At 33.4% G+C, this 144,179-nt stretch overlaps 11 protein-coding genes and 2 long non-coding RNA genes across 20 annotated transcripts; 8 read left to right on the top strand and 5 right to left on the bottom strand.

Annotated features, from left to right (window-relative positions):
* The first annotated feature begins 2,256 nt into the window (after nt 1–2,256).
* On the top strand, nt 2,257–18,620 carry LOC105347596 (eosinophil peroxidase). The gene is made up of 15 exons (XM_034454842.2): nt 2,257–2,393; nt 5,522–5,692; nt 5,906–6,032; nt 6,348–6,556; nt 8,125–8,307; nt 8,617–8,662; nt 8,861–8,970; nt 9,723–9,824; nt 10,767–10,853; nt 11,323–11,651; nt 12,044–12,210; nt 12,499–12,711; nt 13,076–13,242; nt 13,951–14,053; nt 15,685–18,620. Exons 1-15 carry the CDS (start codon nt 2,390–2,392, stop codon nt 15,746–15,748), a joined length of 2,082 nt encoding a protein of 693 aa, XP_034310733.2. The 5' UTR covers nt 2,257–2,389; the 3' UTR covers nt 15,749–18,620.
* Nucleotides 18,621–21,108: 2,488 nt separating this feature from the next.
* On the top strand, nt 21,109–49,074 carry LOC105347597 (laminin subunit alpha lam-3). Its single transcript, XM_034454845.2, has 15 exons — nt 21,109–21,165; nt 26,456–26,542; nt 26,813–27,028; nt 29,453–29,689; nt 30,627–30,779; nt 30,930–31,076; nt 33,269–33,406; nt 39,261–39,398; nt 39,791–39,931; nt 45,585–45,693; nt 46,108–46,166; nt 46,495–46,531; nt 46,645–46,734; nt 46,885–46,962; nt 47,108–49,074. Exons 2-15 carry the CDS (start codon nt 26,473–26,475, stop codon nt 47,172–47,174), a joined length of 1,680 nt encoding a protein of 559 aa, XP_034310736.2. The 5' UTR covers nt 21,109–21,165; nt 26,456–26,472; the 3' UTR covers nt 47,175–49,074.
* On the top strand, nt 40,720–43,523 carry LOC117686887 (uncharacterized). Its single transcript, XR_010709991.1, has 3 exons — nt 40,720–41,065; nt 41,960–42,011; nt 42,571–43,523. It is a non-coding gene; the product is annotated as an uncharacterized lncRNA (long non-coding RNA).
* A 5,038-nt stretch (nt 49,075–54,112) lies between the features above and the next one.
* Nucleotides 54,113–84,547, top strand: LOC105337718 (receptor-type tyrosine-protein phosphatase epsilon). Of its 5 annotated transcripts, none has more exons than XM_066073019.1 (28): nt 54,113–54,261; nt 62,770–62,850; nt 63,280–63,495; nt 65,401–65,637; nt 71,247–71,399; nt 71,740–71,886; nt 72,251–72,391; nt 72,633–72,773; nt 73,646–73,783; nt 74,389–74,529; nt 75,422–75,536; nt 75,668–75,726; nt 75,925–76,163; nt 77,885–77,978; nt 78,437–78,501; nt 78,707–78,743; nt 79,043–79,140; nt 79,725–79,853; nt 80,131–80,279; nt 80,722–80,857; nt 81,153–81,299; nt 81,537–81,630; nt 81,722–81,795; nt 82,196–82,330; nt 82,458–82,577; nt 82,914–83,071; nt 83,515–83,650; nt 84,178–84,547. In XM_066073019.1, exons 2-28 carry the CDS (start codon nt 62,781–62,783, stop codon nt 84,283–84,285), a joined length of 3,477 nt encoding a protein of 1,158 aa, XP_065929091.1. In that variant the 5' UTR covers nt 54,113–54,261; nt 62,770–62,780; the 3' UTR covers nt 84,286–84,547. The 5 variants fall into 5 exon arrangements, with proteins under 5 accessions (XP_065929091.1, XP_065929092.1, XP_065929090.1 ...); XM_066073020.1 differs by having other exon boundaries at nt 54,215–54,257; nt 71,740–71,832; XM_066073018.1 differs by having other exon boundaries at nt 54,215–54,257.
* A 1,083-nt stretch (nt 84,548–85,630) lies between these two features.
* LOC105337719 (heavy metal-binding protein HIP-like) lies at nt 85,631–86,881 on the bottom strand. The gene is made up of 2 exons (XM_011442584.4): nt 86,264–86,881; nt 85,631–86,093 (listed from the first exon to the last, which is right to left on the bottom strand). Exons 1-2 carry the CDS (start codon nt 86,628–86,630, stop codon nt 85,666–85,668), a joined length of 795 nt encoding a protein of 264 aa, XP_011440886.4. The 5' UTR covers nt 86,631–86,881; the 3' UTR covers nt 85,631–85,665.
* A 1,244-nt stretch (nt 86,882–88,125) lies between these two features.
* On the bottom strand, nt 88,126–91,963 carry LOC105337720 (E3 ubiquitin-protein ligase TRIM56-like). Its single transcript, XM_034454847.2, has 2 exons — nt 91,805–91,963; nt 88,126–90,800 (listed from the first exon to the last, which is right to left on the bottom strand). The coding sequence occupies exon 2, from the start codon at nt 90,792–90,794 to the stop codon at nt 88,821–88,823; it is 1,974 nt and encodes a 657-aa protein (XP_034310738.2). The 5' UTR covers nt 90,795–90,800; nt 91,805–91,963; the 3' UTR covers nt 88,126–88,820.
* Nucleotides 91,964–92,602: 639 nt separating this feature from the next.
* LOC105337721 (uncharacterized) lies at nt 92,603–95,390 on the bottom strand. 4 transcript variants are annotated; one of them, XR_901687.4, is made up of 5 exons: nt 95,240–95,390; nt 94,523–94,648; nt 93,254–93,349; nt 92,927–92,960; nt 92,603–92,686 (listed from the first exon to the last, which is right to left on the bottom strand). It is a non-coding gene; the product is annotated as an uncharacterized lncRNA (long non-coding RNA). The 4 variants fall into 4 exon arrangements; XR_010709989.1 differs by having other exon boundaries at nt 93,254–93,346; XR_010709990.1 differs by having other exon boundaries at nt 94,523–94,644; nt 95,235–95,361.
* A 5,444-nt stretch (nt 95,391–100,834) lies between these two features.
* On the top strand, nt 100,835–108,295 carry LOC105337722 (2-amino-3-carboxymuconate-6-semialdehyde decarboxylase). Its single transcript, XM_011442587.4, has 10 exons — nt 100,835–100,960; nt 102,677–102,818; nt 103,446–103,495; nt 104,153–104,312; nt 104,805–104,881; nt 105,480–105,573; nt 105,804–105,899; nt 106,335–106,507; nt 107,438–107,533; nt 108,174–108,295. Exons 1-10 carry the CDS (start codon nt 100,904–100,906, stop codon nt 108,234–108,236), a joined length of 1,008 nt encoding a protein of 335 aa, XP_011440889.3. The 5' UTR covers nt 100,835–100,903; the 3' UTR covers nt 108,237–108,295.
* Nucleotides 108,296–112,612: 4,317 nt separating this feature from the next.
* LOC105340800 (dimethylaniline monooxygenase [N-oxide-forming] 2-like) lies at nt 112,613–118,818 on the top strand. Its single transcript, XM_066073790.1, has 6 exons — nt 112,613–112,820; nt 116,163–116,305; nt 116,518–116,659; nt 116,926–117,068; nt 117,297–117,474; nt 117,831–118,818. Exons 1-6 carry the CDS (start codon nt 112,749–112,751, stop codon nt 118,509–118,511), a joined length of 1,359 nt encoding a protein of 452 aa, XP_065929862.1. The 5' UTR covers nt 112,613–112,748; the 3' UTR covers nt 118,512–118,818.
* Nucleotides 118,819–119,375: 557 nt separating this feature from the next.
* Nucleotides 119,376–121,492, bottom strand: LOC117684095 (uncharacterized). The gene is made up of 3 exons (XM_034454848.2): nt 121,289–121,492; nt 120,928–121,089; nt 119,376–120,043 (listed from the first exon to the last, which is right to left on the bottom strand). Exons 1-3 carry the CDS (start codon nt 121,443–121,445, stop codon nt 119,823–119,825), a joined length of 540 nt encoding a protein of 179 aa, XP_034310739.1. The 5' UTR covers nt 121,446–121,492; the 3' UTR covers nt 119,376–119,822.
* An 8,534-nt stretch (nt 121,493–130,026) lies between these two features.
* On the top strand, nt 130,027–134,289 carry LOC105342414 (UPF0047 protein YjbQ). The gene is made up of 7 exons (XM_066073072.1): nt 130,027–130,216; nt 131,329–131,363; nt 131,537–131,556; nt 132,302–132,341; nt 132,814–132,855; nt 133,130–133,247; nt 133,938–134,289. The coding sequence occupies exons 1-7, from the start codon at nt 130,069–130,071 to the stop codon at nt 133,982–133,984; spliced, it is 450 nt and encodes a 149-aa protein (XP_065929144.1). The 5' UTR covers nt 130,027–130,068; the 3' UTR covers nt 133,985–134,289.
* Nucleotides 134,290–135,866: 1,577 nt separating this feature from the next.
* Nucleotides 135,867–137,476, bottom strand: LOC105342415 (ankyrin repeat and SOCS box protein 11). Its single transcript, XM_011449362.4, has 2 exons — nt 137,331–137,476; nt 135,867–136,932 (listed from the first exon to the last, which is right to left on the bottom strand). Exon 2 carries the CDS (start codon nt 136,691–136,693, stop codon nt 135,875–135,877), a length of 819 nt encoding a protein of 272 aa, XP_011447664.2. The 5' UTR covers nt 136,694–136,932; nt 137,331–137,476; the 3' UTR covers nt 135,867–135,874.
* A 2,161-nt stretch (nt 137,477–139,637) lies between these two features.
* Nucleotides 139,638–143,611, top strand: LOC105342416 (uncharacterized). Its single transcript, XM_020073017.3, has 5 exons — nt 139,638–139,969; nt 141,295–141,429; nt 141,679–141,792; nt 142,126–142,237; nt 143,458–143,611. The coding sequence occupies exons 1-5, from the start codon at nt 139,879–139,881 to the stop codon at nt 143,513–143,515; spliced, it is 510 nt and encodes a 169-aa protein (XP_019928576.3). The 5' UTR covers nt 139,638–139,878; the 3' UTR covers nt 143,516–143,611.
* Nucleotides 143,612–144,179: the final 568 nt, after the last annotated feature.

Below are 144,179 nucleotides of genomic sequence, written 5' to 3'. Positions count from 1 at the left end.
TAACTTAAAAAAGAAAGTGAATAGTATAGAGTACATGTAACAGCCAAATAATGTATTGCCGTTATCTTCCTAAATGGAAAAAGATTTAAATTCAAATGGGAAATTTAAAAAAAAGAGATAAATTCCTTACAAGTGTATTTCCTGGTATAATTTATTTAACAAATGCAAGTATAATAACATATGCAACATGACTAGGACATCAGTGAAGTTACAAGTGAAAATTGATATCATGCTTCAGTAGACCCGGTACATCGCTTTTTGCAAAACATAATCATCCCTATGACCCCATACCCGCCTGAAATAGAACTATAAACATAATTTAAATATTTATGTATGATTTCGATCTACATGTAGGAATCACGATTCCTATTACTTTATTATTGGAGTTTGGGATTTTTATTTACTTTTTTATTTATTTATTTTTGTTATTTTTGTGTAGGCGTGTTTTTATTTACATGAACCACTCCCTCCTATCCGGCTCGAACCATTTTTTTAAAAAGCTCTAGATTTGTAAATGATAATTCAAATAAACAGGTGTGTAATCGGACTGTTTAAGTAAAATTCTTTGAGCAGGCTTCTGATATGATGATCAATGACCCAAGGTTTGCCGTCAGGACTTTTAAATCTATCGGGTAAAGTGAAATGATAGCCAATATTGTCACAATTGGTAAAATGGAAAGTTTTAAAAGGATATGGTCACGATTTTCATCAAATTTTATTTCTTCCATTCATATTGTTTACAGTGCTATAGAAATACACTTTTTATAATCAACTAAATTTGAGAGTCAGCTTTAGAGTTAGCAAGATAAAAAAAACCTCGCTATTCTTTGTTATTTAAACAAGGCTCGTGCCTCCCTCTTTTTTTTATGGGTCCAATATACCAGTAGCAGTTCTCAAATATTTATTACATTTTAGGTCTAAATGAGGTTCTCTCACTTCAACCTTCAAAATATAAACAAAAACATAACGTAAGCATTACGGAGATTTGTACTACTGCAAAATATCAAATCAATCTTTATATCAATATATCACATGGTGTTTGAGCCAGACTAGGAAGATCAACAAGTTGAATTGAAGAAGTTGGTTTTTACTATTTTTATTAAGTGATATAAATGCAAAAGAAATATCTTTATAACCGATCGTTTATATGTTCATTTAGCAGAGTATATAACATAATATATATTCAAAATCAGTTTTTAAAACTTCATGTTCTATGTATATCAAAGAACAATACAAAAATGTTTTCGTGCAGCTGCAAGAAGTTTACGCAAATGGCAGATCGATTAGACCACTGCCTTGCATTAGAATATGTATTTAAAACTAATGAACAGATAAGAAAACTAGACGAAAAACATTAACTTTTTCGTCTTTATCAAAATCCAATCCTAGTGTCTAACCACGAACCCCCGTTATAGTATCCACGCCGCTGTAATATCACAATAATAAAGAATTAAAAACAACAGATATAAGCATTAAAGCAAGAGTGACATGTGTCAAAGAATAAAACTTCAATTTGAGTCAGTCAATTAAATCAATTAATAGTGTGATATAAGAGTTCATAAGGTAATTACGGCTATATACATGTATTATTGTATTGTTTAATGGTCAACAGCTGTACAGCTCATAGACACAATTAATATACACATGTTATAATCCATATACTGGTCACTTGAAAAAAAGCAAGTTTATACATGAAGTTTCTGATTACAAAAGCATTTTTAATATATTTACCTAAATTGCACAAATTTGAGGCCCCATGTGGGTCCAGAGCAGACTTACTACACCGTTGAAAGCATTCTAATGAAGAGAAATCCCATTAGTGTCTAAAAAGTTGATCATTAAAACTCGCAAGTAGTACATCTTCTTGACAGAAGGAGTGCGATTTGACTTTATTTTGACAATTTTACGGGGGAGGTGCACCCAGCCCCCCCCCCCTTGAATCCACCACTGCAATTATTGTTTTGCACTAAGGGAAAGGTACATTAATAATTCTGTTTAGAATAGATAGAAATCAAAGAAAGCAATCAAATTTTACTAAAAATGTCTTCTATCAATGCTTGTCAAATTTTCAGTCTATGATAACATTATTAGCCAGCCTATATTCGCCGAGTATTTCTATTTCTTATTTCGAAAGAAGTAAGCGTGTCATGAGGTAATAACTGTAATTCCAACGAAATGCTTAGATAAACTGTCAACAAGTGAATCAAAACAAACTGGAACAACAAACCCAGTCATCCACGAAATCTCCGTGAAATCGACATTGCTCACTTATCAGCTGTTGATGACGTCGCCACCCGAGACTTTAAAACCCCGGGAATGGAGGACGACATCAGAACTTATGTACTGAACACAGCAAGTGAAAGTCGGCTGACGAAACTCAACAGTCGAAATGAGTAAGTATAATGATCTACTAATTAATTTTTATTCTAACTTTGAAAGATTGAGAAGGGTTGGGGGGGGGGGGGGTGTATAAACGTAGAATCATTTGCCCTCCCCCTTCGACATCACAACATACATTTTAGTTTTTGCTCCTAGAAAATGAATTTTTAAGAAGCTTTCCGACACACTTTTTGGGGAGTTTGTGTCGAGTAATTTACGAAATGAACGTTAAATGTTAATCTACGGTAAAATGCACGCATCTTCCCTATCCCTTCTCCGTCTCTTCCTCTCTCTACATCGACATCTTTTGACAGCTGTTTAAAAGGCTGTTTAAAGTAAATTAACAAATCATATTTATATCCCAGCTTTTTTCTTTCCTGGGGATTATAAATCGAAATAAAGAAAATGCACATTAATAAGTTTAGTTTATTAATGTAAATATCAATCATCAATATTTTGAATTCATGAGCACGAAATGGTATTTATGTTTATACATGTATCCTTTTATACATCTGTTATTACTTTGGACATTCAGTAAGCGTATGCGAGACCGGCCGTGGGTTTCCGACGATGCCTTTTTGAGTGAACAGATGAAAATCCTATTCCTCTATACACAAAACTGCAAACTAACTCGTTTTAAAACTATTAGCAATTACTTTCGTTTTATTAACATCAAATTTAAAACTGTGAGCGGTATGAAATATTTTCTGTACAGAATGTCAAAAAATAGATCGATCGAAAAACTTATAATGTGCTGAGAGAGACTGACAGACGTTTGACCGTCCTAATTTATAAAACGAAAGTGATTGCTGAACAGGTTGGACACCGATCTTCCATTCCCTGGTCGAACACCTGCAGCAGTATGATACACCTATTTTACCTACTAAACTTTAGTCATATTTTGCTAATTCGGATTTCGATTTTCTCAAAAACAAAAAAAAAAGATAAGTGTGTTACCAGTTTACAGAGCGATATATATCATTGATATTTTTGTATACAAGACAAAGGATAATTTCATTTTGAATAATAATCTTGACGTTTATCATTTTTGAATTGTAATGTCTGTATAATTCAAAGGTACTTGAAAAAGATGTTTGACTGTGCTACAGTAACATTGAAAGAAAAAATGTTATTTGAGCATTAGCTGTAGGTGAAAATTATAGGCCGACATATAATATCATTGTCAATTAAAAAAATAAGTGACCGAATGATTATGATTGTGTGAATAGTGCAGTCGTTTATATAAGTAAATAATAACCACTTGTTCTTTTTTTATAATTAATATTTGAAACGAATTTAAACAACTCCCCTGTGTCTCACTTGTCTCATATCTGTACGAAGGAATTAAAAGAGTTACCATTTCATGCATTTGAAAAACAGTTTGTTTTATTTATAAAAGTCTGACCTTGCGTTTAAATCTGAACAATCGACAAAAATAACAAAATTGAGCAATTTCAACTGAATGTATAATTATAACAGTTTAATTCTTACTATTCGGGTATCCATTTAAAAGTACAGATTTAAAGAAAAGCGAAAATCAAATTAGTCGCCGTCAAACAAAACCAGAGACCATCAAATTAAAATCAATTACCGAGCGTAAGGTCATTGAAGCATGCGCAGTCATGCTCTACTTGTATATGGTTTGACATCAGCAAAGATATATAGATATCATTACATATATATATCAAAGAAGTGGATCAAAATGTGTTTGTCCGTGGGGCGATTGAAAGCCATATTTGTTTACGTGTTCGCTTATTCGATCGGTGTTTTCACTTTGGTTGAGAAAGTTGGAGCCAGCTCGATTTTCCTTGGAACAATATTGCGCGAAGTCTCCCTCTGACCGGGCCCCGGGGCGGTTAGTCCCACGCAGGCAGGGGTCGTGACCTTTAACTCCGCTCTGTTTAAAATATCTGACGTAAACGGTGTCTGACTAAAATCATTGGAACTTAAATGAAAAAGAAACACTTAAGTCTAGGGATAGAATAACATCAAATCCAGAAGCTCGTGACTTTTTAAAAAATAGGTTGCGAACATTTGGCACGGCATACGTGTATAGACGGTGATTATTTCAGCTAGGTCTTCAACAGTAATCCATTCCTTAAACTAAGCTCAAAATTACAGTCCCGCCCTAAACAAGGCACGTAGCATTGAAAGGGGGGGGGGACAAGGGGGGCCTGCCCCCCCCCCACTTTTTCTCGCAGCAACATTTTTTTTAAAATTTACATATAAGAAATTGAATTATCAAGGAGTTCCCCCCCCCCCCCACTTTTTTGGGAGTATGTAAAAAATTGATATGAAAATAAGGAAATGAGGAGTGAAATTGAAGTTACCCCCCCCCCCCCCCCCACACGTATTAGGATTTTGAAAATTTTGGGAAAATTTAAATTTTCCTGTTTTTTTGTTTTGTTTTGTTTTTTCGGCCTGTCAAGAATTTTTGGATGAGTCTGACTTTCAAAAACGATGTTACGTGCATGTAAACGATGTTTTCATCTTCAAACTTAGGATAAGTAACGGACCGGAACTGTTTACCTCTCTAATAACCGGATGTACATGTACATCACTCCTGGGATCTATAAATAGTTCCTGGTTCTGGTGTCTAATGATATTATGATCTAAAAACCTCGACATTTTTATTTTGGTCACCCCGTACTATTACCTGTTACATATATAAATGTTGACAGAACTGTTACTTGTTTATGTTGACATGCAGAACCATCACCTGCTACCTGTATTTGTGAACAGAACTGCGTCATGTACCCTTGATAGATTTGTTACTCGGATGCTGTTACTGCTGTAATATCAAAGAGCTGTGCAATTTGGGAAAATACCTATATAAATGCTCAGAATTAATATAAAATTATATTTATTGCTTTTGTTTTGAGAATATCCTGTTTACTTTTTTCATGTACATTTTGCACACTGCTATGTGCACACACAGTCTAATACACGATTGTGATTTTTTTTATGTTTGTTCACTTTACTTATGTATATATGTTAAACCTATGAATCGTATGGTTCTTGGTAAAAAAAAAAAAACCAATACAATACTTGTACTTTTTAAACAGAAGTGTTACCTGTACCTGTTACTTGTAATTCTTGATAGCTTGATAGATATTTACCCGTTAGCTGTATTTGTTAACAGAACTGTTAGCCGTTACCTGTGTCGCTGTGACGTTGCTGGCCGTCTACCTGAGCACGGCCGAGGGGAGGCGCTCCGACGGGGATTTAAGAAAGTCCGCGAAAGACGCCATTAAAACAGGGGAGAAAACCCTCGACGATCACAAAAAGGAGCTCAAACAATTCAAAGACAAGGGTAACTATAATTGTTCTCTCTCAATATAAATGTTCTTATAAATTATTTATCCTTTTCTTCCTCTAAAGTGATGTCAAATTAGCAAAGAATGAGTGGTTTTTTTTATGGAATAACAGTTTAACTAACTTAAATCCCAAAATCATTGAAACTTTACAAATCCTGTCTAAAATGTCGACGTTTTCTATTTACTGTGCCTGTCTTTACGTTTTAAAGGAATTGACAGGAAGGGAAAGACGTCCAAGGACCGACACAGCGTGGTGACCCAGTCACGGAGGGAGGCGGACCACCTCGCCGAGGCCGGACTGGTGTCTGTGGAAGTTACCAAAATACTGACAGAACAGTGAGTACTCTCTCACTCTCTCCTTCTCTCTGTTTCTGTCTTTGTCCGTCCGTCCGTCTCTCTCTTTCTCTCTCTCAAAAGAGAGAGAGAGAGAGAGAGGTAGAGAGAGAGAGGAGAGAGAGAAGACTACAATTTTACAGTTAATATAAGTCATTGTAATATTCGTTACAAAATACATGTAATTGACAAAAAAATGTTGTTTCGGTGATATAATATTTTATCAGTCCTTTTTATTGAGAACTTGTTTGTAAATAGTTGTTTAATAATTAGAATTTGGATCTGATTTAGTTTAATTTGATATCATTTTCTCTGTAGAGAAGGCCTGACTCTTGCCGAAGTGTCTTCCAGCCCGGAAGTCCAGGAGGAGTTCCGGTCCGAGTTTTGTCCGGTTCCGATCAGCTGCTCCCAGGCCCGGGACAGCGCCTACCGCTCGGTGGACGGAAGTTGTAACAACCTGAACAATCCGCACTGGGGCGCTGCCGTCACACCACAGCCTCGTTATCAACCCGCACAATATGACGATGGTAAGGCTGCTATACTACAGATTGTTTAAAGATTTGGAATGATTCAAATGTGTTGATCTAGATATGCATGTAGATTTTTAATGAACATATATAATTATGCCCTGTTGCAACCACTATTGAAATACAACTAACTGGAATGCATTTCATTAGAGGAAACCTTTTGTAACCACTTTTGAAATAAAACCACTATTGAAATAAATTATTTCAATATTGATTGGGGATCGATGTATTTCATTAGAAAAATACTTTTGCAACCACTTTTGAAATACAACCACTTTTGAACTTATTATTTTGATAGTGGTTGGGGATCCATTCATCATAAGAATCACTTTACAGCCACTTTTGAAATATTAATACAGCTACATATACTATTAAAATTATTTTTTTCAATCGTAGTTGGGAATAAATTTCTTTATAAATATGACTTTGTAATCACTATTGAAACACATTTGGAAAGAAAGAAGTCATATATCATTTTGGCAAACTATTTTCAAGTGGAATAAATATTTTATCTAACGAAGAATTTCAAATACACAATTTGGGTATTATAGACATGGATATTTCACGGAATAACCAAGACTATAAGATTAATGTACTAATGTTAGGATTGTCACTGCTGTGCAGAAATAATTAACCAGTTCTCTCAGATTTACATACATATACGAATGTTTTCAAATATTTTCTTTACAGAGCATTATACACTGCAAAATAAAAATAACACCAAGGACCAATGCAAATGTCATTAAGAAAGCAATAACCAAAGGGCTGTTTATAGGGAAAAAATGTATTTCTTGCAATTGCATGTGCATGCGCAATTATTACTTATATATATCTTCGTTTAAAGCAATATTTTAATTTTTAGAGCATGAATCACCATCTGTTGTCTCGTTGATATCTTTTTCTGTCTAATTTAGTCATTTTATGTATTTCCCTCTGTGATAAAATCACTTTAACGAATACCACCAATTTTTCTTTTTTGTAAAATTTCAACAAATGCTTTTCAGGGATTTATATTATCTACGTACGTTTTAACTAAAATTTTAATGTATAAATCAAATGAATACTGTTCATGTATATATACGAACTGTAATTTAATACAAGTGTGTTGTGTTTTTCTGATATGGGAATGGTAATCAAAATAATTATCTAAAAAAAATTTACACTCTATTTTCAATAATATGTTATAAAATATAAGTCCATTTCTTTTATGAATACAAGAAAAACATGTACAGGAAAAAGAGATATATGTAAACCAATTTTTTTTAAATCAGCTATATAAAATAAAATTTCTTTATCGAAGTTTATTTAAAAATTAGTTGTTCTTTTCGGCTTGAAAGATTCCATTAAAGATTACATAAAGATTTATACATTTTAGAATTTTATGATCATATATCTATTACATGTATACATTTTAACATAACACCACATAAAAATGAAAAAGACTGGTTTTGGCCATAATTTATCATAACTGTTGCATTTGTTTCCCGAATTCATGATACTGAAAAAAAAACTATTTAATCTGTATGAAATTTAAATAGATAATATGAACAATCGTATCGTACAAACAGGAGTTAACTCCCCGCGAACCACCGCAACAGATGGCAGTCCCCTTCCCAGCCCACGACTCATCAGTAACAACCTTTTCCGTGCCCCAGGAGACTGTACGGAGACGGACCACGCCCGTACCCTGATGGTGATGGCCTGGGGACAGTTCATTGACCATGATATTGTTGCTACCCCCGTGACACAAGGTGAGGTATTGGTTACTTGCGTTGCCATTTTGGGTGTGGCTCTTTTGTATTAATCAGAGATTTCAAACGCATGTTTGTTGGTGCAATGCCGGCATGTCTATAAAGACATCAGATTTATGGAATTTATGGCATCATTTTCAGAGTAAAAAATATGTAATAAAAAATTAATATAAAAATAGGACTAAGAAATATTTTATTGTCAAATTCTTGTTACAACGTTTGCTGTTACATAGTACCTTGCTTTTCCTAACTCAAATTTGACATTAGTCTTGATCTGTCTGTTTTCAACATTTTAATGACCTTTTTCAGGTGATGGAGCGCCAATTACGTGTTGTGGAACCGAAGTGCAAAATAGGTACAGGTGTTACTTTCACTTTCCAAAGACAGGTGCCTTATTTACGTGTCCATATTCCAAATTATATTCATCATGAAATGCCTGTAAACTCTTCATTCAATGTATCTTTCTTGAAGTTTATTTTTCCTTGCAAAATGCGCAAAATATTTCCTTTCACCTGTCAAGATTTTATATTATATTTGATTTCTGTTTAACTAGAGTTGACTGCCTCCCGATACCCATCCCGTCCGATGATCCCCATTTTAACGACAACTGCATGGAGTTCGTTAGATCCGCCCCCGCTCCCGCAGCCGACGGGTGTGAAGCAGGTATGTCAGTTGTCTTTTAAGGATTCTCCACACACCTGGGAAAAGTTCTGCGTGCTAAGCTATTATTCTGAATTACTTATTGACATGGTTGTTTAGCATATGTTAGAGTTCAAAATGACCAAAAATATTTTAAAATTTGGGGGGAATTATTTTTTTTTTAATTTTCCGTTCTTAATGAAAATAAAATTCCATGCAGTATTCAAACTCGGGACCTGTGGGTTAGTAGACCGAAGCTAGGCCCGTTGCGCCACAGATATATAAACAACACTGTCGATATAAACTGTTTCACAATGCGTTTAAATCGCCATGTTGTGACGTACATGTACTGTCATAAAAAGTAGTCTAAGTCCCGGGGTGTCGAGGTTCCTGAACTTTAAAGCCTCTTTTTTCTTTTAAATTTCTAACCTACGTTGAGGTTATTTTAAAATACTGAGGACTATTGATACTGATTATTTTAATATATAATTGCTTTATTTCAATTAATGTAACTTTAAAAAAAGCAAACCCAAGTCTGTTAAAGATATGTAAAGGTACTAATCCAATGCACAGAGATTCGCAACTTAGATTTAAGAGGGTTTGATTCTCGTGGCTTTATCAAGACTGTATTGATCTCCTCCAAAAGAAGAGCTCTGTTTAAATATATAATATACCAAATGATAAGCTTATAACAATTAGACCATGTAGAAAATCTGTTGGTTAATTTCTTGACTAATGTTCAGCCATCTTAATCGATGATGTTGATTTTCTTTTAGGGCCTCGAGAACAGATTAATCAGATAACGTCGTTTATCGATGGCGGGGTGGTGTATGGAGATACAAACATGAAATGGTTGGAACTCGTGGACACAAACACAGGTGAGACCTCGAGGCACCGGAAGTTGTAACAGTGCTCACAGCAATGACGATTCTCAAATAACAAACAAAAAAACACCACATTCTCTCCCTACTTCTTTTTTCATATGATACTTTATTTCGTTATGGTTTGGCAAATTGATTTCAAACTTCTTGTGTGGCATATAAATAATGCCCTACACATTAAATCTTAATTTCAAGCCGTAAAATCAAAACTGCCAGGTATTTTTTTTTACGCGATCGGGTTAGATCAGTGTCCCATTACACGAAGAAGAGAAAAGAGAAGAAGAGAGTGCATCAGACAGGTCCTATAGTGTCATTCAATCAAACACAGCGAGTTAGAATTGCGTTACTTTTGATCCACAGATTTAAAAGTTATTGATTTTTAAAAATCATTCCAATTCAAAACAGTGTTAATGTCACGCCGATACTTGAGGGTGAGAAAAGAGAAGATGGGCATTGATCGGGTAGATCATATCTACTGTGTCTCTCCATCTAACACCGCGTGTTTTTAAAAGAAATCTCTCGTATTCATGATCTGATCAATGCCTCGTCTATTTATCAAAATGATCCCAAAGATGATGAAGAAATGAATTTTAAACAGCTCATATTTTGTTACTTTATTGGATTTGACCTTTGAAATTGGGGGTTGGTTGTGCATAATGCAGTGCTCTCAAAATGCTTGTTTTCAATATATCCAATGTCAAAGATTCGCAGACATTTTTTTTAAATCTAGTGTGTTTGGTGGACGGTTTACAAAATTAAGTTCACCGGTAATGTCCATTACATTTTTAAACAATATCAGTAGGCATAGTTAAATGAGCACGCGTCACTTTTGATCTGATTTTTCTGTCTTTCAATGGCGTACAGGTATTACAATTTTGTATTATCTAAGCACAATAATATTTTTGATATATCGTATTGATATTCGGTGTGTTCTGACAGGCAGTATGCTGACCTCAGACGGTAACCTGCTCCCTAGTGGTGGGGGCTGCAGACTGTCTGATTCTGATGACTTCTGCCAACTTGCCGGTAAGTGTTTCATATTGTTTATCTGCCATTTAAGGAATCATTATCTCAACCCCCTCCACCCGACAAAAAAAAATAATTGGACTCGATTGATGTATAAAATAAATGCATGTACATGTATTATCAAATTCTTGTCTCACGGTTTGTTCATGCATTGCCGTTACAAGAGACAGATTTCCTACATAAAATCCTATTTTGCTTATCGTGTTACAGCAGCGCTTCTTCCAAAACCAAAAATGGCTTTGTTTGCGAGAGATAGTTTTTCACTTCTTTCAATGAATAAAATTTCGTTAAAAGGTAAAACCAGTGTCAATAATCAAAGTGTTAATACGTACCCTGACATTCATTCATGCATCATTGTAAAGTAATGTCTGACCGTGGAGTATTTAGACTCGATCATTTTTCCTTTCATTTTGTACAGGACAAATTTTTTTAGAACGAAATGTTTATTTTACACACTACAATATTGCAGGAGACCACCGCGTCAATGTGATCCCGTCCCTGGGCGGTAACCACCTGGTGTTTGTCCGGGAACACAACCGGATCGTGGAGGAACTCCGGAGAGTCCGGCCGGACTGGGACGCAGCGACCTTGTTCCAAGAGACGAGGAAAATCATTGGAGCCCTTCTCCAACAGATCAACTACCGGGAGTTCCTTCCCAGCATCCTCCGCGAGGAAGACCTTGTGAAGTACAACCTGAAGCTTCAGTTGACCGGACATAGCAGCAGTTACAATAGCAGCAGGAACCCGGCCGCCAAAAACGTGTTCAACGCAGCCGCCTTTAGATTTGGTCACTCCCAGGTTGGGGAATATTGAATATTATCGCTATCCCTTTTAAATATTCATTCTGCTATTTGTCTCTCCTTTTACTGATTAAATAGCTTGCATTTGAAATAAGAAAAATGAATCCAAATTAAACACACCTGAGAACATTAACTTTTAAGTTTTAAAAAATTATCATCAATTCATACCAGATTGTAGAATCTTTTTTATCGAGGGATTAGTGTTTCTGAAGATGCTTTATTGTTTAGAGAACCGCTGTTCCTTGCTATAATATAAACTACAACTACAAAGCAAGTTTGATAAAATAAATTAAATATACGTTTAAATTACAAAAAAAGGGAAAAACTTAATAAAAAATAGCATTTCTGCTGAAAACTTTTTGACCTTGATAACTCCTTAAATTATTGCAGGTTCCGGGCTCTATCGCCTACGTGCTCCGGGACTTTATGACGCGTCTCGAGTCCACCCCGACCGAGTCGACACTCCTGGATCCGCACATGCTGATCACAAGGAGCGGAAGGAGTGTGGCGGACCTGGCGCGATTTGTTGTTACCTCAAACTCAATGAAAGTAGACAGGTGCGAAATGAAAATATACAAACATGTTCCTGGGAAATTTCGTTTTGTAAATGTAGACATATTTTTACTTTTTGCATGAATATGTATTTTAACGCAATATATGCTGATAAAAATCAGACGAATTGTGCATAAATAGAGCCCAAAACATAGAATTTAAATTTACATGTATTCATTTGCAAATCTAAAGAAATTATCCCTTACAAATGTAAGTCTATATTAAGTGATAACAACAATATTTGTGAATATGGGTTAAATTTAATGGATCTTGCTTGTTTGGTTATTTTTCAGTCATTTTGAGGATGCTCTCCGGGATCATCTGTTTGAGGGGCCGGACGGGGTCGGATTTGACCTTGGGGCTCTTAATTTACAACGAGGACGAGATCACGGACTTCCGCCGTATAACGCATGGCGTCAGTGGTGTGGACTTCCGGTAGCAACGTCTTTCTCCGATCTACCCGACATGAGTGACGAAAACAAGGCGGTGTTTGCCGACCTCTACAGGTATTTATATGTTTTGATTACTCCCCTGCAATATTCTAGCAACTGGTTAATGATTTGTTTGGGTTTTTTTCCTCAAAGAATATTAAGGTGATTCAGCTAAACATCATTTATTTTGTTCTATCTCTAATATTTTACTAAAAACAATCTTTATTTCTGTCTATGTCTTTTTGTCTGTTTTGAAAAAAAAATATGTTAAGATCATAAAAACAAACATTCATTTTTTCTGATCATATTTTACATATATTTAATTTTATTAAATGGTAAAGTAATTCAAAAGTCAAAATGCAAGCCGACTTTCTTCCATTTTGAATTAATTACATGCAAATGTCAGTACCGGAAGTCAAAATTGTATTTTTATTTCCAGTGACGTTGATGACATTGACGTATTTGCTGGTGGAGTGGCAGAAACACCGCTAGACGGCGCTGCGGTCGGTCCCTTGTTCTCCTGTATCATAGGGAACCAGTTTAGAGACATGAAAGAGGGAGACAGATACTGGTACGAAAACAGGGGCAGGGAAGGATTCAGAAGAGGTAAAAAAAAGCAAAAAACAAAAATAAAACCATCTAGTAAACGGCGATTTTGTTCGAATCGACAGAATGTCTGAGGTTGTACTATTTTTTTAACCGTAGGACGAGATATGATCAAACAGCCGAGTTGTGTTGCGTTGTGTGATATATATAAGACAGACATTCAGTGACATTTCTGTTTCTATCATTAAAAAGATCATAGAAAAGATTTTGTTTGACAAAGTTTATAGCTATACATTTTTTCGTTGCGGAGCGAACTAAATAACATGTTAATATGGCCGTTCAATGTATGTTTCGTATCCCTCATTAAGAGCCTATATAATATCGACGACACACATATATTTCGTACAAAGAGACATCGGTATGAATATAAATATAAGTTTTGGATGCCATCGGTTATATGACACACCAAGAGGTGCAGACAAATGAGCATACCGCACTAACACGGTTTTCAATTTGTCTGCACCGCTTGGTGTGTTGTAGGATCGACGACATCCAAAAATAAGCATTCAATGCTTTATTGAACTGTGCGGGACTCTGAACGCACTTTAAGCAAAAGACCTGGAGTGTAAGCGAAAGGGTGTTTAGACAGAAAGGTATAATAAAATGGGGATTTTATGAGACGGTGTACATGTTTATGCTATACGAATGCTAATAAGACTAATAAACCAATCAAACTGAATGTACATGTTATTCGGCTTTGTATTACAGAACAACTGGCAGAGATCAGGAAGGTACAGTTCGCCAAGATACTGTGTGACAACCTCGGCGTGGACCCCATTCAACCCGACGTATTCCACGTCCCCAACCCAAAGTAAGTAGTGACGATATACAGTGATACATTGTCTTACAATATAGGTAATATGTAATGTATATATTAATGTCCCCAACCCAAAGTAAGTAGTAATATATATAACTCCATGTCTCACACCCACATTTAGTGATACAATGTCTTACAATATAAGTAATATAATGTATTATATTAATGTACACAGAGCTGGGATTAAAAATAAGTGAATTAGTGGGTAGTGTATGTATCCATTTATCCAAAATTCCAAAATAAGGTGGATGCATATAATATGTCTGTATCAATATCCATAATAACCAGTAAAAGGATGAATGTCAAGTGTCATTGAAAGAGTTAAAGATATCTTTGGAGTGTGTTTGTTCATTTCAATACTACCTATTACAGGTATTAATCAATGTCCAGATTTTTGACCTATTTTTTTTTTTTTGCGTTTTTACATTGAGTTGATTTTGTCAAGTGACTTTATTCATTACCACAAATCTAAGAGTAGGTAGGTAGCGTCTATTATTTGTATCTATTTAAAAATTTTTAAAGTAAGTGGAAAAAGATAGAATAGAGTATATTCATCATGAACAGTTTAGCACAGTTAATATTTTTTTTAGCTGTAAATTGGTAAAAAAAAAAGTTCATGAATTTGTTTTACAAATTGGTGAATAGGGAAAAAATAGTCTTTAAAATGGCACTATTTAAGGTAAAATTAAGCAGTTTTTAGCAGTAAACATTTGATAAAACTTATACCTTTTGATGGCCTTAGAAGAAGGAAAAGTACCTTGTTTGTTTTTGGCCTGAGGCGGCCCCAGCCCCTTCGCCGAGATAAGGTTTCCTGCTGTTTCAAAGTTGTTTCCTTCTATTAAAGAAACTTATTGAAAACACTAGAATTTTTTAACCATTTTCACAAATCCCAGCGAGAAAGAGAGAGAGAGAAAGAGAGAGAGAAAGAGAGAGAGAGAGAGAGAGAGAGAGAGAGAGAGAGAGAGAGAGAGAGAGAGAGAGAGAGAGAGTCGAGTCAGTATTCATATGTAAGGTGGAATAACACACCTGGAAAAAGTCACTCAAATTAACAGTAAATTATTTAATTATGAAAGATATGATGATAAATTAACTGTACACATGTCAAATAAGCAACAAAATTTGTAGTTTGGGGATAACAAATGATTATCTAAAAAATTCAATTTGATAAGTAACGATAAAAAAAACCCTACGGGATTCGAACTCGTGATGTGCGGATCACATGTCCGACATTTTATCCACTCGGCTATGAAGTAATTTACATTTGGTGGTCGATAAAATCCTTTGAATAAAACGAAATGACGTTTCGATTAGAGATTAGCTATTTTGTGATGATGTGTTATTCCATCTTAAATTTCATAGATTAACCTTATACACGTCTAGCATTGTGTTCATATGAAAATATCAATGAGTAAGTGAATAAAGTGTCAGTATAAGCATCCATGCCCTGTTTTATAATTAAATTAGACAAACAGCTACAATTCTCATGAAACTATTTCAGCTTAGCTGACCTGTTGTGGCATTAGTTATCTTAGAAATAATTGAGAACTTGGCTTATGACAAACGTAAAAGTGAATACATATATACGGTGATAATTCTTAGTTTTTTGTTTTTTTTTTTATTTCTAGCAATTCCTGGCAGAGCTGTCAATCACTCCCTGGTATTAACTTCTCCGCCTGGAAAAGGAGATAGAGACCTGTAAAGGCTATGAGTTTTATACATATTGTAACCCCTTTTATGTGTAAATAAAATTGACGTACACATATTGTAACCCCTTTTATGTGTAAATAAAATTGACGTACACATATTGTAATCCCTTTTATGTGTAAATAAAATTGACGTACATACATGTAAAATACTCTGAGTTTTACCAGGATGATTAAAATATTCACGTTTAAAAGCATTTCACAAAAAGACTCTATTATACAAATATTGAATGCCTGAGAATTCAATAGACTAGACTAGGAATATTTTCCCCGAGGTGCAGGGAACAGCTAAGTGTTTTCTATTGCCCGAGGTCAACCAACTGCCGATGGCAATTTAACACACTTAGATGTTTTTCAAGCGAACAATAAGAATTAAAATGTATATTAGTAATTCCGATATTCTATGTACATGTATGACTTGTTATGCTTACCGAATCATCCACTGTATAAATATATATTGGGACAAATTTTGAGAGAGAGAGAGAGAGAGAGAGAGAGAGAGTCACTTTGAGTAAAAACTAGTGGTAAAATATGGAGGGTAATCATGTTTTAAAAAATCCAGATCTGTAAGCTTGTGAATCCGAAAATACAATCGTATTGGTGTTTGAGCCTTAGTAAGAATGTGTGTAATTCTGATCGTGTAACCTATAAAACTCAGACGTATACACTCCTAATTTAGATTTGACTCAGTTCTTTCGTGTGATGCGCATTGCATTTTTACAGCTTTGAGGGTTCGAACTCGGGATGTACGGATCACAACCCGACACTTTATCCACTCGGCTATGAAAAAATATTACATGTTTATGTTGATAAAATATTTTTAATAAATCAGAAATGTCGTTTCGATCAGAGTTCAGCCTTTATGTGATGATGTGTTATTCCAACTTAAACTGTTACAGTGAGCTTTTGATAAACGACATTATTTTTTGGATCGAAATACTTTTTAGCTCACTTGAGCTGAAAGCTCAAGTGAGCTATTCTGATCACATTTTGTCCGTTAACCGTCTGTCCGTCCGTCTGTCCGTCTGTAAACTTTTTACATTTTGAACTTCTTCTCTAAAACCGCTTATCCAATTTCAACCAAATTTGGCACAAAGCATCCTTATGGGAGAGCGAATATAAATTGCAGAAATAAATTTAAAGTCCGATCTGTATTCAAAGCAGAGAAAACCTTGAAACTGTAGAAAAAGGGGGGTGCATTTTTAAAAATCTTCTCAAGAACCACTGAGTCCAATTCAACGTAGTTTAGCATAAATTATCCTTACGGGAAGGAAAATATAAAATGCAAAAATTAAGGAATATTTCTGTTTCAAATCTAAGTTATTACGAAAATAATGATAAAGGAAAGGCGTGTTTCAATCAGTTTAATAGCTTCGGGTTCGGCATCCGGTAAAATGGGTAGGCAAGACTGGGCCTGGGCAAAACAAAAGATTGGCAGTTATTAATCTGCTAATCTTATTAAAATTTCGGGATATTTGATGGACCAGTATATTTGTATTCGCTGTAGATATTGCTGCAAAATAATGCATATTTGGAATTGACGATTGCCGATATGCCCCGGCTTTTATTTTGCCACGGCCCGGGTTTGCATACCCATTTTACCAAGACTCGTATTCCATACTTCTAAAACGAGGTTCTTTGTTTAAAGCAGCCATGACATTATACGAAAAAGGTTCGATCTGACTATGATGAATTTGCTTGTTGTGCAACAGTTCGCGTATGAAGGGAAATGTTTTGAAACATGCAAAATATATTGGTGCCGATTTTGTAAAGTAAATTGAGGCTAAATATTTCAATGCATTGACAGTTTTCACAAATGACGTTGGTGTTAGCTTGTTGTGATTTTCGTTTCGTTTTCATTATTTATGCTTTGTAACCTGGGAACTATCGTCTGTATTTCGTGATTTTTACGTATCAAATCAAACAGAGACTTCGGTAAATCAAACAGTTAACTGTTTACCTGCGCAAATTAAGCAAAATCTGATGCATCAAAGAAGTACTGAAATACAATTCATTCTATCGGTAATTCGGCATTATCTTTTGCGTAATGGTAGATTAATGCAATAGGTTTTGTTAAGATGCTCGGCATTTTCTCGAGTTTATTCACTTAAAATAGAGTGTGATACCGCTGACGGAAATATGTAGGTATATATACATGTATATATATGATTCATTTCGAAAAAATAAATTGTGTTCTTTATTTGTTATAGTGAATGTTTCTTGTGTTTAATTGTTTACAATTGCTATTTACTAACCCTACTGGAGTGTTCAGCTTCGAATTATAAGCGAGATACAGAGATTTGCTCACAATTCTATGTTTGTACACAGATCTTAAAAACTAAGGATTAAAAAAGTAAAAAAATTGTCAATATTTTTAAAGAAAATTTTCAAAGTCTGTTCTTCCAGAAACCAACTTAAACAAGTTATTGTATTGTAAACTTAACCTTTTTTCGTCATTATTACTCCTACTGTATATGTGATCCTTGACTGTGTTTGTGTACATTTGTATAAACTGATTTTGAACATCAAATACCAGTGAACTGGTCTTGCGTGAATAAAAGAATTGAAAATTCTTTTTTTCCATTTTAAATGCTGAATAGGAAATAACAAATTAAAAATCTTAAGCTGAATGTAATAAACTCATGTGAACAAAATATGACTCAAACCTAGGCGAACTGTGGGCTCTGTATCTTGCTTAAAATTCCACGATTGACGCGGAAATTTTGGTTGAACATTAGAAATTCTATATGAATTAGAGTATGTTAAATACTTGTACAAACAAAATAAAAGAATGATATTCTGTATATACCTACTCTCTGGAGCCCCCTCTTTATACAATAAATAATGTGAAATCTACATCAATTGTGATAGTTTTTCAGACACGAGTAAATAAAAACGACATCTTTAAAACAGTTTCCTTGAAACTGAACCAAACAGGTAGAGGTGTGTGTAAAAATCGTCTCCGATGTGACAAATGCGCTAATTTCTGTAATATAATTTTCATAGTATTGAACTATAAGAGTTAAATGCAAATGCTTATTTAATTGTATGGAGGTTATTACTTTTATTCATACCAATAATTCCATGATAATTTCTTACGTCACCAAAGTAATCTTATAAAGTCAGTCTCAAAGTGTCAGTTTCCTCGGTCTGCATGTAAGTCAAACTCTCCATAGTAGTAAAACCACACTAGAAATTCATAATATCTCAATGTTTAACCAATATTCACACTTTACTTTACCAAATATTTACGAGCATTTCAATGTTACACGACAAACTGAGTATATAACATCACTTCTAGTTCCAGCTAAATGGAAACACTTGTTATGAGTTTTATAGATTTCTTACGGTGCATGAAATAGAGTGCAAAAATATACAGTAACCTCCCCTTTATCAATGCATTCTGAATATTTTGACAAAATTTTTATATTTCTGAATTACATGAGTTAACAATCTCGCAAAACCTCTGATGTAATCCATGGTATAATAAACTTACTATCGTCCTCATAGCCAGTAAATAAGTCTATCATGTTTTGTTTCTTTACAATGAATATACTTAATATTAAGGACGCTGATTTTTTAAAATTCACAAATCGCCTTTGTTCTGTATGATATTGACCTCTCCGAGTAGGAAATTGACCGATAAGTGCACCTCTTAGTATGGATACTAAGAAAAGTATGGATACTGAGAAACCACTCGGACTTTCCACGATTTAATCAAGTGACCATCAAAGAAATTAAGTATAAAAATCTACTTTAGAGGATAATAAATGGAGATTGAGGAAGTTTCTATGTATATATATAATTATTTTGATAGCCTCTTATCTAGCTGCAGAGTTGTTGTTCCATGGGACATTTGGATTGACGTACCGTAAAGCTATAGTACCGTCCAAACAAACAACTGTATATATATCCCGCACCAAATGTTTTAAACTCATTAAACTTCTTAAGAAAAGAAACTTTTTGCATCCAAATTGACGTCGGGATCAGGAGTCGCTATTTTCACCTGTAAAAAGACCCATACAGTTTCACTTTACCAAGTTCAAGTTCAAGTTCAGTTTATTCGCTCAGACCAAATAATTTGGTACAAGAGGAACATATATATAATACATACAAATACAAATCGTCAGAGGTACAGACAAACAGGTACATTTTCATACAGGGAAAAAATATAAATAAAAAAGAACAGACTATAGAATCACTACTTATGTTAGATTTTTAGTATAAAGGATCATAATAGGAAAACAACTAAGAGGAGCAGACAGCATCAAAAATTTTTGAAATAAATACACATAATTTTCTTAGCGATTTACAATTGCAATTAGTCATGAGTTCAGAAAACTTTAAAAAAATTTGGTCTTTTCCAATATTTTGTGTTAATGTATTTTTTCCTTATTTCTTCTAGAGCCGAACACTCTAAAATATAATGAAATTCATCACCAATGAGACCTTTATTACACAAAAGACATAACCTCTCATTCAAAGGAATGTTATACCATCTGCCTGTCTCTACAGGAAAACGATGGTTTGATGTACGAAATTTAATGATTTTTTTTCTTAGTTTTACAGGTAAAATATCAAGATACCGGGTTGGTGAGGGTGTTTAAAGATAATTAGTGACACCTAAAGGAATGTCATAACATGTATAAGCAAAATTACTCCAAATGTTTTTGGGATGAACATTTTTTACAGATTATATTCCTTAATTAGTTTTATGAGTCTAAATCCGCGCGCAACTTTTTATGCGCAATGAATATACAGTAACTGTTATTTGGAAACGTAGCATCACGGTCCGTCAACCCAAATTTCCCGTGAAACTACAGCTGTGCAACTATTTTAAATCTGACAATCATGCTTCAAATAGGCGTTTTTAATAGTCAACCAAAATCTGTGTCAGTTGTCGTGTAAAAAACGAGATACAGAGCTTACAATTTATTGTCATGTAAACAAAGCTTTGTTAACGTTTTGTAGAAGTGTAAATTTTACTATTTGACCCTAAATGGATGTGATAAACGCTAGGTATTATTTTCTTATGCTTAAAACGAATTAGAAAGGAAAGATATCAGCTTGATAAAGAACATTTACCAGGTACATGTATATTGAACCAATGTAAACAAAAACAGGGCACGAGCCTTCCCTACATGACAACGAATTATTGACCCTGTACCTTGTTTATAAATAAATTTACGACTGATTCTCAAATTTTAATTGATCATTAGAAGTGCATTTCTAAAGCATTATAAACACTATAAAAAGAAAAATGAAATTAGACCGAAATCGTGACCATGCCTCTTTAAGATTTATGTTGTAAATGAGGGAGATTCTTCCTGCTGACCTTCCGTCAGAAATTTCATTTCCTTCCTATTAAACATGTTAACAGACGCATCTTCGGACAACGATAAGGTATGTTTTTTGTTCACAGTTTGGTTTTTAAAATTATTATAATACTTTTTTACAGAATAAACATTCTTTCGTGTGTATTTTCATTTCCTTTTTAGCTCACCTGAGCTGAAAGCTCAAGTGAGCTATTCTGATCACATTTTGTCCGTCGTCCGACCGTCCGTCTGTAAACTTTTTACAGTTTGAACTTCTCAGAAACCGTTTGGCCAATTTCAACCAAATTTTGCCCAAACCACCTTTATGGGAAGGCAGATATAAATTGAAGAAAATAAAAATTCAAAGCTGAGAAAACCTCGGAACTGTAATAAGAGGGGGTGCATTTTTAAAAATCTTCTTCTCAAGAACTACTGAGTCAAATTCAACGTAATTTAGCATTTATAATCCTTATGGCGAGGAAAATATAATTTGCAAAAAATATCGGCTAATTCTTTTTTAGATCTGAATATAATAATTAAAAAAGGCACGTTTCAATCAGTTTATAACTTTGGGTTCGGTATCCATACTTCTAAAACGAGTTCTTTGTTTAAAGCAACCATGTTTGACGTATGATAAACGGGTCGATCTGACAAAGATAAATTTATTTGCTGTGCAACAGTTTGCGTGCAAAGGGAATCTTTGAAACACATGCAAGATACACTGGTACCGATTTTATAAATGAAATTGAGGTTAAATATCTCAATAAGTTGACAATTTTTACGTTTGACAGTGTTGTTATATATGTTTTGATTTTCGTTTCATTTTCATTGTTTATGCTTTGTAACATGGGGAACTGTTGCCTTTATTTTGTAATTTTTATTTATCAAATCAAACATAGACTTCGGTAAATCAAACAGTCGACCTGCGAAAAAGAATCTGATGTATTAACATAGTACTAAAATATAATTCATTATATTGGTAAATCGGTATGCTTTTTTGCGTGATGGTTGATTAATGCAATGTGTTTTGTTGAGATGCTCGGCATTTTCTCGAATTTATTCAGTTTAAACACAGTTAAATATCGCTGACGAAAATATGTAGGTATATCATTATATGTTTGATTTATTTTGAAAAATAAATCGTGCTGTTTATTTGTTTAAGTGCATGTTTCTTCTGATGAAATGTTTACAATTTCTAAACACTTACCATATTTGAGTGTTAAGCTTCGAATTATCAGCAAGATACAGAGGCCATTTTTTTCATTGCTTACATTTTAAATGAATGTAATAAACTCATGTGAACAAAATATGACTGAAACCCAGCAGAATTATGAGCTCTATATCTTGCTTATAATTCTAATTGACGCTGGATTTTTGGTCGATCATTAGAAATGTATTGCTAAACGTTTACTTGTACAAAAAACTAAAAGATGGTATGTTGTAATTACTTTCTTAGGCACCCTCTTTATATGATGAATTATTTGAATTCTACATTAATTTTGATAGTTTATTTTGAAATGGGTGAATAAAAACGACAATGTTAGCAGTTTCCATAGTCTTGACACATTTCGTTATGGGCCTTAAGGCATTATCACTATTTCTAAGAAAGTATTACGGCGGAAAATCATCCTTGTTTGTAACCATCCGTTGTTTCTGAATAATGATGAAAACAATGGTTGGGCCTCAGTAAAGTAGAGTGACGTGCCTGTCAATTCATTGATTATAATAGCTCTTTAACATGCCACTTGACAACATTATTCATCAATCAAGTGAATAAGGTTATAAAAGTCACACGAGTGTACGCAAGGTCAACAACAGTCATTTATAATAGGGAAGACCAATTAAATTTGTGAATGTTTTTAACTTGAGGATTGGCCGGATTGAACTACAATTTCATTCTTCACCTCTATCGGAATTTTTTGATAAAATACAATAACTATTTGATAAACTTTTCAAAAATAAAATAACTAGTCAGTAGTTAAAAACAAAAATGAACCTCTCAAATATTTGGATCGCTTTATAAAGTGGGGGAAAGGGGCAAAACAAAAATATTGGGAATTGAAGGTTTACAGTCTACCCCTAACAAAAGTTTAGTTCAATATCTTGCATAAGATTTTCTTATTTTCGGTAAAAAATAGTATTCCATAAAGGTACAATCTCCAAGATTAAGTGTATGCAAAAATAATTGTAAAATTCAATACTTTACAATATTTATTTTTTGTTATCCTACCGAGGGGCAATATGGCACAATATCCTTTGAACGACCATATAAAGTCATTGTTGCTCATGTGAGTGATGTGGCCCATGGGGCAATATTGCATTTGACCACACCCTGACCGAAATTATCACCTCATAATACTCAAAGAATGATTCCTTATTCCTTAAATTATTAATATAAGAACATTATTCCTAAACCACTACTTTTGTGGGTGGCACATGCTGTGTATTATCACGCGGGGCAGCCAATATCGTTATTTGGTTATGCTATAAGACACGCCCACTTGTGGCATTCATGTGTTATGAAGTTATTGGGTTTTAGGGCTCAAAACTGATTCGTAATTTTATCACAGAAAAAGAAAGTTACATATGTTAACAGTATTATAGTCAGAGCAGCTTGCCAGTGCGTGGGTAGAAAAACAACGAGCTAAACCTACAGATTCATCAGGAACATTTGATGGCATTATCTCAGCAGGTCTTTTAGCTCCCATAGTGCTATGCTAATATAATTGACTTTTCTTAACTTAACTAACTATACTGATGTACTCCACACCCCTTGATGCTAACTCCGAGCTGAATGCTGAATTATGTTAAGGTTTTTCGAGCTGGGCATATGTTAATGTAAAAAATAGTACTTATTCAAACTTGCATAGTTGATGTAAATGAATCACAGAGGTAGCTTCAGATTCCGAGAGTGATCTTCATCATCTAGATTTTTAGGCAGGTTTAAAATTTTAGAACAACTGAAATTGTATTGCGGTCTTGAGCTGGTTGCAAAAAGAAATACATTTTGTTCATACTTGGTCAGACCTAAACAGTTAATATAATATGGGTATGTAAATAAAGATGGTTTCAAATACATAAAGGAAAAAAAATAAACATAAATACTAACATATTTACAATCAGTTTAGAAGAATCAATATTCAATTTAATTACATTGTATATATGATAATATATATGATACAAAACCAAACTTCTATCAAATAATAATTTAATTTTGGTTGTAACGCCTCATTTGATTGGCTGATATAGATGGAGGGCCGTGTATAATATTGTATAACACGACCACCTGACAGTTACATTTATATAATTATTTGGAACTATTTTTTTTTTTTACATGTAAACCTGATATGATTGTACACTTGCATGCATGTGTACACCAAGGTGAATAAAGGAATACAATTCAGTTCATCTCTTTTCATTTGCATAATATAAAATTGAAATAAAATGTAAATAACTTTTTAATTAAAAAAAATATGAAAAAAATCTGCTCCAATCTAAATCTAAATCAAAAAAAAATTAAATGTCTCACAAATAAAACTGAAACAACTTCAAGGCATAAAAGAGTAATTTCTACGAAAAGAAACACAATAGGGGGAGGGGGTCTTTTTCAAAGTATGTAAAGGATAAAAATGCACATATGTTGAAATAAACAAATTTTATGCCATCATAAAAATTAAAGCCAAATTTACCAAAAACACCAAAATTTAACCCAGAATGGGAATTGTACCCAAATCTCTCCTTTTAGAGCGCTTTATTTTCAAGCTATCTAGGTTTATGATGGTATTTTGACGTGGTTTTAATATGCTGTCAGATTGATACCTCTTTTCGTAGAAACGTACGGCGAGCGAACAGATTTCCAATAATGATTAAGCTATTACACTATAGAGTGTTGAAGAATGATGTCTGGCCATAACACATAAACTGTAAATATGAATTTTCTGTTAGAAGTTACACTCGTAATTGATCGACGGCTCAGAGAAAACAAATGGACGACACTCTTACTGGACTTACTGTAAAACCCCAAAATAAAACAATCCATTTTTAGCATGCTCAGTCATTTCATCCCACCGCTCACAATCTCGAGTCGATCTCCGAACATGAAATTGCATCGTGTGCTGCATCCCTGGTCCCAAGAGGCCTGTTCCTGCAATCTTCACACCTCCTTATTTCTGAGTTTATGTCTTAGTCAACTTCTAACAAATTTCCTTTTAAATTAGGGAAGTAAACTGTGAAGTCCTTTGATTTTCTCATATGTGCATTTAATTAAGCATCCATTAACATTTTGATACATGTAATTGAAATAAATTAGAGGTTCCAGTAAAGAAAATATGTATTGCGTTGCTATTTATTTCATTTATTTGTCTTTTGTTCTTAAACCTATATATTTTTTTTAAAATCACTTTAAAGGAGATGATACTGAAAATAGATTTTCAAATGCAACATATTTATTAAAAGTAAGATCTGACTTGATCATCTCTTCAACACAACCCAGTTTATCAATAACATCATTTAGACCAAAAGTAAAATCAAAGTACTGAAGTACTGAAAGCCGGGCTCTTTTGGTGTGTCTTAAGCATATTGTGTAGTAAAGACAAAATCTCTCTCTCTCTCTGTCTCTCTCTCTCTCTCTCTCTCATGCTTTTAATGTCGGCAAAGCATCAGAGAGCGACCACATTTTGTAAGCGGCTATAAACAAAAAATAAGTCTGTATAGTAGAAGTTAAAAAGTTCAACAGTTGCTGCCTTGAATTTTGCAACAAGCATTATATATTCAATCCCCGTTTCTTCATCGTGCAGCAAAGTAGTTCTTGGAAATTCATGCGCATTGTATGAGTTCAAAATGCATAGTAATGTTTTAAAAACACGTTATTAATAAGAAAACTAAAAAAGATAGACAATTCATTCGAAATTTAAAAAAAGAAACAAAATGCCAACACTTTTGACAAAACGTGGCTCTTTGTGTAACTATTTGGTATAGCGGAAGCTTTACCTTGACGCTGTTTGGTTTTTTGTTTATTTGTGCTATTTATAGTAACATTGGCGATTGGCCTGCCTATAGCCAGGACTCTGCTTTCAGCAGAGCCCGGCTAATCACCAAAAAAGCATCGCCACATCAAAATGTATTGTAAATCTTCAAAACACTTTTTGGTGTATTAATTCTTCAAATCGATCTGCTATGTATTCTGATATAAGGATTAATTTTTGAAAAAAAATTCACTTCTTTTAACTCAGTCGTTATTTAAGTTAAGTGTAATATTAGTTAGGGTATACAGGAAGAAATGTATTCCCTTTGTCAATAATTGTTTTTAGGAGGTAAAGTTCAACATAATTCGCTATTAATTTTGAAGATGATTCACTGTTTAATTCATGTGATTGTAGATACAGAGAAAATTACAATGCATAGTCTACCTTGTTTTGTCACCTCACTTCTGTATTACGTTCTTTTTAAAGAAAATCAGGCATATCGTAAGTATGACAAACAGTTGTAACTGAGAACATGGGTTCTATAATTGAAATCTACAATGAATAACATTATTAAGAAAGACACTCCTTATTTTATAGACCACAATGAGTGATAATTAATAAAGTAATTATTTCAGTATCAATCATGGTCACAATCGGATAAAAACCAATAGGTTAAAGTTGATTATGCAACCAAAAATCAAACATCAAAAATCGTAACGTATATTTTTTTTCTGATTCTTGTAATGGTTTCATCTTTTTTTTTTACTCAAGGTAATCTTGTTGTTCCCGGCCTAACAACTGCAACCCAAAGCTCTACCTATCTAAATTTTTCCGCCGACAGGAGCATTGACGGTTATCCAGACAGGCTGAAATTGTCTAACGGTTCTTGTTCACACACAGGGTCAAGCTGGACTAATGCTTGGTTAAGGATAGACCTAGACAAGGTTTACAACGTGAAGGAAGTAAAGTTCTGGTATCGAAATCATCGTAAGTAAACCAATACATAAAAAGAAAAGTATGATTTATTATGATATTGATAAATGCATACAATACCCGCAACGTTACTTTTTACAAAATAAAAATAACAATAGAAAAGGATTTACGCACGATGGGATAGAATTGACGCACGATAGAACAGTATACATGCACGACAGGATAGGATTATAGCACGATAGAACAGTATACATGCACGATAGGATAGAATTAACGCACGATAGAACAGTATACATGCACGGTAGGAAATGATAAACGCACGATAAAAAAGTACACATGCACGATATTATATGGTTAATACACAATATAAAAGGATAAACGATGTTTATGAAAAAGTGTCGAGATGAAAAATCTCAATGATTAACCTGTTAATTTGATTTTAAAAAAACACGTATATCAATATGTAAGCAGGATTTTTTTTATAGTAACCGATGCTACTCCGTTTACGATTTAATATGTTCGACACACAAGTAATCATGTTACCTTGTTCTTAAAAACTTCCGTTGTTCAATATTTGTTTAATCTTTAATGTCCAACGGATTATTGGCATGTGATTTCTTGTTTTATTTTGTAAGACTAAAACATTTATTTGTATGTGAGTATTACATAACCATTGTCAACCTCCGCTTCGCGTTGGTTGTCAATGGTGTCAATTTCAACTGTTACCCTCCCAAACAGGCACTATTTATTTTATTATACTAAATGTCTTAATTTTAGGGAAACTTTAAGTGCTTTTGTATAGAAATGACGTGAATTCTACGGGGAACTGTTCGTGCATAATTTACGCGCATGTACCAATTCGTTGTGTTACCCGTTGCCAAGTGTGTTGCTTACGCTGAGGGTAATAGAGCGAATTATCAACTTCGTCTAAACCAAACAGATTTTAGTATTTAAAATGAAAGTATAATAACCTAGAATGCTGCATAGAATGGTACATTATTTGTTCGATGTAGTATCGTATGCAGCACATTGAGCGGCTTGTACATGTAACATTGTATATGTTTAATCAAATTACTTGCTTACGAAATTTGAATTACACAAAAGGATAACGAAAAAAAACCCTGTGAAACGAGAAACCTGATAGGATTAAAACACGAAAAGAGAGACTATTAACGGACGATAGAACAGTATGCAGGCATGCTTTGATAGGATTGAAACACGAAAGGATAGGATTGAAACACGATAGGATAGGATTGAAACACGATAGGATAGGATTGAAACACGATAGGATAGAAACACGATAGGATTGAAAAAAAAATAACGATACGGGTATTGATATTTTGCTATGAGAGAAGATACATTGTATATGTTTTTATATCTGTCCCATATTATTCTTTTTTTATATAACTCACTGGCGATTTTAACAAAAGCAGCCATGATATAAATATAGACATTATTTTAAAGATTTGTAGGGTAAGAAGAACCTGCAATATATAAAACGGTCATGTTTTTTCCAGAGTGTTAAATTTTACATTTTCATCAACATGACATCTTAAATCAAAACCTGTGACCTTTTTTGTCATAAAGTTGGTTGGTCTGGCAATAAATGCCGAAGTCTATATGAAAAAAGATCCCAATTCAGTAAACAAAATGATATGTAACTTTGGCGCAATTTCTAAACATAAAAAAACCGAAAGTCGCAAACCTTGCCATTATAGATGTTTTAATATTCCAAACAAATGTTTAAGTACATTGTTTGTATGGTACTGGAAGTTTTGATGCAAAATGTTTAACGTATAATTAACATGTACCTATACGAGAAAAAAACCCCAAATAGGATGTCATTAATCAATAGGTTAATTGGAAATAAGGCTTTGCAGAATACCATAATGTTGTCTTGCTACTCGTTGTTTTTTACAGTACACCTTGAAAATCTGTTAGATGTAACAGAGATACCACGAATTATAAGCATATTTTCTGATGAAGTTAATGTTTGTGTGTTTTATAGTTTGTATTAGCTCTGTAACATCTTACCGGGCTCCCAGATGTATTGTATAATAACAACGAGCAGTAGAGCAACCTATGGTGTTTTGCAAAGGGTTATTTCCTATCATAAATACATTTATATTAATTTAAATTTTGCACGCTATTCAAGAAGAAGAAAAAATATCAATTTCTTCTATAATAAATTTTAATTTAATAAATAATGAATACGTTTTTAAACAGAGGATTTAATATTTTGGAGAGATCGGACAGAAACTAAAATTATAAGCAATAAAAATTATGGTCATCAGCTTGTACAGGTTCTAAGTTAAATTTTATTATTGTCTTAGTGCATCAATTGCAATACTTATGTACTTAAAAACATATAAAATACTCTTTGACAGAACGCGGCTATTAAGTCTATTAAAAGGTTTTTTATCGTAAAAAATGAATCCTATTAAAACCTTACCATTAATTTATTTTCGTATTTTGTAGGAAGTAGCGTTTTGCAGAATACAATAAGATTGCACTACTACTCGCTGTTGTTCTACAATATGTCTGGGAGCCCGGTAGAATGTTACAGAGATAATACAAACTACAGTACACCAATCCCTATGCCATCCACTATTGAATGCCCAAGTAAAACTAGAACCATCGAGTTCCACACTACTCAGCCGAACCCTGAAGACGGTGGGCAAGTCTTCTTAGAAATTTGTGAAGTGGAAATTTACGGTATGCTTTCACTAGCAGAAATGTCATAATAAAACAAACTAATTGTTAATTAAACATTCCGTTGGGTTGTTAATGTAAATGCATTCAGGGATCCTTTCAAAATGAGCACAAGGCACTTTACAACTTTTTGCGATCGGAATGTTTTTGAAGCTTTGCTCGAGCTCTCGCATGCATGAATGTTTTGCATTCGTTGCATGCGTTTTAGTGGTTGCATCAAGTCTCATCAAAATAGTAGACAAGCCCACTATTCAAAGACAACCAAATGTGACCCAAATGGCCGCAGTGCATCTCACACACATAAGTGCGAACGTTATTGAACATTTTGTGTTCAGTGATGCAATGTTTTTAAAGATTGTAGGATGAATTGCAGATATCTATGCGTAAATTTTAAGACCATGATACTGTTGCTTTACCTGTTTTATTTCATCATTCAACGTTTATTATCATTGCACGATTCATCAGTACCAATTTGCCATGCTTTGCCACAAGTAGCTATGCCTTGTATTAGCATCTTTGTTTCAGACCACAATATACCATGTATGCTGCTGTATCTGTATTCTTGTTTGGCGACATCTTCTTTCGCATAGAACTATGTTTACTGAATGGGATTTGGAAACGGCGATAGATATACCCAATCTGATTTGCAAGAGCATTCATACTATGTAACGCATGATCGCATGAGCGCCGCACATCCAATCGCATTGGCGCACATTTAATTTTATCGCATAATCTTACAACACTCGCTTACATTGTAAAAGACTCGTATATAGACGCAAGACCTATCGCAAACAGCTTTTGAATTAATGTATTTGCATCGCACAGCCATAGCTTTAGACCATGCACAATTACTTTTTCATTTTTGATCGCAGGAATGATTTGTCGCTACTGCTTGTGAAAGGACCTTTGTATAATTAGCTTTTTGACAACTGAACTGTAGGTTGCGAACAAAATCAGTACGGAGAAAATTGCACTAGTTGTAGCAACAAGTGTACAGAATGCGACATAACAAAAGGCTGTGTATCATGTCAAGGACAGTTATCCGGAAGCTCCTGCGAGTTATGTCCACCCGGGTACATGGAAAGCAACTGCGGTATGGTTCTGGTACATTATACTATCTAAAAATAGCTTTTCAGATTTTAGAACATTTTTTTTAAGTCTTACCGCATATCTACTACTTAAAGCCAACGTTGCTTTGGATAAAAATCTTCAACATTTCAAGACAGCATTAACATTTTTACAGACACTGCTTGTGCAGCTGGTTGGTATGGCAACAACTGTAGTATGGAATGCAGTGGCCACTGTTTTGATGATAATACCTGTTTTCATAAGAACGGAAGTTGCCTAAGTGGGTGTACCCCTGGATACACAGGGTCCAATTGTTTTGAAGGTAGTAAATTGAGGAGACTTAAAATCCTTGTTTCTTTTTAGCTAATCTAAACTGAAAGCTCATGTGAGCTTTTCTGATCAAAATTTGTCCTTTGTCCGTCGTCGTTGTCGATGACGTTGCCAATGTAAACTTTTCACATTTTCATTATCTTCTCCAGAACCACTTGGCAGATTTCAACCAAGTTGGCACAAAGCATTACTGGGTGAAGGGAATTAAAGTTTGTTCAAATGAAGGGCCAAGCCTCTTAAAAGGGGAGATTAATTAGAATTATTGATATTTGGTTGGTATTTCCAAAAATCTTCTCAAAAACTATTAGACCAGAAAAGTTGTAACTTGTATGGAAGTATCTTAACGTAGTGTAGATTCAAATTTGTTCAAATCATTGTCCCCGGGGGTTGGGTGTGGCCACAATGTAGTGATACATTTTTACATAAAAATGTATAGAAACTATCTTAAAAAAGAATTCTTCAAAAAAACTATAAGGCTAGAAAAGCTTAAAGCTTAAACTTGTGTTGTGTGGAGGCATCCTCAGAGAGTGTAGATTCAAGTTTGTTCAAATCATTGTCCCTGGGGGTAGGGTAGGGCAAAAAATGGGGGGGGGGGTATAGTTTAACATAGGACGATATAGAGAAAAACTTTATCATCTTCTTAAAAGTATTAGGCCAGAAAACGTAAAAGGAAGTGAAGGCATCCCCTCAGAGAGTGTAGATTTTAATTTATTTAAATCATGGTCCTCGGGCTAGGGTGGGGCCACAATTGGGATGAATTTTATATGGAAAATATAGAGAACATATTTACAAATCTTAGGCCAGAGAAGCTCAAATAAGTAGAAGAGTAGAGGGTAGAAGCATCTTCAGATAGTGTAGATTCAAGTTTGTTTAACTCATGGTCCCCAGTGGAAGGCGATGCCAAAAAGGGGGTATGAATTCTTTATATTGGAATACATATAAAACAAATATGTAAAAATATTCTTGGAAAGTTTTCATGCAGTCTAAAAAGCAGTAATTTGTGCGAAATCACGTGTTGTGCAAATTACAGTTTTATCAAACCATGATTCCCTAGAGAAAAGTTTGCCACAAAGTAGGGGGGTATATCTTCTTATACCTTTAACAACAAAAGGGACTTAGTATGTGGAAAAAATTGGTAAAACAATTAAAACAAAATTTTCATTGCCAAAATAACTATATTGAATATAAAAGTTAGGGGGAGCTTACTTAGCTTATAAAAGTTTTAATTTTATGTATTTGAAATGAAATATATATATTCTTTATGCCATGGATCATTCCGATAAAAATAAAAAGAGGAAAAAGCAATTCATCTGTAAATTGCACTTTCACTGCAGAAGGGTCATTTTAAATGCACCGTAGCGCCTAAGAAGGATATAAACCCCCATATTTTGGTTTTGAATTTTGGTTAAGCTCTGAATGTAGAATTTTGAAACACACTTTATACAAAAAAAACGTATAGACTATTGATAACAAGATCCAACCTTCTTATATCATACATGTAGATGTTTACAATATTTTTAACGAGTATTGTAAACATCTACATGTATGATTTTAAGAAGGTTGGATCTTGTTATCAATAGTCTATACATGTTGATGTTTACAATACTTTTAACGAGTAGCATTAAACAAATACCGATATTCTATTGATACAGAAAACTCTGGACATTATTTTTGCAACTGAGTACATGCAAAAAATGACAATATCCATAAAACGAAATACAAATTCAAAGCAGAGCAACATGGACCTCCAAAATTATAAAAGTATGATCAGGTGCCTTGGAGGAGTGAATATCCTCTGCTGACCGGTCACACCCGCCGTGTGCTCTTTGTCGTATTCAGGAAAAAATGGAAAAGTCAGTAGACAATTTGTTGATTAATTATGGTCTAGCAATTAGTATGAAAAACGTCAGTCAGCATGCGAACCAGTTGAATATTGTATTTGCTGACAATGTCTTTGTATCGACCATAGAAATTACAAAAAGATGACTTCAAAAGAGACCTCTGATAGTCCTGTTTTATCAATTTGATTGTCAGTAGCTTCGTGCAATGATTTAAATTTGCATTATCTAAGCAATCATATTTCGTAGAATCAATAATCTTTTTTTGTAGAATGTCCGTCTCGGTATTGAATTCTGTATGAATTAGAGCAAAAATATTTTTTTTGATTGATAAACTTTCTTTTAGAATGTCCTTTCGGGACTTTTGGACCACAATGCAATAGTACCTGTGGAGATGGTTGCAAGGATAAGGTGTGCCATTCCGTCACAGGAAATTGTGCGTTGGGTTGTATCAATGGGCGGATTGGTGACACGTGCGACGAAGGTTTGTCTTAAATACTTGTTTCCCACCAACAATAACCGAGATATAGAAATAAGGTCAGCTCTATTAAAAAGGTTCGATCTTCTGTTTTGGGGTAGCCATTTTGGATGAAATTTAGTCTGAAAATTCTGCATTTAATATTTATTTTTTACGATTTCCAAATCAATGAGAAATATTGAAAAAAATAGTTAAGGGAAACTTAGGTCTTTACATTGTTAAATCAAAGGCCGGAACGGCCACAAAGGCGTCGACCTGACATTTAATTCTTTTATATAGAATGATATCAATAATTTGAATTTCTTTTAATTTAATAGTCGTATATCAAATAATTTTAGACATAGAATAGAGAAGTATATGAATTATGTTTTGTGCTGCTTTAAAAACAAAAATAAGTTTATTTTCTTATGAAATAGGTATTGGTGCTTTTACAATTCAATAACTCATTATGGTTACAAAATTCGAAGAAATTTCAAAGTTCAAATCAATTATTTTCTTTAAACAATTTTCACAGGTTCATGATTTGAATACATTAACAGTACGTCCCTAATTATAATAATAAAACATACTTTTATTTATTTCAATTCCAGTTTGAAACAAGATTCCCTATGGTACGGTTGTTTACAAACAAATCTACAACACGTGCTATCTAAAATGCTCGACCAGACCAACTACATTGTCGTTTTTATTTTTAGCAACAAAATCACTAGATACGTGTATCGCTTACATTTATTTAGGAGACCGTGCCCGATAACAAATAAATTAACATCGCAAATTTTATTTCTATCGGGCACGCTCTCCAATTAAGATGCAAGCGATAAACTAAAATAATATTTAGTGAATTTTTACACCTGATTGTATTCATCCGCCATTTCTTGATTAAGCAAATTTATACTTATGCAATGAGTTGTCAATAACCAGGTAGGCAATGGGTTTTTTGTACACAATTTAGTTTAATAAATAGGATAAAAATCGTGTAATACGTTTAATACTTTAAGGAACTTATTTCTCATGCGCATTTAAAAGGCGGTGCAGAGCATGAATTTGGACGATTGCCAATCCAGACGATCGCTAGAAGGCTGTCGAGCATTAGCTCGACGCCTTAATAAGAGACTATATTTCTTGCGGAAGGTTTTCCAGAAGAAATGAACTTTTTTTTAACTCAAACGTTTAATACTGAACATCAGCTTTCTAATTTTTAATAAAAATCAAACTTCTAGAGAGTATGTGAATTTGGGATATCTTAATTTGTTCCAATATTATTCTATTGATACAGATTAAATTGAAACAATTAAACAATTCTATTGAAACAATTAAAACAGCTTAAAAAAATTTAATGATATATTTTTGCATATTTAGCTTATATATCATAAAGGTAAAGTAATATTTACTCATATTTTTGGCCTTAAATTAGTTTACTTCATCCCATATCTAAAAAAAAAAATACATTACAGACTTATACTTTTGTTTAAATTTTCTGAATTTATAAGAATTTTTGACATGTCTGTTATAATTGGAGAAAAAAGTTTGATACTTTTAAATTATATTATTGACTAAACACAGCTTTGTCTCTTTGCTAAAATGTCAAGATATTAATAGGTGATGAAACAGTGAACGTTTTCTAAAAAAAAAAAGTTTTAGTTTTAGTTAAAGGAAACTTAGGTAATAATAGTTTTAGTTTACATATAATATATTCGAAATGGAATATAATTATATTTATTTCAAGCTATGGTTCATTCCTATAAAAATAATAAGAGGGATAAGCGATAATCCTCAAATTGCACTTTCAGTGCAGAAAGGTCATGTTAACTGCACCGTAGCACCAAAGGAAGCATATAAACCCCCAATTTCGGTTTTGAATTTTGGTTAAGCTGGGAGTGAAGAGTTTTGAAACATACTTTAGAAATAAAAAATTAGAAACTATTGATTACAGGATCCAAAATTTGATTTAATTTGATGAATAAAGTTGATTTTATTCCAATCATTTAGAAACGTAGGAAACCTTAGTATCTTTGGTTCGAACCTATATTACACGTTATTCATATTATAATATAAAAGCGATTATCCTTGAGTTGCACTTTCAGTGCAAAAATGTCATGTTAAAAGCACCGCAGCGCCGAAGGAAGCATATAAACCCCCAATTTTTGGTTTTGGATTTTGGTTAAGCTCTAAATGTATTATTTTGAAACACACTTTATAAAAAAAACTTAGAGACTATTGATTACAGGATCCAACCTCCTTACAATCATACATGCAGATGTCATCAATACTTTTAGCAAGTGGCAATAAACAAATACCAAGATTCTATCGACACAGAAAGTTCTGGACATTATTTTGCAACTAAGCACAATTCGGGAAATGATTTAAATTTTGCATTATCTAAGCAATCATATTTCTTAGAATCAATAATCTTCTATTGTACAATGTCTGTCTCCTACGAAAGCCGAGAAGGATCATTCGAGATTCGAGATTCGAAATACGAGATTCGAAATACGAGATTCGAGTTTCGAAATTCGAGATTCAATATCTAAATAAACCAATCAAATCATGGATCTGAAACCTGTATCCTAGCAACATCAAACTGTTCTAAATAAAGATCATTCGTACATGCTCTTTCCTAAAAATAAATGTCTTAATAGCTCTTATATAGTGGGTATAAAATGGTTAAATTAACATTGATGAATTAACCCCACACAGTATAAACTATTAAATTAGAAATAACACTGTTGGCTTTGCGAATCTAAGTGGTTTTGTTTGCCCTGTATGTATTTCCCCCCGAACCATTTTAACCCGTAGTGTATTCGCCCCAACTGTGTAAAAATCGGCTCGCGAAGAAAGATCTGTTTAATCTAAATGTTTTAGCTATGAAACGAAATTCAATGAAATAATCGACATGTCAAAATATAGGTTACGATAAAGTTTTAAACCATAGAAGATATAATGATTTACAACCCCAAAGACAAAAATCCAGATAAGAATAGTGTATTGTAGGGTATTGCAATGCCATTGTCGATATGAGAGAGAGAGAGAGAGAGAGAGAGAGACAGACAGACAGACAGACAGACAGTTTTGTAGTGTCAAATTCAGTTTGATTTAGAATTTGAAATTGATTTGATTTGTTACAAGCATATATAGACAATAATTAAGCCTCTAAAACGAGAAAAGAGAGGATGTAGCTAGGGTAGGGCAGACCAACTAGCAAGCTTTAATTTTAACGGTGTAGCGCACCTGTGATTTACATTGACTCTCTCTCTCTCTCTCTCTCTCTCTCTCTCTCTCTCTCTCTCTCTCTCTCTCTCTCTCATCACCTAGCATTTCCTTTTCCGTGAGGGGGTTTGGGGTATTTGTGATGTCTTACATTAGCTAGCGAAAATGATAAAAAAAAAACATGAAATTTTCTTTAAAGTGTGTGCGGATGATGTACGCCAATAATCTGTTTTCAGTATATACATTTCATGGGGGGGGGGGGGGGGGGGGGGCTAGGGGGGCTATATAGTCCTAATTAATTTGTCAGTTATTCTGTCCCCACTTTGTTTTCTCTTCGTTTTCCAGGGTTTTTTTTATTTGGCTCGGCAAATTAATATAAAACTTTCTGTGTAGCTCCATAACGATGCACTGTAGATAAATTATGAGTAGTTTTACTTTTGATAAACAGGTACATATCCGTACTTGATTTTTAATTTGACTCTTATAATCGGATTTAATATTCCAATAATTATAGGGTAGGAAAGAGTAGACGGGACTTTTTTGCGCATATCCTACTGTACCATTCATTCAACACAGGTATTAGCACTCATCGAGTTCGACTTGCTTTCCTTTTCTTTCATCCACTGGATTTAAAGCTATTAATTTTTGAAAATATTTTGAATTTATGGCCTGATTATATATAAATTAGAGCTGCGCTGGTGCATATATTTACCCAAATGGACAAAAATATAACCAAATGAATCTAAAAATGTTGACAAAATTAGTTTTAAACGTACGACTCTTTTTCAATTCTAATCGGGTATGTCCTTTAGAAAAATCTTGAACCACACACATTTTAGCAAATAAAACGCCAATTGTTTCATTTTTTTAAAGGGAGGGAGGTGGTGCCGGTAAAGGACATGTATTGCTTGTGGCAGTTGTGCTATACTCTCATTTGTTATAATAGGTAATACTACATATTGATATAAAATGAAAGTTTCCAATTACACTGTACATAGCTTCTATCACGCATTTTGACCCGTGCGATAGTTTAAAACAATTTTCAAAGCATCGAATGTAATTCAACCGATCATTTTTGAAATTTAATTTTCTGGATCCCCGTCTGATACGTCCGCCTTCTTGTATATTAGAATTACATGTACGTTGACCATATGTACACATTAACTTAATCGGCTATGTTATGGGACGATAACATTTTTTTTCAATGTTTTTGCAGGATATGTAACAAATAACAGCCTATTTGTGGGTTTTTGCACTGATTATTTGAGATAATTTGCCGCCATCTATTATGCATTCCACACACCACTCACAGTTTCTTTATTTGGTGTTCTGTGTGTATGGCGACAAATTAGTAAATTTGCACCACTCACCCCTTGTAGCTTCATCCTGATTACATTTTATCTGGCTAAGTGTAATGTAGTAGTATATTAAATACACACATCTTTGTTTGCAGTGCTTATTTACATCTTTAGAGATTTACTTACAAAAAAAGTAAACATTTGTATGACTTATATGTAATGATTGTCAATTTTGGTGCGGGGGGGGGGGGGGTAGGAAACTACAGAGAAACTTAACTTGGCTGTGAAACATATGCTTTTATTCTTTCTTGTTGATATATCAATGAATGAATTATAACAAAATATATGTACAACAATTAACTTTGAAATATTCATGCACAATCAAATAAAAGGTTTTACTGTTCTCTGCACAAGAAATCGGCAATGTGAACAAATTGGCCCCCTATCATCCCTATCTTTAATTGTAGAGAGTAGGTATCCTTCTATATTGAAAACAATTCCAAAAGTAAGACTCATAATAAGTTGTTTACTGAGGAAAAGGAAAAAAAATTGTATTTATTAATAATTCCGTATGATGTGATAATATCTCAATGATTTGTTTATAATCATAGAACTAGTGTATCACTGTATGCATACATAAAAACGATAAGTAATGCTTATATTTATTAGTGAAACAGGACAGATTATTTATATTTAGATTATTTAGATACATGTACTAATCTTCATGCGGGGATCTAGAAAGGAGGGGGTCAGGGGATCTGGACCCCCTCCTCGGGAAAATTGGAGCTTATCAAATTTACATAGTAAATTTTTTAAAAATTGGCCTAGGACCCCCTACAGAAAAAATTAGGTACGCTTATGAAGTTCTCTACCATAACCGCATTTTTACACAAAAGGGGTGAATAAAACCGGGTTTTAAACTATAACTGGTGGTGAAATACCTTAGGGTTCAAACGCATCAGGTGGAAATGCACCAGGGCAAACAAAATCACTTAGATCCGCGAAGCACACTGCATTATTACTAGTCTACTTAGATATTCTGTGTAAAAGTAAATACAAATAATTATTTAGGTAGGGAGAAGTGAACATAGCATTTATTTGTATATAAGAGCATGTACGTATGATTTTTATTTAGAACAGTTTGATGTCGCTAGGATACATATTTTCAGATCCTTGATTTGATTGGTTAATTTAGATATTGAATCTCGAATTTCGAATCTCGAATCTCGTATTTCGAATCTCGTATTTCGAATCTCGAATCTTGAATGATCCTTCTCGGCTTTCGTAGTCTCCGTATTGAATTCCGTATAAATTAAAGCAAGCATATTTTGTATGTTTGAAAAACTTTTCATTAGAATGTCCTTTTGGGACTTTTGGACCGCAATGCAATAGTACCTGTGGAAATGGTTGCAAGGATAAGCTGTGCCATTCCGTCACAGGAAAGTGTGCCTTGGGGTGTATCGATGGGTGGATCGGTGACACTTGCGACGAAGGTTTGTCTAAAATTATCTTTTATTAATGAGAGATGGAACTAATTTTTATGTATGTAATATGATATAAAATAACTTGGAGCAGTTTACTAAATGCTAGGTATTTATTGTTTGAAATTGAAGATGAAATATGTCCATATGACAAATTTCACTTTTTGCGCACGTATTGCGCCTTGCATTATTTCATTTACTATGAAATGGCAACATAGTTTGGATATATAATATTACATAATTATTATAATCTACATTTGTATTTTCATGTGAGCGTTGGCCTCGGCCAAAAGATAACGAAAATATTTTTTATCACAAAAACATTATTTAGTTGCATGAAGAATGCGAAACATCTCACAACTCTTTAAATTTTATAAATAGTCGTATGTTTCAAATTTGACTAGTGTGTCGTGAAGGCAATTTTGGAGCGGGATGCTTGGTGAAATGTGGTAGATGTGTAAACAACACGTGTGATCACGTGAACGGCTCGTGCAGTGGACCATGTCAGGACGGCTGGGAGGGGGAAAGGTGTCTACTGGCTAAAGGTAGTGCTTAAGATCATACTTAAATTAATGATCTTATGTTTATATAAGTTAAACACATTTAGCCGAAAGACTGCATATACGACGAGCTGAATTAACGCGACGGCGTCTGGTGTGCTAGCGCGACAGCGTGTTGTGTGTTAGCACATCGGTATGTTGTGTGTTAGCGCAACGGTCTGTTGTGCAAAGTTGTGTTAGCGCGATGGCATGTTGTGTGTTAGCACGACGAGGTGGTGTGTTATGCGCGACGGCGTATTTTGTGTTATCGCGACAGTGTGTTAGAGCGACGGCGCGTTGTGTAAAGTTGCTTTAATGAGAGGGCGTGTTGTGTGTTAGCGCGATGGCTCCTTTATCTGAACACAATACAAATAACCCTATCCGGACGCCATATAAAGATGATTTGGTCACAATTGTTACAATCAACAATTGGGAATGAATGAATGAATATATCTGATATATTTTGTATCTAAATTTATCAGTAAAATGTGTATTCGTACTTTTAATTGCTGAAGTATCTGGTTAAGTCATTTTGGGTAAGACAGATGTTTGTTTTTTAACTGAAAAATATTTTCTTTTTATATGTTAAAAACTTTTTAAAAACTTGCATGTATTCTTTCCTTTTTTATTTTTTGATGATTTGATACCATAACTTGTTTGCATTTACTTATGGAGATGAACGGCCATCTTGTACACTTCAGAATAAGAATGTCAACATTTTTGAAATTGCTTGTTTCAGCTTGAAACTGACCAAAACTATTTTCTAAAGATAAAGAAGCAATAAACATGAGAATTTACGCAGGACAGATAAGGCAACACATCGTTTTGATATGCTAATGAAGGGATAATGAGTTATGACGTCATAATATACGCCCCGCCTCTGTATTTCCATATATAGAAAATATACCGAAAACAGCAGTTCAAGCATAAAATACGGCTGATTTAATACTTCATAAAAAAATATAACTACGAATCACTTATGTGTGTTTTTATAAGTTTACAACAATCAGAATATACGAAGAATTTTGATAACGCATCGGTCGTATGGGTGTGAATCTGCGTCCCAAAAGCGCTCGTCAGACGATGTAAACACGTGTAGCTGGTATTCCCGATGATGGCGATCTTTTGATGATTTATCAGGTATGTAGAATAGATATACAGTGTATGTGTAATGTACCAGATAGCTCAATAACTACTTTATTGTGATTTTATACTGTTGATGCATTTCTGATCGACTTAATGTGTTGTTTCGTTCTAAACATGAGGAGAGACTGCATTGTTTACATTTAGGCCTATACAATGTACATTGTACATGTAGCTTTATTGCCAGTCCGTTAAATTGTTGATCATTTTCACCAATCAACACGAATCAGTTCATAGTACTTGTACTTACAATATTTAGTTTTACACAGCTGTTTTTTTTTTTCAATTTGTAAGTAAACAATACAAAGACTGTGTGAAAACAGCTGATTTGGTTTTCTGAAAATCAGTACAGTGCAGGCTAAAAGATGCTGATTTCATTTTCTGGAAATTGATGAACAGCTGATCAAGAACACCTTTCTACTGTGTTCAAAATTCTTCCATGACAGTTCATTTATATTTTTTACACATTCATCCAGTTGATATAAGATATTTATGCACATTAATTCTTAATTAATTATTACTAGTTAGTTTTTAGAACTCAGTATATTACTACCATAACACTGTTTGAAATCTTGTCACCTGGGTTCATACTTATGATGCTGTACTATTGGTAATAAAAAAAAACCCCAAATAATAATAAACAAATGACTACATGTCTCAATCTGATTTTCTCTAAATGAGGAATCAACATGCATGGTCATATATGGTATTGTTTGTGTAGAATGTGCATGTGTGACTTTCAAATAAAATTTGAAGTGTTGGTCATTTTACCCATCCATGCATAATATATGTAGACCTTTCACAAAAATGTTCAAATTACTGTTGACATGTCCTTATATGCATGTAAATTAAATTGTATGACTTCTCATAATTATATTTTGTTATTTGCAGAGTAATTTGAAAAGTGTCACACTGATTTGAAAAAAAAAGGCTGGAAGAAAATGTAAGTAAATAACATACAGGTATAAGTTCAATAATTTATCATTGAAATAATGACAAATCTGATTATTCTATGAGACAATTCAATAAGAAAAAGTTATTTCAAATACGAATGGTTTCATTTAACGTTTTAAAATGATTGATATAAACCTGTTATTTATAAATCTACAATTTTGAATATTGCTCATCAACAAATCAACAATACATGGTATGTTTTAATTCACACCGCATTATATAATATCAATCAATCAAATCAGTTGTGTATGAGAGAGAGAGAGAGAGGTGCATTTTTAAGGTCAGTTCGGGTCAAATAAAGGGGTGCAATTAAACTATTATCATGCACATATATATCAGGGGTAAGGATGCGAATAAATTCAAATCGATCAAACCGAAAAGCTGTATTTGAATTTGTGCAAAATTAAATGCACATCTAAACATAGTGAAATGTTTATTAAGATAAATAAATTCCATTTACTATCAAATTGTAGAAAATCCTCCATTTCAGTCTTTAAGCCTTTTTGATAACAAGTTAAACTAACTGAATATATATAATTTCATTTTAGCTGGTACCTGCTTTATCTTGAGATTTACATAAATGATGTTCTTATTGGTGATAATTTACCCGCACCCTTATCCTGGTGTCATATACAAGATGAAATGATGGAAAGAAAAACCAGAACTTTAAGAACAGGAAGACTGTGTTTTTGAAGAGAGAAGAGGAGCAGAACTAAGAAGTCATACAATAAACACATTGACATCATTTAAAAAAAATTACAATTATAAGTTTGCATGCATATGTCAGGTTTAAATGTTGTGACAGAATTTTTTTTTAGAAAGTCCCTTTATCTTCTTGAATTAATAAAACAAATGAACCAAATATAATTGTTTTTTATATTCATAATTTTGTTTGAGAAGTGAAAAGGGGATGGTATGTAAATGGGTGGGAGAGAGAGTCTCTCACATAGGAGAATTCAGACTTATTTAAATTCAATATATTGATGTGAACCAAAAATGGTTTTTGATTGCCTTGTTGCAGGATTGACACACCCTCTTTCCTTTCTCAGTAATGAGAAATGATCGAGCGTTTAAGATTTATTTTGTGAATGAATAGATATGCTAGCCCTTCCCCCTCTCCTTAATCTTAATCATTCTGCATGTGTTGAATAAAAATAAAAGTCAATTTTAATGAGTGTTTAAATTAAAAGTGTAACATGTGTAATACAAAGGTGATCATGAATACTGTTGATTGCTTATGGGGGATGGGAAAAGGCCTCATACATGGACAGATCTATATGTATAGTCCCCGTGGCAAATTCTAATTTAATTCACAATTTACATAGTAAAACACCGTGGTACCTGGCCCCTGGCAAACAGAATAAAGTTACCCCTTTGAACCCCCCTCCCCAGAATAATATTAACAGACCCAAGCAGTGCTATAGAATATGCAGTCATTGGGCTAAGGCTGCACATGCAGTCATCTGACATTAAATCATAAATAATGAAAAAAAAATCAATATCTTATTTTTTAATATTTATTATGAGAGCAAATTAGTTATATTAATATCAGGGCCTTCATTTGTCTCTGTTGACATCTAATCCTTCAAATAATTGTGTACAATTAGCTCTAATATATTTTTCTCCCAATCCTTAAAAAAATATTAAGAAATCAATAACTCCGCGAATGCGGTTAACCAATAAAACTGATACACAACGGTTTTTTGTTTACATCCATGATACGACAGAGGAAATGCGGACGATTCATCGTAACCATCTTGTCTCTTTTAAAATAAATAAAACAGAAGCACTATGTTTAAATAACCATTTACATAATGTACTGTTGAAACATATCTTAAAATTAATTCGGATTATGTGATAAAATGACATCGCGCCTATATCAGAAGAGTTATCGCTCAAAGAGTTACCTCCCCTTTTGGGATCACTTGTGCGTTTGAAATGTGTATTGATTTGAAAGGACTTCTAGATTGAGAAATTAAATGCAAAAGTTCAAGTGCAATACGGCTATAGATATTATTAAACTTGGTATGATTTTCTTCCCCTTTACGAGTTCTTTATAAAATCTGATGCTCATTTGTTGAGAGATGAAGGTTTACTTTGTAATTTTAATGAAAATATACAAAAATGCACTATTTTAGGAACAAGTAGCCAGTTTTTAAAGAAATATACATAACTAGGAAACTTTACAACTAAATGAGCATTGATTTCTATGATGTATAGATAATTTTGAATATGTTGCCATATTACTTACTCTAAAATTTCTTTGGCTTGCCCTTGAACTTTTTGTTCTCAATTTAGCATTGACGATTTTTGTCTAAAAAACGTCCACGTGATCCTAAAAAGTCACGTGACCGTCAAATTTAGACATGGTCAAGTAAAGGAGACCCATATCTTTACAATAACACCCAAAACAGTTTAGAACTTTTTATTATGCAGAAATGAAAAGACAAAAGCAAAACGACCTCCTTTTCCTGCTGTTTAAAAGCAAAATGTTGCCTTAACTGTCATGCGTAGATGTTGTTTTGTAAGAACAATTTGCATAAAACGAATAGAACAATGTCTTTTCTAATCACTTCGAACAGATCTCGAACTGCGCAGCCGCAGATTTATTTTGAAGATTTGAAAATTTCGAAAAAGTATCAAAGGAATTAATTGGTGTCCTTTTTATAACCATTTTTGAGAAAAGGTTTGAATCTTGCATGTTAATGTTGTAACTTTGCCTCAAGATAGGGTACTTTATTTTTATCAGTTGACAGGAGATCTTATTTTAGAAAAGAATATCCAGTCTGTACCTAGAACTCCCATGTTTAAGGAGATATGTTGAAATTATATTTTCATAGAAAAAAAAATTATGTCAATTCAAAACAATGTGCTGTATGAGACATACACCACCCAAGATTGTTTTTTGTGTGGATTTTTCAGTTCTATAAGCCTTAATTTTAGTAAATTCTTTTTACAAGTGGGGTAAGGGTCAAAGGGTGATTGTCATGAATAAACAAAAGGAAACATATATTGTTCAATGAATATATTTCTTCAATGTACTGTCATAGACAAAGACAAATATATATGTATCTCATTAGAGTTGATAGTTTCTAAAACTAATTTTAAGAACAGGGTACACAATTTTGAGACAAAGGTACAACTTAGATAAGCAGGCTTATACTTTTTTCCTCAGCCAATGGTTGCAGAGTGCACAACATCGACCTCTCTTCAGATTTTTCAGGTTTTTTAATTTTCAGTTTAAGTCTGTAGCTGCACAGTTCTAAATGATTGAATAGGTCATTATTTTGTTCTTGTCTGAATAATTTGCATACAATTCAGCATATAAAGCCTCATATCTATTGTTTTTGTTTATGTTACCATTAGTTTTGTCTCATTCGAACAAAAAACAAGCCAGGTCAAGAAAAGTTCACATTTTTTCCACAACTGTACAAGATGGCCGCATATTTCTCTAAACTACATAAAATTTTGTACCGACGCTATCATTAAACTATATGCAAAAAAAAAATTATAGCGAAAAATCAAAACCCTGGAAAAAAATAATTAAAACATTTACTTTTAGATGATTTAGAATCGCCTCTCAAACGTTCCTACAGTTTTTTATTGGAAGCAGTGGCTGGAACAGGAGCATTGGTGGCTGTTGTAGTTGTATCTGCTATCTTATTTTTTTGGTATATGTTCTTCTTCAACTACCTTAATTATTCAATGCATCTATTTATTTATCTACCTTGATTTGTTTGTGCATATCCTTATTAATTTGCTTAAAATCTTGTGTACCAGGTACATTAATTTAGTCTCTTTTTTTTTTAAGAAATACAAATTTATTTTCTGATGTAATTTAGAAAAAAAGTTCTCTAATATATTTATAAATTTGAAAAATTTTGCGATAATCTAATTTAGAATCTTTCGTTCACATCGGGGAAAAATATGATATGTAGAAATTTCATATAATTTGCAATCAAAAATTTTAAATTGCAAAGCATGCCCAACACTATCGAAATAAGACTGCACATTTTCCCTCATGTTCGCAATTAATGAGAACAGATTAGTGTACGGTAATTTTATAATGATTTTTTTTAATATAGGATGCGACATAAAAAGACTCACTTCATTGGAAAAAAATCTGCACATGCTGATGAAAAAGGCCAGCTATTTTACAATAGTTTTTAAACTTCAAATATATATCTTGTGTATAGAAATATAAATTTCGTATATTTAGGGAAGAAGTAACATTTCATAGTAAAAAAATATCATTGATTCATTCATATACGCTTTTTGCTCAGAATCAATCTTTCTTTTACCGACTGTGCAACGATTCTTCGGCTTTCAAAGTGTTAGAGTATGAATATTTGTACAGAAAGTTGACGGTTCATTTCCCTTGTCAAATGTTTGTCTAGACCAATTAAATTAGAGATATACTATTTAAAATATTTGCTTTTAAAATTTAGTAATGACCGTAATATGTTCTTTAGATCTTGAACAAGAAATGTCCCTACACCCTGAAACAAGGTGATTATTTAATCCAGTTTAATTTCAAATTCATTTTATAAAAATTATGAATATCTCACTGGGGAATACTATTATCGCAGGTGTCATATTTCTTCATTTTTGTGATCTTAAAGCGGGATATACGAGAATCAGGACGTTTTTTCGAGCTCAGCAGAAAGACGAAATAGCTCTACACAAGAACTGTCTAACAATCTCACGGACCGGTATGTTTAATCTGTTTTTTTTTACCAAAGCAAAGTTGAAATTTAAAGACATACTTGAATCCTTTTCCCTTTTTAAACAAATTAAGAATTAATCCGTTTTTTAAATTGACATTTTAGAGTTTTTAAAATATTTTTTCATATATATTCTAGAGAAATGTACGAAGTACTAAACCAAGATGAAAGGTCAACAGAAGAGTATGATACCTTGTCCAACAATCCCACGGACCAGTATGTTTTTATACCAAAGCCAAGTAGAATTTTGAAAACATACTTAGTTGTTTCTTTTTTTCAAGCGTTTGAAGAATTATTCCTTTTTGTTAATTGATCAATTGATATTTTCAGGTTTTTAATTATTTTTTCATATATATTTTAGACCAATGTACGAAATGATAAACAAAGGTGAAAGATCAACAGAAGAGTATGATACTTTGGAATTATAAGGACATTTAAAAACGAGAAATACATGCATTAAAGTAAAATGCCAATTCATTAGAGAGAGAGAGAGAGAGAGAGAGGGGGTTTGATTGTGACGTCATCATTGGTATTTATGTGAATGCAGTGAGCACTTATCAATGTTGCACAAGAGTATGCAAAAGTCATAGTCTTAAAAATCTGACAAAGTCTGGAAAATGGATCTATTTCTTCTTTTTTATTTTGTGTTTTTAGTATCTTGTTAATACAATAATTTGACTATCAACAGCCTTATTGGGGCATATTTGTAACTAATTATATTTTTATAACTATATAACTGTTATCATGGTAGGATTTTTCTTATTTTTGGCTGAATAATTGTTCACATATTAGAGATGTTCATATTACTTTAATTTTTGATAATTAATGTCAAAAATACCAGCTGTCAAACAGTCATTTTACAACAAAATGTTGCATACAGGGTACTCCTATACTCCGACTAATTCATTCTATGATCATCACAATTTATTTTTTTTTTTGTTTTGCAGTTCAACTTACAAATATTGTGTATTTTGTTGTTTTTTTTGTGAATTCGTGATAAAAATAACAGCTATTTAATTCGAATAAAATAAATCATACCTTGATTAAATTTTTATAATGGCGAAAATACACCGAATAGGCATGGATACGTATACTTAACAATGCAATCGATCAATAATAGGGTTATTTTTTATAATCGATTACTAGTATTCCTCGATAACACTCATTTTTACCTTAAAATCGATTGTAATTGATTACTTTATAACATTTATTACTTTATAATCGACTACCATTTTTATAAAATCATTAAAATGTGAATGAATCTTCCTCTGAACACATTGTATACACTCTTCAAGTTGGTTTGGTTTTAAGGTTAAAGAGGTTCGCTCCTTAGGTTTTGGGTAGCCATTTCAGATCACCTCTAGTCTGAAAATTCTGCATCACATATTAATTGTAGTAGTATATTTATATTTTACAATGCCAAATAAATTATATTGAATGAAATTGTTTTTTAAAAACGCATTTGTACCGAGTTTAGTAAGGGACTTTATTTTGTGCCGGAAGTTTTCAAGAAGGAAATTGACAATTTTCATAACCCACTAGTTTTAGAGGACTGTTTTTTAAGCTTCCTAATTTATAGCGCAGACCAAACTTCTAGATAGTTTGTGTATTAAGATATACTTATTGATGTTCTAAAAAACATATTTAATCAATATGTTGATATTTCTATCGATACTTTTTGGCATATTTTTCCTATATTTCATTCAAATAAAGAAAAATATTTTCCAATTTTGGCCTAAGTTGAGCTTATTTCATGCTATATATCATACATGTATTTTTGAGATGTGACCCCTACTTGTTTTACATTTAAATGAGACATTAAATATATGTCGATTTGTATGCCAAGTTTTGGAAAGATGACATTACTATTATTTTGTTTATTTGCGTTATAAATTGATTACTCCCAAATTTTGTAACACTTGTTGTTGTGTTTATTATGTATTGGCAGTAGAAGCCACCAGTGAGGGAAGAATTTTTAAACTTTGACGTAGATTTTACTCTTAGATTTACTACATGTGTTCAACTTCATACTATGTTAAAACCATTACTAAATAATAGTTCAAACTATAAATATTTGTTTGATTTCTTCAAATTACGAATTTCTATGTCCCATTTTAGCAAACATTGTATGAAGAATATCATTTCTGTTTGAAGCTCAGTATTGGATTATTGGATCCTTAAAATTTCAAAATTGGCACGTGGTATGGGTTACAAATTAAAAAAATAAACATTATAGGTCCCATTCTATATATCCAAGTGGTTTCCAGATGATTGAAATTACTATAATTTCAGTTGCCAACCTCCTTAAATATGTATTTTGATTATGAAAGAATGATAATTTGAGACTTTGTATTTCAATCTTGATAAGATGTTATTTCATAATTTCTAATATTAGTACATGTACGTGTGTTAATTCAAATGTAAAATTATAAGCAATTTAGAAAACTCAGTCTTTTAAATTTTGTAAGCGATTTTTTTTGGAAGTTTACAGGAGAAATCTTAACCTCTCAACTTCAGCCATCGTTCTGTTTTTATTAATTTCTTGAAATTAAAATTTTATTGAAATTTTATTATTCAAATAGTATGACAATATGCAATGAATTTTGAGGGAACCTTGCTTCATGATTTGAATAAATTGTTCTTTAACTTGTAATCATGGTACACGTAATTGTTCTAATATATACGACACAGAAACAAGCTCTCAATTCCCGCGATGAGGCATCTGTTTTGTGTGTTTCGTGTATATTTTCTCAACATTTCAGTGAATACGGCGATCATTAAACTTATTAGTTTTTGTTTCTTATATGCTTAGGTAAATGGATATAAATGTCTAAACTTTACTATCATATTTATCAAAAAATAATCAGACTTTGTTAGATTTCCAGCCACTTCATTTTGTTATTAATTCAAAGAAAATAATGTATGTAGAAGTCGCATATGGTCAAATTTTTAAATATGAATGGGTATCATAAATCTAAAAAATAGGCACATACGTATCATACAAAAATACACAACTTTCGAAACAAAATATTTTAAACCAAAATAATTAAATCCAAATAACAACAAGAAACAAAGTAAAATTAAAACTGTTCATCATTTTATCTATTACAGATATAGCTGATCAAGTGCTTTTCAATAGTTAATGACTATTTAAGGGTTGGGCAAGGCAATGGGGTGAAGTAGACTGTGATGCAATATATGTGCAGTTCTTGTTGCGCTCGCCCTATCAATGTTCATAATGTAAAACATATTCCTTTTTTGTGGCTTGTCATGAAAATGACATACAGTTCCAATGAATCCTGCGGAAAGGAGTGACTAAAACAATTCAAATGAATCCTGCGGAAAGGAGTCTACCTATACATGACGCAAATACACAAAATAAGCATGCACTCCCTCTATCGCTCAAACAAAGCTGGTGGAAAACAACTTCATTGTAAAAATGATGTCATCTTCATCGATATAAAAGGAAACTTAAACAATCCTAGAAGATGACTTAGAGTAGTTAAAAAGAAATGTAAATAATGTAAAAAGTACCTAATCATCTTGGAACACGTCTGTGTACAAATCAAGTATCTTTTCTTTTATTTCACACCAGAGACACATCTGTAAAGGCAACTCGTGTCATTAGTTATCCTTTGAGACGCATTTTAACTATTACCATTGTAATGTAGAAATGATGTTTTGATAAATGCGTCTTATTTACAGATTCCTTCTAACTGAATTATTTCCATCTTATCAAATAAACGCAGAGAATATATTTTAAGGAAGTTAGTAAAAACTAGAAGAATTTGTGTAAAAAAAAATTTGCGTTTTATAAGGTGGATTTACCCAGCAATTCACTCGTTTTTATTAGTGCATAAAAATAGTGTTACATATTTTTCAGTTTGTAATAGACATACTATCAGAGTGCAAAGGAAAAAAAATCAGACACCAATTTTTAACATCAAAGGATAGTGAACAAATGACCAGGAACTATTTACAATCAAACAGTGTATGTACAAGCACTGAGACCTACTGAACCTTCTTTGTTTTGCCTCGGGCTATAAAGTCTCGACATCATTGGATGAAACGCTTCACGTGATTGCCTTATAAAATCTTTACACGGCAGGCGTCAAAATTTATACGGCAACATGGCGGACGTAACGTTATATGAGCTGATTTTTACACAAACGTTCCACCATACCTTTAATTTTTAAGCCCCAAAATGTTTGGAGTGACCCCCCTTTGCCCGTGACGTAATAAAACGATCCTACAATGGCATCTAGGTTTGCACATACAACTGACGAGAAAGGTAAAAAGTTAAAGAATTACCCTATGAATTTAATTGTTATATATTGTTTTGATATCTACATATCAAACTTTAGGTCCTTAACAAAACAAAACACTTACAAGGTTTATAACTGACTGCTCCGCCTCGCCTTCTATGGACTTCACCGACCCCACAAATTTCTGTAAACAGTCAACAATGAACCTAATAAGTAATAGTGTCAACTAGTGCGTGAAATTATGTCTAGATACTTTGTCAGGGATACAGAGGGCTACTTAAAGCTACGGTTCTGTCAATCAGAAAGTATAGATCCAAACGCCTAGCCACTGATACAAAGAGTTACTGAACGTTAAGGTTATGTAAATCAGGCAATGTATTGATTAGTTATTTTATAGTGATACTGGGTATTTCTGATTGTTAAGGCTTTGTCAGTCAGATAGTGTTATAAAAGAAATTAACCTCCATTTGAAAGTGTAAATTTAATCTTTATTTCGCTTGTCGGGGCATACAGGAAATAAACTCCCACGTCTTTGTTTAAAAAGAAGCATAATTCAGTTTACAGTTTCTAAAACAATGAAACTATGGTGACTTTGAAGGCATGTTGTAAATTACTGAAAATTTTAAAAAAAGGATAAAACATACATAATTTGTACACAAAGAGTCCACATAAACACATATTTGACTTTTAAATTTGCACAGAAGAACAAAATATGTTACGTGCAGATTATCACTTACGATACAGGATATATTTAATTTTAGGTTGTTTCATAAAAGACGATTTATATGAAAATGATGCCAGGAATCGGAATTTCCCATGATTATAAATGTAGAGTATCGTAGTATATTTTTAGAATGTTGAACATTTTTCAAAATCTTCTAATTCTAATGTTGTTTAAATGCGTTAAGAATTTAACTATTGATAGCAATTCATTTAGTAATAGTATTAAACAACAGTATCAACGAATATTTTTTTTAGGATAACGGTAGTATTATAATTGATAGATAATTGATCCTACTATGTTCTTATCAGCTTCTAATGTTTTGAATTTTCTGCTGCAAGTTCAATTTGAAATGGATACCTTTTTGTTAGTTGCTGTATGAACAGGGTCATATTTTGTAAAAACGGAAGAGCTAAGCACTCAGAGGATGTCAATGAATGTCTTTATAAGTGACCTGTTGGTCGGAAAGGCGTACACGCATACGATGAATTAGTACACAAATACCAATATACTCACTTCCTTCCGCCCAGTTGAAAACTAAACAGCGTTGTGTTAAAAAAAGATAACGCAGGAAGAATGCCCTGACCTCAGGAGGAAAGGGATACTTACTACTTTTCTGGTTTAGAGTGATAATAAAAATAACTCTCTCAATTTATGAAGAAAGAAATAAAACAAGTAACTATTCATCTTCGAAAAGTAATTAGGACCCAAAGCCTTCTCTCATTTAATCTAAACAATCAATTGCAATTTGGACACAAAATGTTGTATGACAATCTTTTAAGATGGACATGTATTACAACAAAATCCGTGGTAATATAAAATGCACATCAATATATTTATCTTTCAAGAGAAATACTTACTTAATTTATCTAAACTCTAAAACTTTGAAGAAATTGTATTACATGTACTAGTTTCCTAATATTAATTCATTTTAAATCATTTCATGTGAGAAATGAAAACAACATACACGTTTTAGATTGGTTTGTCACGTGCTACACTAATCAGTATGCAAAAACCGACTATAATATAGGTTTACCCGGAAATTGTGTCACATATGAGAAAGACTCCAAATTCTAATACATTTGCATTTCTTTTCATCACTTTTCCAGAGAAGGACGTAATTTTTATCTTCTTGTGAAAGCTATTTAAGAAAATCAAGCGAATATATTTTTTAATACAGAATATCAATGCAATTAATACTTATACGTGGCGTTTAAACTACAAATTTCTGGAAATTAACGTAAAAATGTATCAAATCAAACTCAATAAGAAGGCTGTCGGAATGTCCGAGTCAATCAGTGTGACTAAACACTTAGTGAAACAGAGTGCTGAGTATAATGAACATCTAAATCGAGATAAACAAACAGTTTGTAAGAGGGATTACCCTTTGCCTATTAAATGTGTCATTCTTTAGGTCTCCTTAAAGGGATAAAGGGATATGTTCCCACGTCCTTTTCAAGCAGGAAGTATATTAGTTTTCTACCAAGGCAGCCATTAGAAAACAAATTTTCTCGTATCTCATTTAAACCAAAAAACAGTCAACATCACATGATGTGTAAAAAAAAGACGTGAGCTTAAAATTAACAAATGTTAAGAATATAGGTAAAAAGGGAAATTTTGAAAACAAATTTGTACGTTATATTAACATGAATTAGGTTACACAATATCATTCATTTCGCTGAAATGATTTCTAAAATTTTACTTTAAATTTTAATTTAATTTTGATTTTTTTTTTTATTCTTTCTCAAACATATCCAAAAAGATATGAATTTCAAAACTTATTAGTTTTTAACCATGATGAGAGTAGATTTTTCAGGCAGGGTATCATAAGTAAGAAATAAATTTATGTACATAAATTCTTAGAATTTTGTTGAATTATCCAAACAAAAATTGAACCTGGTCTATTTTACCGGAAGAAAAATTTTGACTTCGTTATTCTTTTTTTTTAATCCCTTCATATGAGCTTGGTAGAGTCACACCAGTTTAAGCCCAAACATATTTTACCACACGTTGAAGTATGTATATTTATTTGAACCTGAATAAAACCCTTCCTCATCGAAGACTGTATCAGAAATTTAAATAACAATATGTAACAAGATTTTTTAATTTGATAATTTGTAAGGCTAGCTAGAGTCAATTTAATCAACTCATCATTATCTAAATTCTTTTTAGACCAAATGTATGTTTTACTTTTTCATGTTTTTTTTAAATTGTATTAATTGGCGTTTTAACATTTTTAAACTAATACTTTGTAATGAAAAAGGAGAAAGACGAAAAAAATCTGATACCTCGCCTCACCTAGAAATAAATGCATTATACAGTTACCTTGCTTTTTTAACGCGATAAACACTTGCAATGATTTATAAAGGTATTCTCCGTTAGTTTGTACATATACGTAGTGCTGAGTTTTAAGTGATGGAAACACCGTGTGTCTCGCTTCAGTGCGTCTCTCAGTTGGACTTCCGATTGTAATTTCACTTCTCCTTTAATGATTTACATGTCAACAGTCGTGTTTCTTGCCAAGTGTAGGTAAGTTTCATTTGTTTGTAATTTAACAATTAGAGTGGTGTTTGTAGTACAAAATGTTAATGTAGTTGTGTTTTTACAAACACGGTTTGCTATTTCACATCATTTGTAAGTTTAACAACATTAAATGGAACAGCATATCTTTATTATTATTGTCGAAAATCGGACAGTGTACCATTACCTACATTATATAGGTGAAAATAGGTCTCACTGCGAGCCTTGGTTCTAATCTGTGAAGGATAGAAGGAATGTAGTATTTCGTTGACAATTTTAAAAGAATTTTCTCTGGCGTCTTTTGACTTAAGATATTCAAGTTTTAATACGTGTAAAGGCCCATGAGAATTTTACTTCCGTGTTCATCTTCAGATCATCTTTTGCGTTATTTTCTCAACAATCTCTAAAGGAAACAAGACTCCAACCGACCAACCATTAAAAAAAAACCTTTTGATGATTACTATTATATGAAATATGTCTTGCCTCTTAAACTGCGCTTATGTTGAAATTGTCTGTCCGGTCGGATTTGTCTCAGTTGGCTGTGACGGAGTGTATTGACCTACAAATTTTGATGACTTACTTAATGTTACCTTGGATAGCGTAAATTAACATTATAAATAATGTAAACGTTTAATGGCTGTATAATTTTTCTTGTAACTTTCAAAATGCCAAAAAAAAATATTTTTACTTATTTAGAGAACATTCTTGAACAAAAACTACATTGCATGAAAAAGTAGATATGATTTTGGGTGATTATCATTTAATCATAGAATTATTTTCAAAATCTAGATCCGCCGAGCATTTTTGTCCGTTGCCTCATTAACATAACATTCCAAACATGTACATGTTTTTAACCCCCCAACTCCTTTCGTTTTTTCTTAATACTTTGTTAGACGTTACTACTATGATTAATATCATAATATAAAGTTGTAATAGCATGCTGAATAGCTACACTTTAAATACGGCTGATTCTGCTATCTGTGAGTAATAGTAGTTGTTATTTACCTTTGGTAAATAGATGTAAGAACTGATGCGTTTTCGGTGACGTTTTATGCCTTTTCTTTCCTCAAATTTTACTTCTGAATGCGATTGACCTCGATAGACATGAATTAGAGCCTTATAGGCATGATTTATTTAATTTACCCTAAAAATCCAAAGTCGACTGATTTGTACACCTCCCTCTACGGACTAGAGAATAGAGTTCAAACTTTTGTGTATCTGAGATACATGCATGACTTGTAGAAATTAAAGCGTGACCAGTGTTATTCATATGGTCATCGTCTACAACTCATGCAGGAAGGATTGCTTAAAAAAGTTGATAAGTTTCCGACTCAACAAAATATCAAAATATAGACTAAAGTGTTCATCAATTTATATTATCAAAAAAAGAAATTTAAGAGTTGATATTTTTTGGCTTTCACTAGTTCATTTGATAAAAAAGCTAACCGTGAGTTTCTTGTGACGTAACGGTTGCGTAGGAAAAGATTTCTTAGAATTGGTAAGTGGCTACAGTTTGACCTGACCTTGTTACGTAAAAAGCTTTGATATGATGGAAACTATCACAGGGGATATTTTCTATTTCATTAAGCTCATTATTTGTTAAACGCGACAAAAAGGGGAAAAGCTAAAAATTAAAACCAGAAAAAATACTCATCCGTACCTGTGCTTGAATTATGAAGATTTTGCTACAAATCGAAAAGGTTGACTTGATTTACATAATAAAAATAAAAATACTTAGTCTGATTAACTATTAAGCACTAAAGGATACCTGCACAAGCGCGGGAATTAACACAATAATATAATATTATGCTTAATATGTTGAACCATATTTTTTTTTTTCATTTTTGTAAATCCTAAAATTAGCGTCACACAGGAGGACGTTCACGGTACAGAAATACAAAAATACCAAGTACTCACTTCCTCATCTATTATTAGAAATTAAACAAGGTTAAGATTTAAAATATTACGTAGTTTTAACTGAAGGATGTTCCGTCCTAAAAGAGAAAGGGAACACTTAACTTTCTGGCTCATAGTGATCATAAGGAGAGGTCTCTAACTTTTTTAAAAACAAAATAACGAGTAGCTATTAATCTGAGAATCAATTTTTATAGGACCCAAAGCATGTTTCACCCTTTAATTTATACAATTCATCACAATTTGGACACAGAATGTTGTTTGTCGTTACTTTAAGGTGTATAAGAAAAATCCGTGGTAATGTAAAATGCACATAAGCATAATTATCTTTTGGGGAAATATCGACCATTATTCCTAAACTATAAAACTTTTAAGGAATTGCATTACTGGTTAACTTACATTAATTCAAATGGATTTAGTGCGTTAGTTAGCTCAAATTAATATATACTATGTATCATGATATATACATAGTATATCGACGCAAAATGCCAGGGTCAGTTGTCGAGTGAGATATAGAGCTCACAGTATTTTGTTATGCGAAAAGGCCAGGTCTTGTTTTGTTTACATTTTGAATGTTGACTGAACAATTCCAGGTTTAGACCTAAAATAAATGAGAAAAGCTCTCAAATTTAGTTTGGAACAATGTTATCAGATGGAACAATAAGTATTAAAAATATTTTTTTCTATTTTTTATTTATTAAACCAATGTGAACATAAACATGGTACAAGCCTCAATTACAATACAAAGAATTTTAAACTCTGCATTTTGCCTATAACTCTAAGACATACACTCTAAGAATTAGATTGATCATTAGAAATGCATTACTAAAGCACTGTTAACATCAAACAAGAAAAACAAATTGACCAAAGTCGAGACCATGCAGCTTCTGGAGTAAAATTAATACTGTTTCGTCGAGGCAAGTTTTAACCAGGAAGATTTTACGAATAGCTGAATCAATCGTAATGACCAAACACTTAGTTAACAGAGCGTTACTGAATAAGTCAACAGTTTTTAGGAGGGATTAGCCTTCGCCTTTTAAATGTGTCATCTACCCTGTCGTGGCGTAAACAAGGTAACATTCCCATGTTTTTTTAAGCAGGAAGTTTATACTTATTCTCCACTAGACTAGTCATGTGGAAAGAAGGTTTTTCTTTATTCTTATAAGAAAACATAAAACTGTCAAAATTACATTGGCTCATTGTTCAGATCAGTAACTATTCCATCCATTTATAAATGTAGAGCAAACTATAAAAATCAAAAACAAATGCAAAAAAGGGTGCGCGTTTAAAAAAAATTGTTATGAGAATATGTGAAAATCAAATTTAAAAAAAAGATTTGTAGGTTAAAATTAACATCAATTTAAAAAAATGTCGTTCCTTTTTGCTGTTTTAATTTTTTTTATAAGCTTTAGCGAATAAATATAACTCAGATAAATTTGCATTAAATTTTAAATTCAACTTTAAATTCTTCTATTTTTTTCAATACACTAAGACAGATATAAACACCTGTAAAATAGGAGCTTCGAACCAATTTGCAAGTAACGAGTGCACATTTTTCAAGAAGAGATCCATAGGTGAGAAATAAATTTATGTACATAATTCTGAAAATGTCATTGTTTAATCCAAACTCAAAAAAAAAATTGGGTCTATTTAAAAGAAGAACATTTTGCCATGGTTATTTTTTTTTAACTCTTTCATATAAGCTCAGTATATTAAGGCAGTTTCAGATGAATATATTCAGTACACGTAGAAGTAAGCATCCTAACTTATCTCGTCCTAAATAAACAATTCCTCATTGACGACCGTGTAAGAAACTTAAATAAAAAGGTTACCGAATTCTTAATAAATCGATCTGTTGTTAGGCTAGCTAGAGTCCATTTATTCATAAAGTGACAGTAATAAATTGTACTATATTGTGTTATCGTCATTCCAAGGAATATTTGCCTATTAACTATACTTTGTATTAAAAGGGTTGAATAACGAAAGTTTCCTTTCACTTCGTCACGCCGCAAAAAATTTAAAAACGTATTATACAGTTTTATTTGGGTTTTTTTTTGCATGATAAATATTTGCAATGATGTAAAAAAGTTTTCTTTATTAGGCTAGTACATATTTTTAGATTTGTTTTGTTTTGAGTGAAGGAAGCACTGTGTGTGTCAAGCTTCAGTGCGTCTCTCAGTTGTACGACATACGGCCTTCCGTTTGTAATTTCACTTCTTAATGATTTACATGTCAACAGTGGCGTCTTTGGCGAAGCGTAGGAAAGTTTCATTTGTTTATATTCTAACTATCAGAGAAGTGTCTGTAGTACAAAATGTAAATATAGTTGTGTTTTACATACACGTTTGCTATTTCACATCATTTGTAAGTTTAACAACGGTAAATGGAACAGCATATCTTTAGTATAATGTCGAAAAGTGGACAGTGGAAAATTGCCTACATTATATAGGTGAAAAGAGATCTCACTGCGAGCTTTGGTTCTAATCTGTGAAGGATAGAAGGAATGTACTTTTAAAAGAATTTTCTCTGGCGTCTTTTGACTTAAGATATTCAAGTTTTAATACGTGTAAAGGCACATGTGAATTTTACTTCCGTGTTCATCTTCAGATCATCTCTTGCGTTGTTTTCTCAACAAATCTCTAAAGGAAACAAGCCGCCAACCGACCAGCCATTAAAAAAAAAACCTTTGATGATTACTATTATATAAAATGCGTCTTGCCTCTTAAACTGCGCTTATGTCGTCTGTCTGGACAGATTTGTCTCAGTTGACTGTGACGGAGTGTGTTGACCTACAAATTTTGAAACCAAACTGAATTAAGAATGTTACCTTGGATAGCGAAAATTAACATTATAAATAATGTTAACGTTTAATAGCTATGTACCTTTCAAATTGCAAATAAAATATCTTTACTTATTTAGAAAACATTCTTTAACAAAAACTACTTTGCATAAAAAAAGTAGATATGATTTTGGGTGATAATCATTTAATCATATAATTGTTTTCAAAATCTAGATCCGCCGAGCATTTTTGTCAGTTGCCTCATTAACATAACATTCCAAACATCTACATGTTCCCAGACCCCTACCTATTCGTAATACGTTGTTCGATGTTATTATAAAGGCTTATTGTTTTCGTTCGGTTTCTTTTTCCCTATTATTATTTTTTTTCTTACAAAATTTGTGCAGGCAATTTTTCGGAGGAAGTGGGCTCAGCCGATTTTCATTAAAACTTTCAGATCTAATAGATATTAATCCGAACTTAATATACAATTCTTTTTATTTTGATGAACGGATTTTTTTTTATTTTGACGATGTCATTTCCGTTCTTGAGATAAAGACGTTTAAGCTATTTTTAGAGGGTCGGCTTGTCCAGGGATCTCCTCCTAAATGGTAAAATATATTCAGTTCAAACTTTCAGGGATTGTAGACAAGAGATTGTAGTTGTGCTACTTGGCATTCATATTTGTCATGCTCAAAAGACGTTAAAGCTCGCCTGGTCCCAAAAATTGAGAGTAAAAAACGTTGTAATTTCTCATAGTTTTCTTTGTTTATCTCTTTTCGGAAAAATATTTAGTTTACATGTTATGGGGAAAAAATAATATTTACAAGACCTTTAATATAAAAAAAAAGGGGCTTGCTTCTCCAATTAGGGGAACAAAGGGCTCTAAATTCTTTTGTCTGTACCCCTTTACTGAGGGATATTTTGTAAAAGGTTATTGAAGCAAATATGCTTATCTTACAGTTAAGTATCTCAGCAATGTAATGATTTTATCATGTGTTGAGTATTTAGGGGTGTTTAGGGGTCAAAAGTCCAAACTTCTGATCTCCCATATCTTAGAGAGGATAAATTTTTGAAATGCAGTATATAGGAAAAGATGCTAAAAATGATGTACTTAATAATGTGCAATCTTCAAAATTTCGTTAAACGGTCCCTATAAGGAGATAAAACGCTCTTTCACATATATCTCAAGAATGGTTACGAATCTCTAAACACTTGTTGAAGAAAATGTTTTGAGAATTAAATGACCATTCATTTGATATCATGAAAAAGGGACTGGTCTCTCAAATTAAGGGACCAAAGGGCTTTAAAGTTTTTTATGTGTAGCTCTTTACCGAATAATATTGTGTGAAAGGTTATAGAGGCAAATATATTTATCTTACAGTTATATATCCAAGCAATGTAATGATTTCATCATGTGTTGAGTAATTAGGGGTTTTTAGGGGTCAAAAGTCTAAAATTCTGATCTCTCATCTCTCAGAAAGAAAAATTTTTTGAAACGCAGTATATAAGAAAATAATTCTCAAAATGATATACTTAATAATATGCAATCTTCAAAATTTCGTTAAACGGCCACTATAAGGAGATAAGGGATTTGTCACTATAACGTTCCTTCCCATATATCTTAAGAATTTCTTAACACTTGTTAAACAAAATAATACGTTTATATATCGTAACAATGTTATGATTTTCTCATGCGCTTACGTTATTAGGGTTTTTAGGGGCTAGAGGTTATAAAGTTAAATTTTTCTAACTGGATTGGAAAAAAATGCAAGTATTTTAAAACTCAACGTAAGGAAACTCATAAAAAGCGACACAGGAAAACATTTGTACTTAACTCCTTTATCCAAATATTTTTTTTATTATCAAATATCAAAGTTGATGATGTCATATCACCTTCTAAAAATCGAGAGGAAGACCTCCTCGTTGCTCGCAACGAGATCGTTTCTAGTTATGATTGATTGATATTTTGATAGTAAATTGTAATGGCACGCTGAATAATGGCTAAATCTTCTATTCGTAAGTTATATTAGTTTTAATTTACCTTTGGTAAACTAAAGTTTCTGTGAAGAACTGATGCGTTTTTAGTGTCGTTTTGTGCCTTTTCTATCCTCAAATTTTACTTCCTAATGCGACTGACCTGAACAGACATAAATAAGAGCTCCTTAGACATGATATATTTACTATACACTTACAATCCGGAGTTGTTGACTGATTTGTACACCTTCCTTCACGGACAAGAGAATAGAGTTCAACCTTTGTCTACCTGAGGTACATGCATGATCTGTAAAATAAAAATGTGACCAATGTAATTCATAGGTAATCGTTTAATGAAGTTTATTAGTTTCTGACTCAACAAAATATAAAAAATAAACTTAAGTGTTAATCAATTTACATTATCATAATAAGAAATTTAAATGTTGACATTTTTTCTTACTTCAATTCATGTTTGCATTTGACAAGTCATTTAATATGAAATCTAACCGTGACTTTTTCGACGTAACGGTAGCGTAGGAAAAGGTTTTTGTTTCTTAGAATTGCTTAGTGGCCAAAGTTTGACCCAACTTTGTTACGTAAAAAACTTTGATTTGATGGACACGATCACAGAGTGATATTCTCTATTTGATTAAGCTCATCAATTATTGAACACGACAAAAGGAAGAATACAACTTCAAGGCAGATATAACTTTTTTACACAGTTACCAAAAGAAAAACTAAACATTAACACCGGGGATAATACTGATTCATATCTGTGCTTGAATTACAAAGATATTGCAACAAACTGAGCTGAAAAGATGGAATGGTAAACCATAAAATTAACGAAATTGAAGACATATGACCGATGATATTTTTATTTTCGCATTATCACCGGTGTGTGATCGATTTGTCCAGTGTGCGACAGCAGTAGGAGCTTTTTCTGTCTTACACTGTGTATTACTACACCGTAAAGCGTAAAAGCGTAAAAAATGTTCTGCTGTAGAAAAATGCAAAACGATGGATTTAGATTATTATTATTTGTTTGCATAATTAATTACATTTATCATTTTTTTTACTGAAAAAACTTCGTTTTCTCTCATTTTGACTTGCACTATTTGAAGCACGCGTATGGTTAAATCGAAAGTAATCTGTTGAAAGTCATAACAAAAAGTTGTCATACATTATTTTTTAATGTAAACTAATGCGAGAAAAATAATCATTCATTATATACTCGTGTGGGATAGTGAAATTCCACGGAAGCGGCCACGATTCACGGACAAGGACTCGGCTAAGCCTTGTCCTAGACCGTGAATATTGTACCCTGGATTTAAAATATTCCAGATTCGTAATTATGAATGATTTTATTAAAAAAGTAGGTTCAATGCACTATCACAGATACTATCGCATCTAAAGACAGAGTTTGATGTAAAATCACTAATTGACGCATGATGGATAATTTCAATTTTTTTTTGAAAGTCTGTCATCCTTCATTTGCGTTGTTTAACTTTGCTTTAAAACATAGAAACATCGTTTTACATGTATTGCCCTAGTATGTCGTGCGTTTAAATTATGTAAAGACTCGATGAATACTTCCTTCATTGAATATTATTAAACACAATTTCTTAAACAAATAATACAATGTACATGTTAACATGGTTTGAATATTCAATTCAGTATGAGACATAATAAATATTATTATTGTCCATCATTCCATCGTAGTAAATTTTTATCCTAATCATTTTAATACACTATAGTTTATTTGCATTTTTGCTTACAAGGAATTTCTTTTTTATGTTTATTATTTGTTCGACCTAATATCCTCTATTGTTAAGAATGTTTATTTGTAGATACAGGAATCATGCACAGTTGCCATTGTATCTTCGCAGCACTTGTATATTGTCTTCTGTTTCATAAAAACCAGGCCTACCGTATGTATACTCAGTTTATTAGATCTATATATGGAGGAGTGACAATGGAGAAAGTTAATCTATTAATGATTTTTACATTAAATACAATTATATATGTCAAATCCTAATATATATAAAGAAAAATATTTGCAACAACCAATGCACCCATTCAAGTTGCCAATGAAATAATTGCCCTATCAAAGGCTTCTTACGATTATGAACTTTTTATTCTTTTTCAATTGTTTTTAAGTCAAATAATATCGAACTTGATATTGTTTTTCAGTAGTTTTTAATCAAGTTTATGTTTTTAAGGTTTGTTATAAGGAATCATCGACAAATTAGAAAATAGCTGAATTTAGTGACAACTATTGTAAAATGTCGTTGATGAAATGACGTCGCTCACGTGACTCTATTTCATGGAATTATTTTATTTTTCACTTATCACTAAAGGCAACCTTGTTGTTCGTGGCCAAACAACTGCAACCCAGAGCTCCAACTACAATTTCTTTTTCGCCGACAGGACCATTGACGGTTATCCGGGCAGACTAACGATGGTGGGTGGTTCATGTTCACACACAGGGTCTGGCCAGACTGAAGCGTGGTTACGTATAAACCTAGACAAGGTTTATAACGTGAAAGAAATACGCTTTTGGTATCGAAATGATAGTAAGTAAACCAATTCCACATGTGAAGAAAGGAAGCCAATGTATGTACTGCATTTTATAAACGATATTTAGCTTCACTCTAAAACATATGAAAGAATTGTGTTTGCAATGCAAAATATTATAAAAATAGAATCAAGGTAAGAAATGACAGTTATAAAAATGTGCCCTTTACTAAGAAAAAACCCAATAAATAAATGGATAAATACAAATTTGTTAAACCCTTACAAACATGAACATAAATTCTGCTGATTTGGCATTCCGAAATGTTTTTAAGATTTCCTTAATTGCATTTCGATTTACATTTTTTTAAATGATGGATTTCATTAATTTCCGTTTTAATTTGAATAAAAGTCACAAATTATAATAAAAACACCTTTTTGTTAGTATGATTTTAAGTCTGTTGAAATCCGTGGAGGGGTTAAAAGGAATTAGAGGAAATAAAAACAATTGATAAAAACAAAAAACAACTTTCCTGATATTCTATGTTAAGGTACATTTAAGCGGAACACCTCTCGTTGCTCGCGACGAGATCGCTTTTATGTATAAATACATTTCTTTCCCATGAACAGTATATCAATGGGTCAAATGGTTACATGTAAATACGTATAAAAAGAGTATTTTTCATGGATCTACAATGTTTCATAAAAGATACCACAGAGTCGGCGTCATCTGTTTTATATTTGGATATTTTACTGAAAATGGACATTGATGGTAATCTAAAGACACAAATCTTACTTTGTTTCACTTAGCAGTGCCGGGCTTCTATTTATGTTTGAAGACGAGATTTATTTGAATTCAAATGTAGAAAAAAAAATACAGGAATGAATCTAATGTTTTACTAAAGTACAAAAAAGTATTGAAAACCTTTACACAAAAAACACAAGAAACTACATGTAATCATATTGATCAAATCTTTATGAGGCAATATAAGTCTTCCGTCCTCATCCCCCATCATGGATTTTTTTTTAAAATATAACTAAATTGAATGTACTAGTACAGTACATGAACAGTACGTGTTTGATTTTCTAGGCCAGATAATATTTGGATGGAAAATTTTTATTTCTCTATTTATAGTTTGTTTACCAGGAGAATTGGGTAAAGCCTGTGACCAAGACAACTGCAATTTCTAGACTCAGTATAACATTTCTGATGTTTAAAATTGAATAAAGGTTTTCAATTCTGAGAGGGCAGATGTGGGAAAACAAAATTATATATTTTTAAAAACATTTTATTCGAGACAATATATCTCTATATTGAGAATAGACCAACTACTGATAGAGCAATTATTTGACCCCCTTTTTTGTGTTATAACAAAATTCTCTGTGTTACATTTATAGCATTTCCTAAACATATGGATCCATTTTACTATAATTATGTTAGTCAAATTAAAAAACAGAAAAACATTTATAGAGAATTAGAAACCACAGTATTAATAATGGCGTTTTATCTTATACTGTTTGTAAAACCTGCATGTAAAACCTTCAAAAGGTTATGATAAAGAAAGAAAACTCTTGCTGAATTAAGCAATTTTGGTTACAAAGCTACACAACAAATTGCTATTCTAAACTTAAAAGCAGCGCTTCATTATGTTTTGTAATATGTTTTGTAATATGAATTGACGATGTATTTACTATATATTGTTTTCATATACTCCTAATATATTTGATTTAGTGCAGCGATGGTTAAATTTGGCTTTTTCTTATTACTATGTCTAATTTCTTCATACCATAATTAGAAACATTATCATCTTTTCAAAAATCTAGCAGCGTTTCATGACTTTGACTTTCATTCATTTTTGATTACACCTTAAATTACAAAAGTTTAAGGTTTTTTATTGTAAAAGTTTAATTTTAAAAGCTTATTTTATAATGAAGTTAATGTTTGTACATATATGTATATCTTATAGGAGGTAGCACTTTGCAAAGCACCATTAGGTTGCACTACTACTGGTTGTATTTCTACAATACATCTGGAAACGCAGTATTATGTTACAAAGATAATACAAACTACAATACACCAATCCCTATGCCTTCCACGATTGAATGCCCAAGTAAAACTAGAACCATCGTCTTCTACACCAACAAACCGAGCCCTTGGGATGGCAGTGAGGCCTTCTTAGAAATTTGTGAAGTGAAAATTTATGGTATGTTTGTACAAATCTCATTATAGATGAAAATATATTATGTACTAATCGTTGCCAATATGTTATTGAATTGACTAAATATCGTATGCTGGGGGGTTTTAAGGTGGTTTTTTTTTTATTATTATCTGTTTTGTGTTTTTTTTTGGGGGGGGGGGGTTCGCATGTTTTAATTTTGGTGGATTTAGGCCTACAAGATAAAACTTTAATTTTGGCGGATGTAATTTTTGTGACTCCTTTTTCCTTCAATAAAAAACAAAATAAGCTAATACTTCTTCCACTGAAGTAAATTACCCCTTTGAATAAGGAAATGTAATATGATGAATAAACAATTCTTATTCATTGAAATTTTTATTATACCCGCACTTTCTAAAGAAAGTTCGGGTATATTGTTGTTACCCTGTTCCGTCCGTCCGTCTGTCACGTTTTACTTTCTCAAACTACTCTTACATCTTATAAAACAGCAAACTGAACTCTTGGAATTTGATTTGGGGTATCATGTTGTTTTGTAAAAAGGTTTCAAAAATTCTCTGTTAGCCCTGGGGTTCAAATAATTGGTAAAAAATGACGTTTTTACACAAAAAACCTTCTTCCTCAAACTCCTCCTACATTTTCAACAGTAGATAAATCATCTCTTATTATGTTTTAGAGTATCTTATAGATGCGCAATAAGGTTTCGGAATTTTAAATTTTGTCCTGGAGGTCATTTAATGGCTTAAAAATGACGTATTTTTTTTTTTTTAAACTGGTTTCAAAAACGGCATTTCTTTTTTGGCTGTAGCCAAATGATCTTTTAGAATATGATTGGGGGTGTCATACTGAAGTGTGATTAGGTTCCAGATATTTTTTTCTATTAAGGGGATCAGTGGGCAACAAAAAATGACGGGGTTTTTTGCAAAAAAAGTATGGTTCCCAGAACTCCTCTTACAATATCTGGAGTAGCTACATCATCTCTTGGGATATAATTGGGGCTGTCCTATAGATGTGCAATAAGGTTTTAAACATTTCAATTTCATCCAGGGAGTCAAATAGTAGCAGAAAACTGACGTTTATCACTACAAAAAACCCATAGATCCAAGAGCTCCTCTTATGATTTAATGGATAGACACGTCATATCTTGGGATATGATAGGGAATCTTCTATAGATGTGTAGTAAGGTTTTAAAAATTTAAATTTCATCCAGGGAGTCAAAAAATAGCAGAAAATTGACCTTTATCACTCCAAAAAAACATAGATCCTAGAACTCCTCTTATGATTTAATGGATAGACACATCATATTTTGGGATATGATAGGAACTGTTCCATAGATGTGCATTACGGTTTTGAAAAATTAAATTTAACCCTGAGGCCCATTACCTACATACCTTTTGATGCCCTTTAAGGATCAAGAATATATGTGGTTAAGGGGTGGGGATCTCAACCGTTTTCGAGATATTCGTACACTTCCTGTTCGAGGGGGGTCACGACCACCCCCGGGGCCCATGACCTACATACCGTTTGATGCCCCATGACACAAGGAACAAGAATATATATGGTTTAAAGGTTTGGATCACAACAGTTTTGAAGATATTAAGGGACTTGCTGTTTGAGTGGGTCAGGACCACCCACAGGGCACATGAACTACATTACATTTGATGCCCCTTGACATCAGAAACATGAATATATATGGTTTAGGGGTCATGATTATAACAGTTTCTGAGAGATATGGTAATTTCAAATTCCTGGGGGGTGGGGGGGGGTGGGGATGACTCCAGGGGTCAGATCTAATAAACCCTATATATTGCCAGTAACAGTCAAGATATGATTATGAAAACCCTATATTATTATCTTTGTCTGTTTTTAAGTTACCATTTACAATAGAGTCTACGATTCTTCCTACAAGGTTCAATGTTAGACTCCACACCCTTTTGACACCCCCCTCCCAGAAAAGTGGTTTTCTAACCCAAAATGAGAAAAATCAAACCAGGGTGCATAACTAGATATGCAGGCCTATCATATCCTAGAGTTTTGTACAATTCTGTTCAGCCATCTCTGAGAAACAAATTCAGAGCGGAAGAGAAGAAACGGAAGAAGACGAAGAAGAATAATAATACATGTATTAAGAACCGTACAAAAAAATAAGTCTCCAAATTTCATTCGGGAGACTTAATAATAAAGATTAAATAAAGATAGGATCATCAAACATCAATAATTTAAAGGTAATTGACAATTTCTGATTCTAAGGGGGTCAGGATAACCCCTTGGGGTCATGACTTATATGCCATAATAATCTGATGCGCCATGACTTAAGGAGGAATAATATCTTTGGATTAAGGTGGGAATCTCAATGGTTTTAATGATATTTGATAATTTCAGGAAGAGCACTTGGGATCATGACCTACGTACCATCTGAAATGCCTTGAACAAAGAAACAATAATATAATATGTACATGATATATGATTCAATTTAATAACCCAGATATAGATCAATCATATGTTTTGTAATACTTCCCATGTATATATACATTTATTAGTTTGTGTTTAGTTCTATACTATTCATGTTCATGACTGTAGTATGGCTTAGTCTTATTTTGAATTACATTAAAAAATTGTCAAATATATATGACTTGGAACCCCCACCCCCCAAATAAACTCAAATATAAACTGTTCTCCCTCCCCCTTAATTGTCTAATGATCTATTAAAATCAAAATATAATTTGGGTGTCTAAAACTTTTATAAACTGGTAAAAAATGTTATTCTTAAAAAAAATTTATTACACCTTGCATTATTGACAAATGATCTGTTGAGATATGATCAGAGGTCATATTTCTACCTTGGGATCAATAACTAATATTCATTGAAAAGTTAAATTTGATAACAATAAATGATTCAAATTATAAATGTTTATACTCCACATCCACCCCTTCTACCCCCCAATCAAACCAGGTTCTAAAGATTCAGTCTTCTTACATTCTTAAATGTTTACAGTAGCAAACTTTTAATCATTTCTTGATTGCTTTTTCTCTCCTGATGCACATTAACATTTTGGAAATTGCTTAATTCAATTTTTAAGATTTATAAACAAAATGTTATATGCATGTGTATTTGCCTTTTTGGGTCAATTGTAAAGTCTCCTTAACAAAGCAGTGTCATCATTAGACTAGGAACTACCCACATGGATCAAACACTCAAATGAATAAGATAAAATACTTTATTATTTCTAGTTCTAGAAATCAGGGTGTCTCCAAAGGGGGCATAACCTACCGGTATATACAATTTGATGCGCAATCAGGCAATGACACATAGAGCAAGAATAAATTATATGGTTTAGGGATGAGGATCTCAGAACTAAGTTAACAAAATATACAGTGTATCGTCATTTCCTATTTCTTAAAGGGGGGGGGGGATAAAGACAACACCTGGGGGTCATTAATGTACTTTACACCATTTGATGCATCATTATGACATGAGAAGATTTTTTGTATTTTCCTGTTTCGTGGGGTCAGAACTTTGCAGTCCCATAGGGTCATGACCTACATTGTATTTGATGCATTATAAGACATTAAGAAAGAAATACTCCTTCCTTTCTATTAAAACTCATATAAAAATAATAAGTGTCTACACTACTCACATGTAATACACAAATTTAATACGAAATTGTTAATACAGGGTCAAATTGGGGTCAGTCTGAAAATAAAAAAAATAACTTTTGCAATTAAAATGACAGAAACTTTACAAATGCGATAGGATAGGTAACTATAATAAGCTTATTTAAATATTAAAAGATGATGATGCAGTATGCTGTCAAAGGGAGATCACATTTAGAAAGTGAAAGTAAAACTTATGTATGCTGGCATCTCCTTATATTGTGCTATACTGCTACTACATGTATTATGCTTACCTATATTGGTCAACATCATAATGATAATCCAATTTAAGCACAATAATGAATTTCTTTAGCTGATCTTAACTAATCCTTTTCTGCATATGGAAAACACATACATGTAATATGTAAACATAAAACATACGTGAAACCATCAAATCGAAGAGCTGGGTAAAACTAGTACCCGCTAATGAGACCTGCAGACCTGTGTTGTGTACGTAACTTCAGACAAAGATCAGTTATTTGTAACATGCATGTATTTTTATGACCTATTCTTCAAAACCCCTTGCACTATTTTATTAGGTAAAGAACAGCTTTAAGGTGGTGCAGGACACCTGCATATTGTGATGTATACTTCCTATTGAGATAAGCGATAAAGTATGAATATTATTTAAATATTTACCCCCAAAATAATGTTACCTAACATTGAAGCGCTATTGGTTAGAGCGTTTACATATCTGTACGAGCACTGGGGTCCAAGGTGTATTTTTGGTAATTTTACTATTGATATAAATGAATTTTCATGGGGGGGGGGGGGTCTGGACCCCTCACTCCCACCCCTTCTCTAAATCTGTGCTCACGATGATGTACATGTAGGCACACAGAAGCAAATCTAAAACCGGCAACCGCCACGGGGCGGGGGCATAATTCATTTTTTAATTTTGTTTGTAATAATTATAGCGAGCACAGCTCGCCGGCGTGCAGCGCCAGCGAGCGAAGCGAGCTCTTAGAACCAGTGTGCGCGGGAAAAAGAACGAGCTAAACCTACAGTTCATCAAACAAATTTTTTTGTCTACGTCCCATAATGCTTTCTTATGTTTTCACCCGTGGTGCTATGCAAAAATTGGCCGACTGTTAACTCGTAATTTACGGTGTCTTAAAGTTTGAAGACACGTTTTGAGTACCGCATATACTTTGGCGAGATTCAAAAGATTTGTTACATGCTTCCATACCTTCGTATTGAGTAAATAAACGTAAACAAAGATAAATAAAGTCATGGATGACGTTACAGTGCTCTCGCGCTTTGTTTCCCGCGATAAATTTAGAGGTGGATCAAACATCTGTAAAGAGTGTACTTGAGTGAGCTATTTCAGTATATACTTTTGGCATTCTTATTGTAGAGCAATACTCTCTCAAAAATTCACTCTAGGTTGACAATGATGCAAGGTACATGTATGTGTAATTCTTGCTGCGCTCGCCAAAACGGTAGCACCGGAAAACATATTTTAGACCATTATACTTTCTATGACATGAAATGTTGAGATTATTGATTAACTGAAAATTCACTGCAAACAGTTCAACCCTAAATTGCACATAAAGTGCTGCTCATGTGTATTATCATATGAGAAGGGATCTCATCCTTCAGTTATGAAAATTATAATTTTTAAATGTATTACCGGAGCTTGCATGTGGCCTTCTTTTTTAATTTAACTGGTACAAAACAGTGTTATTTAGGGGCAAACACTTGGTGCGGGTATTACTGTCTAATGACAGCATCTAGTTTTTTAATTGTTGACATTAGTTTTGTATTGCTTATGAGTAAATATACATTATTATCTGTTACACTGTGTGATGTAACCATTGTTCTTTTTACCCTGACCTCACACATGTTTGAAAACATAAGACATAATATTAGTTAATTCTCAGAAATCGCTGAATTAAGCCAAACGTATATCCCGCCAAAAACAGCTATACTGTAAATAGCACTTTTATCGCACATAACATATAGTGTTGACAAATAAATTCCAGGCTGTGAAGAAAATCAGTACGGAGAAAACTGTACAGACTGTAACGCTAAGTGTACAGACTGTGACATAACAAGAGGATGTGTGTCATGCCAAGGAAAGTTTACCGGAAGTGAATGTGATTTATGTTTACCCGGTTACATGGGGAACAACTGCGGTATGTTTCTTGCACCTCTTATTTCGATTCTTAAGTAAGAACTGTTTCAAAAATGTTTTTTTCCCAAATCAGTTTTGTACTTTCAACATGTTGTACTATGGTTTCATTAATATTTGTGGATATCATTTTTGGTGGATTTAATGAAAATCACTGTTTCAGGGATACTTAAACTCGTGACCAATAAAAATTGTTAGCAGAAATTGCACTTCAATGAAAGTTTATTTACATGGATCAAATTAACTATGAAATCCAAAAAATTGGTATTCAACGAACATTGATGAAACCACAGTATATGATGAAATATATGCTTAAATTTCAAATCAACATAACCATTGTATAGAAAAAATATGTACAACTGGATGGTATGGACAGAACTGTAGCATGGAATGCAGTAACCACTGTTTGGATAATGATACCTGTTTTCATGTGAACGGTGCTTGTCTAAGAGGGTGTGCCCCTGGATACAGAGGACCGACTTGTTCAAATGGTACGTTATCTTAATTTAAAATAAAGTCTGTTTCGCTCTCATTTGCTTTTAAATTCTGCAGTATAGTTTAATGAAAAAAATTGAAGACGATTAAGATGATGAAATATCTAAAAAAAAAAAAAAGAAAGTATTTATTCACACAAACAGGGAATATTAGTAGTAACAATAATCAATTCTAATGAAACAAGAAATGTGCCTTACTTTTGTGTGTGCATGCTTGTACAATGTCAGTACTACGAAATATTAAATCAGATATTTGTCGTAGAATAACGAGCAGTTTAATAATGTTTACATAGCATGTTATTATTACATGTAACGATTTACAATGCAAAAAGTATTTAAAAGATTTAGTTTATACCTACAGAATGTATCAATGGATCTTACGGCCTTGGGTGCCTAGAAAATTGTAGTGGTAATTGTTTTGAAAACCAGACATGTGACTTTATTAGCGGCACATGCCAAAACGGTTGTAGCAAAGGATGGACTGATTCAAAGTGCTTCACTTGTAAGTAATTGTTACATGTATAACATATTTTTTTCCATCATTTCCAATTTATTTTAAATATTTGTCATATCAATACTAACCATGTGCAAGATGATATTATTTTACACTGAATAAAATATGAATTTCTAAAAATAAATATGGGTATCCTTAAATCAAAATGGGAAAATAAAACATAAACTGAAATATATTGCTGTTTTGATTCAAACAGTTGTTGTTGATGGGTTTTTTTTCTACTTTGCAGCTTGCAGTAACGGTGCATATGGTGAAAACTGTCGGTACAATTGCAGCGGGCACTGCTTCCAAAATGAAACTTGTAACAGATTTGATGGATATTGTCCTAATGGCTGTGACATTGGTTGGGATGGGGAAGCGTGTGACAGAGGTTAGAGATAACATTATATGAATTAATAATTATTATTGTTATCATTATTATTATTATTATTATTAAAAATTAAGTCTATATATTTACATCCACAAAGTATGAATCCCTCTATATCTTGCGGAAATTCATTGCAATTCATAGCTCTGTTGGAACTGACGGGACTGAAATCTACACGCCCGTTTATCGATTTGTTGCAAATTTTAGCAACCTAAGGAAAATCACGGACTGTATAAAATAATCAGGAAAATGTCAGACTCAGATTTTCATAGAATACGATTCTGCTGGTTTTTTGTATATTATTCAACGTACTAGTTTACATTTACAGTATTTAATGAATTTTACTTGCGCTTTAATATCAGTTTATCATTTTGTAAAAAATGAAGATTAAAAATAAACAATAAAATGCTTTCGTTGGTGAATCATGAGGGTTATGGAGGTACAAACCATTGCAGTAAAATTAAAGCTGATTATTAATTTTTTTCTGCAATATTGCCACCTTCATTTTCCGCATAAATATTCAAAGACAGCATTTTATTGTTTTTATTTTCTTCACAAAAAATAATAACATAACATTACATTTCAAACTTGAGTAAACCAAGTACAATAATGTTTTGTTGTTAACAAGTGGGTGAAATTTGGAACATATTCATTTGACACCTTCAGGCGAAATAATTGATTCAGATCTATGCTGGACTCAATTAACATGAATGTGAATCTAAAACTAGATTTAAGAAGTAAACCTTTATAAATAATTCAAAGGTCTTGCTTTGATATCAAAACATTAGTTTCCACAAAGATTCATTTCGAGTATTATGTGAATTTTATATTATTTTCAGCCAGAGAATTAATATCATTTTGAAAATTCTGTGTAGAATGTCCTTCCGGGACTTTTGGATTCCATTGTAACAGTAGTTGTGGAGATGGTTGCAAGGATAAGATGTGTCACTCAGTAACGGGGACGTGTACCTTGGGCTGCAGGGATGGATGGATTGGTGGCATGTGCGACCAAGGTTTTTCCTTATTTCTCCTTATAAAGAATATGAATTGAGGTCCTGTATTTTTTAAGAGCAAATTTTCAACTTTAATGATTAGTTATGAACAGTTTGTCATAAATATCATGTGAATTTTCTGTACTATTGGGCTTTCCTTATTGTATGTATCGTATGTAAATATGAAGTTTATTTTACATGATTTTTGATAATTTTTAAATTCTATTAGTTTATAATATGGCAATAAAAAAATCAACTTTTTCACGCAATATTTTTTTTTTATAAAACGGATTATTTAAGGCAGTTTTAAAATGTCTTCTTTCGGAAAAAATGAGACTAGGCATGAAAAAGAATATTGTTAACAAAGATTCATCCACCTAGATTTAATATATGTAACTGACAGAAAGATTTGCTTATTCAAAGCTGAACTCTTTATGACCTATTTAAAATAAGATAGGAAAACACGTACTGGATTTATTTTGATTTAATAGTTTTTCTAAAAAGAATTTTCATTCAGAACAAAATTGGTTTCCTGTGAGACTAAGTGAATATTACAAGATGACAAGTTCCCATTTTTTTTCTAAAAATGTTTCATCATTCAGAATTGTTGATTATTTTTCAATCAGCGTGCCCTGAAGGCAGTTTTGGACGGGACTGTTTTGAGAAATGTGGTAGTTGTGTAAACAACACGTGTGATCACGTGAACGGATCGTGCAGTGGACCGTGTCAGGACGGATGGGAGGGTGGAAGGTGTCTTATGGCGAAAGGTAGATCTTAATATATATGTAATCCATTCTGTACTGAAAGATTTTACTTCAAAAATTTGATACTATTCATTTTTTATCATAACAAAAATTTTTAAGATTGTCTAGGAAGTATCTTATCTAAAAAGAATAATGACTACTAAGTGTTTACTTTGATAAATAGAATAATTTGTAAATTACAAAAAGAGATTATGGGAAATGTTTAACATTTCATTACTGATATTTCTTTTTATCAATAACACAGATGAAATACTAGTAAAACAATAACAATTGAATCAATTACCCTTGATAAAACGTTAAAACATTAAATTGGTATTTTTCAGCGCGTACTTAATATCATTGGTATTTTTTGATTGATATTACTATGTGCTGATAGTTTTAAAAGGAAAAACTTTAAACATGACTAAATAAACATTAAAAAAACAGCCAGATGAGTTGGAATATTAATGCTTCAATTGTTTCTGCAACAGAATTTACTCGGTTTGAATTTGCTGTTTATTGTCCTTAGACTTTGTTTTGAATACCATACAAACCGAAGATTTTTCTCTTTCATTAGCTTAACATCGTTTCCAACGGTAACTTATAAAAACCCAAAAGCCCTGGACAAGATTTAACGAACCTGAAGTGTTTGTTATATTTAGCAAATGTCAAGATATCGTGTCGTAACGAGAAGTCAAAGTTAATGCATCGTTCTTTAAACAATTCAAAAGATAAGTGGAAATCAGTCACCCGATGGCAAGACAACTAAGTGTGTTTATTTCAAATAGTAAATACAATATACTGGGTGAACATTTGAAGCTTTTGTTCATTGTATATACAAATGTGAACGCATGCAAAACATATGCTGGATGTGTCCATCTTTGTATAGAGATTGTAAAACTTTGACATTTTTCAGCTCTGGTGTCGCCTGCAGACACCCCGGATAGTTCTAATAGTTTAGTGGTTGGAGCCGTGGTTGGTGCTGTGTCTTTACTGGCTGTAATAGCTGTGACTGCCATCTTGCTTATAAGGTTAAGGCTAACATATATACATGTATTAGAACTGTGTATGTGTTCTTGTTAAGATCAAGCAATATTGCATCCGTTTAATGAACAGATCGGTTATTTTTTTTTTCTCATTTCTGATCATTGTTTATTTTTAGGGTTCGACGTAAAAGGTCACACAAAGCTCCAAAAGGCTCTGCGCCTAATGGCACAAAAGGTAAATACCATATCTCAAATCAATGCAGTGTATCTAAAAAGTTGAGTAAGAAGTTTAAATTGTTTTCTGTTGTACATTGATATTATTTGCCTCTGATATTTGATATGACAATATTTTGTGAAAAATATGTGTAATATATTTGTATACGTGGACATGGTGTACTACACAATATATTGTATATAATACTGTCGTCTGCAGATCAAAACACATACATGAATGCGGCCGCTTGTATCCCAGATGCAATGTCCAAGACAATTGATCCCCCTGTAATCGTGCCCCAGACAACTGAGCCCCCGCAAGATCCCGTCTACTCTAATCCTGAAGATACCCCGATCAGGAACAATAACTCTGTCGGAAAACTATCCATTACCAGGCTTGTTAATGTCGTCACATTAGGATCTGTGAATAGCTACAAGGATCTACGAAAAGAGTACCAAGTAAGATGAGAATACATATTGATGTTTTATGTAACACCAAAAGACACGTTTTTAAATTTGATAATGTCCGATTAGATGAATATGCTGAAAGTAATGTTTATCTGCCGAAGCAAGAGTTTCGAGGCCTGTCAGGGCCGAGAATGTCTGATATGTTTTTCATACAAAAGTGTTTGAAGCATATATCGTACTTAAAACTCTGCCATTAAATTTCGTTGTTGGTTTAACTAAAACAGTCTGATTTTGAAAGATATCATTACTGTAACCACTGGTAATGGTCTGATAATAAAACGCTCACTAATATCGAACTGTCACATGTTAAATTGGTTAGATTGCTGGAACAAAAAAATGATATCACAAATTACAAATTATTGCACTTCGAAGTAGATTATATAAAACACTATCTGAACAGATATTTGCCTCAAACTGTAATTTATGTTTAGTAGTATACCTTTCTAATGACATGTAGTTTAAAAATAACACAAAAAACAAATAACCTGGAGAATAGCATTACTCTGTGCTTACGATTTTGAATACTTACAACTCTTACTTTTTCTTTTATGCCAATGTTTATTACGTTTTCATACAAAGCTTCATTTCACAATATTTACATTCTATTTCAGTGTATATTTTCCTCTATGTTTGCAGTGGAAATCTGCAACGTTCAATCTTTTAAGAATACGCTTTGCTACATTGTAATTCATGCGCTCACAGATAGAAACATCTTCACGTTTTTTGACTGTATATATTTTTGTTAGATTTAATGAAACTTTTAATCTTACATAACCAATTTGATGTGTACCTTTGAAAAACAATCATTAATATATATCTACCCCTTAATAAAAAAGATTTCTCTCTAATAAGTTTCTGGCACTATATTTTGGTGTCGCGCAAGCTAACTAAATAACATGTTCATATGGCTGTTCAATGTATATTTCATATCCCTGACTGAATAATTGGCTTTTTATCAGCGATACACAATATTTCATACAAATAGACATTAGTATGAAAATTTGACAATAAGCATTCACTGCTTTAGATAACTTTATTAAAGACAATGGCAACGTTCGCCTACAAAACAATGTAAACATTTCGGCAACCTTTGGTATATATTTGGTTTCCAAGATATTGAATCATGGTGCATTCGTTAATAATACACATGGGTTCCATGAAATGACATTATTGAGTCTCTGGGAGAATGTTTCAAACGTACGATTTCCTTTTATATATTTTTTATAGTAAAAGATCAAACTTCTGAGTAAACTTTGTGCAAAATATAAGTAAATTGCCAAGATAGTTTATCTGTTTGCTGCGCTCAAATTTTGGTCGTACGTGTGTATGTCCGAATCATCTCCGACATTTTATATAGGATTATGTATTTTAGTCAATTGATACGTTAAAACAATATCATGTTATAAATAATAAAAACTAATTGTTATCTATTATGTATTTTTTTTTCAGTTTAGTTGTTATATGTTATATATAAGTTGTTATATATTAGTTATACATTAGTTGTTAAATGTTACATATGTTATATATATATATTGTTTTTTTCAGTTTAGTTGTTATATATATATATATATATATATATATATATATATATATATATGTATATATGTATATATATATATATATATATATATATATATATATATATATATATATATATATATATATATATATATATATAATATGGACTGAAATTTTACTAAAACCTTTTTCAGGCAATACCATATGGGGAACAGGATCATATACCTTGCAATCATGGAAAACTTCCACAAAATATTCCCAAAAATAGATTCAAAACTACTTTTCCATGTAAGTGTTAGAAACACCACTTATGAACAAATGAGTATCTTTATTCTCCAAGGTAACAATGGAATTAGGTCATCTATACCATTCGTTGATTTAAAGCTGTATCACATAACTACCGTTTTCATAATTATCATGTACGAAAATTGAAAAAGTAGAACAGAATAACACGACCACACAATTTTACCGTCTTCGGTGTTATGAACTTAAGGAAGTTTGATGATTAACAGTTATATATCATAAAACTCTATGATATTTTAATCATAAACCGTCTAGTTAAAAAAATTTTAATACACATGAAGCTTTTCTTTAGAAATTAAATGTTCTCTCTATATCTTTATATTGTGCTACTATTAAGGAGATTGAATTAATTTAAAAATTGACACAACGATCAAATCTTTTTAAATATATATAAAATAATCCATTCAATCTGCCATATAAATTATTTCCGGGGTTTTTTTCAGATGATCATTCTAGGATTATTCTCAAGGATGCAAAAACTGATTACATCAATGCAAACTATATACAGGTAAAACGATTCCTCGTATCGTTTTAAAAACCTAATCAGATAGAAATAAATCGCCATCTTCTGTTTGCAAAATAAATTTTACCATATTTATTCATTCATCAACTGCAAAATGTGATAAAAATATATCACTTTCCTGTCTCAAGTGCGAATGTCATTTTATTCTATTACTTAACTATGTAAAATTCAAATATTTTTTTTCTCACAGAATGTTAAAGGAGAAAAAACTTACATAGCAGCGCAAGGTAAGAAGAATTTACTGGACCTATTCAACAAAATCTTTTAAACAGTCACGTCTGGTACACTTCCTTACTCCGTCTGATTTTTTTAACAAATTACACATACTGAATTGAATTGTTTAACTTAACCTGTTTTGCTGTCATAATGTATAATTTTACGTTTTACATAGGAAATAGCAGTTAAGTTACTGACTAATTTTAAGTAAAAATCGCCTATTTACACAAAAAAGTTTAAGTTAAATCATACTCTCCCTAATCAAAGCACAAATGAAATAAGATTTATTTTGAATTTTTTAATCAATCAGGACCACGACTAAACACACTAGCGGATCACTGGATGCTGATTTGGCAAGAAAATGTGACAACCATTGTTATGTTAACAAATCTTATTGAAGGGACTAAGGTACATGCAGTCAATTGTTGTTTTTTTTTACAACTTTCTCTCATACATTTTATAAAAACTGTTTTGCTTTTCCATTTTACATATTATGTTAAATTGTTAAAAGCAAACAACATGCATATCGCATTTGAAATTTTAACGCAGTAGCTTTTTAGAGGAGTACATTGCCTTTAAAATAAAATGAATATATATATTCATAATTCTGTAGATTCCTTATTTTACGCGAGTCTTCATTCCGCGAATTAACGGTTTTCCATCAAAGCTCTAGAACATAAAATCGCGAATGCTGAAATTTTATCATTGTTTCATAAATTTAATATTTGTCCAAAAATTAGATTTAAAAGCTAGGTTTTAATGTTTGCAAGACGGGCTTCTCTCGGTTTTACGCGGAATAAAATTCCTCGTGTTTAATTAGGACTTTACAGTATAATGAAATATAGGAACACATATTATCAAATAGTCGTTACCAAAAAAGTTCTATCGCTTTAAAAAAAGAAATACTAGGCGTATCAGTAGGAGAAAAAAATCCGCGGAATCTTTGATATAAAATGATAATGATTGATAATTCTAAATATTTTTTTTTATAGAAAAAGTGTGAAAAGTACTGGCCGGACCTCATGACTGAATCTGTGTTCGGAAAAACAAAGGTCCTTCTGCTCAGTGAGAACGCCTATGCATACTATGTTGTTCGGAAGATGAAAGTTACCTCAGTAGAAGTATGAATAATTCCTTGTTTTAATGATTTACATTACAGAATCTTATATTCCTTTCTGCGTTTAATATTGATAGATTGTCAAAATTAAACATAATTAAATTGTAGTGTTGATTTTAATTGGCATTTTAAATAAGTTTGCTTAAAAGAATATTATAAAATATATTAAATGCATATGTTTGCATTTGTCTAATTAAATATGTCTTAATTATAAAATCTTTGTAATTTTGATATAATTGTCTGTAATGAAGTTAACCAACGTAGCTATTCTTTGCTTTCAGACAAAGTCTTCCCGAACAGTGACCCAGTTTCACTACACACAGTGGCCAGACCATGGCGTGCCTGACCCACTTAGTCTGGTCGTGTTTCATAAACATGTCAAGAGATCTATTGGAAAGCAAAATTCTCTCCCAACTCTGGTTCATTGCAGGTAAGAACCGTTTGTAATCGATTTAAATTGGTTGATTGTTTACCCATGTTTGGCATATATGTTTGTACCTATGTAAAATTTATGCACACCGGGACACCTGTCAGAATACGTTTGTTCTCTCATATTGTGTCAGTGGGGTTTTGAATACATCGACTTATTCGGTAAATGTTGAATCTATTCATTGAAATCATACATTCATTTTATTAAAACATTCTAACTATCTGTCTGTCAAAAATTTACGAGTGTTCGATAGTCGTTAAGTTTATAAAACATCTGACGATAAATTTGTTGATTATTTATCCTCCTTTACAACATTAAGACTGAAGTTCAAAGAAAATATGTATATTTGAACAAATATTTTATACAATTGTATTAACTTCCAGGAAATTCAAGTATAGGTTCCTCTTCTAACCTGTATAAAGCTATGTACTTGCTGTTTTAGTGCGGGTATCGGTCGGACCGGAACCTTCATAGGTTTGGATGCGCTACATCAGCAAGGTCTGGAGACTGGACACGTCACAGTGGAGGATTACGTCAGACGTATGAGAGAAGACAGGATGAACATGGTACAGAACGTGGTAAGTTCAATTGGGGGGGGGGGGGGGTAACTCGTAATATAAGACCAAGTGGGGTAGAATGATATATAAAAATGCTTGCATATAGTGCTGATTTTATCTTAAGTCAAAAGAAAAAAATAAATCAGTCATGTGAAGATAAACTTACGTATGCAATTTTTTTTTCTCTATTTTTGATTTTATAACGACATTTCAATATTCAATTATCATGGGCTAATTTTGTCAGATGATTATAATTACAAGTGTTAACATCAAGAGTATATGCATTGAATATTTTTTGATATTGAATCATTTTCAGGAGCAGTACATATTTCTGCACGAAGCTTTGGTTGAATCTTTTAAAGACAAGCATGACGCCATGACAAAGGACACCTTCATCAAGAAGACTCGTGAGCTACAAAACGGTAGTAAATCTCCATCTGATTGGATGAAATCTCAGTTTGAGGTATGAAACAAATTTAAACTTTATTATTTTTTCAAAAAAAATGTGTTAATAATTAATGTACCAACTACAATGTACATTGTTGACGTGATATCCGAATAATTTAAAATCAAATTTGATATTTTGTATGGTTACATGTTTTTGTAAATTATCAATCGAGTCCGTAACCATTCGTCAACATACTTTGATAGAAATATCAGTTTATTGATTTTTTGTATATTAAAAACGTTGCTTTTTAAGGACTTGAAAGCCATTCTAAAGAGTTATTCTTCGAGTGAAAAGAAAGCCGGACTGGAAAACAAGGAGCTCAATATGACGAGAAATGTTCTGCCAGGTTGTCAACTTTGATTACTTTCATGTTTTATATACTGACATTGATGTTTATACATTACATTTGACCATTGCACTCTAAATTGGCATTTTAGCGGACAGATACAGAGTGTTTCTGACGTCACGCGTAGAAGGCAGGGGAGATTACTACAATGGGGTATTTCTATCTGTACGTAGATAAGCTGATTCTTTCTCACGTTCGGTTATCTGCCGTAAAAGTGTTCCTGTTGTCACACCTCAGTCATCTTTTGTATTAATTTTATTTTAGAGCGCTGGTATTTTCTGTTTGATTCATGCTTCTTCTTTCATTTCTCTGATATTTACACTATTTTTGTTTCCGATCGATAAAAAGTATTTGAATCACCTTCCGCGCTTTCACATTTTGTTTTGGCAATTTTAATTTTTCGGATAAAGGAGGTAATTTATTAAACTTGTATAAGCTATTCTTTTAATTACAATGAAATGTAAATAAATTTACATGAAATATACAAGTCATGTAAAATGCACAAAGGATATAAATGACACCTACATGTATGTTGAGTTTTTCACCGGATCTATTTGTTTTATAGACATTTACAGATAAAGATATGCTAATTGCTGGGCAGTACCCACTTTCTGGAAATTCCGTTGATTTGTTTCGTCTTTTATATGACAATGACTCCAATATCGTTGTTGTGACAAATAAGCTATCTGACATACCTTCAGTAAGTACTTAAACAGTATACAGTGCAAATGCTAAGAAATATGTAGAAATACAAAGAACCCACGAAGAAAAATCATATTACCTATAAAAAATCTTCTCTGTATATCTACAATTTTATTTATTTGCAGTGCAATGAATGGTTTTCAGACGAAAAAGTCTCACTTCCTCCTTTTGAAATAACGAAAACGGACACGTGTGTTAGTTCAAAGGGTGTTCGAAAACATATTCTTAAAGTTTTTAACACGGAGGTAATTAGACATTCAAAATTCATTTTACTTGGGCTTTTTCTTTTATATATTATAGTTGTTACATAATTAAATTAACTTGCTTCCATTTATTTACCAAATCCACAAGATTAGATAAGAGATTAATTAGAAAATTAAAGATTTTTTAGACGTAAATGTACTAATATATTTATTTGCATGAATGTTCGATAAAAAAAATATTGGCTGAAATTGATTTCAGACAAACTCCGATACTTTTCAGCTTTGCAACTTATTTTTCGGGTTTTCACAATGGTAAGCTGACCTTGAATCTTTAAGATAACATGCTGATGATGTTTTAATGTGCGTTTTACGTTTTAGTCCGCTACCGATGATGATATCCAAGTTTATGAAATAATGTCATGGAGCATGGCTGATCCTCTACCAAAGACTGCTGACGTGATAGCAGATGTTGTTTGTAGTATAAACAGTTATTTTGCTACACAGTCAGAGAAAAAACCAGTTACTATTTTGTCAAAGTTAGTATTCTAGAGTATTTGATTGGTATGAAATAAATATTTATCTTAGGGCGTCAATGTTACACTAGATAGTTATAAAGTATATGGATGAACAAAACTAAGAAGGGGTAGGAGATGGGAGAAAACAGAAGAAAAGAATAATTTTTATAATCCTTATATTATTACACTTGTCGTGTGACTGTGTAATTATCTATAGTTTAGAAGGCATTGTATCCTTGATAAACGTATACAACGAAAATGAATTAAACAGTTGACAACTTATAGTTCTTCACCAATAAAGATGATTTTCTCGTGTACAATGTAATGATTCATCTATAATATAACCCAAGTAGAAGAGTTAAGACATGTAGTTAAATAAAAAGACAAGAAATGAAATTCTTCCTGAGACATTAAATTAATACTTAGTGTGGAGTAGTAATGATTATAACTTGGGCTGTATGTAGGGACGGTGCCTCAGGGTGTGGACTACTTTGTGCCGCTCTTAACGCCACACAACAGCTGTGTCAGGACGCGGAGGTGGACATGTTTACCATTGTCAGGCAGCTGCAGGTCAGACGACCGGAAATGATCGCTACACTGGTAAGAGATTCAAGAACTACACAATCAACATAGTTCTTTGCTTGACTATTAAAACCAATTGAAACTCACCATAAGGGATTCAAAGTTACACTCTATTTTATCTTGCATGCTGAGCTCAAATCGCTGTACATTTAAAACAGTAACTCTTAAATTTTTAAGAAAGTAAAATGAAATGACAGAAGGGATTATTTGTAAAGTATATTATACCACAATACAAACTTAATAGGAGAACACATTTCTGAAGATGGAATTAAAATAATTATTTTCGAAAAAAACAAACTTCATTTTAAAAAATTATGAACTGAGAATATTTATTATGTGATAGAACTTATAGAATTATTTTTATTTATATAACGAAGTGATTTCAAAACACCAAAGGTGAATAGGGAATCGAATCTAACCATAGGTGATACAAATTTATAGTGTTTAATTTCATCATGCTGAACTCAAAGCGCAGTTCATTCCATGCAATCATAAACTTCTATGAGATAATACTATCAGTCATTATATCATTTCTCTACTTACAGGAAGAGTTCCGATTCTGTTTTACATCTACTTTGATGGCACTTGACGCACAAGAGACCTCAACAAATGATATCTACAGTAATGAAGACAATGTCTACGCAAATACTTAGTGAGATGGTTCATATAGATACTTATTTCATTAGAAATAACTGCCAATATACTCGCAAGAACAATATCGTCCTCCTTGTTAGAGATTTATGTAATGTTCCTTTTGTTTTTTCGAACGTTTTTCATATTGCTTCATATTTTTCCTTTATACTTTTATTATCAAGTAAAAAGTTGGTGCTATTTATATATGTAAATTGTAGATTTTGTTTGTTGTAACATAGATCTTTTTTTCATTTATCTAAAATAAATTTATGTTAAAAAATATCACTTGGGTTGGATATGACAAATAACGAATTAATCAATGAATGTAAAAAGAGCGAGCAGTTTAGGCTTTGTATTTGTTAAAAGTGTTGAATTTGAAGTGGCTATCTAGTCGGATGTATGCGTCCATGTCCACATTTTTAGATCAGGAATATTATCAAAGAACGTTTAAAGTTGCAATATAAAAGTCTAACGAGAATCATTGAATAAATCAAGTATAAGTTCGTGAAAATCTAAATAAACATTTATTCGAGAAAAGTTAGTTTCCTATTTGTTCAGAAAAAAGGGCAAATTTACGATACAAGGACCTTGTCAGCAAATACAATCATCTGCTAAGTCGAATGCTGCCTGACGTTTTCCATATCTACTGTTAACCATTATTATTCAGGAGATTTAACGTTTTCTCGATTTCGACAAAGAGCACACGGCGGGTGTGACCAGTAACCAGAGGATGATTACTCTTCCTTGGCATCTTATCCTAACTCTCATTTCTGTAAAGGTCTGTGAGCGTTTGCTCTGTACCAATTTTGTATTTTACCTTTCTTCTTCCTCTTCCGTTAAGGGAATGACCTTATTGACTGAGTGATGATGATCCCTTTGGACTTCTGAATGTTAAAACTGTTCGTTATCACCACATTTCTTTTATTCTGTCGTTCAGCCAAAAATTAAAATGTACCAAGGGCTGCAGGTTAATACATTTTGCACATACGGGGTACACTTTTACTTAGGCGTAGTGTTTTTTAATATATCATAATTCTTTATCCAGAGAGAAAAGGTAGTTAACAAGAATGAAATTGAATATGAATGCAATTTTTCTGATGCGTGCAATTTATCAATACTAACCCTGTTGTATGTGGCAAGATTATTCATATGCACAAAACTTACATCATTCCAGGTATAGTTCCATATACTACCTGTAATATGGTTTTATTCACATACATTCGTGCATCGATATTTGTGTGATATAACTATAAGAAATTTATAATGTGGCCTCTTCATCCTATACGACTCTTACATGTACATGTAGTTAGTTATCGGCACAAAATTGATTTGTTTTCCAAAACTCAATCATTGGTGAAGGAACACAAGGTTTAAAAGTATTTATTCAATCAACGACAAAATCAGTTAACCCTCCACCCGCAGAAAGATGATCGGCCTAGTGGGTCACTGTGGATGTCGCCATAGTTGAAGGCCGCGTGGGTCCTGACGAACACGTCCTGTCCTCTCTCTAGCTGAGCCATCGCCGTGCCACTGACGTTCTCGTTGTCACCGTTCCTCACAGACAGGTACACCCCGTCATACTCCTGGTCCCCGACCATCAGCTGGGCGGAATGTGAAGCATTACCAAACAGACGGATCGACCAGGAGAAGGCATAGATTCCGGCCTCTGGAGCCACGAAGATCCCGGATGTGTGATGGTAGCCATTGCCGACATTGAGTTCCACATTGTCGAAGATGATAGTTTGGTGTCCGTTTGGATTTGTTTGTGCTCTGCTGAGGTAGGCTTGGAAGGCAACTGGCACTGCCAATGTTCCGACTAATAGCCGTTCTAGTTATAAAACATTACAAATTATGAATACATTTTAAAAAGCACACCAACAATTGCACATGTTACTTTACTTAATATTATTATAAAGTTTACGAACACTAAATTTCATATCGTTTGATCTGTGTTAAGGTAAAGATTAAGGGTTAACAAAACTGGTTAGTTGTTCTTACTTTTCTGGTCAGTGTTGTCATTGATATACGTTTCTGTTCTATTATCATTTTTGTTATCGTTCAGTATCTTGTAAACGCTATCAAGCTGGTGTCTTTGCTTCTCTACTGTTTCCTGCAACTCTAGGATATTGCTAGCCATATGACTCATTTGTTTTGTTTGCCTTTCCACCATTTCCAACAATTCACGATTTCTGGATTCAAGGATTTCAAATCGCCGGTTTTGAGATACCAGTAGGTTGAATATTAGCTGTTGGTGTTCATTGTCAGAGCCTTTGCTTTTGTCGGCCCCGTACACAAAATATCCATGGAAATCGCTTAAAAGAAATGCACAGAAAACAACTGCGAATGGGTGAACCATGTTTTCCATTGAGACCAAAAGTACAAAATTTTGTACCTCAATCCCTTATCATGTACATGTAATCACAAGGAATAGACTGAAATGTGATAGCAGTTAAGATTGAGTACATACGAGGTGAATTATGAGATAAACAAACGTCCAATAGTAAACAGGGCAAGGGATGAATAACATGTTTAATACCTACACTTGTAAAATGAATATGAAGTAGATAAATCCTGTTTTTCGAAGTTGTTTGTTTTGCTTCTGTTTTGGTTACTTAACATGTTTTGTTTATTTGCTTGTTTTCATTTGACCCTCTCATATGTCGTTCATGAACTTACTGATAAAGTTGTCTCAGAAATATTGTTAAAGTTGTTGTGCAATGATTCATTCACATTTAATGAGTATTTCTCTCTTTATTTCTAAAAAAATAACCAATTGGCATTTATATTTTTATAAACAAACTTAGATTCGATATTATATATATATTGAAACTGAATAAGTGCATTCCATAAAGTACTTCACAAATTCATTGATTGATAAAACGCTACTTAAAAACTCAGGATTAATAAAATTTTAAAATAAAACATCAAAACAATACTTAAAAAAATTAATAGTTCCGTCATTAGGATCAATGTGTGATCGATCTATTAATGTAAAGCAGGCTTAACGATAATTTGTGCAGAAAATTGTCATAATCAGATAACACAACAATCAAACTTCAGAGATATAAATCTGATTATGCCCAGAACAAAAAAGAATAGTTTTTAAAAATATTCGTTTCGTTTTTTAATATTTTACTTATGTTGATTTTTTCTGTATATAACAGATAAAATTCCAAAGATTATAATAAAATCGTATTCTGGCACGATTTTGCTTAAAAAAGAAAACTCTTAATGCAATGTTATTCACATCATTTTATAGAAACTTGCTTCTACATTCAAAATGTCAAAAGGACATTCGTGCAATTGTGAACATTTTGTCTCTATTCAACATATTATTAAGTTCCAACAATGTCTAATTTTAGTTTTGTTTATTTAATTTTCTTCGTTCGAAAGAAAATTACTGGTAATCCATACACCTGTAGTAAAATCACAAGCGAAGAAGAAAACCAATAGTATGGATTGTACATAAAAATGAAAGGACTATATATGATATATGATAAGGGCCTATCTTTGTTTTCTTAGTACAGATATGTATGTGATGTGTTTGCATAATATTCATTTTGGTTCAAGTGCCCACAATTTAGAAATATGACATTGTAAAGACAACCTTTACCCGCCATTTTGGCATTTTTAGCGTAAAACAGCTTGTTTTCAACAGTTTTTCCTTCCAAAAAACATAGAGCGCAATTTTGAACAAATAAAATATTTAAATCAGAGATGTATCTAGCCAAGACTTATAAGTGACAAAAATATTTTTCTTGTTCAAGCATGCGCTCTATATTTCCCATTCATAAATAGATAAGAAACATGTCAGTTTTTGACTGATTTTGATTGAATTATAGAAATGGCGTCACTTCTGAGCATTGTCATTTCAAAATAAGGATTCAAGTCTTTGCAAATAACGATTTGAAACAACAAAGAAACAGTTTACTTTTTTAAACATTTGATAAGTATGCATAACATTGTATCATTCATGAAAAACAACAGTAGATTAACAACATCCACTTTCAGAATCTATCGTTTTTAATTTTATTCGGTTATAACTAAGCAATTAAATACATCAACTGACAGATTTTTTTTCGGAAAAGATTTTTCAGCAGATGCCACCTTGCTGAAATTTAATTTTCATGATAAAACTGTTGTTCTTTTCTCCCAATTTAGCAACCTATTGAAAGTAGCTTGCATTTCCTACACAATATTTTATCAAAGATTCAAGCAAAGTAACTTTTGCAGTACTACTTGGAAAAAAAGCTCATCTAAGGATTCCAGCGTAATATTAAGGATGCTGGGCGCTCAACAATTTTTCCATCAGATCTAACTTTTACATGTGACAGTAATGACCATAAGCTAATACTCAGTGATGAAAAACTCCCAAAGAAAGATTCTTTAATCATATTCTATATCTTTATACCGGAGAAAAAAAAATGCCATCACGAGCGAGACCATTTAAAGACTATGTAAATTGTAGTAAAATCATTACAACAATGTATAATTGGGTTGCAATATACCATGATGTGGATAGATTTTGGTAACGGTTCCGTTAAGATGTTTTATTTTATTTCCTTGTCAGTTTATACAACAGTATCTTATACTGAGTGGCAACCAGTAATCTGTCGTCAAGAATCGAGATGCTTCTTGGTGATTTTTGCCATACACCGATCTTAAGTTTTGACATATACTTTCCAGTTTGGTCAAAAATAGATATCGTTCCTTTCTCGAAATCTGAGATAAAGAGACCAATGTTATCGTCGAGTGTGATAGAGCCGGGATAATGATTTATCTCCAAAATGATTATTCCTGAATTACTTATGAAAAAAACACAATCATTACCCTTATCAGACACAACGTATGTCCCGTTAGAGAGTTGAATCGCAAATCTCGGTGCGCCAAGAGTTGTAGGGTTCGAGTCCTTGTTCTTGATAGAGACTTGTGACACGGTGTCCTCTTTAAGGCAGAATATATTCTTTTTAGTCATCCACATCAAGGAAGAACCTTCTGAAGCCGTGATTAAGCATTGTACACCAACATCAGTTTTAATTTCTGTGAAAGGTAATCTAAAAATCTTCATACGTAGGTCTGCCAATCGACAAGCTATAGCTAGTGTACTAATAGAAATTGTTACAGCACCTGGCATGTAAATGGACTTAATGGATTTACCGTTCAACTCAAATAGCTTGATCTTTTCGTTTCCTCTGTCAACAACTGCAATGTTTTCTCTGTCAATCCAAGCAACGCAGGACAATTCAGGCTTGACTGTATCACTGCTCTCCCTTATAGTGATGGATTCAATCAGATTTATTTCATACTTTGTAACACTCTTTGGTTTACAACCACTGGCAGTTGATGATAACTTTTTCAAACTATCTTCTATCGAATCAAATTGAGTCCCTTGGTTTGACCTAGTTATTGATGTTTGAGTGCTAATTTCTTTCGTAGTTGGCTCTTTACATGAATAAGCTCGATCGACAATTGTAATTAAAGGTTCCTTCCAAACAATTTGTAAGTCGGGAATATTTACTACAGGGCTTTGGTTATATTTTGGATCGTTCTTTATTTCTAGCTCATCCATTCTTCTTAAAATTTCATTCGATAAAGATGATAACTCAGAATCGCTCCCATTTGCTAGAACGTTTTCCGAAATTGCAACACAGTCTTCCACCTCTTTGCAAAATTCTGAACATTGCATATGTGAGTTTACCAATTGGTCCCTTGCGGGTTTTAGAAAGTTGCTGACTTCATTTTCCTTTTCTGCTTGTGTTTTATAGATCTTCTGAACAACATCTGTGCAAATTTCCTCTATTTGTTTTTTAATGATTTCTTCTTTTCCTGATAATGCAGTAATACGTTTAGATAAAATTGATTTGTTATGATTTAAAGTCTCAATGTGCTTTTTAAAAGATAACAGTCTTTCCTTAATCAGTCTCTCTCTTTGTTTCCTTTCATCAGTCATTAACTTTACCTCGTGGCCTGTGTGTTCAATAACGATGCAGTCTCTACACATGGTTAACGCACATGGCACACAGTAGTATTTCAGTTTTTCACCTCGATGTTGTGTGCAGTGGGTTTTTTGAATAAGCTGTAGCTCCTTGTCGTATTTTCCCTCTAGGACTTCAACTAAAGGAACAACTTTGTGATCAACTGTTCGGCTGGTGAACGTGTGCCTTTCCTTTGCACAAATCTCACATAGGTATTCTAAGCACGTTAGACACTGGGACACAGCTGTTTCGTTTTTATCATGAAGTTTACAAAACGAACAGAACGTTTGAGGTGACGTCGATGAAACGTTCAGTAAATCGATCAAGCTTTGCAAACAAAAATTTGGCTTTATCTCATTTCGGCTCGTCCAAAACGTTCTTCTGCATATAGGGCAGTTGCTAGAATCCTTGGAACTGCTCTTTTTTATAAAGTTGTGAAGACATTCTTTGCAGAAGGTGTGTAAGCAAGGAAGAGTCTGTGGTTCTTTATAGACTTCTAAACAAATTGTACACGTCAAGAAGTTGTCTTGTATAGTGCTTGATAGGGATTCCATACTAATCTGAATTTAAAAAAAAACGATGTCTACAATTATATAAGCTACTCATTTCATAAAGCGTGTGTTTAACGCGTTTTTTATTCATTAGTTGGACGTTTGAATGAGAGAGCAAAACTATGTTATATGTTCAACTTGTAATTTATTTTATCGCTAACATGATTTGCTTATGTAATATAAATAAATAAACGAACTGAAGCTCCTGTGATAAAAATGGTAACTGATTCCAACTGAACTTTATAACCTATTTTAAAAAGATATTTTTACAGTGTAAAAAATAATGTTTCACAGATTATCATTTCATATGAGGGTTATGTCACATAACAGAAATTTTAAATATCCAAAAATAATACATCGTGCATGTTTGGGGCAGAAATATGACACCATTACATTCTCAATCAGAATTGAGAGACATTGCTTGATTATTTTAAATTTTCAATTGTTTTTAGGATTAGGAGGCGTAAGAACTTATATATACATCTATCTTTTTTTCTATTTTGTCAGAAAGTAACAAAAGCGGATAGCTAAAATGCTTGACAACAAACAAGTGTGACATGCTATAATGACTATAAATCCGTCGTGATGAAGGGAATATCTCTTGCTAATCTTCCACTTTTCCATAAACATTGACATAAACGATAAAGAAAAGATTTTCAAAGAGAAATAAAGTCGTCGTAAACATTGGGTTTTCGAGAAGTGCCAGTTTCCATTATTACCCCAGCCGGTGTACAAATAATATTTTGTGTATCTTTAATGACTATTTGATGAGTTACATTTATAGCATTGTGGTCGTTAGAGAGTTAGCATATTCACTGATATTATTTATATAGGTTGAATCTGCTGCATTGTATATAGAAACGCCATTACAGAAATGAATTGATAGTCTATTTATAGCCGCCCTGCCATAACAGTTTAAAACTTTGATAAGCATTAGAGACTTTATAAACCTTAAATTAAAAATACGATTTATATCAGTGGTTTTGAACATAATACATTTATTTTTTACCTACCTGGATAATTGAAGACAAGTCCGTCAAATGTGCAGGAAATTAACAATCAATATTAACACAGGTCCCAGCCATCTACCAAGTTTTAACGGTAAACGGTTATCAAGGTATTGATCGCTATTACGAATTAAAGCGACTTATTTTTGGATAGCGAGACAGCTGCACGCTTGTGAATTGCACAGTGGTTTATTATGACCCCAGATAAATACAATCCACGTGGTTCCTTTGACCTTAAAAAAAGGCGGCATTTAATTCTGTAAATCATTTGTTATAGTTGCAATACCAGGGTGTTGTTTTAATTACCTAAAATATTTTTATTTATTGCTTATTATAATACTTTTCCGTGACATGTCTTTATAATGTTTGCATATATCGATCTTTGTTTTGAATTAATTTTATTCTACGTTTTAAAAGAGTCAAGTTTTTTCAAGTGTCCTTTTCAAATAGATATCAGAAAAATGAGGTTAGCTTTTTGTTGCCTGTCGTCAATCATTCCGTCTGGTGGCTTTGTGTATTTTCGTCTTGTTCTTTTTTTCTTGTTACTAAATAAGTGTTAAACACATGTCATCCTTGGATTGTGAACTTTCAACTAAGGTTCTGGTTAGAGTAAATTTGTAGGATGGATGGAGATATGATAGAAAAGAAGAAAGAACCAAGAGTACACAATGTTGATCTCGTATAGTTCTGGTGACCTCAAGGGCTAATCTAGAACATATCCAACAACTCTCGTTAATACACATTTCCATTGAAAATACTTTCAATATAGTTTTCGAAGAATTCAGAAAGGAAGAATAACTGGTGTTAGATGATAACAAATTTATTTACACTTTTCATTTATGCAAAATAAACATCGTCGGACGTTGTTCTTGTTAGGTATCGCTGCGTCTGTAAAGGAAAGTAAAATGAGAGAAATAGATCAAACTTATGAACAACATTTTATGAAAGTATATATTTTTAACGTTTTGGTGCCCTAGCGTTTTCTTACATTTAATTCCCTGAACATTTTCCATGTATGAATTACAAAAAACCTTTGTTTAAAAAATTATCATTAACAATATATTGAAAGCGCATGTAATATTTGAAAGACTGAAATCACGTTTAGGATATGGAGTAAGATATACGTACCTTTATTTAGCGTTCCTTTATTGTCTATTTTCCACTACAAAATGAATGGTATATGCGATTAAAGAAATCAATTATTCCTGAAACTCAAATTGCACTATATTAAGATATCATTGTTGACAATCATTTAAACAGATCGTATATGCTAGGATTTCAATTGAAGTTTATTGACTCACAATTTTTTTTCTTTCACAGATATCTAGGGCGTTCCTTTAAATAATGATTAGTAGCAATATTCTCTCTCTCTCTCTCTCTCTCTCTCCTTCTCTCTATCTCGCTCTCTCGCTCTCTCTCTCTCTCTCTCTCTCTCTCTCTCTCTCTGACACTTACTATAGAGACATATTGAGTCCGTGCCCCACCCAGTTCATCCGCTCAGCCAGCGCGTTCATCATCTCAAGCTCCCCAAGGATGTTCCGTGTAACCCTACTACACCACAAAAATGTTATTTTCTGATTTCATTATAAATTGTAAATCAATCAAACAGGACACATCGGAATATCTTAAAGTCATGCATATTTTTTTCAGAGGAGGGGGTATTTTGTTTATTAAAAAAACTAGAAATGAAAATTACAGTGTTACATATATTATCCCTTTTCCCATAATATTTTTATTTTTGTACCTTAAATAAATCGCGATCGTATCGATGTCTTTTAAAGAATTTTGCTCCATTTGTAGGACATTAGGACTACCTAAATATTTTCTTATCAGAACCTCGTAATCTGTCCTTATCAGTATTTTGATTTTAAGATCCCCTCATTATCAGGACTTTGCTTGTTACTTTAACTCATGATCAGAAAGGACTATATATGATAAGGGCCTAAAATGGCCCCCTAAAATGAACATCATTATTTTACTATCATTCTTTGTTTTCTTAGTACAGATATGTATGTGATGTGTTTACATAATATTCATTTTGGTTCAAGTGCCCACAATTTAGAACAATGACATTGTAAAGACAACCTTTTCCCGCCATTTTTGCATTTTTAGCGTAAAACAGCTTGTTTTCAACCATTTTTCCTTCCGAAAACATAGAGCGCATTCTTGAACAAATAAAATATTTTAATCAGAGATGTATCTAGCCAAGACTAATAAGTGACAAAAAAATGTTCCTTGTTCAAGCATGCGCTCTATATTTCCCATTCGTAAATAGATAAGAAAAATGTCAATTTTTGGCTGATTTTGATTGAATTATAGAAATGGCGTCACTTCTGACGTCAGATACTGCCAGTGAGTGCAAATAGATCAAATAAATAGATGAAAAATATATGTTATATCAACTCTTCTAAAAAATTAGTTAACATTTCATTGTACCCGAAACACTTAAAAAATGGCGAATTAAGGGGGCCAAATTTAACTCTTATCATATATAGTTCTTTGATTGTTACCGTCACTCATTATAAGTACTTTGATTTCCTACCCTTATTATAAGTACCTTTGCTCATTATCAGTACTTTGATTATAACATTAACATATTCATATCAATACTTTATGTGAAACCTTCGCTCAGAATCAGTACTTTGATTATAACTTTCGATCATTATCAGTACTTTGATTATATAACCCTTGCTCACTAATCATTGTCAGTACTTTGATTGTTACCTGCGCTGCCTTGTCGCCCCGGCCTTGGTGTTTAGCGGTTCCTGTACGGTCAAGGAGATGCACACACACAGAGACAAAATCACGGCGATGTAAGGGGACATGGCTGCTTGTTTTCTGGGAACCTAGCTAACAAAAAGACATCAATCTCAAATACATGAAGATCTAATCAAACTTATCTTGCAATGATATCCATGTATCATTTCTATGATTTGTTCTTAGATCTGGCAGTGATAAAAAAAAAACAATCTTAGTTTTTCATTGTACATGCGTATTCTTTTTGTGTTGTTTCTTTTCTTTTTAATTTTGTTGGAGGGGGTATATATTAGTCAGTTTGTAATAACAAAAAAACTTAAATTAATTTTGAATTGATAAACTTAACTACATCATGTACAGCACACGTAAAATACACGTCAATTTTTTCTTGCGAGGGGAAGAAGTTTGCAAACTATAAGAAGATATAGAAAATAAAAAAAATGAGTTTCTTGTTTAAATACATATATTGTTATTTTCCTAACATAGAAAAATTAAATAAAAACTACGCAGGGTGATTTTATATTCAAATTTTTTGCGGCAAATTTACTTCATAAGTTTTTAATCATCAAGCCAGCTTTCATCAAGACAAGGATGAGTGCATGTTATACGCACAAAGGAAATTTAAACACAGACTGCATACAAGTTACATTAAACAAGAACTGAAGGAATCGGTGCGTACCTTACCTTTCTCTGTTCCTCCGGATCTCGTGAAATCTCGTCAAGCGAAGATATCGAAGCAGGAACATGCTATATATGCGACGTATCCTCGTCCTCTCCCTGAGTGTCCACCCCGGGGGGTCAACCCTAGACAGCCTCCGATCTCAATCTATTGTTATTATTATCTTCCTATATTGACTTATATTGTCATATCTCTATAAAAACGGGAGGGGGTGTCAAAATGCTCATCTCCTCCATCGGTTTATTATAGCGAGCCTGTCTGTATATTGGTTGTATACTGTCAATGTCACTGTTTTCCGGACAATCATGTAGCTCATATTGCATTTTCGTTTTTTGGAATTATTTTTATACAATGCAATTGTCAAGTGTCTTTATTACCGCCGACAAAACACCCCCGCAGTACTTGCCTGCACTCAAGTAGTTTATTTATTTATTTATTTATTTATTTATTTATTTATTTATTTATTTATTTATTCATATATTTATTTGTCCAGTTGTCTATTTTTTATTTATTCATTTTTATTTATTTATTTATCCTTTATTTATTTATTTATTTATTTATTCATTCAACGGGTTTTTGGTTGTGTATTGATTCATTTTTTTTTTCTAAAAAAAAAATCAAAAAATTATTTTATAAGTTAATTAATGAATAAGCTATTTTGTATTACCGATTTGATGATGTAATTAAATGAACCATGGAAATTGTTCATACACTAACAATTCATTTTACATGCATTGCAATACTGAAGAAGATCTTAAACACAACTGCATTTTTATACGAATATAATCTTGATTATTTTGAATCCCTGATGTGGCCGAAGTATTGCCCACTGTCTATACAATTGAAAATCGACCTATTTCAGCATACATGCATATAAGTAAATTTATACCATGTATTTTAACATTTGAGTTTCCGAGAATAATCAAACTTTTTCCTACTAAAACATTCACCCTTCCTCACCCCATTGTGGACTCATTCTATATAACCAGGGTATCACCATTTAAACAAACTTGACTCTACTCTATATCTAAGGATGCTTTTACACAAGTTACAGATTGTCTTGCCAATTGGTTTTGAGAGGTGGATTTCTAAAGATTTCTTTTCTGGGGTTTTTTCTATGTAAAATAGAAATATCGTCGTCCAACCCAAACCCCGTGGATCATGATTTGAACACATTGAATCTACACTATCTGAGTATGCTTCTACACAATGCAAGCTTCGGCTTTTCTTGCCAATTTTTGATAGGAAGATTTTTCTCTATATTTTGCTATGTAAAACATTGGCTCCTCCCCTTTGTATTTGCCTCACCTTACCCCCGGTTATGAAAGCTATGCATATTGAGAACTGAAACTTCATCTCTATCTGGCAATACGAAAATCTGATCATCATAAGAAAAACAACCAAGGTATGCAAAATGACATTACTCCTTTTTGATATTTTCACTATGTATGTCAGTGTTTGTAATGGTTCAGCATTACAGTGATTTAATACGTATGGAGACTACATCAGATCATCATAAACTTTCGGATATGATTGGTTTAGTTAGGAACTATCACTAAACAATCGAAATATGTTAATTTGATATTTGAATATTTTTCTTCATCTTTTGTAGAGCTCTTCTTTTTTTTTAAATTGATATATTGTCTAAAAAGTAGTGTGTAGTTTATGGCTGATAATTACAGTGAAATGGACGTGGTTATGCAGAATGATTCCTGACAGCTGTGTACTGAACGATTATTGAATTCATACAGAGGTCATTCGAAAGATAGAGAGGTGCATATCATTATTATTATACCCCCCGCAAACGAAGTTTGGGGGGGGGTATATAGGAATCACCTTGTCCGTCTGTCCGTCCGTCTGTCCGTCTGTCTGTGCAATTGTGTCCGGTCCATATCTTTCTTATGGAGAAACATTGGAAGTTCATACTTCACACAAAGATTGCTTATGACCTGAGGGTGTGTCATGATCTTGGCCCAAGGTCATTTGGGCAAGGTCAAGGTCACTGGCAGAAAAAATACAAAATTCGTGTCCGGTCCATATCTTACTTATGGAGAATTATTGGAAGTTCTTACTTCACACAAAGACTGCCTATGACCTAAAGGTGTGTCATGCACTTGACCCAAGGTCATTTGGGCAAGGTCAAGGTCACTGGCAGGAAAAATACAAAATTAGTGTCCGATCCATATCTTTCTTATGGAGAATTATTGGAAGTTCTTACTTCACACAAAGATTGCCTATGACCTAAGGGTGTGTCATGACCTTGACCCAAGGTCATTTTGGCAAGGTCAAGGTCACTGGCAGAAAAAGTGCAAAATTTGTGTCCGGTCCATATCTTTCTTATGGAGAATTATTGGAAGTTGTTAATTCACACAAAGATTGCTTATGACCTAAGGGTGTGTCATGACTTTGATCCAAGGTCATTTGGGCAAGGTCAAGGTCGTTGGGAAAAATAGTGCAAAATTAGTGTCCGGTCATTATCTTTCTTTTGGAGAAGCATTGAATGTTCTACCTTCACACAAATATTGCTTAGGACCAAAGGGTGTGTCATGACTTTGACCCAAAGTCATTTTGGCAAGGTCAAGGTCACTGGCAGAAAAAGTGCAAAATTCGTGTCCGGTCATTATCTTTCTTATGGAGAAGCATTGAATGTTCTTACTTCACACAAATATTGCTTATGACCAGCAGTTTTAAAAAAATAGAGCAGTTGTTATTTATAGATAATGGACGGTGAAATCGATTCATCCAATATTTTTTATAATTGGAAAAATACTCGCATTATGATTTTCATCTTAGCGGGGGGTATCAATTGTGAGCTTGCTCACAGTACCTCTAGTTTTGTCTGGTTTTTGTTTTCATTTTCATTCGGTTTTTTGCTTGTTTGTCAGTTTTCTTTTTCTTTTTTATGAAATGTCTTTGAGTTCTCTATATGAAGCATTCAGATGTACGATTTTTTGTCATTTCTTTCTTATGTGAAAAGTGCAATTTCTAAATATCAAAAAAATATATATATGTTTCGTTTTCTTTAATTACATATCGTACATGGCAATTTCCAAAGGTCAAATAAGCAAGTCTCGGCAGTGGTCCGAGATTATGTCACGAGTGCGAAATGAAGAAAAACCACAGCGTTGTTGGTTCAACTGATCCAATGTCTAAATATTGCATACTTATTTGTAGCACAATGCACCTCTCTTACATTATTGGCCCTGCTCCTTATTTGGAGTCTGTTATAATATCAGTATTAATACAATTGCATCCACTTTTTTAAGCATTTGCAAGGAACGAAAATATACACCGAGAAATATGTGTATATGGAAAACTGATTAATAAATACGTGTACATATCTATACTACTATATTAAAATAATAGACTCGAATTTTTAGTCTTTAATACCGAGAAATCGGAAGAATACTGTTTTATATATTTTAAACATCATTGGTACTTGAAGTTTACCAATTTGTTTTGATTTTTTCTCAGTTAAGCTTCGCTTATTAATAATCAGCGAAAATTCCTCAAAACATCCCGGAAATCACCTGCATGAATTGTTTGGATTTTACAATCTTGCGCTTGCGCAATACATTCACGCTAACGGGATCTTTAGTTTGTTTCCATAATATCACATCTGCATGAATAAACTCAGAAATGATAATATACAGATACGGGTAAATTTTCATTGGACTTTTGCTATATATTCTGTTCATATATATTTATTTTAATGATTTCTTAAGAGAGAAAGTATAAAATAACAAATATACATTTCAACTAAGTTCTTATACTTTTGTCTTCGTGATGACAAAAATAGCTGATTACATGCAAAAAAGTAACATTATATTTGTTAGGAGAGTGAAGATAGAATATGTTTTATCGTAAAAATCAATAATGTCCTACGGACCCAGTTTTACAAAGAAAATGCGTGCACGTTGGTGAAAAGGTGTTGAATTCTTCCATTCTCTGGATTAAAATTTTTAGTTGAAAGGTATTTGCAGTCTTAAAAAGGTTTGTTGTGATGAATTTGACTATCATTTTCAAGGCAACTTCATTAATTTTCTCCAAAATCGTTCCGGAGCGATTCTGCAATTTTCTGCTACATTACGGGTATAAGGGATGCATTCTAACTAGCTGTGGTGATGGCCTTTCCCGAGACACAGTTAGATTATTCAAATTAAGGAAAGTGTAGTGAAACTAATAGCATTATTGTAGGCCTATAGCTTTGTTATGTAAATGTCAATAATAAGGTGTGTCGATGTACCTATTTCGTAAATGTCCGATATGCAATGTCAACCCGTGCACGCACGGGTCAAAGTCTAGTGTAAGCTTAAAAAAGCAAAATCAAATAATGTAAACAAAAAAGTATTCGGCAAAAAAAGCGAATTTGCGTGAATATACCGTATTTATAGTGAACTGTAAAAAAAATTCAGCATTCGTTAATGTTTTGTAACTTCATGTGTGTGTGGTTGGGGAAGGGGGTGGCAGTGTCACATGATAACTGAGATAACTGCATGTATGTAGAGGGTCGAGCATACATGTATACGACGATGAGCCTTAAAACTTTGAAATGCCCTTATAATAGTGATGAATCAAATACGCATACAAATACTGTCATGCACATATTACTATAGTATTAGAAATCAATCAAAATCCTCATGATAATCTTTGCATGGTTTTCTATTTATTTGTTGGGGGTTTTTTGTGGGGTTTTTTTTTTTGGGGGGGGGGGGGGGTTGAATGTAATGATTTACATGTGCATTGTTAGATGAAAGGAACCTCAACACGATTTGAGATTTTTTAAAAAATATGTATAAAATGGTTTACTTATGCATTTCATATTATATGTTGATTGACAAAAACTTGTCAGAATTCAAGTTACAATCACGATACAAAAGTTTCTTTGTTTACAAATATATGCAGCGTACAGAAATCATCATTTTTGACAAAGTGGCCCGTGCCAAAGATATTGAAAAATTGATTTGATTTGTTAACATGTATAGAAGATTATATTATCAACAAAATGTAACATTTGATATTGAAACTCAAACCAACAATGTACGTACCGGTCCCATTATTATTCATTATGAAGAGTCGAAATGGAATAAAGGAAAATAAGGTTCCATAATGAATGTCCCCAACATTATTATCCGCTTAGTAAAAATCTTGGCGCAAAAGTCAAATGGGCAAACATTGCATTTTAGGTGGAAAAAAGGAAAATTAAACACTGCCCAACCCCCCCCCCCTTTCTATGTAATTCTAAATTATGTATTATCTACAGAGTTCACAAATATATATTTCTAAAAAATTCTTGCTACAACTATAGATACATGTACATTTAAATTCAAATCGCATTTCAATATCAAACACACCTTGGAATCCCTGGTTTTTTTTCCCCGCTTTGGGCAATAAAATCGTCTATGTGGATTACATTGGGACTGTTATTCAATTGCGACATTCTGATGCAAAACAACACATTTGCACATGCAACAAATCGTTTCATGTTAACTTTCGTTGGCGCTCTTTTTAATGATTTCCATTTCAATAAAATGTTTAAAATTATTATCCTTTTTTGGTGTAATTAGTCCTACCGTTTTAAGAAGGCGCGCCTACTGAATTTGACAATTTGATTGGTCAATCGAAATGAAAGTGACCTTCACCGAAAAACAAACCTGCACATTGAAGTCATGAAGATCGACATTCATAACCACATTTTACCAGAGAACTGGCCGGATCTAAAACAGGTATTCATGGAGATTTGTCTCCCAATAACAGAATTCACATGGCATTACAAGCTGTCAGCATTTCAACTGCTAACGGCTCACACACAAAAAGCGTTTCGCACATGACTTCGATCGGGACCCTTTGACAGTTTGAGCTAATCCTGTATGAAAAACAAGTATTCCTTTTAAAGGAATGATCGGCGATAATGATATATTGATAGCAAGAAGCAATTAACATGATCAGTTTGATGTAAAATAATTTAAAAAGTATTGTATTTTTAAAAAATGTAGAATATTTTAAATCTGTACACCATAATGTCATCATTATAAACCGTCAACAAATTTAATTTTGAAATAAATTTGGGGAAAGCCGTTCATAAACGCCTTGTCTAGTTTAATATTTTTAATGTAATTATTAAATCTTAACGTATCTTCTTCTTCAGAATACTGAGTAGGGCTCTAAAAGAGCATTAACACGTATACAAAGAAAGAGTTGTATTAAAATAATTTAATGCGACTGAATAACATTGAATGCCATCATAACTTGCTATTGAGGTCGCATTATAACGTAACCTTGTTTATAAATCAAGCTGTCTTCCTAGCTACTATTATGCAACATCAATAGATCGAGGTCAGTTCATGGAGCATCTTCTTATGATTGAGGTCAGTTCATCGAGGTCAACTGCATTACTGAATGAACCTTTCGATCGAAATTCCTACGTGTGAGACAAAATGTGCATTCTTGAATTAACAGGTCGAACTGTATTTTATGTATGTTTGCATCTCTTAAGGTAAAGGAATTGAAATAAAAGTGAGTAAAATGTTATATAAATACTAAACCAAACTTCAAGTTTTTATAAGAACTTCTTATGCAAGCGGAATGTGTGCGCACGTGGAAGCATTTGACAGATGCCTCATATGGACACAATAGTGATCGGCCGAAGCCGATCACAATAACGGTCCATTAAAATCAAGTACATTGGAAAATATTAAGAGCATGTCTACGAGAAAACCATGCAAAAGTTGGTTGGAGGAAGGTTCTCTGATCAACTTCATATTTTATGTGCATCTATAAGAATTAATTTCAATATTTTGCCACAAAATTTTTTTTTATGTGGTCAGTCTAAACTAGGTTCTGCAGCTCTGTTACTAAAAATAGCATTTTGCCCCTTTTAAGAATAAAATTGTACATAATTCACCAAATTCTTGTTAAGAATTCTGAGTTAAGTTTAAATATAAATTCATAAAGTCCTTTAGAGTTACTACTTAAAATACATGTATGTTGCATTTATGCTGAATTTGTTGTTTGTGATTTTTCCCCCAAAATCTTAATCCTATGTATTATTCAATGTACTTGGTGTCAGTGGACCGTTTTTTTTTTTAAACATTTAAATATTATTATATTTCATGTTAAATACATGTTAAAAAATCTGATTGGTTTAGACGCAGTTGGTAATCCGTTCTATTACCCTCAGCGTTAGCAACCGTAAAAAAGAAGTAAAATTTTCGTTAAAATAAAGACATTCAGTATAATAAAATAAATAGTGCCTGTTTGGGAGGGCAACTGTTGAAATTGACACCCCGAGACAACCATTGTCAACCTCCACTTCACATCGGTTGACAGTGGTTGTCTTGGGGTGTCAATTTCAACAGTTACCCTCCCAAACAGGTACTATTTATATAATAGTGCATTGAAGATTTTTATTAAATTTTATGAGGAAATGGTTTTGATTTCAGCGCTATGGATATGGGGGATGGGTGCAACTTCATCACAAGTGTGCTGGGAAGGCAGACATGATGAAGGATGGAAACTTTTTCAGGACCATAGATGAAAACTGCTGGTCCCCAGAGGCAAGGATCAAGGACATGGATGAAACAGGTGAGAGAACTAAACAACTTATCTAATTGTAATACACAGGTGAGTCCAGGTAAATCAATGAAAAAATGACATTTCAATAACAAACCATCAACCATCTCAAAAATCCATAAAATGAAATACAAGTTCAAAGCAGAGCAACACTGACCTCAAAATAGATAGAGGTAGGATCAGGTGCCTAGGAGGAGTAAGCATCCTCTGCTGACCGGACACACCCGCTGGTTCTCTTTGTCGTAATCGGGGAAAAAAACCTGGAAAAGTTGGTAGACAATAATCCAGTTATATTATAATGCTGGTAATGAGGACTGAGCCTTGGGTGATCTTCGAGGATGAAGATCATGTAAGGGGAAGGAATGTGATGGTAAGATCGGTTTGAATTCCTGGGCTACATTTAGATGTCACTCAGTGGATAGAGTACTTGGTGAGAGATTACGGGGCCGGGCTGGAATCCCAGTCTTGTCGATTGTCAATATTTTCCCCTATCCATGCCACTACAGTTATGAACTTCCCCAATGTATGCCTAATATAAATGGAATTACCTAATCTATTTGCTGCAGATCCAATCTTGTGCAGCAGATCAAAGGATCTGGTTTTAACCTGATTGGATTTTCTATTTTCATTTTTTTTTAGGGGTGACAGTACAGGCCCTGTCCACAGTCCCTGTGATGTTCAGTTACTGGGTACGTGTGTACAAAATGTTGGTGGGAGCTTATTCAATTATTGTCAACCAAACTTCAGGCAAAAGCACTAAGTATTATTTGTGCCACTGGAATGGTAGCTTATTATAAGGCACTGTAAACATATAACATTTGGCTGTGTATACTTTTTAGCGTTTTTGGCGGAAAGCGGCTCCCGCTAATTCAATTACATCGCTAGATGCCTTTCATATGTGTATTAGAATGAGCACATTCACAAAATGCCTAATCAATTCCACCATAACTTGTTGAAAAATCATTTTCCGCCAAACATTGTACACGCTAAATAAAATATGTTTACAGTACATTAAGGGATGCTACATGTACCATTATTAAACATCATTCTGCTGTTAAAGTACTTTTGTATAATATATACTGTAAATTCCTTATATTACGCGAGTAATTAATTTGACGATCCTGCTGTTTTATATAAATTAATTCCTCGCGTTTAATTAGGAATCTACAGTAGATTAAACTATTATGAATATTTCCCTCCTCCTCATATCTGAAATGATGAATTTTCAAGATGATAATGTAAGTAACAAAAACATAACAGCCTTTGATTAAAGGATTAAATATTCCCTATCATCACCAATGATTTAGAAATGAAGACACAACTTTTCTCTCCTTGAACTTTTGTAGGCCAAACCAGCGGACACCTTAGACCTGAGTCAGATTCTGAACAATGACATAGCTGAGACGGTCAAGAAGTACCCCCAGAGGTTTGTGGGGCTGGGAACGCTCCCCATGCAGGCCCCAGAACTGGCTGTCCAAGAACTAGTCCGCTGTAAACAGGAACTAGGTCAGTAACCTCATTTAGTTCGTGGTCATTATCTGAATGTTTTGTTGCAGTCAATGCATATGCAATTATTTTAAAGTTTACAAAGCAGTTTAGTCGGGCGGTCTGTATTCGTCAACCTCTAAATTAATTTTTTGCATTTGATTAAACAATTAACCTCAATTTTTTTTCTTTAAGAATAATGTATTTTACCTAAGAAAAAAAAAGGCAACTTTGAGTTCTTCCTCTTTTCAAATATTGTAATGAAAATAGAATGTCTGCTTGTTGCATTGTATTTAAAATGTTAGGCCTGAGAAAAGTAACAAATATTTAATATTTGGCTTTACAAGTAATAAACACTGTCTTCCTCTTGAGACCTTTCATATGTCAGCCTTACTAACAGTCTTGAAATGTTCAGACTTTAATATTAATATTTGCCTTAAATACTCCATTTACAACCAGAGTTACCTTTTTTAAATGTTGATTTATTTTGACATGCTTTTGTTTCTCCTTCAGGATTTCATGGCGTACAGATCGGCTCTCATGTTAACGACTGGAACTTGGACGCCCAGGAACTCCGACCAATATTTGCGGTATGTACATGTACTACAATGTAATGGCAATTGTCTTTGAAAGTTTGTGGTAGGGCTACCCAAACCAGTGGTCCCTTGATAACTGACCACTTTTCATGTTATTCTATGAAGAACTACTATATGTGCAGAAGATGGATAATCATAAATCAGATAAAAACAAAATAATGAGAGTCTGGTGTTGTCCTCAAAAGAGAAATGTATTTTAGAGATGGTATTTTTCTAAAATTTAAAATTTTAGTTACTGGTTTAAGTAATTTATTTCATTTTGTAAATTCTTTTAATGAACATCTTTTTGAAGATGAGGAGATGGTTACATTTCCTTTTAAGATTTCCCTCTTAAATGTTGTATCAGATTTTTCTTATTAGAGTATTGTAGATTCCTTATTAAATGTGAGGAATTAATATCCGCATAAAGTTGCGAGAATCAACTCTCAAACTTTAATTTTGCTTTTATTTTTTAGACAGTTTAGAACTCTTAAATTATGATAAATAGTTGTTGCTCTCGATTTTATATTTTCGCGGTTTGATGCCAAACAGCAGACTTGTGGAATTCATACTGGTGTAAAATAAGGAATTTACAGTAACAATTTAATTGCAGGCCGCTGAGAAACACGAGATGTCCATCTTTGTTCACCCCTGGGACATGGACTTGAGCGGTCGGATGAAGAAGTACTGGTTACCCTGGCTGGTAGGTCAGTGAACTAGTTTATGGTATTGTTGGTCAATGTGGGGTGATTTAGTACTGAGGCCTATCACACAGAGTGGATCGCTTGAATAATCTTAATATTAAATGTTGTCACAAAAATATATATAATTTTGTCTCCAATGAATATCCCTGCCTTTTTGGTTCATTTTTTTTAAGTTGATTTATTTCATTTGTTTTAAGGAGTAAGCTTAATTCATCATGTTTATTGTTTTCCAGGAATGCCGTCAGAGACAGCCACGGCAATCTGCTGTATGGTCATGGGGGGAGTCCTAGAAGAATTCCCCAAACTCAAAGTCTGCTTCGCACACGGAGGTACGTTCTGTACTATTGTAATAGTGTATCTATATATAGCTCCTAGCGGGTTTACCATTTAGCTTAGTGGGGAGGGTGTTGGTTTATAATCAAAAGCTTTGGGTAAGAGCCTACCGGTAGTTATGGACACCCCATATTATACAATCTCTATGGCTTGAACAAAGATGTAGGATTTGATCTGTTTTATCTATTATAGAACAAAGCAATAGATTGCTTAGTTGAATAAGATGGGGTTTCTTCTTTTAAAATGTAAAACAGTTAAAAGATTTCAAAACTTTAAGCAGATTCCAATGTTTAAATTTCATTATTTACATATAGAAAGCGGGTCAAAGGTTATGAATCTTAAACATACACCATACACATAGTACGTGTAATACTATGTACATGCAGGAGGAAAGAAGTAGCAGACATTTTGACATGACTTTGATATTTCAGGGGGAGCCTTTCCCTTCACTGTGGGTCGTATTGAGCATGGTTATAATGTCCGTCCAGATCTGTGTGCTACCGACTGCAAAACTGGTCCCCGACAATTCCTGGGCAAGTTTTATACGGACACCCTAGTGCATGATCCAGTGGCCCTCAAACTTCTAGTGGACGTTATAGGGGAGGTAAGTCAATATGGTTGTAGATCTTGCCGACTACTTGTGTTCAAACAACTCGGTCCCTGTTTTGTTTGGTCATCATAATTTTCCTAAATGTATGCATCTACAGTACGATCAGACCCAACCTAACACCAGAGCACATCCCAACTAAACCCCAGGTTTACTTTGGGGGTTTATTTGGGGTTTTCTCTGGGTCCGCTTTTGAAAATTGGATCCACTCTGGGTTTATTTTGGGTCCACTTGGGGTGTACGTTAGGTATACTCGTGGTTTACTTTAGGTATACTCGGGGTTTGCTTTAGGTATACTCTGGGTATACTTGGGGTTTGCTTTTGGGGTCCACTGTACACAATGAAGTTTGAAACAGACCCATCTTTTATCTTACCATCTTGTTGCCTGTAATTCTGCCCCTTGTATATTCTAAATGCACGACATGTAGCATCTGCTTTCAAGTTTATACTTCTGATCAGGGTTTATTCTCTGTGTCCACTCTGGGTCGATTTAAGGTTTATCTTCTTTCCATTTATAATAAAAAGATAGTACAAGTCATATGTTTCCACATAAAAATTTCTCTCATGATTTTTTATTGTCAATTAATTTGATGTTTTAGTTTCTGAGAAACCTCTTCAATAAGCAATCATCTTTAAAAAAGAGTGAAAATAAATGTGTAATTTAAAAATTATTGTAAAATTTTATTCATTTTTTTTTTAGTTCATACCTCGATACAGATATATTGCAGATAATTTTAGTTAAAAGCATCTACACAATTTTGTGTTGGCAAATTAAAAAGAAAATTTTTATCATAAAAAGCAACTTAACATTTTTTATATGAAAGTCAATAGGCAACTCTGAACTCTGACTTTGTTAAAGTTGCTGAAGTCAATTCCTTTCAGAGCTATCAGTACTTTGATTTTGTCTGATCTCTCTCTTTTATCTAGGACCGGGTCATAATGGGGTCGGACTATCCTTTCCCTCTGGGTGAGCATCATCCAGGAAAGCTGATAGAATCCATGGACTTCCAGCAGCCACTGAAGGTACAGAGTCATTATAAATATCTCTAGAGCAGTATCTACACTATGTAGGATGGTCATCATCCCTGGGTTTTTTTGTCCCCCGCCGCAACGAGGTGCGGGGACATAGAAATGCCGGGCGTCCGTCCGTGTGTCCGTCCGTCACACTTTTTTGTAAGCGCTCTCATGCCTACAAATTTTGACGGATTTTCACTAAATTTATACCAAATGTTTATACCACTATTACCTTGGTCAAGTTCGAAAACCAGCATTGGTCGATACTTTTTGTTGGAGTTATGGTACTTTGACCGCAATAATGACTCCGTTTTATCCAAAAATTGACCTTGTAAGCGCTCTCATGCCTACAAATTTTGACAGATTTTCATTAAATTTATACCAAATGTTTATACCACTAATACTTTGGTCAAGTTCGAAAATCAGCATTGGTTGATGGACTCGATACTAGTATACTGCTTGACCGGCGGGGGACCCAGGAATTCTATTCTTGTTCGTAAAGAGTTAACATTTTGTTATCAGATGCTACTTCTTACTTTAATGTTGGTTAACATTGCTAACATTTAAGCAGTCATAAGCAATACCTTACCATGTAGTTCACCTGTTACATTTTAGGAAAATTAAATATAGATGTTCTTTGTATTGACAGGAAAAGTTGCTGGTTAACAATGCATGCGAGTTTCTGGGTCTGGACAGGAAAGCATTCCAATGAAATATAACAGGCTATTGTGAAGAAAACATCTTATTACCTGGTGAATAGTTCATGCCAAACAAGAGAGAGAGAGAGAGACAGAGAGAGAGAGAGAGAGAGAGAGAGAGAGCACAGTCAAGTTTTAAAGGTGTGCAAGGTTTTATGATTTTATGTTAAACAGTGCTTGTACAAGTGGAGACACTACATGTATGTGTGAGGTTTTTTCAAGGTTGTTTATGCTGTACATGATGTACATGGAATCTCAGAATGGTGTATATTATTATAACCATGGTAACAGAACAACTGTTTTGTTGTTTTGTATGAGGAAAAATTGAGTTTGTTATTATTATTCTATTTTTTAAGAATGTTTTAGTACTGCAAGCAAACACGTGAGCCACTTGAGGCTACGTGAGGGCCTTGGACACGATTTGACTTAAAATTTTCAAATTTTATTTTTCCATTTTCGATGTTTAAACTGATAAACATAGAAGTTTATAATGCTACGTCAAAATTTGAAAGTTAGATATCAAGTTATAAGCAAGATACAGAGTTCATAATTCTTTGTTTTGTAAACAAAGCTCGAATATTGTCATTTTTTACATATGTGTTGTATTGGTTCAAGTTTCAATCAAATGAATATTTCTTTTGTAGAAAATAGTATTTATGAAGATACTAAATTAGTTTAAATTGTTTTTACAAGTCATTTTGTCTAAGAAATGGTAATTCTCTACATTACATTTTTTATAAACAACTATAAGACTCGAGTTTTGTTTTATATAACAACCAGTTCTTACCTCTGTATCTCCTTGTAATTTGACTTTAACATTCAATATTTTGGTCAATCAATTTAAAATACACCAGTAAACCATTTTATACATAAAAAAATAAAAATAAAATTTATGATCTCAAATCGTGTCCAAGTCCCTTTAATGTTTTTTATCTTTTGAAACCAGGTTGGGCAGAAACAACTTTAATAATCCCATTCAAGAAATATTTACATTTTTATCACCAAATATATAAGATGGCTGCACACCTTAATGCTTGATACAATTTTAAACTTGATTTGATGAGCTGTTTAATATGCTGGTTAAATGAAATCTGGGATGCATTTCTTAACGAAGACATCGTTCTCCCTGGGCAAATTCTAATGCATGCAATGTTTATTTGTTCTTCGAAATTGTACATCAAATATATTTACCAATAGCATACAATAGTTACGTTTTTTCTTGATCATTATTATTGGTTGACATATACTTCTTGTTTATATGAGTGAATTCACCCACCCCCTCCACATATTTTTAGACCAAAGGATTCCCGGGGCGTATACAATAAATCATTGTACAGAAAAATGGCAAAGGTTTGAAAAGTGTCCAAAATATAAAACAAAAATCAGCTAAAATTCGTGTCACATCAAATTTACTTAGGACAAAATTTTTCTTTATTATTCGTAAATATGGACATATCAAATTTCCCTTGGTTTGTGTAGCTTTGGGTACCTTTTGATACAGGCATTAGCGATTCAATTATCTTACCTGGACAAATTTACGATTTGCACATATTTTTTATTCTAGATTTGCAAATACGTGCAAAACAGGAACAAGCCTAACTTTGATGATTAAAAAACCGCAATGCATGGTTAGGATGTCACTTATATTGGGAAGTTCTTGGTCCCTGGCTCAGGGGTTGTGGCCTGGTTTTGATGTCCATATTTGCTGTCCTTTACCTAAATTATGAAATTCATGGTCGCTGTGTCAAGAGTTCTGGTCCTATGGCGGGGCCAATATAGCCGGATGAATTGTAAAAAATTATCTCCCCTACTTACACAGTAGTGGGGAATAAACTGACTGCATAATTCTGATGTTTACAAAGCCTAATATCGTCAAAATTGTAAAATACATGGGTTAGGGGTTCAGGCCCTTGAGCAGGCCAATATGGTCATAAAAATGTATTTAATCTTTAAAAAATCATCTTCTCTTCCTCCACGGCAGGGGGGTTGGATGGTGAAACTGAACGCATGGTTATGATATCCAAGAAGCACTTATTAGTAAAACGTACTTTACAAAATTCATGAATTCTGGATCATTGGTTCAAGGGCTAATTTGGCCACATAGTGAAAATTATTCACTTATATGATATTTTCTGTTCTTTCACAGCCATTGGAAATAAACTAAATGCATTTTTATTTATATAATACATATTCTCTTGTTCTTAAATTGGGAAATTTACTGCCCATGTCAGGGGATGAGGCTTTTTATATGAGGGGGTGACAAATAAAGTCGTATGGTGAACATATATTTTTAAACCACTTGAGTCACTCGGGTAACATATTATCGTTTATCGTCCATTAACGAGTTTACCCTTTTTTAAGTTAACCTTGAAAACCACATGCCTAGGTATATTGTCACTTGGCCATATTTATGTGTGTTCCACGAGGGTTGATCCAGAAGTAATGTCACAGATGCGATATGATCGTGAAAACTGTGCTTAGAGGGACAAAAATTCGTACTTTATCTACTTATACCAATTCAGATCTGAAAATTTCAATGCATTATTAAAATAATTATAGTTATTTTTAGGAAAATATACCCTGTATTATAAAGAGTGGGGCACGGATTATCGCCGGACGCTGGCGACGTCAATTTGGATTCTCGGCGTTTTTTTTAACTTTTTGTTTTAGTCTTTTTTAATTTACGATCAGTTTGATCAATATGTTTTCTCCTTATTTTTATCTATCGAAGCACAAAAAATGTATCACTTTTTACATATCTGGTCTCTCTATATCTAGAGATAAAAGTGCGCCGCGTAGTTAACCAAAACGGACGGTGACGTTTCCTTATATTTCGTGAACAGTTAGAAACAGTCTATGCTATATCTGTTTAAAATATTGTGTTGTTTGGGGCGTTTTCAAATTTAACGCACGTCTTTTCTTCTAAACTGGAAACGTTAAAAAAGACTTTAATGAATGGTGCGGTGATGTCACATATATGCATGTTTTAAACACTCAATTAGGTTTTGTTATTCCAGGAATTTTTAAAGCCAGACAAGTCTTGTGGATTTCAAAGAGCCATGGCTGAATGGCCAACTACAGGGGCTAAGCCCGTTTTAACATTTATTTCAATGAAACCATAAATTCTTTATTTATTTATGTGTGGCCAACAATGAGATAGACACATTGCTGTTTGGCACAACTACCAAAAGTCCAAGCTATTGTTAAAATGGTACATAGATTCTATAATATAGCGCCAAGGAAAAGCGCGGTAATTTGAGTAACTTTACTTTGTTTTTTTTATAAGGAAATCTAGTTAAATTTCTTGTCCACTGTTTGTTTGTAGAAATAAACTGCATACTAGTACTAGTGTTGTGTGCATTATAAATAAAAATAAATATTATAAAAGATTATCCAGTTAAGGCATGCAGGTCTCTTTTCACTATAGAAGTTTACAATTTTTTGCCCCTGTAGCTAGAGTAACGCTACATGTAGATATACAAATGCCCTAGTTATTTTACTTCAATTTCAACTTAGAAAAAAAAATACCTTTCATTTTTTATCATGCTTTAACAGAAGGACTTCAAACTTTAACCAACGAACAATAAAGATAACATTGTGATACTGTTTTTAAACTTTTGACCTTGACTTCTTTCCAAGGTCAAATTAATAAAATAAATTTTGTCTTGACCATAACTTCATAACCCAATGCCTGAAATATTTCAAAATTTAAACATGGTATAAAGAATAGTGAAATCTACCAAAACTTTTCGTTCGGTAAATTGTGGAAGGAAAAGGAATTTGAAAATTTTACATTTGTACGAACTGAAACAAGAATTTATCAAATCTTAAATATTTTGAAGTAAAAATTACAACAATTGCTAGTTCCTCTAAAATTGATCATATTTTCACATGCTACATACACCTGTACATAAGAGAGTAATAGAAACAATTTTACGCATGTGCACTGCTGCGTTTGTCAAGGACTTATGCTAAAGCTATAGTCTAAATTAGACCTCTCTCTCAAACGAGCCCCAGAACACTTCCAGAACATTTTTACCCTGACCTTATTTTTAATTTTTAACACAGGCTTTGAAATGGGAATTATTTTCCAACTGCCTTTTCTTCTCATAACCTTTTTGCTGAAAGTGGGATGCTCGCTTGAACTGGTTTGGATAGCATACATAGATTTAAATGCAGAGTTTACACTAACTGTGCCGTTTTGAAACCAAACAAATATGTTTTTGAAAAGACCGTCCAATCAATTTAATGACTTATGGGTATTATAATTAAGTGCATATGCATGCCATTGCATATGATATACTACATGTACTGGAGTATGCTACAATTTGCACCATACTCCTGTTGCATGTTAACATATTAAAGATACATTATACTACATATCAACAACAGTATTAGAGTAATTCACAAGAGGGGGTTACAGATACGCTGCGATGCCTTTTCCATATAAGACAACATGAGCCTACATACTCCTGTCATTTAACAGTAGTCCGCTCTCCCTAATACACGTACAGTGAGCAGCAGAGATGTCGGGGACAACTCGTAGACAGAGGGTAGCGGTTATCGGGGCCGGACCGGCGGGGCTGTGCTGTCTCAAGGTTCGCCGTTTTATATCTGTGTTTTATTTCTTATAGTAGAATACGGTCAAATCATTTGAATCGGGGGGGGGGGGGGGGGGGGGAGGGGGAGTGGGCACTTCTCGTGGATCGCCCTGTCACTTGGACACATATGTCAGGTTTTTTGTGAAAGATGAAGTTACACATATTTTTGTTTAAGATTATAGAATTAATGGGTAAAAAGTTCCTACTCCTATGAAATGTATATATTTGAAAAATTCATATTTAGTTATTTATATTAAAATCAACAGATTTATGCTGTAAAGAGATGTGGATGTAAACACTGTTGCACTATTGCAAATTTTAGAATATAAATTAATTATTGTAAGTCGTTTTTAATTTCACGGTGTTAAAATTTCACGAATTCTCCAAAAGTACCAATCGCGATGGTTTAAATTTCACGCTCCAAGAAAACCAGTTGATCAGAGTACAAGCAATAAAACGTTTTAAAAAACCTAAGTAAATATTTACGATGGGTTTATTTTAGCAGAAAAACGATAAATCGCGAACATAGTGAAATTAAAACCATCATGATTTTTTGCCAATCTACAGTTCTTGAATGGATTGGGACTACCTTGTAAGAATACAGGCACTTATATTGTCGCAGCAAAGATTTTTCTGAAATTTACATTTAAAAAAGTGAAATTGTTGCGTCCCCCCCCCCCCCTCATTTTTTAGACTAAGTGAAAAATGGCATGAAGTAAAATTAAGAAAATGAACAGGAAAATTGAAGTTAGAGATGTACTACGCCTGCTCCCCCCCCCCCTTCCCGCCCCCTTAGATTCAAAAATGATGCTTCGTGCCTGGATTATGCTACAGTATGTATGTAATTAGTTACGCGGTTTGATAGGGAGCATTTTCACATGGTGTCAATTCAATGCATTAAGCCTTCCAAGTATAGTGTCTAATTGTGAACTCTTCAAGTAAAGCGACTTTACATGTACAAGGGTTGATCAAAAAGTAATGTCACATTATGCACCGCGCTTCTCAATGACGGGCTATTGTATAAAATGATACATCAAAATTTTCCTTATGAAAATTTAAATTCGAATCAAAATTTTTATTAAATTTCGCTGAACACTTAAGAAGATATTGATGTTTATAGCATGATATATACGTGACATCGCCGCGTCATGAATTTACCTCTTTTTTAAGGTTTGTATATATGAATAAATTACATCCCTCAAATTTTGAAAATGCCTCAAACAACAAAATATTTTAAAACAGATATATTATTAACTTTTTCTAACTGTTTTGAAAAATTAGGAACCGTTACTGTCCATTTTGGATATCTACCCAATGCCTTTTGTCTCTAGATCAAGGAATAAAAAGGCTGGACATGCGAATAGTGATACGATGCATTTTTTGCTTCGACGGATAGAAATCACTAGAAAATGTACTGGAATTGATATATCAACCTAAAACTGAGAGGGAGTAAAAAAGGTACCTTACACGTGGTTCCAAAACCTAATAAAAGCATATGTCATGTTAATAAATAAATGAGATAGATAGAAGACATACGCTCTGAAGAAAAATTAAAGCTGGGTTCTTACGTCAATGTCTATATCATAAAGCTACGTTCATGACTTCTTGAAGAGACTTTGACAACGTGATCGCACATTAAATAATCCATTGGCAATATCCTTCTTCATCGATTACAAAAAGATTAATTAGTTACTTTATGTAAAAATTTGATAAAAAAAAATGTAAAATAGAGAATCGTGGCGAATTTAAATAGAGTATTAAATTACTAAATTCTACCAGAACGCCAAAGATCTAGAAATGACGTAGTTAGCGTGCGGCGACTATCGTTACCTCATGCTCTACAAAATATATTATCTTCAGAAATAATTATCACAATGCATTAAAATTTTCAGGTCTGAATTGAATTAGGTAGATATCTTCAAGCACGAATTTTTGTCACTTTACCCGGATTTTTCACGATTTTATCGCATCTGTGACATTACTTTTGGATCAACCCCCGTATATTTGTACAGGTAATGTCTTCACCACAGCCACATTATATAAATAGTGCCTGTTTGGGAGGGTAACAGTTTAAATTGACACCCCGAGAAAACCATTGTTATACTGAATGTCTTAATTTTTAAGAAAATTTTACTGCTTTTATATAGGAATAACGTGAATTCTACAGCGAACGGTACGCGCATAATTTTCGCGCATGTAACAATTTGTAATGTTACCCGTTGCTAAGTGCGTTGCTAACGCTGAGGGTAATAGAACGGGTTATGAATTGCGTCTTAACCAATCAGATTTCAGTATTTAACATGAAAGTATAACAATAAGATCTATGGTACATACGAGCGTGTCTCAGCTCTAGATCTCAGTATTTTATCAGAAGTAAAGAGGTTAATTAATTAAACTGTTTATACTTTAAGATATGATTTGTTCACAGTTATAAACTATTAGGTAGTGAAGAAAAAATCCATATATTTTACATTTTTGGGTGTGTTCCGATACTTTTATATAGAGCTCTTCTTCTAAAGGAGATTAATATAGTCTAAATATGGTCACGGCCATGGATCCCCCTTAACCACCAGACACACAATATTTAAGGGTTTCTAATTTCATAAGATATACCATAAGGGTAAACTGTTACAGGTCTGTTTTGTTGTAATTTTGTGTTGTTGTCTGCAAATTTCTCCCTCCACCAAACTAGACGAGACAGTTGTGTCGCTGGTGAAATAATAACCTAACAATCAACATCAGATAGAGGGGAACCTATAAAAGTCACTCATGTTAAAATAAATGACATGCTTAAAGTCTAAACTTATGACCCGACAATATGGTAGCCTTGAAGGAAAGATTTGTTTGATTTATTCATGAAAAATCTATGCTCGAAAAGTCACAAATAGGACGCCACTTAACTCTAGATTTTGCATTGTCCATAGTTTTCTCTATATCAATAAACATGCATCAAAATACATATTAGCCTTAAGGTTTAATTTTATTTCAAATTGACGGTGACACCCGGTACTCGGAACACAATCCATTGCTGATTGCGGGTGTACGCGTCGAAACGTCCGTGATAATTTAAATGAACATTCTGTTGAAGCGAAACCCGGCTCCGACTGAAATGTAATAGAGAAACACCGTGGATCGCCACCCTTGGCTAGCGAAGACGAGGTAAAGGTTGGGCACTGATTTTGAACCATGTTTCTAGGTTTACTTTAAAGTTAAGGTTATATCTGACTACACAAAAATCATTTTTAAGAGCATATACTACTATACGGTTCACATAGCTCATACTTCACACAGAGCTTTTGGTTAGAGTGTGTGTAGTGACACATCTGTTCCCCATTGTAGCATTTGGCTGCGAAACCCGAGCTCTTTGAACCTGTTGCCTTTGAGCGTAACTTTTGGCCGGGCGGGATTTGGAACTACACTGACCAGACCCGAAAAGACGCATTCGGACTTCCGGTACACTCTGCACTGTATAATAAGCTGAAGTAAGCTATGGCGCCACTAATTGAAAATACTTTTATGTTTCATTATTTTATACATTCACCAAGTATGATTCCCTATATTTCTTACGAAAATTGATTGCCAAATGCTTCAACAACCTAAGCAAAATTAATCACTACATGAAGTAGTTATGATGATGTCAGACTCAAATTCGGTTCATTAGCACACATCTAATGAAAGTTTTTATTTTTCGCAGGATAAATGTTCCAAAAGAACTACAGGAATTTCCAAGTTTCCCCTACCCAAAGGAATGGAAGACATCCTACATCACGCGGCAGCATTGCTGGGAATACCTCAACATGTTCACAGACCATTTCGACATCAGGAAGTACATCCGGGTGATTAGTCCGTCCATGCGTTGTCTGAGATCTGTATAATCATTTATTTGCTGTATTTGCAGTTCATATTGATACTGAATCAAAAAAGGTCCCAAAGTGGGATTTTAAAATCAATTCACTGTATATGTACATGTACAGGTCTATCACGAATCATATATAATTACATGTAACTATATCAAATTAACTAGAGAGGAATCGTTTCGATGTCATAAAATTCAAATTATGTCATTTTAAAAATACAATAACAGTTGTTTATTTTACGACAGTTCCATTCATTTGTTCGAAACGTGAAGCCATTGAAGGAGATAAACGAGAACGGCAAACCAAAATGGTTGGTGACCTTCTCACCCGTGACCCGAATGTCAGAGGTCAACACAGAAGTGTTCGACGCCGTACTTGTGTGCAACGGGTAAAGGTTCCTTAGCCTTTTGAGTATCTATTAACAATCACATTTATCTGGAAAAGTTTACTTTTATAAAATTTTGTTTCCTCTGGCATTTCGCATGTTTGAAAAATTAGACTAGTATGATGTATGAATAAATATAGATACACTGTACGCGGCTTCATGTGTACATGTACGTACATTACCAATATAGCGATTCTGAATGATAATGCACTATGAATTGACACATTACAGCCACGACTTCAATGACTACACGCCCAACATTCCCGGCCTGGAGCTGTTTGAGGGACGAGCTATCCATAGCAAGGAGTTCCGGTACGAGGAACACTTTGACGGACTTCGTGTGGCGATCCTGGGCTGCCACTATTCCGGAGAAGACATCTCTATGCATGTCGCTAAGTTTGCTAAGAAGGTAATACGAACCCTATACAAGTACCTATTTTATTGTGTTAGGACATTTTTTTCTAAAGAACTAATGCTAACTATGAGATGAAATCAATAAGTATAATCATTTAAGGACACGCTTCTCAAGTACGTTTAACCCTAGCTTTGCAAAATAGTAAACCAACCTTATTCAAAATGAGAATACTGTTAACTAAATATATGTGCGAGAGCATTGAGTTTAATTTACAGTTGGACAGAACTTTGTATAGATGTAAAGAAATTATTAAGATTATCATCTCATGAGCACTTGTTGACTAATTGATTTATGTTTCCCAATATCAAGTGATACATATATTAATAATATACAGCGTTTTCTATATAAAGGTATACGCCTGTCATCGAAGAAATCCAAAGGAATTTCCACCGTCTTTCCCGAAGGATATCGAACAACGACCACCGTTCGTCCGTATGACCAGATATTCAGTGGTGTTCCCTGACGGAAGTTCCGAGAAGGTGGACGCCGTTATATTCTGCACCGGATATCGCTTCTCTTATCCATTTTTAAAGGATGACGTCATCACAATCAAGGATGAGAGGATAGAGCCCATCTACAAACACATGGTGCACATTGAGTACAACAACCTGGTATTTGTGGGAATTCCCCGACAATGGTCGTACTTTCCCCACTATCACGAAATGGCAAAACTTGCCGCGTTAATTTTGGCGGGAGAAGTCAAACTGCCGTCCAAAGAGAACATGCTGGCGGACAGCGAGGCCGATTTCCAGTCGCGTTTGAAAGAAGGAAAGCCGCCTTCGTTTGCCCATTACATGGGGGACATCGACCGTCAGTTCCGGTATAACGAGGACCTGGCAAAGATGGGCGGGTTTGACCCACTTCCGCCTGTCCTGGAGATGATGTGGGATGACGTCATGGATGAGCGGTACATGAACCTCCCGAACTGTAACACGTTTGACTATGAGATCACAGGACCACAGTCCTACCGCTGCCTGAACCCCGAGGGAATCAAAACCAGGTTCTGTAAGGCTGAAAATGTGAAGAGGTAAAAAAGGAATGATCCATGTGGAATTTCGATTGATCTGTACTTGTTTTACAAAGGTCTGAGCAAAAACTGTATGTAACAATTTATTGTAAAATTTGTGAAATCCACACATTCAATCATCTGAAATCATCCCGCTGTAGTATAGGTAACCAGAGAATACTAGAGGAACCATGCATTATGATGATATGTAATCGGACAACTAACTTGTATATACCAATGTATATGTAAATGTAAACTTTCTTTCTTTCTGCATGTAAAACAAGTAATTATGTATAAAAATCAATATAACTCATCTGTTATTAATAACTCATTTCCTATTTTCATGTTTATTGAGTTATTAGGTTGAATGTTGATAGTACCAAAATGTTAAAAATGATGCAGTTTGCAATAACAAATAAGGTCATTATTCTATCATTATAATGGTTCGAAGATGAATAGGCCAATCTGACTCTCGCTTTCGAACCGTATGCCAGCTTGTATTATTATCTATAGCTAGATGAATATTAATATTTTATCATTTCTAATTTTCAGATGAAAAAACAAAACTCTAGTTGTTCATAATATAAAATCTAGATTATTTTACAAAGACAGGCACTTTTTAAACCATATTAATAGATTCTAAAAACTATTACCGCAATGGTAACTCACGATCCTTATAGGTTTTCCTTTACGAAATTCAAGAGGAGCCTTTAGTAAATGGAAATGGATTGTTAATGAAAACGAGAGCCAGTTACCATACATGATATTTATGGTGACTCAAAACGCATGCGAAAGGCAAAATTTCCGCCTCTAATTTATTCTCTAAATCTTAATTTTTCAATTACATGCACAGAATCATATTTGTTAAGCTAGATATTGTAATAATATAATAAATCATAGATATTGTAATTATGTAACATACCAATATAATAAATCATAGATATTTGTAAGTATGTAACATACCAATATAATAAATCATAGATATTGTAATTATGTAACATACCAATATAATACAATGTAAATCATAAAACATTATTCAAATTCTGACATGATTGAATACTGAGGAACACTTTGTGGCAAGAATACTGCAGTTATGACTTAGAAAATTTCGGTTATTCCAAGAAAATTTTATTTAATGAATATTTAGTATTTATGCCAACTGTTACACATAAAGTATATCTCATAATAAACTAATGAATCAGATATAAATTAATCCAACAATCAAACAATGATATCATCATCATATATTATGTAAGATACATGTCAACGTCTATATATAGAAATCCTCTAACAAAGGGATAGTACACGACGATCAGTTGTTTGATAGTTAACATCGTTAACGTTTGTGAGGTTTTGTCTTCATCGGTAAGGCCAATTCTTCGCCGATTTCTAAATCTCCAAAACGATTCTTAACTCTCCGTTTTATGTTTTGACAACAGCAGCCAATGAATGAGTTTGCTCCTGCGCATGCACCGCCTGCCACCGCAAAAATCCAGTACCAGACGAATCTGTCATACTTATAGGCAAAGACCGAAACCCCAACACCGGAACAGCCGGCTAGACAATAAAAAAAAATAAATAGATTAATGCATGGCAACTTCGAAATTCTTCGACCCGTTCCGGACAGAAATGGAATCGATTCTTATCAATTTTACATATAAAGTATTGTCTAGACAACCTCAAAACAATAATCTGTTGTGGGTTTTTATTTCTTTCTTTTTTAAAGTAGATTATTAAAAGATATTAAGCTCAAATCTCAACAGATTGTGTACCGTCCTATACATGTAGCTTATCAAGTTCTGTATTTTAAAAAAACAATAAAAGGGGGGGGGGGGTGGTGGTAATCATGAACGCCTACGTTATACATTATATAAATAATGACTGTTTGGGAGGGTTACTGTTGATATTGACACCCCGAGAAAACCATTGTCAACCGACCCGAAGCGGAGGTTGACAAGTCAACGGTTTTCGAGGGGTGTCAGTTTCAACACTTACCCTCCCAAACAGGCACTATTTATTTTATTATACTGAATGTCTTAATTCTAAAGAAAAATTTATTGCTTTTATACAAAAATAAAGTGAATTCTACGGCGAACCGTACGTGCATAATTTACGCGCATGTAGCAATTTGTTGTGTTACCCGTTGCCAAGTGTGTTGCTAACGCTGAGGGTAATATAACGGATTACCATCTGCGTCTAAACCAATCAGACTTCAGTATTTAACATGAAAGTATAATAATCGAAGTTGTTTACCGCTTCTTTGTTGCGATTGTGGAAAACATACATAAAGATGCAGCTAAAATTCAGCACTGTACATGTATACTTGGGATACTTAAAAAAACATAAATAAACTTAATTGAATCGAGTTACATGTGTACTGTTTTATTATTAAAAAAAACTGTTCTAGTAATCATAAACAATCAAATCATGAATGAACTTACCCGCCAGAAAATGCAGTAGCACCTCGATGTGGTAACATTTCAGATTACAGAAGCCGTCCGACTCCACGGCAACGAAAATAACTAACAGAGTCCAACACCATAGCAACGTCTCAACGCTGGTGGATATCAGAATACAGGTAAAGGCGACCTTTATTGAGCAATCTGATTAAAGGGAAATAAAACTTGTACTATCTATCATACATGTATTTGTTTTTCAAAAAGATCATAACACAAAAAACAAATTGAACTAACTGTAAAAAGCCAGCGTTTTAAATAATACATACCGCTATAGGTACACTGCAACAAGGAATGCAATTTTATTAAAAAATAATGAAAAGATAATTTCCTCATACATTTGTACCTGTTTCTTGGTTGTCGAAAACTTTTGGAAACTTTGTGGAAAATGCTATCAGAGACGGAATCAGAAGGAAGACTCCGATCTGTGAAAGCATGAACCCCACTACACTCCGAAACAGGAAGAAACGGGCAGATACCGCGTCCATCATCTCCATGGCCATGGAATTCGAATTGGCCAATGTTTGTAATTAAATAAATATGCCCTGGAGAGAAAAAAAAATAGTAAACAACATTTGAATGATGTCTTTCTTTTTAAGTCTTGTTTTTGATATATCAGAGAATCTTTTCCCAAGTGTCGGCCAAAATATTGCAACTTTTACAATATTTTATATAATTAAAAAGCATAAGGAAGACGAAAAGGAGTGTCGGTCCCAAATCATTTACGTCAGAGGAAATCTAAAAAAGGTTTTGACAATATCTTGAGTGGTTGTGAACAATTTACGAGAGCTTATACAGTTGAAATTTTTTTTGGGTCTTTATGTATCTCTTTTTATCTTTAAAAAAATTTGTGTTTTTTGTATCATAAACACGAACAAATAGCATAATCTAATGAAACACAATCGGCAGATCAAAAATCATTACATGTTCTGCACGCAACTACATGCTTGTTAACCGTGTTCCTGGTCATTTAATGACCCCGTACATGTACATGTAGTCAAACAGACAGACAGACAGATGGTCAGATAGACAGACATTCTTAGTGCTAGCCTGGAAAAACCATTTCCCATATATTCTATAAAAGATCAAAGTTAACAGGCAATGCAAGTTTTAGTCAAAACCCTTCAGTGACAGATTTGGGTCGAAATACATGTACATGTGTAAAAAAAAAGGTTTTATCATTAACATATAGTAGTATTTCCAAAATAAATATACGAGTTTGATAGGAAAACAAAATTCAATACAAAAACAACGAATTGTGCTCTGTGAGTACATGTAACTCACTACCAGCTTAACATCAATGAATTATTAGTTTGGATTAAGATTAAGATAATCTTTATAATTACCAACTGTTTATTACCAAACAATATATACAGATGCTATCAATATGATTTAATTATACGTAATGATCAAACGAATTTTAAAATACATACCTTGTACGTATGAAGTCCAAAATGTGCTGTATTTTCACCTCCCGGAAACAAACGTGTCCAAAACATATACATTTCCGGGCGTTTTTTTTCCACAAATGACACTAAGACAGACTGTTACATTGAAACGATTTATCATGTTATGATAGTTTACTTTCTAAAAACTTATTGAGTGTGTGATTTTATTTACAATTACATGCACAATGAAATGGGTAAATCTGAAAAAGAAGGAGAAAAAAACATATGTACATGTACATGCAGGCACGTAGCATCATTTTTGAAAGGGGGCGGGGGGGGGGGGGGGGCAGACTCATCCAAAAGATGTTGACAAGCAAAAAAAAAATAGTTGCTGCGAGAAAAGTGGAAGGTGGGGGGGGGGGGGGCAGCCCCCCCCCCCCCCCCCCCCCCCGATGCTACGTCCTGACATGATTGTACATTCATGATGAAGAGAATTCTTTTACAACAATCACAAGCACTTGTTTCTGAGAAAAAAATTTACCCTATAGTATAATAATAACATGTGTTTTTATTATACTGTAGGGTAAATTTTTTTCTCAGAAACAAGTGCCTGTGACAACAATGCAGCAATTATAATCTATAGATATTGGAAATCAGTTTTGTTTAATAACATAATTACATTGTAGTAGTGGTATATATGGTGCTCTACAACACACTTTATAGTTATATAGTAAGACCCGCCCAATTTACTATATATTCTTACCAATTATGCTAATAAGATGAAAGGTTTTCTCTATATATTTATACCATTTATAAAGGCTTACAATAGTCCCACCTACTCAGAAAGGCTTACACTATATATTTATACCAAAGGCTTATAGGAGACTCCGCCCTCTTGGAAGGCTCACCCACAATTTATAGTTATGCTTCTTTAAACTCCGCCCTCTCGGAAGGTTCACCCTAGGCTTACTCTATATAGTTATACTAAATGCTCACAATAGTCTCCGTCCACTCAGAAGGATATTCCCACGTAAAGAGAGCGCAAAAGACAAGGGCATCGTAGACTGCGATTCACAAAGGAATTTATGACTGACGACTAAAATTACTAACATTTATTATGCATTAAGTACAGAAAAAAATAACGTAAACAATATACCCAGAGAGTTTTGATGGAAATAAATGTAATTTTTCACTGTGTATACCATCATATCAGCATTTAAAAACTTGGTTCTCATGTAAGTCATATGTTCTTTAGTTCGAAAGACTTCTTTTATGTAAAATCCATAAAATAAAGCAACGAATATGTCCATGCTACATGTAAAAACCAGTATGCAAATAAGGCCATGCAATGCACCAAAATACATGCTTGTGGATTTCGGGATTTAGAAAAAACCCAGACGTATTCTAAAAATTATTTTTGTCATATTTAAAGTACAATGTGTAGCTTCCTCAGAAAAGGATATTTTTTAGAACATGTATTCTTCGCTGTTCTGCTTTTGTTTCGCCCCTCTTTGAGCTCGTTAAAGTGGTGATGTTTAGATAGATTGTTAAAAGGAGCGAATATTAAACGCACGCAAACATTTCTATGCACAGTATTTCTTTTAAAGGATCCTCGACGCCCCATGGCCTGTACCTTTTTCGGTAGTACGTCACATCCTGGTGAAATCATTGTAATATCATATCTAAATATATTGATCACTTTATTTTGGTATTACTTTGTACTACTCAGTCGGTAAGTCACCGGACTGCCGGTGTAATGAAGAAAAATGACCCCCAATGACCCCTTTGCCTGAAGAATAAGTGTCATTTTCATAAAAATGAGCACACTCCACATGAAGAAAAGTGACCCCTGTAGAATAATGACCCCCTTGTAGATTATAAAGTTTTTCAGTATATATTTTTTTATTATTTGTGAAATAGTCTTTACACTATTGTAATTTTTACTGCTGCAGTTTACAAAAAGTAACAGAAATTATGATTCATATTCAAGTTCAAAGGGTAATATCTTAGAAAATAAAAATCCTTCCGTTATAACAAGATATTGACGTATTGCATCGGGGTATGGTTGTCATCTTAAAAAGGCATGGTCACATTAGTCAAAAATTATTTTTCCGATTTTAATGTTCACAATGCTTCAGTAAGGCAACCAAAATTTGAGTGTCATTCATTGAGTTATAAGCAAGTTACAGAGCTTGCAATTCTTTGCTATGTAAACAAAGCTTTTGTTTACATTGAATGTTGAAGTAAAAATTCCAATTTTAGACCTAATGAATGTGTTAGACGTAAGAAACTGTTTATTTATGCTTAAAATGAATAAGAATATCGACAAATCAACTTGAAAAAGATTTTTATTGGTATATTGAACCTATGTAAACAACAACAGGGCGCGGGCCTTGTTTACATGACAAAGAATTGCAAGCCCTGTATCTTGCTTATAACATTACAACTGACCTTCAAATTTCATTTGATCAATAGAAATGCTTTCCTAAAGCATTGTAAATAATGACAACAGGAAAATAGAATTTGACCAAAATCGTCACCATTCCCCTTTAACAATTACATTTAAATATATCTATGGTGTTCCGATAGGGCCACTTCGACCTTAGGACGAAGATATATGCGAAGTTTCAAAGGCGATGGAGCAAAAGATGCGACGACGAAGCGCGAAGATGTGATGCCTAAGGTGCAAATGTGCGAAGGCGAAGGAGCGCTCCTTCCCAACTTCGCACTTTGGCCTTTGCATCTTCGCACTTTCACCTTCGCCTTTTTTGACTGCATTCAGCAAGACTCGGTCGATTACATAGAATTTAATGCAGGCACCGTACTTGCCACAGTTTTCCGATTAATCAATGCTACATGTATTATTGGTGCGCATGCGCTAGGCCATCGGGCTAACTATGAATGTTTGTTTATATTTTAATGTGTACATGTGACATATATGTTTACTAGTGCTGGCCATGCCTAATCATATCCTCCACATAAAATGTAATGTCCGCCATAATGTGTACATATACACTTCTAGACTCCTGTCACTTACCAGCCGTCTGTTTACCGTAGACCAAAAACAGTAACATTCTAATTTCATTATGCGACACTCCTTGCTCATGCATGGATCTAGAGGGGGAGAGGGAGTCCGTCCCCCCGGAAAATTCACTATGAATAATTTCACGCAGTAAAAGGGGAGAGGAGGTCCGGACCCTATCCCCCTGGATAGTTTAATTTTATTAATTTTAAAAAAATGAAATTTCCAAAATATGCCTCAGAACCCTTTAAACGATAGAGAGCTCCGCACTTATAAAACATAGATAATCACAGATTACAAAGCTCACCGAAACGAGGCATCACCTTTATGAGGCATCACCTTAATGAGACCACCTTTATCATATTATATAAAATCATCCTTTATGATCTTGGATATTCATGGATTCTGTTTTGACATAATATCGTATATCATCTGTTAAAAAAAATGTATTATAATCATATGTTCATATGTTTATCAATACAAAAAAATAAAATTAAAATTGCATCCTATCATGATAACACTATATATCATATAATACCATAAAATACTGTGAAAAATGTGAGATATGATATTGTAACGTATGTTCTGACATTGTATTGTGTTATACATTATTGTATTTGATCAAATAATACAATATCATAAAACATAATACAATATAGTATGAAACAATATCATATTGCAATAATAAATCATACATTGAAACATATAATATTTTATTCTATAATATAGTCTGATATTGTATTGTATGATACTGTATCATATTTGATACATAATATGATATTGTATCATATGATACAATAATATTTGATACAATATCGTATCATATCAAATGATACAATATCATGGGATAAAGTAAAATAAGTGTTATACATATTGTATCATATGATACAATTATATATATATAACAACATCATAAAATACAATTTCATGTCATATGATAACATATCACATAAACCAATATCATATTATACAAAATCGTATGATACGATATTTTATAATATTACAATATCATATATACAATTTCATGTGATATAATTCTATATTACAGAAACCAATATCATATTATACAATTCTGTATGATACAATATCATAGAATATATAATATTACATCATAGGATACAAAATTATATATTGCAGTATCATATGCTAAAGAATCATGTGATTAAAAAATAAATTAATAATGCAATATGATATTATACAATATTGTATCATAATATACAATACTATACATAACCATATCAGGATACAATATCATATCATAAAATATCAAAAAAAAGATACAATATCATATTGTATCATATAACGTTTTACAATATTACATATGTATTATATGGTATCATATTAAACAATAGTGTCTCATATCATACAATTCTATATTATAGGAATCATGTTATATCATTTACCAACAACCACATCTATCTATCAAGCAGGTTTGGTGAGGTAGGAGATTTCATTGCATCCTTGATTATGGAAATCAGGCTCTGTATCTGAAGCAACCTAACCTCTGCGTTTCATTTATAACATAGTTAAATCAACTATGCAAGCTATCATCTATAAAACATGCGACCTGTTCCAAAAACCTAAACCTCATCAAGATTCATAGGCTTAGATTCAGCATTCAAGCCTGTCAGGTACATCAGTATCATAAGACGCATCATTCATGCAAATTTGGTGAAGTTAGGACCAGTAAAAACTAAGATATCATCATCAGAGGTCACCAGCAATTAAACCCTTAAAGGGACTTGGACACGATTTGACTTTAAATTTTAAAATTTTATTTTTCCATTTTCAATGTTTATACTGATAAATATAGAAGTTCATAATGCTCTGTCAAAATTTGAAACTCAAATATCAAGTTATAAGCAAGATACAGAGTTCATAATTCTTTGTTATGTAAACAAAGCTTGAATATTGTCATTTTTTACATATTTGTTGTATTGGTGTAAATTATAATTATATGTAACTTTCTTTTGTTGATTATAGTATTTAAGAAGATATTGACTTAGTTTAAATTGTTTTTTACATGTCAATTTGTCTAAGAAATGGTAATACTCTTCATTACATTTTTGTAAACAACTATAAGACTCGAGCTTTGTTTACATAACTATCAATTCTTACCTCTGTATCTCGCTTGTAACTTGACTTTAACATTTAATTTGTTGGTCAATCATTTAAAATACACAAATAAACCATTTTATACATAAAAAATAAAAATAGAAATTTTAATCTCAAATCGTGTCCAAGTCCATTTAACCTCCTCCAGCATCCGAAACCTGTGGCTCAGATTCAGCATTCAAGCCTGTTAGGTGCATCAGTATCATACGACGCACCATCCATACAAGTTTAATAAAGTTAGGACCAGGAGTAACAAAGAATTAATCATCAGAGGGCACCTGCAACAAAAACTTTAACCAGCTCTAAAAACCTTAACCTCCTCTAGCAACCGAATCCTATAGCTCAGATTCAGCACTCAATTCTGTCTGGTGCATCAGTATCATAAGACACACCATCCATGCAAGTTTGGTGAAGTAGCAGCAGTAACCTAGATGTTGCCATCAAAGGGCACATGCAACAAAAATTTTAACCTGCTTCGACAATATTAACCTCCTCCAGCATCTGAAGGTTAGGAACCAGATTGAGTAGGTCCAGATGCATCACCCATGCAAGTTTGGTGAAGATAGGACAAGTAATAGCTTAGATACAGGACCTGCAACAAAAACTTTAACCAGATCCGGACGCCGACGCCGGGAGTATGGCATAAGCTCCACTTGACTTCGTCTCGGTGAACTAAAAAGGCAAAGGTGCGAAGATTTGAAAGCGGAAGTGCGAAGTTGCGAAGGCGAAGGAGCGATAGTAGTATCACTTCTTCGCCTTCGCAACTTAGCACTTTCGTCTTCGCTTCTTCGCGCTTCGCCGTCGCATCTTCTAAATTCTTCATATTGTTCATGAATTATACTTGCATTGTGGATTTCTATTACAAACTGCTGGGTATGCAAGTGCATCACCCAGAATTAATGATGAAACCAAAATTATGAAAAGTTTACTCCACTGTTAGGCATTATAACCAAGCTGAAGTTAGTGGGCACTGACAGAAGCCAATACGCCAGTAGTGGTGAACGGCCAATAAGGAAAATCGTCAAAGTACTGAGAGTACTCGTACAGAAAATCATCGGCATCCTATAGTAAGTTTAGTTAATATTAAGATGATTAAAGCATCAATAGTTTGTATGAGCATTGGTAACTTTGGATACAATAAAGATCGTGTGATCAAAATCAAGCGGGAATTAAACCCCTAACATGGGCCATAACCTCTTATCAACGCTTTTAGAAAGAATCTTCTCTTATTATAATCGATCAGTGTTATTATCTATTAAGATTTACTATAGTCAGGTTCTCTTCACACATTTGCTCTAAAAGAATAAAGTCTATTAATGATCACAAATACAACATTACAACAAATGTTAAGAATTATGATGTTCATGTATTACGTAGAAGAAAACAAAACTAACGCAAAATGATTTTAAAAAAATCACCTTCCTCAAGAAATGCAAATACGAAGTATTCATATTCCTACGTTACCTGCCCCCTTAGTCTTTTCCCATAAAGATATATGCATGTATCATTTTTCGAATGACAATTCATTCACCAATGAATATTGCTTAATATATTATTACAACAATTATTCTTTAATGATGATTGTTCGTTAATTATCACACAATATCCTCATTGTGTATGAATTTTTCTTTATTTGCATCATTTCCCGCCGTATGCCGACGAGAGAAGTGACGTAACTGTTTTAACAGTTAAAACAATCAATTTGTGGCAATGTAAGAGTGTTTTGCGTGTGCTTGCTACGGATATGAAAAACTGTATACAGCAATGTATTTACAAGTTCAGTGTTTATAACTTCAAAATCAGTTGAGCAGAGTAAAAAAAAAGTAATTTCAAAGTCATATCTTGGATACGGAGTAACCAATTTCTATTCATGTTTACGGGGGGGGGGGGGGTCATTTTTCTATGGGGGGTCATTTTTCTTCACGTTTAACATGAAGAAAAATAACCCCTGGGTCTTTTTTCTTCAGAAAAATCCAATTATTCTTCAGCTACGGGGGTCATTATTCTTCATTACACCGGTGCAATTTTTTCATTCTTCTGCCTTTTTTCGGCGAGAGTGTAGATTTTAGAAACGTTGTTTTTAATGATGTATATATGTAAGCAAGAATTTTGCCGAGCTTTTATTTTTTATGAACTGTCCGATCCATGCATTTATGTATTATGATAGACCTATAGTAGCCAGTGCATGGCAATTAACAAGTTTTCAATAATTTTGCTCGCCAGAGGAAGTTGTGTGATATCCTTGGCTATTTTCGGTAATTTTACAATGGAAATTTACAAATTTGCATATATTTATTTTTTCGGGGTGTGTGGTAGTCTTAACATGTATGTACCCCCCCCCCCCGATTTTTTTTTATATAGATAGTTCTTAAATCAGAGAAAGACTTTACCTTTTCCCTACTTTTTTCAAATTTACATGTATATTAATTTATTCATCAACTAAAAGCCTACATTTATTCAGAGACATAAATAATGTTATTTATTTCCCTGATGTATTCCAGTGTCATGTAACAACATTATTAAGGTTATCTTTTTACTTTTTTCTGTTAGCCTTACCTAAATCAATGTCATTGTCTTCCAGACGTTTGAATATAATCCGAAATGTCTCAGTCGGGAGAAGGCAGCGTGTGGTACCAGAGGGAGATCGCTATTTCTGCCAAGAAGCGAGGATGTCACCTCATCACGGACGATGTCCTCCATCAAGTGCCGGAAATACAGAAGATCAAGATCGGTACTGCCAATGTCCACAGTAAGAAACTCGGAATGTCATATTGTTTACATCTGACTGCTACCAGTATACCCAGGGACGTATATACTAAGTATATAGTAAATACGTCCCTAGTATACCCGATTATATCAGCAGATCAGTATATACTTACATGCATGTTATAGAGAGAAATCATTGGTATTAATGTGACAGTGTCATGGATATTAAAGTGTAACGGGATGGGAGAAATAATGACGGACCAGAGCGGGATTCGAACCCGGTCTGGTCCGTCATTATTTCTCCCATCCCGTTACATTTGGTGCCGTGACCAACCCCTGGAACTGACAGGTGAACTCCTGCCAGGGGAAGAGCCTGGGGTGATCTTTGGGAACGAAGATCATTTAAGGGGAAGGAATGTGACAGCAAGACCAGTTCGAATACCAGCGCCAGATAGCTCAGTTGGTAGAGCAACGGACTAGAGATTCAGGGGGCCGGGTTCGAATCCTGGTCTGGTCCGTCATTATTTCTCCCATCCCGTTACAAAAGCAACACAGTGTGTGGTATCTACATGTATGTGCTTAGTTTTTTTTACGATACTATAGGAAAGAGATGGGTAGAGCTAAAATTATTCAACAATTCAAAGAATATATAATATGCTTAGATGCTTAGATGTTTTGAAACGAATCGAGAGGTACAGTCCCTGAAATGCTCTACTTTCCTACTTGAACGGTGAGTGAACAGTGAGGACAAGCTGAGTGAACACAGAGTGCACTAGCTCTGAGCAAATGGTGAGTGAACAGAATTTGGTGAGCGCTTTTGAACGGGGAGTGAACGCAGAGAATAAACAGCGCTAACACGACAACAAAGTGAACAGTAAATGCACGGTCATTGATATGTGAATGCTTTGTGGTGGCAAGAAGATTGATTTCTTTGGACTGCCCAGGAGTTATCCTCACATTGTATTTACATGTACAATGTGTATAGTGAGCGCATGATGAACACATGATAAATGGGAAAGAAGAATGTTTCAGAGACTGTATTAAATTAGTTCCTGTACTATCGCCCAAGTTGGAGACAGTTACTCTTTATGTATATGTAAGATGAATCACCTTTGAAGTCACTGTATGATTTTCCTTCGTTTTTTTTTTTTTCAGTTAAACATACTTCAGCAAGCTTGTGTCTAAATGAGGTAGGTACCAGACTTCACCTAATTGACCATGTTGATAAGTGAAGTTTCCAAAACAGTATGTTAGCTGTAAAAAGTTTCTAAGACTTGCATATTAAATTGTGGCTATAAGATGTTGCTTTCTTGAAAATGGGAAGACTTTGATTTAATAAATGTTAATTATGCTTTGTTTTCAGAACTGGGACCCAGATGTCAGGTTAGAATGCATGTACATCACAACAAGATCAGTAACTTCACCAGAAATGTGTAGTGTACTGTTGAATCATTAGAATTTGTGGTGGCTCAATTTTTGTGGTACGTGGGCAGCCCTCCCTTGGAATATACATCTTCGACGAAAATAGATTTTGAAAGAGTTATTTTTCTTACTTAAACTGAAAACTGACACATCCATGAAATTAAATCCCGACAAATAAGCAAAAAACCCACAATCCATGAAAATTAGCCCCAACAAATTTAAATGATTCCACAGTACATGTATATTAATAGACATATGACTTAATGAAAAATTATGAAACCTGTTTTTCTCTCTCTCTACCACTCAATCTCTCTCTCATAAATTTGAAGAAAAGTTCTCATAGATATTACCGGCACAGTTGTTTTAATGATTAGATGATTCATCCAATGCATAAACTTTTTTTTATCCCATCCAAGGCAGAATGGAGAAGAATATTGTGAGGTTTTCAAGGCACAAAATACATGTACCATACATTAATCAATTCAATTTTACACTTTTTAACAACTGGCACAGAAATTCATAACGACATCATCACAGGGTAATTCACCACTGATGGCAGGGCTTAGTAAATTTTAATTCTTATGCGTAACTCTCTTTGGTCAAGCAACCACTTTAATGCAATAGTTTGTAAAACCAACTCAATGATTAAAAAAGAATCTGATAAAAGACCTTTCTACTAGTAACCCTTGGTTGATGACTGTTGCAGGGTGGACATGGAGATGATGATGAATAAACTGATTCCTGAGGTAGGTACTCTGTTCATTTTACTTAATTAGAAAATAACAATTGAGTAAAAGGGGAAACAACTTCAGATTCTTGTGAACATAATCAGCTAAGAGACAAAAAAAACCTGAAATTACATTAAAAAGTGGTCAAAATCTGTTTAATGTCATATACATGTGTATGTCATATACATGTGTATGTCATATACATGTGTATGTCATATACATGTGTATTGTTCATGTCAAAGAGGCGCAATTATTCTATAGAACAAAAATGACAGCTGACTGAGCTGAGCATAAATGTAGATTTTGTAGTGGGAAAGGGGGGGGGGGGGGGGCAGAGAGGCAGAGAATAACAATGAATTTTAAAAAGAAATAACCAATTGTAAAGTGTAATTAAATTTATAAACTTATTCATGATTGAATTCCTTCAAAAAAATTCTCATTCCCTTTTACATTAAGAAAGATTTATGTTTCAATTCTGATTTCTTTTCAGAGTACTCCTTTTAAACACAGCTGTGAGGGCCCAGATGATATGGTATGATAACAATCCCTGTTGCATTCTGTTTCTTTGTAACATATGTGACAATAGTCTAGATATTATGCCAGACAAACTAGACTGCAGATACTTTTGGGAAGAGAGAGAGAGAGAGAGAGTCATAATTAGCACGCTTTAAGTTGTGCATTACCGGAAAAGAAAATCCAAGCTTGTGTGCAACCTTTCTGATTAACATCAGTACTTGTTCTGAGAGAGAGAGAGAGTTGAATCCTATGAATGTTACAGATGTTGTAATTTACGTTTACACTTGTAGCCAGCCCATGTGAAGGCGGCCTTCATTGGGACAGGGGTCACTATTCCCATCAGTAACGGAAAGTTCAACCTGGGAACCTGGCAAGGACTGTGGCTGTGTGAACACAGGAACTCTGCAGGTCAGTGAGGGTCAGCTAGTGAACACAGGAACTCCGCAGGTCAGTGAGGGTCAGCTAGTGAACACAGGAACTCCGCAGGTCAGTGAGGGTCAGCTAGTGAACACAGGAACTCCGCAGGTCAGTGAGGGTCAGCTAGTGAACACAGGAACTCCGCAGGTCAGTGAGGGTCAGCTAGTGAACACAGGAACTCCGCAGGTCAGTGAGGGTCAGCTAGTGAACACAGGAACTCCGCAGGTCAGTGAGGGTCAGCTATAATAGTAGGTTGTTTTTACTGGAGGCTTAAAAGAGAATTGAACAATCCTCATATTACTGAGCATAGGTGCGAGTTGAAGTTTAGAATATGAAATCACTTATCTCAGATAATATAGATGCCTAAAGATGCATTAAAAAGAGAGAGGATTCTGGTGGGATAATTCTACACACAATGGTTCTGTACACGGATGCTGCACCAGACTTGTTATAATATCTGTCAAACATATCTTTGGTTTTATTGCTAAGTCAATGTAAGTGGAACGTGGTTGCAGGTTCAAATTTAAACTTTTATCTGCTACGTACCAAGCCTTTAAAATTTTATTTTGTAGATGTTTTGTATTAATTTATCAAAATACCGGTATTCTCTCTTCATTTGTTTTCATTACTAAAAAGACAACAGTTGATTTAATTTTTTTTCTCCTTTTTTCCATCATCAAGGAAAGAGAACTCTTGTTGTGACAGTGAATGGTTGTCCTCTGCGATGATCTGCCATCAAATGCTGCTGATATTTATAGCTACCGTGGTATCAGTGTGGTTGGACACAGACAGACTTTTTGTAAGGAGTGTTGGCACAGGATCTGTGATATTGTTATTGTTCAATGTTTGTGGTATCAGGACGGAGTTGAATATAAAATCTATATCTCAGGTTTTAGTTCTTTAAAGCACAGTTAAATAGTTGATAGTATTATCTGCCTTAATTAAGAGTTTAGCACAAAAAATCTCAATACCAGTAAATATTTTTGTTTTGTTGTATTGACTGAGTGTACAATAAAATAGTACGTTGAAGGAATTATGTCTTATATTGGAGGTTCAGAGGTTTACCTAAATGAGATTGTACAAAGTCTGTTTATTTATGAGAAAAGATAAAGTTGCCAGCCAATTTTATTCAGAATATATATAACAAGTGTAAATAACTTTATACTCAGTGTAACCTACCTTCATGTAATCATAAATTCACATCATTTAATTGTATCATATTGATCTAATAATTTATGTTTACATCCCAGTATTAAATGGGGTCATTGTATTGTATAGTTGATCTAATTATAAGTCCACATCCTACCAATGAGGACATTAGGTTATTCACCAATGTTCCATTTACGTCATCAAGAATGCACAGTTTGTGTAAACATAGCTGTTACAGAACATGTGTTTGTATATATGTAAATAAATACAATACACACAGTAAATTTTATAAAAATACATATATCTGTGAAGCATAGTACTAAGCAAATACACCATTCTCATGCCTTGTATTTGTCACAAATTAATTAACATGATTACAGTGGTCAACTAATCTTATGCAAATTTCAAGATATGATTTGTTAAGGTATTAAACTATCATTTAGTAAAGAAAAAATTCCACATATTTGTTGGGCTATTTTGCTAAATCTTTATATTTAGTGCTCTTTTTCTTAAAGAGATTAATACAGTCTAAAAATGGCCACAATCATCAAGCTCTTAATTCCTAAACCATATTTATCCTTCAGTTAATGTCAGTAAAAAGTCACATTAAAAAAGTAATACAGTGTCAAAATATGTAAATACTGTCATAAATTCTGCCAACATAAATCACATCTAAAAAATATATATCAATTTCCTGCAAGTAAAAACAATCCTATATATACCATTTTATATACAAGGTATAAAAACAGGTTAAAATCAGTATCTACATGTAAGATTAAATACATGTACATGTAACTTTCCAGACTGAAATGGATTTAATGTGTGCTATATATCTGATGTATTTCTACAACATAATGCCTTTTTCGCAGACATGGATGATTAAAATTCTGTATGTCACAGTCCTAGCTTCTCTGTACATATAACAGTCAACAAATCAACAAAATAAAACAGTCCACTCGTCATTAATCAACCAACATAATGGATAAAATACTTTAATAAGTGATACTGGGGGTTCAATTTGTGGATTAAGTTAGATTCACTGTTTCAATGATACGTAAAAAATTGAGGAAAATGGTCTGTAGCATATACCTAGTACATGTAAATATCTGTAGGAACACATCTTCTGAAATATAATGAACAATTAAATTTGTAAACAAATTCAAGGACAACAATAAAATCCACAAAAACATATAGACTGGTATGTCAGTCAAACCAGTGCTTTATAAGGACATTTTTTTAAAGGTCATAAACAATAAGACTTTCATGTACTTATAAAATAAGGAAGCTCTATCTCAAAGAATTAAAAAGTAACCTTTCATCGACAAGAACAATCTGTAAAATAATTATGTGTTACTGACTCTTGACACACTTTGACTATAAGTATTATCATTTTTCAGTTGTAACTGACACTTGACACACTTTGACTACCGGTATAAGTATTGTCATCATTCAGTTCAATAATTTTAGCATTACATGGATTCATTGATTTTATCGAGTTCTGAGATTTCGATGAACGATTTTAACGGTCGTGGTAGAGTGAGCTCCCTAAGTTTCTGTAGGAAGTGAGGTCTGAGCAGCTGGCGTATACAGACACGGCACTGCTGCTGTAAGTAGATGGGCCGGACCTCTATGTTGAGGGTGTCCTCCACGGTCTTGTAGTACTGAGTGATGGTATAGGAGTGGTAGACGGCCGGGTTGTTGAATCGTGCCCCAGCCAGCAGCAGCATCTTGGTGATCTCCAGATGCTCCTGTATGAGGGCCAGGGTGAGCGGGGTGGTGCTCAGTCCATTGACCCAACCAGACAGCTCCACATTACAGTTGTGTTTGATCAGCAGCGCAGCGCAAGACGGCTGACTCTTCTGCACCGCGTGGAGGAGTGGTGTTTTGAACATGCGGTCCTGTACGTCCGACTGGGCCCCGGCCTCCAGCAGTAGACTTGTGAACGCCACATGGCCCCTGATCACCGCAGCATGTAGCGCTGTCTGGCGGTACCTAGCAGATGCGTGATTGATGTGGCTCCCAGCCTGCAAAAGAATCTGTAAAACCTCTGGGTTTGAGGAGAACATGGCCGCCCAGATAAGGGGAGTGAACCCTCCCCACACCTCCCCGTTCACATCGGCCCCAGCTCTTAACAGGTGGTCCAGGATTTTCACATTATCATAGCGACTCGCCCAGCAGAGGGCGGAGTCCATCATTGATTGGTCACAGCCAATCACCAGCAGGCTCAGGACCCGCCCCTCATCACCTGCGTGAACCGCATCCAGCAGATCAATGTGATTGCTGCTCATTATCACTCAAGGTTAAATCTCATGAACTGAGTTTCTTTGTTAATTAATTTTACACTTATCACATGTATCAATTGATTTCATGATGGTTCTTCAGGTTTGTTCTTTTTATTTCCCTTTCCAGAGTCACAGTGTCCTACACACATACATCACATGAATATTGTCTTCATATCTCCTGTCAGATTTGTACCAGACATCAATGATCAAATGCTCTAGAAAAAAATGGTTTGCCACTCTCCTTTCTGTGAAAAATAAAATGTTGTTAGATAGATGAAAACTACATGAACATGTACAAAGAATTCGGAAAAATCACTGTCTAGTAACTCTCTCTCTCTCTCTCTCATTTTGTCATGCATCAGTGACCAGAAGGTAAACAAACTGACATCATATAATGCGTGCTTATAATTATAACGCTAATTTTTAAATCTGTGTGTATGTGTATAAATATATGTCATAAGTGCAATGTCAATTCTCTCTACAACAATACAAATTCTGACAATTTAAGATTTAAGATTATTTGAACTGAATCACAAACGGGGGCTTGATGATGCAATCATGCATACTAGGCTAAGTATGTCTTTATCATCATTTGTCAAGAAAAAATGAACAAAAATATGAAAAATAATTCCAAGATACATACATCATAAGTTTGATTATTTATCCTGTAAAACAACAAAATGTCAAAACAGCATCGTATGTTAGAGTCCTATATGGAGTTTCTACGTCGTAAATCTCCTCAGGAACTGACGGAATCGTCTGATCGCAATGTTTTGTAAACATGCAAGCGTCAAAGTGAATGAGACTGTGGACCTGGGGTATGACTAAATACCGTGGTATTCCTTTATCTGCTCTGAAACCCCCCTTGAATACTATGCTGGAGGAACTTATTCGCCGAAATGGAGCGTGTCCCGATTTTTTGATCTATTGAGCGATTTCATTCATTTTGAAAAATTTATAATTTGCGTGTCTTACTAAATGTACATTAAACATTTAGTAGTGTGTATGTAACATCCTTAGATATATTCCTTCTAAAACATACGATCAAATAAAGTACATGTAAAATATATATCGTTGTTACCACAGGGGCTTGGTTGTTGGATAGTGAATTTCCTTATTATTTGTTCCCGAAGAAAAAAACTGTTTTGGTTTAATAAGTCTATTTCATAATTTTATCATATATATCAGAAGCAATATTTACACAATGAACTGTTAAATACATACAATGTTCACAAAATCACATGAAACACAAGCAAATACAAGTATAATATCTCTTGACGTGGGAAGATGAGTGAATACTTGAGCAATTAATTGCGTTTGAGGATTAAGACAAAGATATATTGCATTTGACCCTGCTTCGTTTTAAGAGGAAGATTTCTGCAGGAGACGAAATTGACGCACGCGTTGGATCAAACCCTGTATTCATAGGCGCCCTATGCTTGGGTACTATTATGAATATTAATGAATTGATCCAACTGGGCGGGAAGACTGCTTGTTTTCCGCCTTGTTTATGCAATCGACGAAAATTAAACTGTGGCTCATTGATCGGTGATAAACATCCAAACATGTTTCTTAGCCGACGATTCGAGGAAAAATTGTTAAATCGTCCGACATTCGGAAATACAGACGCTTAATTAATATAATTCATCTCCTCAATAATCATTAAATTAAGAAATGATTAACCAGATTCTAATTTAGTGCAATTATGCATGTATAATTACCAGTTCTCTGCATGATTGATAGGTGCGTATTTTAATTTTAGAATGACTTCCAGTTTCAATTTTATACATAAATACCTCTGATGGAAGACGATGCGGTTTTTCGTCAGACATTTTCTATTTTAAAAAATGGAATCGGAAATCCGCCCAGATTTTATACATCATTATTATATATACTGATATATCTATTTGTTACTGTAAAAAAAACCTCAAAATATTATAAACCCATCATCATATATTTTTTTATATTATACATGTTTTGCTTCCTAAAACTATCAGGAAATATAATCTGAGAGAGATAAATAACACATGCGCGGATCTAAGGGGGTGGGGGGTGGGGGGGGGGTTAAAAACTCAATTTTATTAAATTCAAATAGTGAGTAAAGTTACCAAAAATTAATATAGACTCCCCCCTCCCCCCGGCAAGGAAGTTCCCTGGGGGAAAAATGTGAATCGGCGCATGTGGATGTAATACGGTCTATGCAGTTAAAACGGCCTGTAGGTAATTGAATTACGTCCAGATAGCAAGCGTACATCTGTTACATTTGCCAAATGTAACTGACATTGGCCATCAACTGACATTTTACCCAACGCAATCACCACATGGAATTTTTAAGAACTTTGAAATAATAAATAATTATGGCTGTCGATTTTCTTTATTGATTCAAACATATTATTTGGAAGCTGTTTCTTCAGCCTTTTTTTTTCTTTTTTATTTCTGATCGATTGATTTCGATCGGTAGATCCGAACTATTAACACTAATTCGAATATGTGAATATATTTATTTTTAGACTAAAGTGCTGCGATATGGTCCATGGACTACTTGTTCCTGATTATTCCCTATCACTTTTAATGCACAAAAGTGAAATATGTTTTTATTCATTCTTTTTTTGTATTTTGGTATGTATAAATACTTGAACAGTAAAATATCGTCCCCTGTGTTAGGACAATTAGCATATTAGCAGGCGGTAAGACATATATCCATATCTGGACAAAGAAGAAATAGGGAACAACGTCATTAAAGTGAATCTAATAGTACATGTGATAGTGATTTTCTATAAAATCACTGTTCTTGTTTTTTTTTTTGACATGTACATGTACAGCTAGTTAGTCAGAATGTTGTATACGTAATCAATTTGTGCGTGTGATTTTCTTTCAGTACACTGTTTGTCCCGTTTTTGTTGATAGACACATATACAAATAGTTCTTGCAGGTAATTTTCCAGGAAAATATTAATTACTACATATATATGATTTATAGCGACATCTGTCATTCACTTTAACAGTTTAAGCATTGATTCAATAAAATAAAGTCGTCAAAAGACCGTAAAAGCCCTCTATGAAATTAAATACGGTTTTCATTGCTTTGAAAATTGATCAATTATTCGAGTGCATACAATTAGAAAGGTATAAATATGCACTTGATCAACAAACAGATTCAATGAGTTAAACTGTTAACTTAAGACATCAGCGATGTGGTTCCTTGCTGAAACTATTCTGGTGATAACGTTGCTAGTTTGTAGAGGGGAGTCAGGATCCCTCCCAACATTCCCTAGGGGAGCTTGTGAGTACTGCAAGACGTAAATCTATTCTTTTCAGTCTTAATTGTTATGTATATACTAATGAGACAATTCAATGCTTGTACATGCGTGGTGGCGAATTCAATTTTTAACATGTTAGATGTAGCATTTTAGCAACAAAAGTATAAAAGTGAAGATGTTATAGTGAAACGGCATCTTTTTTCAGCCGTGCCCCTGGCTGAAGGCAGGCGAATCGCCAATGTTACTATAAATAGCACAACTTCAAAAGTAAACAAAAAACCAAACAGCGTCGAAGTAAAAGCTTCCACTATACCAAATAATTACACTAAGTGCCAAATTTTGTCAACAATGTTGGCATTTTGTTTCTTTTTTTAATTTCGAGAGAATTGCCTATTTTTTAGTTTTCTTATTAATAACGTGTTTTAAAAACAAGACTATGCATTTTGGACACATGCAATGCTCATGAATTTCCATGAACTACATTGCTGCGCGTTGAAGAAATGGGTATTGAATATGTAACGCTTTTCTCAAAATTCAAGGCAGCAACTCTTGAATTTTTTTCTTCTAGACAGACATATTTTTGTTTATAGCCGCTTTCAAAATTTGGTCGCTCTTTGACGCTTTGCCTACATTAAAAGCATGAGAGAGAGAGAGAGAGAGAGAGAGAGAGAGAGAGTCTCAGTCTTTACTACACAATATGCATAAAGACACACCAAAAGAGCACAGCTTTCAGTACTTCAGTACTCTGATTTTTGTATGCCAGTATACACTGCAGATGGGTATATAAATGTAGTTATACCAGATTAATTGAAGTTTTAAAGATATCTTTATTGACGAGTGCGTTCAGAAATTGGGCGTAGTATACTTAACAGCAATATTTTATATCTTTATGTTTCATTGGTTATATTTGTCACGGACTGCACAAAAATCATGGAGATATCAGAGTCGTATTCCCATATAAGACGATTTGGGTTTTTTTTTTAAATCTAACATTCTGATGCATATTCACAATAATTTAGTTACCCTTACTTAATATTTCGACATTTTTTTGAACTTGTGAAATGGAAGATGTAATATTTTATATGAAAAATAAACTGCTTTTTAAACGATTCATGCTGGTTATGAAGTTAGCGATCATTGCTGAAAAAAAATACATAACCCGCGTTAAACCTAGCGGGTTATGTAATTTTCTTTTCTGAAATGCCGTTACCTTCATGAATCATCAAAACAAGCATTTTATTGTTTAAATAAACACATAAATGTGATATTTCTCCTTGACCTTCCATTTAGTACTTTATTATCCGTGTGAAATCAATTGTTACACAGAAAGATGGGGACCTTTTTGCAGACGCCGAACCGGAACTCTTCGAACCGGAAGCCAAGTTCTGTCCGGAGAATGGAATGGTCACGTTTGTTGACGGTCCTCCGTTCGGGACTCCGAGCTGTGTCCCCGCCCCCGGGCCTGTCCATTGCTCGCTACAGGGTTCGTCTACAGTTCTCTATATGAAGTTCTGGAAGCGCTAGCATGAATTAATTAGTTAATTCATTTGCTCCTTTTGCAGATAATTCGTACAGACAGTCATTTAAAGCTTCGAAATCTCCTCTTGTTTGTTTCAATCAGCTTCGATCGTCTTTTCGTTTCTTTTTTCATTTTTGTACAAAATCCAAAGTTCTGAATATGAAATTATTCACCTGAAATAGCAAGCCGGTAATCGAGTTCCTCTATCAACAGGTGTATTTATATCGGCAAGAAGACCTCGGGGAACTATCTGTAAAAACAAGGGCTATGTCAGTGGATGGACAAGAATTCCCCAAGAAGGACCTTTCTACATTAAATGCTGCTCTTGTGAGTTTAGTTTGATTTTATCTCAGTATTATTGTATGCACAAATCATTACATAAACAAAACGTACACATTCTTAATGATTATTGCGGTTGAATATGAATTGAATTCCTTTATTCCACTTTTCTGTGCTCGTATAACTTTTCATTGCCGATACCTCTGGTTAATATTCAATTATAATATCACTGTTTAGAATGAAAACTGCTCTAAGACAGTTGCAATATATTGCAATTATAATATTTTGATTAAAATCACAGAGGCATTGTTATCTAACAATGTTTTAAACGCCATTTTGACCCCCTTTTAACTATGTTTATGTCTTTGATTCACATTTAAGCAATGGAGTACACTTATTCAGACAAAAGCTGTGTGACTCGCATTAGAACTCCTGAACAACTAGAATCTGGCCTTCCTTCATGGTACTTCCCCGTAGGGGGTATACCACTGAGGTATGTAAGCATCACAAGTAGTTAAAATGCTAGTTTGCTTTGAACCAATTACATTAAGTGGCCAGTAATGCATTATTTATTCAACAACAACAAAATGTTTCTTAACATTGCAACTGATATGTGTTTTTGGTAATTTTAAAAAGAAGCAGACTAAATTAGCATTTCTGTAGAACATGGGTTTTAATTGTGTATGGAAGTTCATTTTGGGAATTGATTTTTTGAAAGTTTTATAATTTAAGTTGTAAAAACTATTCATAAAAATGAAACATCCCTGATGTTATTCTTCCGCCAGAGGTCGTGCTACACAAGCTTTGCTTACACCTCTGTCAACGCGGGAAAAATAGTCTGTCACATGATCAAAACAAGCATAGCGAGTTTATGATATTTGATACTTCGGCACGGATGACATTAAGAGGTCGAGGAAACTATGTTATGTGACATCGGAATAAATTTACGTACTAAATGAGGCACCAACGTAATCTACAAACTGACCAATCAGCTGAATGACATTTGAATGAGTTGAAATGCATCATGGGTTACTACAAAAAATACTAGTACGTTTAGAAAATGCTAGTTTTTCAAATTGCGTCAGGAGGGGTATAATGATTTTTTTTTTCAAGCTTTTTGTACACACAAAAATATTTAAATCATTATCTACTAATCCCATGCTCACATTTACAAACACTCATTTTAATATGATACAAATTCTATTTCTTCAACTGCATTGTATAAGTTCATTTGTTGACAAATGACTTACTGCCAGCGCTGATTTCTAAGTGAATACAGAATTCACGTGAAGATTATGGTCGTAAGCATCCGACTCGAAGGTGCTCATGTGACCTTTTAAATCATAAGTGTAAATGGCTACGAGATAGCTTTTCATGGAAAATTTTTGTAGAAATATATATTTGGGTAATGGGGTTCCATCTTATAACGACATTTATATGATAAAGCTTTAAATGTATTGGTAAATTAAGCTAGCACAATAAAATCTATCCCAAACCCCCCCCCCCCCCAAAAAAAAAAAAAAAAAAAATAATGATTCAGAATAAAAATAAGGAACCAAAAACTTACGCTTGGGTGAAAATTGTGCCAAAACTTTTTTTTATAATCATGCAGATTTCTCTTGTTACCAAGCTGACATATTTTGATTCAGCATGCTAATCTTGTTAACAATTTAAATGTTATACATTATAATTTTGTACGTTTGTGATTTTCAGTGGAGGAACTGTTGGGTATTCTGTAAGACACTGTGTGTTTGTTCGACGTACCCGTTGAAGTATGGACTCAATTTTATGAAGCTCCTCGTATATCAAAGCGTCAATTCTTTCCAGTTAATCATGGTCAAAATTGTTAAAGCCTTATTTTTTTTTATTTTTTACTTAGCTTCCTGGAAAAAAACTGGAAAGAAAAAAATACAAATGTATAATATGTTTTACGGTGCTACCGTTCTGGCGAGCGCAGCAAGAATTATACACATACCTTGCATCATTGTCAACTTATAATTTTATTTAGGTATCAACGAACGTCAAAGAATTTTTGAGAGAGTATATTGCTCTACAATAAGTATGCCAAAGGTACTAATTTTAATGGTTATGATACATACAGCGCAACCCACTTCCCAGAGAGAGAGAGAGAGAGAGAGAGAGAGAGAGAGAGAGAGAGAGAGAGAGAGAGAGAGAGAGAGAGAGAGAGAGAGCCCGGTACCTGTTTGTAGGTGTGTAATTTCCCACTTTTAAATTTAATGGTCTGAGTATATCCCATATCTACATAATTTTTTTAACTGTTTATTTTTTTATTTTATTCCTTTTTGATTTATTTCAAAATGTCCTATTGTTTATTTCCTCCTTACTAATTCATGCACAATTAGCTTAAAAATGGATCGATATGACAGTAAAGTATGGCTCTTGCTAATATATATACATAAAATCTCTATATTAAA

The sequence above is a fragment of the Magallana gigas genome, chromosome 10 (assembly GCF_963853765.1).
Source record: "Magallana gigas chromosome 10, xbMagGiga1.1, whole genome shotgun sequence".
Taxonomy (NCBI): domain Eukaryota; kingdom Metazoa; phylum Mollusca; class Bivalvia; order Ostreida; family Ostreidae; genus Magallana; species Magallana gigas.
This window is presented reverse-complemented; position numbering and strand designations above follow the sequence as displayed.

Excerpts from the sequence above, each read along its gene's own strand:
- LOC105342414 (XM_066073072.1), top strand. The coding sequence starts at position 130,069 with ATGTCTCAGTCGGGAGAAGGCAGCGTGTGGTACCAGAGGGAGATCGCT. Across the intron at positions 132,856-133,129 it reads GTGAGGGCCCAGATGATATG|CCAGCCCATGTGAAGGCGGC; the intron begins GTATGATAACAA and ends TTACACTTGTAG. Across the intron at positions 133,248-133,937 it reads TGAACACAGGAACTCTGCAG|GAAAGAGAACTCTTGTTGTG; the intron begins GTCAGTGAGGGT and ends TCCATCATCAAG.
- LOC105337722 (XM_011442587.4), top strand. The coding sequence starts at position 100,904 with ATGAAGATCGACATTCATAACCACATTTTACCAGAGAACTGGCCGGAT. Across the intron at positions 104,882-105,479 it reads AACTCCGACCAATATTTGCG|GCCGCTGAGAAACACGAGAT; the intron begins GTATGTACATGT and ends ATTTAATTGCAG. Across the intron at positions 105,900-106,334 it reads AGTCTGCTTCGCACACGGAG|GGGGAGCCTTTCCCTTCACT; the intron begins GTACGTTCTGTA and ends TTGATATTTCAG.
- LOC105337720 (XM_034454847.2), bottom strand. The coding sequence starts at position 90,794 with ATGGAATCCCTATCAAGCACTATACAAGACAACTTCTTGACGTGTACA.
- LOC105340800 (XM_066073790.1), top strand. The coding sequence starts at position 112,749 with ATGTCGGGGACAACTCGTAGACAGAGGGTAGCGGTTATCGGGGCCGGA. Across the intron at positions 112,821-116,162 it reads CGGGGCTGTGCTGTCTCAAG|CATTTGGCTGCGAAACCCGA; the intron begins GTTCGCCGTTTT and ends TCCCCATTGTAG. Across the intron at positions 117,475-117,830 it reads TCGCTAAGTTTGCTAAGAAG|GTATACGCCTGTCATCGAAG; the intron begins GTAATACGAACC and ends TTCTATATAAAG.
- LOC105347597 (XM_034454845.2), top strand. The coding sequence starts at position 26,473 with ATGCATAGTCTACCTTGTTTTGTCACCTCACTTCTGTATTACGTTCTT. Across the intron at positions 27,029-29,452 it reads GTTCTGGTATCGAAATCATC|GAAGTAGCGTTTTGCAGAAT; the intron begins GTAAGTAAACCA and ends CGTATTTTGTAG. Across the intron at positions 39,399-39,790 it reads CGGTGACACTTGCGACGAAG|TGTGTCGTGAAGGCAATTTT; the intron begins GTTTGTCTAAAA and ends AAATTTGACTAG.
- LOC105342415 (XM_011449362.4), bottom strand. The coding sequence starts at position 136,693 with ATGAGCAGCAATCACATTGATCTGCTGGATGCGGTTCACGCAGGTGAT.
- LOC105337719 (XM_011442584.4), bottom strand. The coding sequence starts at position 86,630 with ATGGAAAACATGGTTCACCCATTCGCAGTTGTTTTCTGTGCATTTCTT. Across the intron at positions 86,094-86,263 it reads TGACAACACTGACCAGAAAA|AACGGCTATTAGTCGGAACA; the intron begins GTAAGAACAACT and ends TTTTATAACTAG.
- LOC117684095 (XM_034454848.2), bottom strand. The coding sequence starts at position 121,445 with ATGGCCATGGAGATGATGGACGCGGTATCTGCCCGTTTCTTCCTGTTT. Across the intron at positions 121,090-121,288 it reads TTTCGACAACCAAGAAACAG|ATTGCTCAATAAAGGTCGCC; the intron begins GTACAAATGTAT and ends CCCTTTAATCAG. Across the intron at positions 120,044-120,927 it reads GCTACTGCATTTTCTGGCGG|CCGGCTGTTCCGGTGTTGGG; the intron begins GTAAGTTCATTC and ends TTTATTGTCTAG.
- LOC105342416 (XM_020073017.3), top strand. The coding sequence starts at position 139,879 with ATGTGGTTCCTTGCTGAAACTATTCTGGTGATAACGTTGCTAGTTTGT. Across the intron at positions 141,430-141,678 it reads TGTCCATTGCTCGCTACAGG|GTGTATTTATATCGGCAAGA; the intron begins GTTCGTCTACAG and ends CTCTATCAACAG. Across the intron at positions 142,238-143,457 it reads GTAGGGGGTATACCACTGAG|TGGAGGAACTGTTGGGTATT; the intron begins GTATGTAAGCAT and ends TGTGATTTTCAG.
- LOC105337718 (XM_066073018.1), top strand. The coding sequence starts at position 54,221 with ATGATTTACATGTCAACAGTCGTGTTTCTTGCCAAGT. Across the intron at positions 79,141-79,724 it reads ATCTTATTGAAGGGACTAAG|AAAAAGTGTGAAAAGTACTG; the intron begins GTACATGCAGTC and ends TTTTTTTTATAG. Across the intron at positions 81,631-81,721 it reads GACGAGAAATGTTCTGCCAG|CGGACAGATACAGAGTGTTT; the intron begins GTTGTCAACTTT and ends TTGGCATTTTAG.
- LOC105347596 (XM_034454842.2), top strand. Across the intron at positions 8,308-8,616 it reads TGCTACCCCCGTGACACAAG|GTGATGGAGCGCCAATTACG; the intron begins GTGAGGTATTGG and ends GACCTTTTTCAG. Across the intron at positions 11,652-12,043 it reads TTAGATTTGGTCACTCCCAG|GTTCCGGGCTCTATCGCCTA; the intron begins GTTGGGGAATAT and ends AAATTATTGCAG.